The 130664-nt window shown below is 41.4% G+C and overlaps 5 protein-coding genes across 20 annotated transcripts; 1 reads left to right on the top strand and 4 right to left on the bottom strand.

Annotated features, from left to right (window-relative positions):
* Positions 1–9717: 9717 nt before the first annotated feature.
* gab1 (GRB2-associated binding protein 1) lies at positions 9718–53307 on the bottom strand. 9 transcript variants are annotated; one of them, XM_028433361.1, is made up of 14 exons: positions 52852–53307; positions 52576–52733; positions 24231–24359; positions 23454–23619; positions 20879–21107; positions 20640–20732; positions 19522–20207; positions 17580–17674; positions 17192–17492; positions 15590–15682; positions 14208–14301; positions 13578–13701; positions 11641–11769; positions 9718–11560 (listed from the first exon to the last, which is right to left on the bottom strand). In XM_028433361.1, the coding sequence occupies exons 2-14, from the start codon at positions 52645–52647 to the stop codon at positions 11402–11404; spliced, it is 2370 nt and encodes a 789-aa protein (XP_028289162.1). In that variant the 5' UTR covers positions 52648–52733; positions 52852–53307; the 3' UTR covers positions 9718–11401. The 9 variants fall into 9 exon arrangements, with proteins under 9 accessions (XP_028289162.1, XP_028289240.1, XP_028289390.1 ...); XM_028433439.1 differs by lacking the exon at positions 13578–13701 and adding an exon at positions 12669–12744; XM_028433589.1 differs by lacking the exon at positions 15590–15682.
* Positions 53308–55134: 1827 nt separating this feature from the next.
* usp38 (ubiquitin specific peptidase 38) lies at positions 55135–63036 on the bottom strand. Of its 2 annotated transcripts, none has more exons than XM_028413849.1 (11): positions 62852–63031; positions 61290–61980; positions 60719–60854; positions 60238–60367; positions 59964–60065; positions 59409–59567; positions 59103–59296; positions 58936–59029; positions 58737–58843; positions 57289–58645; positions 55135–56712 (listed from the first exon to the last, which is right to left on the bottom strand). In XM_028413849.1, the coding sequence occupies exons 2-11, from the start codon at positions 61969–61971 to the stop codon at positions 56548–56550; spliced, it is 3126 nt and encodes a 1041-aa protein (XP_028269650.1). In that variant the 5' UTR covers positions 61972–61980; positions 62852–63031; the 3' UTR covers positions 55135–56547. The 2 variants fall into 2 exon arrangements, with proteins under 2 accessions (XP_028269650.1, XP_028269657.1); XM_028413856.1 differs by having other exon boundaries at positions 56548–56712; positions 62996–63036.
* A 613-nt stretch (positions 63037–63649) lies between these two features.
* Positions 63650–70640, top strand: smarca5 (SNF2 related chromatin remodeling ATPase 5). The gene is made up of 24 exons (XM_028414554.1): positions 63650–63960; positions 64901–65026; positions 65116–65282; positions 65365–65465; positions 65568–65668; positions 65757–65936; positions 66054–66209; positions 66327–66458; positions 66566–66634; positions 66714–66823; positions 66905–67131; positions 67242–67363; positions 67459–67611; positions 67738–67870; positions 68023–68171; positions 68282–68404; positions 68487–68594; positions 68700–68813; positions 68902–69024; positions 69129–69261; positions 69530–69648; positions 69737–69949; positions 70039–70149; positions 70306–70640. Exons 1-24 carry the CDS (start codon positions 63889–63891, stop codon positions 70369–70371), a joined length of 3108 nt encoding a protein of 1035 aa, XP_028270355.1. The 5' UTR covers positions 63650–63888; the 3' UTR covers positions 70372–70640.
* Positions 70641–71045: 405 nt separating this feature from the next.
* On the bottom strand, positions 71046–96478 carry frem3 (Fras1 related extracellular matrix 3). Of its 6 annotated transcripts, none has more exons than XM_028403457.1 (25): positions 91459–96478; positions 90964–91053; positions 81650–81796; positions 80849–81079; positions 80629–80754; positions 80235–80486; positions 77727–77876; positions 77419–77628; positions 77098–77295; positions 76837–77001; positions 76580–76762; positions 76374–76504; positions 75447–75605; positions 75046–75349; positions 74833–74964; positions 74414–74745; positions 74050–74242; positions 73992–74006; positions 73857–73958; positions 73397–73524; positions 73176–73310; positions 72916–73042; positions 72640–72827; positions 72407–72553; positions 71046–72338 (listed from the first exon to the last, which is right to left on the bottom strand). In XM_028403457.1, exons 1-25 carry the CDS (start codon positions 96476–96478, stop codon positions 71772–71774), a joined length of 9432 nt encoding a protein of 3143 aa, XP_028259258.1. In that variant the 3' UTR covers positions 71046–71771. The 6 variants fall into 6 exon arrangements, with proteins under 6 accessions (XP_028259258.1, XP_028259250.1, XP_028259241.1 ...); XM_028403449.1 differs by lacking the exon at positions 73992–74006 and adding an exon at positions 73591–73602 and having other exon boundaries at positions 73857–73961; XM_028403440.1 differs by lacking the exon at positions 73992–74006 and adding an exon at positions 73578–73595 and having other exon boundaries at positions 73857–73961.
* A 3653-nt stretch (positions 96479–100131) lies between these two features.
* On the bottom strand, positions 100132–112572 carry LOC114442225 (uncharacterized). Of its 2 annotated transcripts, none has more exons than XM_028415607.1 (10): positions 112430–112572; positions 111683–111991; positions 111264–111371; positions 110793–110819; positions 110604–110683; positions 110390–110486; positions 110134–110223; positions 107809–108045; positions 107219–107306; positions 100132–100786 (listed from the first exon to the last, which is right to left on the bottom strand). In XM_028415607.1, the coding sequence occupies exons 1-9, from the start codon at positions 112455–112457 to the stop codon at positions 107254–107256; spliced, it is 1029 nt and encodes a 342-aa protein (XP_028271408.1). In that variant the 5' UTR covers positions 112458–112572; the 3' UTR covers positions 100132–100786; positions 107219–107253. The 2 variants fall into 2 exon arrangements, with proteins under 2 accessions (XP_028271408.1, XP_028271415.1); XM_028415614.1 differs by lacking the exon at positions 100132–100786 and adding an exon at positions 103813–103910.
* Between the last annotated feature and the right edge of the window lie 18092 nt (positions 112573–130664).

The raw sequence follows: 130664 nt of genomic DNA, 5'->3' as shown, positions 1-130664 counted from the left end.
GTGAGAAAGATTGATACCTAAACTCAGAAAATGAGCTTAAAATATGACTTGCTATGTTCCACTTAGGTAATATAATAATAGGCAGGCTCATGTCATCATGTGTCTTGGTGTGCAAGTACCTAGAAAATACTTCAGGCAACTCAATTCTGATTATACATCTGCTTTTCTGACGAAATCCCCATGTCAGAAATTGCTGTCATACCTAATCAAAATGGTGATGATATATAATCTACAACAATGACAGGCATGTTCAGTTCAGGACATGCACATCAAGTAATGCAGGGGGGCACATTTTTTCCCCCCCACTGGCACGGAGACGAGTTTTGCCAACAGTGTAAAAAGCCCTTCAATGGTGCTGTCTATAGGAATTTATTTTAAAAAGTATATTTCTTCAAATAAATTAATTGCCTTTTCTTTTTGAATTTATTTAAGTTACACATAAGTGAAAACTGTGAATGGTTTGGTAACTTATTATCTATCATAATATATATATATACACTCAACAAAAATATAAACGCAACACTTTTGTTTTTGCTCCCATGTTTCATGAGATGGACTTGAAGATCTAAACTTCATTCCAGATACACAATATTACCATTCCTCTCAAACATTGTTCACAAATCTGTCTAAATGTGTGAGAGTGAGCACTTCTGCTTTGCTGAGATAATCCATCCCACCTCACAGGTGTGCCACATCAAGATGCTGATCTGACATCATGATTAGTGCACAGGTGTACCTTAAACTGCCCACAATAAAAGGCCACCCTGAAATGTGCATTTTGTTTCTGCTTTATTGGCGGTCTGGGGACTCAGAACCAGTCAGTATCTGGCGTGACCACCATTTGCCACATGCAGTGCAACACATCTTCTTCGCATAGAGTTTATCAGATTGTCTATTGTGGCCTGTGGAATGTTGGTCCACTCCTCTTCAATGGCTGTGCGAAGTTGCTGGATATTAGTGGGAACTGGTGCACGCTGTCGTATACGCCGGTCAAGCACATCCCAAACATGTTCAATGGGTGACATGTCCGGTGAGTATGCTGGCCATGCAAGAACTGGGACATTTTCAGCTTCCAAGAATTGTGTACAGATCCTTGCAACATGGGGCCGTGCATTATCTTGCTGAAACATGAGGTGATGTTCATGGATGTATGGCACAACAATGGGCCTCAGGATCTCATCACGGTATCTCTGTGCATTCAAAATGCCATCAATAAAATGCACCTGTGTTCTTCGTCCATAACAGATGCCTGCCCATACCATGACCCCACCACCACCATGGGCCACTCGATCCACAACATTGACATCAGCAAAGCGCTCACCCACACGACGCCACACACGCTGTCTGCCATCTGCCCTGAACAATGTAAACCGAGATTCATCCGTGAAGAGAACACCTCTCCAACGTGCTAGACGCCATCGAATGTGAGCATTTGCCCACTCAAGTCTGTTACGGCGACGATCTGGAGTCAGGTTAAGACCCCGATGAGGACGACGAGCATGCAGTTGAGCTTCCCTGAGACGGTTTCTGACAGTTTGTGCAGAAATTGTTTGGTTATGCAAACCAATTGTTTCAGCAGCTGTCTGAGTGGCTGGTCTCAGACAATCTCGGAGGTGAACCTGCTGGATGTGGAGGTCCTGGGCTGGTGTGGTTACTCGTGGTCTGCGGTTGTGAGGCCGGTTGGATGTACTGCCATATTCTCTGAAACGCCTTTGGAGACCGCTTATGGTGGAGAAATGAACATTCAATGCACGAGCAACAGATCTGGTTGACATTCCTGCTGTCAGCATGCCAATTGCACGCTACCTCAATGCTTGTGGCATCTGTGGCATTTTGCTGTGAGACAAAACTGCACATTTCAGGGTGGCCTTGTATTGTGGGCAGTTTAAGGTACACCTGTGCACTAATCATGATGTCAGATCAGCATCTTGATGTGGCACACCTGTGAGGTGGGATGGATTATCTCAGCAAAGCAGAAGTGCTCACTATCACACATTTAGACAGATTTGTGAACAATGTTTGAGAGGAATGGTAATATTGTGTATCTGGAATGAAGTTTAGATCTTCAAGTCCATCTCATGAAACATGGGAGCAAAAACAAAAGTGTTGCGTTTATATTTTTGTTGAGTGTATATTTCATGCTGATCTGTGGTATTTCCAGTGTTACAAAACAAGAAAAAAACCCTCAACAATGTAAACCAAACCGCAAACGCAATACAATCCGAACCATTGATTTTGTGAATCGTTCCACCCCTAAGTGCAGGTAAGATGCTGCAGGCCAATACAGCATCCAAGACATCATAGACAGTAGGGCTGAACGATTTTAAGAATAAATTGAATTGCGATTTTTCTGGCAAATATTGCGATTTCGATTTCATCCACATTCTTTTTCAAATCAAGTTTTAGTGCACATGAGCATTTGCAAAGATCACAGAAACTTACATCATACCTAGGGGTGGGCGATATGGAAAAGATTTTATATCACGATTCTTTAATGATAAAATCACGATCACGTGATCACTCAAAAACTAGTAGTACTAGTAGTAAATCAGTAGATCTAAAAGTAAACTCTGATAATGTGCACTCAGTATTAGTTTTCAATAAACATGAAAATTTAAATAACAATTACAGAACAAATTTTATTTCAAATAGGTTAAAAGAAGACTAATGTAATTCTGTAAAGTATTATTCAACAGTCATTTAAACAGACTGAAGTGTGCCTCCTAAGGTTAAACAATAAATACAGTATTAAGATTTAAATAACTCCTAAAGTTCAATGTGATTTAGAACAAATGATCAAACTTTAATGGGAATCATATCTAAGGATAAACGGAGCTGCTGCTGTCAGCTCTGTCCACCGTTTACTAGAGTCCGCATATGGAGCCTCTTCATCAAATGCCTGGGTTATTGTTTTGGTGACTCAATTAGCTGTTGCCTCTGTCTGCATCTGATGTACATATACGCGGCCCTCCCACTGTGCCACACACCCACACCCACACCCACACCCACCTACACCCACACACACACGGCACAACAGCAGCGAACCAGAATATAACGAGCTGGTAATGTTCAGAGAGGTGGGTGCGTACGCGCTCGTAGCATTTAATACATTCGTATACACGTGGCCCTTCCACTGCGACACACGTCGCGCGCACACACACAGACACAGGCTTAGAAGACGCGACACTGCTGCCGGCAAAAACAGTACCGAACATAAAGGTGGAGTTCATTTTAGGGACCAGTTCCTCTGTTTTCTTTTCGTTTTCACCCGTAGCATTTGACAAAACAAAACCTGATTCAGTTAGGAGCAGTGCAAAAAAACATGGCTTTGACGATCTCAAAATCGCGTTGTCTGAGATCGCAATTTTCTGTCTAAAACGATAGATCGTTCAGCCCTAATAGACAGCATCCAGCAGATATACAAGCAGGAAGGTTCAACATCCTTATAGGTTCCTCAAAGTACCAGAAATTTAGTAATATGCAGAACTACCATCTAAACACGTCAATAGATAACAAATCAAACAAACTCAGGAACATGCATGTGAACATTTGTTACCAAGGAGAGGGGCACATTTTACAAGATAGTTAAGAGCTTGTAGTTAACAATCAGACATAGATCTTCAGTATCCTAATATATTTCCTGACTGATTTGCTCCTGACAGTAATGTGACACAAGCCCTGCTGACATTCTGTCAGAGTGGCGAGCTGCGAGATGCTGTGTAAGACAAGCAGTTCAACAGATGAACAGCTGACACACCACAAAACAAAAAGTGAAGACAGAGGCAGAAACACATCCGGATACATCCCAGACCAGACGCCAATCTATATTTGAGTCAGTGGACTCCTGCAGGGACTTCTCTAGAGGCAGAAAATACCATGCCATCATCAGGCAGCTGTGTAATCAAAGATTTATATCTTAGTATGCAGAGCTAACATCCTCTTCTCTAGGTGGGGGAAGGATAAACAAATCCTGTGTTGGACAACATTTCATCCTATGGTGCATGGCCTGACTTCTGTTGGCCTAAGTAAAAAGTACATTATCAGAAGGGATAAATTTAGTACTATCTTCAGGCAAATTCCTTAAGCTATTAAAAATTAATAGTGCCTCATTATGCAGTGTGAAGTTAGTATCTGGAGCAATAGAGGAACGCAGTTATATCCTTAGTGATATAATAATCATCAGCTTAGTTAATGGACCTGTGCCAATGTGCAATAAATGCAGTAAAACTGAGAAGTGGAAAATGACGCAAATCATAAGCTGAATTACAATTCCCCATCGAATCCTGCTTTCCAAATACAATTACCTCTCCTTCCAATACTGTAATGGCTTTACTGCTACAAATCTCTGCTGATGACATTGCACTCACACACAAAAACTCAATCCTTAAGCCTTGGCTAAATCTGATTAGAGCAACTTTGGTAAAAGTGAGAGAGCAAGGAAAAAAGGAGAAAGCGTTTTCAAATCTCTCACTTTCTTCCTCCTCCTCTGGGCTGTTGCCAGGAAGTAGCACCCAGAATATAATGTCAAATATGGGGCTCAGGTAGCTGAGGCCAGCTGAGAGATGCAGACTTGACAGGGAAGATTCTAAATTTAGAAAAACACAAAGTACATTACAAAAAGTCCTGTTTCATGCACAACATTAAGTCCAACACAATCACAAGGGCTGGGTGACTAAATAATCCGACAGCAATAACGCTCATAATGATCGTGTTGCCATGAACATTTGCACAGAGGCATAGAAGGACTGGAACAGGTACAGATGAGGGGCAAAGTATATGAATTATATAGAAGTGACATCCTTAAACCAACATGGTGCAACTAAAAAGCTACCATTTGAAACCAGTATTAAAATATGTGTCCTTGTTGTTATGTCAAGTTTTAGCAGCACTTGTGCGGATGTACCAAAACAACAATAAATCATGTTGGAGATCAAAAAGGAACAGGACGGCCCTGAGCACAGAGTAGAAAGACAGAGATTCAGGAAACTGATTAAAGTGGCAGGCACAAACTCCTGGGCAGAAAATACCCAAAATACACTACCACAATTTTACCAGTTGTATTTGATTGTACCAGAGCCTTGTTTTTCTTGGCATATAACATTTAAAGATTTTTGCTGTGAAAACAGTTTACAGTTAAAAAACACAAAACAAATCAGTGAGAGACAATCTAGTGTTTTTAAATGGTCTCCATGTACCTCATAGATTTCTGTAGTGTAATTGACAAAGTATGTGTCAAGAGGGTAGCGCTGTATGTCTGACTTTAGAACTGGACAAGGAGAGGAAATTGATTTTTTAGGAGACAACAAAACAGAATAGTGTACATGGACTCAGTGAGCATTGATGTTACTGTATGTTGGGCCTTTTTTCTGGATACACTCCTGCACTGGCTTGAACATAATGTGACTACGGGTTTAAACAAGAGAGGAAAAAGGAAGAAGAGCGAGACGTAATGAGACAAAGAAATGTGGACAGATAGATGGCAGGTGGATGAGATGAGAAGTTGAAAGAATACATTGAGGATAAAGGGAAAGACTGCCAGGATTGGAAGATGAGGGAGTGCGACATGTGGTAAACCAAACTATGGATGGTTCAATACAAGTCTGCTGGGAAGCAGTGTAATGAGATGCACTTCATTACAAGTACATCCAAGATCCTCATTCAGTGAGACAGGTAAGTTGGAATAGAGTTCAATGAACAGTCACAGAGAAATATAGGAGAAAATAAAGTCAAGTAAACAACCTACTGTATTGTGTGTCTGTGTGTGTGTGTGTGTGTGTGTCGCACCGTCCTACAAATGGCTCACCCAGGTTTCGAACCCGGACCTTCTTGCACCCAAAACACTGATCATCCCACGGCACCACAAGCTAGAGAATCATTGCCGATTATGTCACTAGCGAGTCATCGAATACTAAATTAGTGTTGATGCATTTTTGCCCTTGAATATTACTTGAGTACTTGAGTAATCGTTACAGCCCTACTTTGTACATATCTTAGTCAATGCTTTTGATAAGTTTATTATTGAATATCAGTGGTGGTATAACTTGCAGCCCAGCAGAGGACACATGCAGCTGCCACTACCCCATCAATTAAATGCACTGCCAGCCCAATAATGACTACTAGGTCAAACAAGTCTCATGAGAAATGTTCATTTTCTAACACTTGCAGTGTGTGTTCCCCATTAATATGACACACATCTGCATAATTTACTGAAGCCTATATTGCTGACTTATCGCTCATACTAATGGTGTTAATTAACCAGACATGTTGTTAGGATTTTGTTGACAAGAGCACCATTGCAATTTCTCATTAAAATCCCAAGCATGTTTACAACTACATACACTGTTCCCTAGATTGGTCAGGAAATTTCCACTCTTGTTCTACCTGCCCTCATTTAAGTAAAAAACACACAGCATCGCTGTCCCTAGACATATCTGTAACTAGCCCCATAAGACACCACCTCAGGCCACCTTGGAGACTACTTCCATCAGTACAGGCAGAAGTCCAAGAGGACAGGCTCGACCCAATAAAGCTCCATGCTGCCCAGAAACAGCCTCTGAGCTCGTCTCATAATTATTCCGTTGGCCCTGTTAAGAAGGCAGAGACTCTTTCCCTGCCCCATTACTCACACACTGCCAGATATACTGCACAGAGGCTCCCCTGGCTGCACCACCACACAACAAGGACTGCGTAGGTAGAAGCATATACATGCTAACATACAGGCAGGATCAAGTTGTATTTTAATGTTGACCTTCCCTCCAGTATGATAAACGGAATGCCTTTCCAGAACAAAACAGCTTGAAGCTTTCCGTAAACAGTTACTGAAGTGCTCCTACATGAGCCACATTTGCTCAATACACTGTGAATACAAAAGATTATGAAATTCAGTCATTACCACTGACAAGGTGAGCGGCCTTGTTCTGGATTTGGAAATGTGAATTACAACGTCCATTTCTTGTTTGAGATTGTTGTTTCAGGAAAAGGAAAGACAACATGGGAAAGTAGTAGTAAGACACAAAGCTTTGTAACATCACCAAAGTTCACAAAATATCTGGGTCTAATCACAGCTGATAACAGGACACTGGTAACTCAGAAAAAGCAATAGCAGTTTATATGATGTACATCGAAATAAAACACAATTGTTGTGCACATATGCATGTGTGCATATATGCCAGCCCCCCTGACATAACCTATCTGACATACAGGCAATTCTGTTCACTTCTCAGAGCTGGGTGGCAAAGTCCTGGCTGGGCTGTATCTGCCGTTTTTGTTATGGTTGGGACTTGTTTGACAAACAAAATGTGCATTTTTATTACATGCCACTCATCCCTACCTCACATGGGAACATGAGCCAGTGGATTACCCCATGTCTGCATCTAATGTTCACCCACAATTCAATGGATGTTATTTTTGACATATTTATGATCTAGCTGAGGTGCAAAAATCAACAATTAATGTTAGTAGGCAATGATCAGTTCAGTTCTGTCAGAGCAATGAGCAAAGAGTTTAAATCGAGGCAACTGGACTCAAGGAGTTTTTGGAAGACGTTTCGCCACTCCCCCGGAGTGGCTTCTTAAGTCTTGCTCAGTTCTGCTCATCTTTTCTTGATACAATGTCAGCTGTTTAAAAAGTGAACTGTAAAATAACCCTGACTTGTGCCTGGATGATAAAGCATATAAATCAACCACTTACTTGAAAACTGACAAAAGTATCAATTTACAAATGTCAGGATCAATCAAATGATACATATTAACCTGTCGCCTCATAAGCCACATCTGACAATGTGACACGAATGCATACCTGCATGTCATAGTAGCAATTACAACACTCTGCCACTTTGACAATGACATGGGGTTATTTGCACAGTGAGCACTATAAAAGACAGACATATGGGATCAGGAGTATATCTTCTCATCATGTCTAGTGCTGCAGATTTATAGGATTAAATGAGACTATGAAACCAATCAGTCCATATGCTGGACTTCAATAAACCAGAGGCTTGTACTGAATCCATAATTCTGTTAATTAACCTTATTAGTTACACACCAATGCTGGTCCATATCTTATCAAACAGGAGGGAGAAAACACACATACATCATCAATATTCAACTGCCACTGACCTTGTCTAGATAACATGCCAAACTGTGAATACAAGCATGCTCATGCAAGCCTGTACAAAGGATGTCTTATCACCAGTATTTTTTTGTCAAATAAATAAACTACAAGTGTGCTAAAGTTTTATTTCCCACAGAGAGCATGTGAAATCGACTTGTGGTCAATGCTTCAAAAGCTAACCGCCCTTTACAGTTATCTGAAAGACTGCAGCACAGTGTGACACAAATATGTAGAGATGTGTGCCATAAAGAGAAATATAGTATAAATGATAAATCATATTGCACAACATTACATATGCCCTGTGGTTATCTGATTGATGACATATGCTGCACCTCAGATTTCATGATGCAGGTGATGCATTGGAGCGTCAACTAGGCCTGTGAAGTTCACTGTGTAAAAACTGAAAATGTAAATTTGCCTGCCAAAGTACTGCAGAGCCTCCGACAGGAGGATGTCAGGAGAGGAGACTGCACTGAATGGGTGTGGGCTGAGGGAAAGGAGTACAGGAACCACATAGTCTTTCAAACAACAGCTCCATCTAGTGGCCAAAGCAGGTAAAACAAAAAATGGTTTCGTGCAATGGCTGTGATTGTGAGATTTTGGTTTTGTAGCTGAGCTCCAAGAGGTGATCAATGAGCTAGTTTTTAGCACCTGTGCTAATCTTACACCAGAATCAGCCAGCAAATGTTCAAGGAATTTCTCATTTCTTATTAAAATGAAAGCTTACAACCACATATGGTGACATTCCTCGGTGGGGATAAGGGTTAGGTTATAGTTTAAGTTTACCAGGTGGCCAATTAATCATTAAAACTACACGTGAATCTGCACGTGTGCTGTTAGCTTGGGGAAAACTTTGCCTTCGAGGCCCAAGTAAAGAAAATGTGTCGCTTTTCTGAGCTGTAAGTTCATTAGATTCTAGAATAGTTAACTTTAGAAGTACATTCATCAAAGTAGTAAATGCTGGAAGTACTGGGATCACTCCTGAAAGCTCAGGCTGTGAGGTCAGGTGTGTCCTCTCATGCTTTACATTGTAAATGTTAGCTTGTACTAGCTAACCTTCAGTTGAGTGGTTTCTTTCAAATGCTGCACAGGTTTTTTGTGTATTTTTGTCATAATATGATGGAGAAAAAAAGCTTACCACAGTTCTGAAGATTCCTGCAGACTTTTCCATACAAGTGGAAATCAAAATATATTCCTTGCATGTTTTTTAATCAGTTTTCAGTCACTTGTCAATGAAGGAGTTGCGATTAAAGCAAGATGGCAACCGGAAGTGACATCACAGAATGTGTCGCCAAAATGTAGTCGTATATTGAAGAGGCTTACTCAGTTAAAATAATTATATTTCTAATGTCACGACTTCTTAAAATGTATAAGCAGCCATGTTTAATTATATTTAAAAACAAGTCTCAATTAGACTAAACATAGAAACTTAAGTAACTGAATACATTGTTACTGCCAGGCTTAGGTGAATAAAAGCTTTGGTTTGAACTATTCTGCACCTTGGAAAGGCACAGGACTTTCAAGTAGAGACCTAAAGAAAATTAACCTTTCCAACTCTGAGTCCCTATATATAATTGAGATAACACTGAAGAATGACAACACAAGCATTAGAAGTTGGATTTTATTTAGTCCACTTTTAAAATTTACATTTTCTGTTGAGATTCATTAAAAAAGATAAAGCATCATCAGCTCTGCAGCCTGTATCACAAAGAGGCTGCAATAAGGAAAAGAGTGAAGTAGAATGAAAAGGACTTAGTAGGCACGTCTTTTAAAAGATACATGTTATTCTAATTGATGGCAAAATATGTACAGCAATGATTTTATCTGGTGGTTGCACATGCTTGGGAGAGTGGATGGGTTAGAGTAAAGCACAGAGTTATGCAGATAAAGATGTTAAACTGTCTATAAAAGGGTGCATTAAGTTGACTACATGAGGCAGTCAATTTCCCAAAACTGTATGCCAGTTTAATTTTCAATAAATTAAACTTAAATGGAGAGAGAAATGAGGAAGAGAAAGGAGAAGTGAACTTGTGAAACTAACTGACCAGCGCTCATCAAACTAACAGACTTGAGCACATGTTCCTCCATATGAATCAAGAATACTGAGCTAAAAAATGGACATGACATCCACCTGATGAAATAAATTAGAAATGGAAAGTATTAGTATGCATTTAAAAAGAGTACCTGATTTTGTTCTCTCTCTAGCCTAAGTTTGATACCTTTGCATAACTTATAGAAAACCTGTCATGTTCTTTTAAAAAAAAACTCACAGTAATTCATTCATTACTCACAAGTCCTGATACCATCTAAGGCAGGCACAGGATTCTACCCTGCAGAATCCACATACCTTCGAGTCAAACACGCTGGATATTCCATACAAATAAAGGACACTTTTCCTGTTTATATACATAACACTTTTGTACAGTCTTTGCACTTCCATTATAACAGATTGAAGCATCTCCACTTACAAAAAAAATGGAAATCAAATCATGTTCAGTGGATTAAACCTTGAGTGAATCCAAAGCTTGAATTTAGCACTTGGTTACATTTAAAATGAACAAGTTCAACAACTGCCTTTTCATTGAAAGAAACAGAAACACGTCTCTGTGTATTTATCTTGTGCTGGGTTTCTGGTTTGAAGTTCCCCTCAGACACAGAGCAGGGTCAGTTTAAGACATCCAACATAACTGAAGGAATAAAACTGACCTATGAACAACGCCAACTGAAACATGACCCTGTTTGAACAGGAGAAACTGAAAAATCAACACTGTTAACCTGCTATGCTAACTAGTAGTGTTGCATTGAGACGGTACTGTGATCATGTTATCAAGTGATTTCACTTACACTCCAAAACAACATCAAACAGCATTACAATTTAAGGAAATGTTAACTTTTGATCAGCCTGCAGGACTGCAGGACTAAATGCGAACAACAAAAAGATATCCACATAGGAAGGCAGTGAATGTTCAAAGTTCATGAGTCTGCTTAAGTCAAACCCCAAAGAAAAGTCCAGTCCTTTCACCGTTCACCTCTTTTCGTTCTGCATACAGCTTATTCCTGGCCCACACCCCTTTTCTACTACTGTACACACAGTGCTCTCAGTGGCCTGACAGCAGTGTAAACTAAAGACAGTCCAGTGGCCGTGATACTCCACTGGCTCCAACAGGTTCTCTTTGAGATGGAACGTGATAGTTGGAACGTCCCAAAGCACAAAACCAGAACCAACACTAGTGTAAAAGGCCCGGCCAGTTGGGGTTTGGAAAGTGGGTTCATGGTTGGGACAATGTCGTCACTTGGGTCCTTTGGTAGGGGTATCTGTCTCTGTGGACTGGCGGCCATCGCTCCAGGCCTCCCGGGTGCTCTTAAGAGCCTGTGTCCGTTGTTGGTCCACAACCACATAGTCAACACGCTCATCTGATGCTGTAATACCAGTTCCATTGCTTTTCATCTGAAGACAGAGGAAAGTCAGTCTTAGAATAATTTAAACACTACTCAAGTAAAAACATGAATTAAAGGTAAGGGACCTACCTTCCTAGGTGGGGTACTCTTGCCAGATTCAAGATCCAAATCCAGGTACTCCACCTGTTTGTCTCCCTTTGGCTTCACCATAGGGCTACTCCCACCATCTGCAGTCATGGGTGCAGCAAGCTTCATGATCTGCAATAGCCAGGGAAAGATGCTTTGATTGAAGGCAGAGTCAGTGAGGCATAGCCCATCTCACAGCATACAAACATGTTGTCACAATATCCAAAATTTCAAAAGCACAAGACGAGTGTTTGAGTGACGATTGGTAGTTTGACAAAGTTTGAACCTGGTGGGTGTTAATACAGGTCTGTTGGTGGTGGTGTGATATATGGACCTGGCCTAAATAATTTTGACTGGCCTTTATATTTCTTGTTATGTTTGTGACCAACATTTTAGGATTCTAACCTTTCAACATGAATATTTTTTAAAGCATTTTAAGCCAAATAAACAGAGAGGAAAGCATTCTAGCTGTTTCCATGCTCTCTGCTGGTCACCTTGGCCAGAACCTCTCCATAGGGACAGTGTGTAAATATGTGGAATGTGAAAAAGCTTGAGGGTATTTGTTTTGCAATGTTTTGTGAATGCAGCAGACAAAAACAAAACAAGGCCAAATAAAAATGCCAAACTTCAATATATTTCAAAGCTTTGTTAAACTTTGATAGTGGTCTGATATTTGGTTTAAAAACATGGGTTTGCAATTTTTCTTTTTTCTGTATTTGAGCAACAATTCTTTGAAAACAAGTCGTAATTAATCAAATTTTGCTATTGTGACAACTCAGAGAACATGTTGGACTTCAGTATTGTTAAATGTGAACTACAAATAGGGTGGAGTTAAAACTAGGATGGTGACAAACTACTATTGGTAAAACGAAAGCGATGGTTGATCTAAATCATCTATAACGCTCTGCAGCCCATGTGTGCAAACTCTTATCTACTTGTACTTTCCGAACTAAAGATAGCGCCTGAAAGCAGCAACCTTTGGTGTTCTGACAGGGCAGGCCATGCATGTCTAATCTGGCAACCCTGCTCACCTCCTCTATGGTGTCAAGTTCCTCCACCTCCCTCTTTACAGGGGTGATGGGGACTGTGCAGTAGAAGGACTCCTCTCTAAACACAGTAAGAAGGAAGTGGTTGCAAAGGGGAGGAAAAAAAGAGAACAGCAGATGGTTAAGAACAAAATGCAGGAAAAAGGAAATGGATGAAGCCAGAGCCTGATGAAGCCAGAGAAGTGTGAAACTAGGGAGGAAGAAATTAACATGAGTGATGAAAATACCAGAAGTCAGAGGATGGTACCAAAGCAAACAGAAATAAAAAAAAGGTAAATCCAATCCCCAAACTGTAAGGAAAAGAACCCTGTTGATAGAACTGTCCCAGTGTTTGACTGATATATCCAGTATTCCTTCAAGCCAATTCTCATTTTTCTTTGCAGTCAATTCTGAATGAAAGACTCCTTGACTTGATATATTACCCAATATTCAAGTAAAAGAACACACGAGGAGCAGATGAACAAAAACACGGAATAAGGAAAGCAGCAGGAAAGTAGGAAACTGCACAGAAAAAAAAACAGCTGAAGTGTTGAGGAGTCCGTCTGCAGCAACCAGTGACAGGTCCGAGCTAAAGAGCAAGGACTGGCACCTGGGTTTTATAATAGTGTCTGTAAACAGTTAAGAGCTTGGTTTTCCAAGCTGCATGGTGATCTCTTCTCAGAAGAAATGTTTGCTAAAACTACATGTTCTGCTGTATTTATGGTGAAAACTGTCTATGTGGATTTAATTTAAATGAGATGAAACAGATTCCTCATAAAACATTTCAAGCAAGAATCAAATTAGACAGAAACACATTTTCCCTGTAGCTCTGATTATCTGTAATTTGGAAAATAAAGAACAACAATTAGTCATGTGACTTTTTTTTTTATCAGAGGATAGTTGTGTGTTACATACTGGTTCATCTGTGGACATATTAGAGCCCATGGCTACATAATTCTCAGCAGAGTCCTCGGAGTCAGTGCTGGAGGCCGTGCTATGCACTGACGGGGGTCTTGCTGGCATTGGAAACCTAGAGAGACTGAGCAGCATTTAAAATGTTTACACATCAACCAAGCAATTACAGTCTCTGGTGAGCAGAAAATATAATACATGAACAGCCACAGCTATAAACCACTGCAGCTCTGAAGCAGACCCCAGACCTGTTTGTATGAGCGGTAACTACAGTAATGCATGAAGTGTTAGCACCTACTTCTTCAGTTAATTGTATCCACTACAAAAGGGTATGTTCACACCAAAGACCCACCATTAAAGATGCTTTTTGTGAAGGTAAAATGAAACACAGGCTGGACAATGAACACTGTTTCCATAACAACATGAGCAGCATTAGTCATGAAGATGTGCAGTGCTATAGTATGTTTCTGTAAAAATATATTAAAGATGTTTTCTCAGAGGCACTTTAGGAGTGTGGCACAGTGGGACAAAATGAAATAAGGCTTATAGCAGAGTAGTGTGAACATGCCCTTAGATGTTAAAAAAAAAAGAACTACAACAACTACGTTGCTGGTGAACACTTCAGATACTTACTCTCGGGCAAATGTGCGTGTGACAGGAGAGCGGACAGGTGTGGAGGGCTCCTCCCATTCTGGCAGTGGTTTGATCTCTAGTGGAGCGGGTTTTCCTGAAGCAAGATTCACAAACATGTCAGTCACTCACTGCTTAGAGATACATCCAAAAGCTACAAATACTGTATTGATTTGAGGCAGGCAATGGTCACAGAAAACTGTTTTATACTCCAGTAATTAGCCACACGTGTGCTGAACTAGAACAAACAGTCCTAGTACAAATTAATCTGTGCTTCTTTTGGATATTTAGTGAAATTGACAAGCAACTGACTTTTTTTTTACTGCCAGCCATTAAAGGGGGTGCTATTTAAAGTGTCAAAAATAGCATTTAGGACAGCTTTGCTGGTTAGTATGCAAACTACAGGAGTACAGCAGTTAGCATGGTGATCATGGCTTAACATGAAGATAATTACAATGATTGTGAGTGATTAAGACTGAAAATGTTTTCTGTTGATGATAAAGGTGCGCCTGGCACTGGCGTAACAGAGGGAAGAGACATCAGTGACAGCTGCCCCCGCTCCTCTTCAAACAAACTAATGACCCAAAAGCAAAGGACACCTCTGACAGGCAAATGACGTTTGACCTGTTGATCCACTGAAAGCTAATCTGTTATCCCACTCTTGTGAGGACAAGGTTGTAAGTACTAAAATATTTTCACATAACAGAAGATCAGGGTCTACACTGTACACTCAGTGCCAAGGGATCTGTGTGTTGACAACAGTGCTGCAGGTGTGTGATATGTATATGTGTGAATAGATGGATTATTACTACCACCAGCTCCCAGCTGGCAGAATCCAGCATACGTATGCAGGACAGAAGTGTGCTATGGTTATTTATTTGAGGTTGTCTTTCATTAGATGGTATCATGGTTCAATATCCTCCTGAAGAGCTATGTGAGGCTTTCAGTGACAATAACGGTGTTTGTTGTTACATCTTAATGTGTGATATAGAAACCCAATATGAAAACACAAGAAAAATGTCTGTAGAGAGAAATGTGAGTGAGTCTGCATAGAAGAAATCACATTAAAGTGAGGAAAGTGAAGATATTTAGGTAAGGTTGGAGTAATAATTTATTTTGAAAGGCATGTTATGAGTTTTGGAACTGTAACAGTCCACCATGCAGCCGTATCCTGCTGAAATTGAAAAATGATAGACTGGATTAATGAAACAACTCTGACATCCTTTTGGTATTTATACACCCCCAAAGTGCCTGGAAAAACAAGAGGAATCAGAAAGGTCCCCCTTCCTAAAGCATGCAAAGAATCAGGATGAAGAAGAATGTGGAGAGGTCAAAGAATGGAAAGTATTGAGACACACAGGAGCAGATCAATGTGGTGTACCTACCCTTACGTCGTCCCCTCTGGAATTCACCTACGGTTTGAGAGTCGGATCGCTCTAAACCAACACCTTTTGCTCTTATTATTTTAGGACTCTGACCTGATTGGTGAAAGAAGACTTTGCTTATTAAACGATTTTTGGTGATCACAACAGGTAAAGCCCTAGAGTAAATGCTCTGCCATGCAAAGCAAATGAAGAAATGACACCCTCGCGTACACCCAATCACCTTTTGTGCAGCACACTTCAAGAGGATGATTGTCATGACAACAGCAGACCCATACTGCCCAACATGCACCTCACTCCATGCACCGCGGCTTCCCACACAAAGACTGACATCACAGCTGTGCATGCACCGTGGAGCTGTGTTTAAGCACATAGAGTGCACTGACAAATCAATTCATTTTGATTATACCTTTGACATTAACACACTGATCACAATAATTTACTGAGGTACTGCCACGATTTCAAGCCAAAATTCATTAAAATGGAACTAAATGGTTTGTATAAAAATCACGTAATCCTGGAAGACAACAGCTGAGACCACCAAAGCAGAGAGAAGGGTGTGCAAACAACGCACTTAAGATTAGTGTGGAGAAGAAAAGGCTGCTCTTGGCAAATGAAGAAATGAATAACATCTGGGTAGCATACTGAAAAGAGACCGGTGATGTTGTGATTTTTAAAAATGAATTCATCAGTTAAATAAAACCATAGGACATATGCTTTTAAATAGCGAGGCTACTCACTCTGAATGGCACACACAGTAAACTTTGTGCAAAAAGCCTTGGGATGGAGGGTTAGAGTTACAATATATGATATCTGATTTCTGCAGTACTTTTCAAAACTTAGATTACAAAGAGATTTACGTAAACATCACTATAGTCCAGCAGCCAGATTATCTGGAGCTTTTTTAGTCACATTAGTCCAGCAGTGACCTATGCCAAATTTGCAGATGACTAACTCAAATGTCACATGAAAGGGGTGGATAGGAAATGTTAAACTGCTTTTTGTTTGGATATGTGATGATTTCCAGTTATTCTTCACTCTCTTTCTCCCTTTTTGCCCATTACTCAGTCATTCAATCAGCCCAGATGGTAAATCCCCTTGCTATTAGGTCTTTTATCAAAGGGTTCCATTCAGAGGATGGGAACAAAGGGGATGGAGGTGACCACCCCAGGCTTCGGTCACTCCATGGCACAGGGAGCTAGCCCCCTCCAAAACTGTCGACACAGCCTCACAGCTCGAGGCTAACGTGCTTCTGACAAGGAGCTAACTGTGTTGGAGGATGTGTCACAGGCAGTAAACTAATTCATCAAGAGGTGAAATAAGCTTGTCAAGGACAGGCGCAGAGGAAAATGGTGGTGTTTAACACACCAGACAAACCAAGAGTGACAAAATGAGATAAATGTTTTCCCACATTAATAACGACAACTGAAGTAAGATGAAAAACAACACTAGCAGACAAGCATGGTCAATTGTAGCATTAGTGAATACTGAGCATACTGAAGAACGTTAGGAGCAAAAACTACCTCGAAGCATCTGACAAACACACAAAATATGTAACAACCTAGCCACAGGTAAGCATGCATGCGCGCACTGTTCTCCTCTCACCTTTGCGATCAGGTTTGAGATTTCGGTCCACAGGCGGCGGCTGGCAGTCAGTGAGCATTGGCCTGCGAGGTGGGGTCTTTGGACTTGAACGGAAACCCATGTGGGCGGGTGGGGGGACCTGTTTGCCCAAGGAGGAGAACTCGAGAGTGCTCGGGGTCATGGGCACATAGTTGGGTTCATGCATTGGCTCTGGCAAACTGCTTGAGTGATGATGTGATGGGGAGTTGGCACTCATGGGTACGTAGTTTTGGTCGACCTCTTCTGTGGACTGGCTACCCACTGGCATCATTCCTTTGTTTTTCTGAGGGCAATAGGCACACAGACATGGTCAAAAAAAAGACTTGTATGACATTTTTATCAGAGCCAAGAGGTTTGAAGCAACACTTACAAAGTAGCTGTTGAAGCTTTCATTAAAATCAAACGAGCAGCTTTTATCAGAGGGGAATGATCTAGGAATGTCATAGCAGTCCTGGGATCCAAAATCTGCAACAAAACAAAAACAAATACATATTTATACATACAAATGGATTATATAAGATATTTAAGTTATTTCAGTAAAGGCTGCACACTGCACACAGTATGAGCCTCCACCTTCCCTCATATGGCTTATTTCAGGCCCCTAGGCTGCAGTGCCAACTCGGTGATAAACACAATACAGGCCTAATTAAAATATGTGTTTTCATGACTGTGCAGATTTACTTATTTACTGGGACAGAGCTCAGCAACTCTGTGAAGAGGTTCTGCTGTGTAGCATACAATTACTGTGTTTTGTATTGTTATTAGGTACTAAAGCAGTTGCTAATGCATTTCACCAACCACAACAACCACGACTGTGCTGGGAAAAGCTTAGAAGACAAATGAGAGCATCACCTAGGGAAGAAGTGGGGAGGAATAATTTGCAAAGTCATGTCATTTCTGTAAAATACTGTGACTGCTTCCACATAAACACAAATGTTATGTGATAGTATGCTTCAGACGGCTCAGAAGAAATTCCATTTCAGCAGACTATCACTCACCTGATTTAAGACTGTTGCCATAAAGGAAAGCAGGGACAAATCATTTAATTAGTGGCAACACAGAGTAAGAGTTTTAGAGTTCATGTTCATGACAGCCTCTCCTACAAACACTTTGAATTTATACAATGCATCACATGAAGCCGGGATATTCACTTTTTACAAGGATGGCTTGTTTGACAGCTTTCACATAATACCTCTGCAATGGCCTATGTCACCACAAGAGGGAGGAGTAAGTAGATGAATAAACCTTGAGTCCAATCTTACTCTATCAGCTCCTCTTTTATTTGACTTTTTAAGTCTTTGTAAAGAAAATAACTGCTTTGCATTAATTTTACTTATTACAGGGACCTCTCTCCTAAAGCTGGATCCATACTCCAGGAGAACAGAGAACTCTCTTCCCCCTGCCGACGCTACGCCCACAAAATGACTTCATTTTTTTCTCGGACCGCCCATTGTGCAGCGCTCTTGGACACCTGGCCCGGGCAGAACTTTTTCTCTCAAGGCTGTGCGTCAACCATGCTGTGATTGGTCGGAATTTATTGTGGGCGTGATGAATGAGGAGAAGCGCAAGAGCTTCTTCAGGTGCAGAACACACAGACAGAAGAAGGAAGTACAACGACGATGGACAGTTTAGATGAGCTGCTGGCAAACAGCTCCTGGAAGGAGAAACATGGCGCACAGAGGAGAGCATCTGTCCAAAAGGTGGCGATAAAAACTAATCCCAGTATTGATCACGGCGTTACAGTGGCTCGCGCACATGAAACAACGGGAGACGGGATGTATTTTTGCAGACAGTCCTCCACACGTTCACAGAATTAAACTCACACAGACCAGAGGTCTGCTCTACAGTCAGCTACACTGATCTTCTATCTATTGTCATGCTATACGCCCGCTTTACTGAGCATTATGTGCGCACAATTTGCAATACAATTGCATTGTCAACCTTATGTGTGTGACATGTGCTGCGTAGGAGGGCCGTATGAGGAGTTCTGCACACACACTTCTCGCGGACTATGGTACCTCCGTGCCGAAGGGAACTTTTTTTTTTTTACTCTTACCACCTGTGGAGCGAGTTCTCTGTTCTTGTGGAGTATGGAACAGCCTTAAGACTCTTCCTGTACTTTATATTTTAGTAGAATCTTATTCTGATTCTACGATTATGATTTTATGTTGGTAGCCACCAATGCTGCTAAAATTGGTGATAGTATAGTAAAGAATGGATCCTGAGCATAAAAAACAGGCACCACAGCTAGAAGGAAGTACTCGTCAAAGAAAGTGAAGGTGGTGCCAAAAAAAACTCACTCCAACACAAACCTTTGCGGATACGTGAACAGTCTACAGTGCCAATCGTGTTGCTCCTTAAGGCTTTACTCCCAGCACTAGTTGGCACACAGTAGTTTCCATCTGTCTCTGAAGCTGACCTAGGCACGCAATAGGTATCTGTGGGTGAGCGCTCAGCAGGGGGCGGTGGAGGTCCTGAGGTGGAACTGAGCGAAGGCTTAGGTGGTCTAGGTGGTGGGACTACATCTCCCCCACTCTCTGAGCCTCCTGCCCCCGTTGATGTCGACAATGTGCGTGGCACCTGGTAGGTACAGTTTGCGCCAGGTGTGGGTGGGATGTCATAACTGATAGAAAGGTTGCGCATCTGTGCCTCCATTGACGGCTTCCGTATTGGTGTGTTGAAGACATAAAGGTCAGAGGCGTCGCCGCTGTCTGGGTGAGGCTGAGGGGAGGAGGCCGACTTAGGCAGCAGCACGGTGTCCTGCGAGTAGCTGCGAGGGAGGTGATAAAGGCCGCTGTCAGTGGAGAGTGAGGCACCGCGTGATGGAGGCGAGTCATAGATGGAAGGCGTGGAAGCTGGAGTAGGGTGCTGTGGGAAGAAGCCATTGTGTGAAGTGTGTTTAGCTGAGGAAGTGGAGGATGTAGGCGTGCGGTGAGACGGGAGGTTGTCATTCAGGTCTGTCTCTGAAGAGGTAGACTTGGAACACTCAGCATGGGCTCTACGAACACAATACACAAAAAAATCAGAGTTAATACCCACAACAGTATGTGTTTATTTAGAGAAGCTAGGATATACACAAAGTAAGCCTTCACACCACTCTGCAAGCTGTCATTAGTAGTATTATATCCAAACCTCTTATCAGTGAACTCTGGCAACTCATGCCATATCAGCATCTGTTTGTGGGTCAATAGGAGAACTGAGGCAGCTGTTTGATAACTCTTAAACATGCAGGTAACTAAATCTATTCATTGTTAGGTAAGTTACAAAATCTGTGTAATCTTACATCAGAGCTAGGTTAAAAAAAATCCACCACTAACAAGCAGAGTTGTGTATGAGGGGGTTTGTGTGTCAGGTTTGTGCTAGTTTGACTCTACACATGTTCATCACCCCACACAAGCAGGCAGTTCCAGCTGGATGGCTGGCCACTCACTGACTAGCCTGTGGAGAAAGAGTCTTGCTCTCACACTCCTCCAGGAGAAAATACTCCTGGTCCCCCTCCAGTGGAGAGTGAAGCTCCAAAGAACTACACACAGCATACACCAAACAGAAACAAGAGTGGCAGCACAGTTTGAAATAAAATAAGTAAAATAAATGGTAAAAAAACTGTACAGAAAGAAACACGTCACCCAATGACAAAACATGGAGGGACAAAAAAAAAAGGAATCTCACCTGTTGGGTTCAGGCTTTTTGCTCTCACAGTTGGCCAACCAGAGGTAATCCTGGGGCTCCTCTGAACTGGACTGAGAGTCCAGGTGTCGCACACTGACTGGCTGGTATGGAGGTGGAACGTTGGATAGCACTACTGCTGCTGGACCTACAATATTACCCAGAGCTGGGTGTGGGGGGGTGTCCACCACCAAACCTCCAGTGGCCGACTGATGAGCGGCTTTTGCTGCATCTGGAAGAGAGAAAGGAGAATGCTGTAGTCAGAACTTTGAGATATCTCTATTAGGATATCACACTATGTGTTTTGAAGTGCTGAAGTGTGGAGCAAAATAAAGTTTTTAACAGATACACACAGTGGACCTATAACCTTCCTGGACTAAATACACTATAACTTAGTTGATGATCACCGTTACTAATAGGGTAATGAAGCTTTAAGATACAAAGATATAGTTTTGTCAACAAAGGATACATAAAAGATCAGACGGTATTTTTTTAGACTAATCTAATGACTGCCTTGATCACAAGAACTAAAAAGCCCTTAAGATCAGACAGACTGGGCTCAGTGAATGACCGTCTTCAAAGGGTTTGCATCACAGAAGTTATCCAGACTAGCTGAAGTAAACATGGGGTGAAATAACTTTTCATATAGGCTTCATATCAGTCCTATTAATTACAAACACATTATTCTATTGTTGTATTTATACCAAGTGTTTGTTAACTTAACTTATGGCTCCTTCAGAACCACCAGTCATCCTATTGTAGGCCTGTAAAGCCCACTAAGAGTGTGCAGGTGATATTAGGCACAAAGTAAACAGTAAGCTGTATTTGCTAACGTCAAGTCCGGCAGGGTAAACTAAGCCCAGGGTGTTTCCTAGCAACCCAATTCCAATGTTACGCTCTACAGTCCGGTTGACTGATGACACATCAACATCAACTTATATCCCTAAATTAACTCAACTTGGTGGCTGATGTGCACATAGACTCTCAGAAATCCATCATCTCATTGTCTTATGTTCCACACACACACACTTTAATAAGCCCAATTATAAGCTCTGCTCGTTTGTACAGCCTGAATATTCATTCTGCCTTCCCGCACTTCTTCTCAGACATCCTTTCGTCAAGGTCTCTGCTTTGTCACACTGCGAGTTATCAAATATCAGAGTCCTTTTCAAACCCTTCTGCTTGAGCTGATTGTTGTACTGCACTAAGAGCCAAGTCTGCTGATGCGTATGCTCGGTGAAGGTTGTGTATGTGTATCCTCATTTCTCTGCTTTCTTTCTCCTTGTTCACAGTTCTACTCCCACTCTCTTCTATAACTGATGTGGTTTGTATCACATGCAAGGTCCTGGAGTTTTCTTTTTTTTTTTTTAAGGTCACTTTCAGTTTCTCTCATTTAAGTGGATTATTTGCACCTTTCTTCTCCTGTCTCCTGCTTTTTTTTGTTTGTTACAGTGCTGAATAATACAGAAAAGGGGAACACCCCCCTACATGTACTGTTCTATTCCTCTTACGTGATCTATGAGTGCATTCACTCCTGTCCTCCTAATTCTCCCTTTTCTAATATCTGCCCAGCTATGAAGCACTCTAGCGTGGCCACACATGACAAAGGAGTGGGAGTTTCACATGCAGAGAAGTGCAAGCAAGTGCAAAACAGAGCCAAGGACATTCTTTTGTAATAAGAACTGTGAGGACGGCTGTCTACAAGGATATTTGTCTTTATACCCAGTTTCTCCTTGAACCATCTTACTGTTAGTTTGTACATAACAGAAAGCTAGTTCTAATCTTTCTGCTGAAGAGGTGAATGTGGTTATCTAGAGTAGAGCTAGATATGTAACAGAGCTAGAGGCATAGTCGCAATACTATGGTGAGGACGACCTTGGAGCAGCGCAAGCAGTGACTCAGTTGCCAGGTCTGAAATGTACCTTTTTCTCCTGAAAGAATCTTAGTAGTGTGGTATGTCAAACAGGAAAGTTGTTCACCTGCTAGGCCAACTCATTGCACAAAATGGCTTACACATTTGTTTGGTGCAGGAGGAGGGAGAGAAACTATAGAAGACTTGAGGTACAAATAGTAAAGGTTGCAATTAGACTCAAATACAAGAGAGGGAAACAAGAGTATGCAAACGATCGAGGAACGAGGGAATACGAACCAGATAAGAAAGAAAGAATGAAAGTCGGGCAGTGAGACCAACAGGCACATAATGCGTTGATTATCCCGTACTGGGAACAAGAGTAACGTGAGCCTCAATACAACACATGGATCAACACATGGATCATTAGACCTTGGCTGAGAACTAAGCTGAATAGAGGCAGATTCAGCCCAACTCCTGACAGAATGATGCAGACATCTGAGAAATACAACTGTGACATCAGAAGACCAATCAAATGCAGAGAAATTTGCCTAAAAGCAAAAGTAGTTAAATTCTTATAACATCGTAACATGTTTCCTTAATGATGCTGATAGATAAAGCAGCTAAAAACAACATCTTTCTCCTTCTAACAGTATATCATATATCTGTCTAATAAAAAATGTGCCATCAGTTTGATGCATGGCTGAACAATCTAAGAGCAATCCTTACCGTCATCGGTTGGGTTAAAACCACAAATGTCGCAGATGTGGCGAACCCACTTGTTCATCTCTTCTTCGGTGTCAGCCACCAGGTAGAAGACGCGATCAATGGTCTTGATGTCAAATATGAAGCTGTGCTCCAAGTCTTTCTTGGAGAATGTGAGCCCAGCGTCCACCTTAGGGTAGCAAGCGAATAGTGTTAATATTTTCAGTTCAGGTTCTTATTTCTACGATTTTCCCCAAATCAGTTGACATATTTTTTAAGTTAAATACAAGTTCTTCATCACCCACATGGAGCATTAAGTCTGTTGCTGTGGCACCATACTTCTACAACAGTCCAGAATGGACAAACCAAACATTGACTCAGAAAACAGACGTGTGTATATATATATATATATATATATATATATATATATATATATATATATATATATCCTAAAGAAAATGATGGATGAGGTAAGACTTTTATCTGTTCTCTGAGCTACATGCTACAATGATGTTGTAACCTGAGAGGCAAGTCACAAATACAGGCCACAGACCTCTTTAGGAATAACTAAAATACATTAAAATACCGTAGTAGCAAATATTGTTTACCTGTTACATATTAGGTTTGTCCATTCCTGACTGTTTAAAGAACATAAATGATGGTCTAAATGGTAATTATTTTACCACTGATGTCAACATTCTAAATGTCACATTAGAAACTGTTAAAACTGGACTTATTCAATACATTATGGAGAAACATGGGGCTTCAGTGTGCATGCTGGTAAGTAGCAATGAACCATACCTGCTCACATAGGTTGAGATCAATCACACGAATGGGCTTCTTGGTATGGTCATTCTTGTAGTACTCCAACACGTCTGGGTCGCCTGAAAGACGGCCACTGCGAAGAACAAACCACCGCTTCTTCCATGCCTGCAGGGCGAGCACAGAAATGAGGCCAAAGGTTATATGTGTATCTCACAATGACTGCCCCATTCCCAGATGACCACAGGCTGGCCAAATGCTTTATTTTTCCAGTTTAGCCAATGTGTCCTAGCATAGCTTGTGTCTCTGTGTGCATTCTCCACCAGCTGCACTGCCCTCGCTGAAGAATGGTGAGAGCCAGAAGGAAGAGGCCCGCAACCAGAAATATGTGTCTGGGACAACCAGAACAAAAGCCACATAGTTTGGTCTAGCACCCTGACTGGAGTGACTAACCAAATCTATATAGAGAAACGAGCAATTAGGTCTTGTCTTTCATATGCAATTTGTTGTCTGTGAGAAAAACGAACCACACTGCAGACAAAAGAGCTCAAATTCAGACGTAGCCCAGGATGACATGTGACCAGCTAGACCTCTGAATCACTGCTTAAATCAGGTACTTCAGCAATTCAGTTATAAAATCATCATCATAATAACAATGATAAACAATGAGACTGTTTCGCATTGCTAAACAAAGTTACAAGAATCCCCTAGAGTGAGTGTAGTTTCACTTACAAACTATTGTTACTCACAGTACTGTTTACCCATACATCACAAGGCTTGTTTACATAGCATACATAGCTGTCATACTGTAAGTTCTTGCCTAAAAGATAAAGGCCACTTAGAGTGAAAGGGAACGTCAAAATACAAGGCCAGACAAAGGTTCACTTTAGCATTACACTGGCTCCTGTTTGTAGTTTTTATTTATTTTTTTTGTTTTTTTAAAAACACACATCCAGCAGGAATTCACTTAAATGCAGACTCACAGGGGTCATGAACTCAGGATTTTGCTGAATCATGGTAGTTGGGCTGTTTTTTATTTGTGCTCAAAATAAGCTCTCCACAAAATACTAAAAAAAAATTACTTTCTTTTACTGTTTAAGCCAAAGTGTTTTCAGTCAATCATCTCATTTTGCTGTAAAACATGTGATCGCCAAAATGAGATGATTGACTGAATACAATAAACGTTTTTAAAATGACAGTGGACAAACAACAAGCACAGAGATAACACAGATCAGGAAGAATACCAGCAGAGTGTGAAGAATGCAAACTGAAACTTTGTTGTTGCTGTTTTGGGGTTAGGATTTTGACAGTATTAACAATGCTAAGAGGTTGTTTTTCCACCCACAGGTTGTCCTTTGTTAGTGGGCCAAGCTCCACACTGAGACAGCATGAAGAGTTTCAGACATTTCCCTCCACAAACAGGAACAAGAAACCAAACAAACAAAGTTTCAGGAATCACATGGACAAATACTGACACGTTTAACACCACACACATACAAACGTCACAGCAGACACTGACTCACACTTGCTGCACATATTTCACACATTATAGTTCAAAAGCCCACTATTATATAATCACAAACACCCACAGAGTCCAAATGAGGCTTGAACCTACTTTGTTTGAGGCAAGCCCACTTGAATATCAAATTAAACTGAAAAGCTAAAGTCGATGTGCAAAAACACCACTAATGTGTCTGTGTAGTGCTGGCTGGACAAAGGGGGTGGGTGTGGAGGGGAAACCTCTCTCTTGCACATGACAAAGCAATCTTGGGTCAAGTTACCCTGTGGGGAACAGAGAGACCCAGAGCTTAGGTTACACCGAGGCCAGGCCCGCCCAGGGTGAGAGTGTTGACAACTGCGTGAGTTGTACTGTACTTGCTCAAGACAGAGCCAAGTAGGACCTGCTCTGCAAAACTGCTTACAGTCATGAAGTAAAATCCTTTTTAAAATTCATGACAAATCAACAAGTCAGTTTTAGTTGATGGTTGACCCTTGGGATCTGCATTAGACTTTGTCCATAGTCACACCAGTCTTTTACCATCATCCAATACCATGCAGTCTAATCATTGACCATATATAGAGATACTGTATGTGGCATGACACACTAACCAAAAGTGGGCCAAAATCATAGACCGTATATAAAAAGTGCTTCTACTTATTACTATTATTATATTTTATTTTGCTAAATTGTGGCTTCACTTTTTGGATATTACATGAGTAATCACATTAATTATCTCAAAGAACAGCCAGAACTGTCCAAAATAGTACTACTATTACAGTTACTAGTACTAGTACTGAAAAAGTAACATGACAAAATGTTTATATTGCAGATTAATAAAAAAGAGAATCTATTAAATGCTAACAGGCACAATAAATTATCTTAAAGGTGGTAATTATTTTGCTGAAATGCATGAAGATCAAAGATCAAAATCCTTGTATATTGTGTTACGGGTCAATCACAGTTAATGCCAGAATGTACACCCACTGTTTCTACAGTGCCACATTAGCATGGTTACAGACTGTAGTGGCTCTAGGATGACAAGCTGTGTAGTAGCTGGAGCATCTCTCCTCCATCTGTGGACCTTCACAGCTTTTCTCATGTCCAATTATACACACTTGCACTGTTTTCTACCACTCATTTGTACCTCCCAATGCCGCACAACACACACAACAAAAAGAAACACTTACATAATAACATACATGAAAACACAACACAGTATAGTAATAAGTTTAACACAGCTTTTCCACCAGCCACACACACACAGAGCCACTCTCCCCAAGTGGTGTGTTTTGTACATACTGCACATTAACTATATTCATATGCACACAAGATGCTAGGAGGGTGGTAGAAAGGGTAGTAGAAATCAGATCAAGGCAAGGAAATTGTAGAACAAATCTGCATGCAGTGAAGTAATGAAGTTTAAAAGCAGTACTGGTCAGTAATCAGGTTTCTGCTCTACCTCCTGCCACACAATTCAGGCATATTTAAATGTATTATAGACATGAACTGCAGCATAGGTGTTTTTTCCTTTTATACCAGTACATTTAGACCGACAGGGCAGCAAAGAGTTTTTCGTATTGTGCAAAATAGGAATAATGCCTTATGTATATAGCCTTCCTCATTTTAGTGTTTGTTTCATTTGTACCGGAAATCCTGCTTTACTTTTGGAAACTATGATGCACTTCTACAAAATAAATTGCAGCCACAGCAATACTTTCATTGTAAGATATTTGTCATGTTGTTGTGTGTTATAACTGGGCATCTCTTTGCTAAATTTCATAAACAAGGTTCCATGTTTATAAGGCCAACCAGGACCCAAACGTGCTTATGAGGAATGGGCTGAAAAGTCAACACCAATTTCCAGCAAAAACATTTTTCAAAATAAAATATGACATTTGATGTAATCACATTATTATTCTATAGCTGCCTGTAAGAGCAAGTAAACAAAACATTACAGTATCAATAATATCAACATTGATGACCAGTTTTGAGCAACACTGGGTAGTTCCCCACCATTACATACCTCCTACAAATGTTCATGATGAGGTCTCTAGTCCTCCCCTCTGCTTTGAATGTTCCATTATAGCCAGTGCTACGTTGAATCCAAGGCTAAGTCCACACTGGTCTAAGCTATATTGGATGCTTTAATATCTGCAAGATACATGCATATCTATTCCATGCATATCTTCTTAAACAAACCAACAGATTCTCAACTAATCACTTTAGTCAACAATCACAGAGCCCACATCAGCTTGTAGGAGTCCAGTGCTGGCTGCCCCGGGGCTGGGAATGGGACAGCATGGGACGATACTGACTGGGATGGGGAGGGCGCCCCTGCCATGGCAGCTGTGCCTACCAGCCCCTTGTTATCCACCACTCCCCTTTCTCCACACATGCCTTCTGATAGGATGAGATACAGGAAGAAACCCTCTCTTTGACCACCCAGGTCTCATGGCCTATGGGGGCTGACAGAGAGGGCATTGAGGGGGGCTCACCAAGATAATGGCAAATGAAGAGAGGGTGGGAGGATTGAGGGGAGATGCCAACTGAGTAGAGTCACGCTGCCGTCAGAGGCCTCCTGACCCAACATCACTGGAGCATGACAACAGCAAAGATGGGGGAGAGAAGTAGGGAAAAGTGCATAAAGAGAGTGCCAATGAGCAAGAGAGACAGTATGATGTAGTTTCAGTTCAGCAAAAGTTCTGTAACGATGACTTGATATTGATTTCATAATATGTATGTTCCTCTACCCAAGTCTAAACATTTGAGGTCCATTGTCTTTGTTGAATGAGTTGTTGCTCTAACTACTTTCTGGGATTAGAAGTTCTGCTCCTGCTTACTTAGCCAGTTGTCCAGTTGTAAAGTCCTGCCATTTGATCTCCTCTAAGGGAGAAGGAGGAGGAGGAGGAGGTAAAATGAGCTGTCCCATGGATTATCCCAACACTGAGAAATTAGGTCCTTGAAATGTCTCTGACAGGAATTTTCACTAGAAAAAGTTTGATGATCAAAGTCATTTAATGTAAGGCTGCAAGGTTTCCCTTGCTATTAAAGGGCTAAGATGCAGCACTGACAAAAATGATGGCAAGTTCTTCACAGCTCAAGGTTATTAGATATTCTTTCTTAACAGACAGTGTAGTGAGGAGTGAGTTAATCAGTACTGGAAGGATTCACGTAAGGTGTCAACCACTTACTTTACTTAAAAAATAAACCAGGGAGAAAATCTGTCAACAATTATAGTTGTGACAACTCATATGTGAAAAAATGTAACTGTCAGAGAAAATGAGGGTGAGAGAGGAACCAACATGGTCCAGTAACTGAAGTCAGCAAGCTAGTGGTTATGACTGCTGAGAAAGAGGTCTGCTTAAAGTCAACCAAACAAACAAAATGTTGGTATAGAGTCAAGCACTTTGCTTGTAGTTTGTCCTTTGTATATGCCAGCACAGCATCTCAGCCATTCAGAAACTTAGGGGGAAACCCTGATCTCTAACACAAACATAAAGCTACAGTGAGCAGTCAGCCAACAAACCATCATGAGAACAACCCTCTGTCCTGGCCTGGCAACTGGCCTCAATACAGGCATTACAATAACCTCTCCTCATTACAGCTCCGGAACTGTGAAATATTTTTGTGTAATGTTTACCTTTACACAAAGCATGAAATAAGTCATAGCCCAGGCACCACATTGATGTTGAACACGGTATAAATTTAATAAACACAAACTTTTATAACGCTTTCTTTTTTAGCAAGCGTAAAAAAAACACTGTATGGCCAAAAGAGTTTCTAGGATCAAGAGTTTGATCTAATTTATTGGTCCAAATATGTAAAAACAGTTAAGAGTGAACCACCCTGCCAACACCACTCCACCAACTCCAGTTTTACTGCGCTTCATGGCCTAGATAGCTTAATGCAGCATAAAAGGCTTCTAAGTGCACTGATTGCTAATGTGAATATGCTATCATCACAGGCTGTTAAACTGCATACTTATACCCATCCTCCACATCTCTAATAGTAAATGATATTGAGGCAGGCCTATGGTTGTGGTTCTATATTACTGCAGCAGATGGGACATTACATAAGACTGTCTCTTTAGGATACAGACAGGTGTGCTGTCTCTATAACACTTCTCTTGGACAATATGGGAAGAGTGACATTATGTAGTGTCATTTCTCTTCTAACTGCGTCAAGTGTGGCAGACAGAGTTAATGCAGGCATAACATGTGCTTATTTGCACATTAAATGCAACAAACCAAAGACAAATGTGGGGAAGTAGAATAGATGGCTGTAAACACTATGTTGGAAATTTTACTCTAATCATTCTTGCTGCGAAACAGAAAATGCTTCACATTTATAAAATGGTAAGAACACTGAATCCTTTCAGTTAAAGCAGTTAGCTATAATGACCGTTCCAGGTGGTTACTTTCTGTTTGGGACAAGCGTTTGAAAAGATTCATGTCAAAACCCTGTTTACTTGAAACACTGTAGGAGGTTTGTGCTGCTCACTCCAGACTACTTCTCCAAATCCTTCAGTGGATGCACATATGGGAAATAGCCCAAAGTATACCAGAGTTATCCTTTAACCCCAAATATTACAGTACAAAAGCTAACAATTTGATTGGCATGTATGCCTTTCTTAACATATTTTCAATGTTTTGACAGGTAACACTCAAAACATATCCATCAAGCATATCCTAAGTGACAACAGCAATATGGGCTGAATTTTTTTTAATCAAAGAAAAGGCTCATCCTCTATTGAACACATAACCATAGAGGGGCTCTGTGTAAGCCTTTGTTGTGTATCACAGCTAACAACACATGAACATGTGTCAAGTCTTATTATTGTTCATTCACTGCCTCAATAAGGCCTCACAAGCTCAAGATCAGTACACAATGAGGACAGCTGTGATGCGATGGGTGTAAACAGAATACACCATTTTCTGTGCTTATACTCATTTTAAAGCATTATTTTAAAGAAGCATGTGATATTATTTACAGTTTAAAACAATTTCAAAACTACAACAACATCCCACGGATGCCTGTGTTCCTATTTCTCAATTATTTGCGCATTAAAAATCTATACATGTATGATTAGCTGCGCTTTTTCCTTTGTCAACCACAAAGTGTTAGCATTAGCTTAGCTCTGGCTGCATAGTTAGCACATAGCAGCATGCGAGTGGCTGAGCCATCTGTCCCATCTGAGTGGGCTGTGGGTAAATGACCTGCACCCCAGCTGCACTGAGTCATCCTGACTAGGACAGCTTCTCTGTTTGTTCCTCAGAAAAACACAGTGTAAGGGATAAAGCAGAGGAGAGACGGGTGCATGGGGTGAAACTGAGGGAGAGAAGGTGATAAAAGAAAAAAAATGAACACACTATTGTTTTATCTCCCAGAAATAACCATCAGGCTCTATTTTATGGCTTCAGAGAAAACACACCAGTTGATATGATATTTAAAAGCATTACTTACATTGCATTTTCACTCACACAGTACATCTTTTCCCAGCAGGAAATTAAACTTAAAGCAGTGACCAGTGTGTCTTTATTGATCTGTATCTGAGTCTCTTTAGAAGGAATAAGGACATGTAGAGGGAGGTGAGAAAAAAATGATGCATCATGTGTTGCAATCTTACTCAGTGTTCATGATGAAAAATATACATGAATTCATCACTACATACTGCATGATCAGAACCATATTTGTTAGTCCACAGTATTAAATAGATTAAACAAGTCCTCCAGTGTCAAAACAGATTTAGGAATCCAATTACAATTTGATATAAGACAGAAAAAGGTTACACTACATCAACAACCCTTTGCTTTTGTACTGCCAAATATTGGGGGAAAGGTGATTTTTGTGACCTGTGTAGGCTGGACAATTTGGTATAAAACTCGAAGATTGCATTTCTGTGTCATTTTTAGCTACATAGGTAAAGACTCCAATATTAAGTAACTGCATTTGCTGATGCACAAAAACACCCGTACAAAATACAGTGCGTCCATCTGATTCAAATGCAGTAAACAAATACGCAATTTTGGAGACCACAGTGCTTCCCTTACCCTCACTATCAGGTCCCTAAGACAGTGTTGAACAATGGCTGTTCTAAGAGAGGAGTGTCAAGAGCGTCAGAGATTTTGGCACTCATGGCCTTGGTGACGAGGTCTGCAGAAGGAGAAGGAGGGGAGGGACAAAAGCTCCTCTATGCTTAGAGGCGCAACTTGTATAAATCAGTCTTTGTTAGCAAGACATGACTGGGATTCTTGCTAAACAGCTATTTTTACATCCCTGAGTGCCAGAGAGGGCAGTTAACGTACAAGTAAGAGTGCATGGCCTTTGGCTAAGAGAGGCTCTTCAGCCAGCGTCATCAGCCCTCCGCCTGCTGGAGGGAGAGGGGACTTCCATTAAGATGTGCATTCCTGAAGTGCACCATCAGTGGACAGCACAAAGAGGCCACCAGTCTCTGACCTTAACGTAAACACTCCTGATTGTTCTGCAGAGATCATAGACATGCACAATGAAGTCTTGTTACATAAATCCAAAACAGGTTCGCCTGGCACAGCAGGCGGGAGTCCATCACTGTGTTCACAATAAAACAAGTTAAGAACTGTCAACAGCAACAACGGTGCTGATCCACTACACAGATAATATATGTTCTTCTGTTACAGATATGCTCTGACATGCTACCTTAAGCCCTTTCTAAATCTGGGAAAGGCAACATCATGACTTTGCAGAATGTTTCCTTATAGCTTCATTCAGAAAGACACCTGGTGAGTGAAAGGAAGCAAATTGCAGAGCAATATGTATTGATAAGATGATTGTTTTCTGCTCTCTCTCTCTATGCTCTACATCACTGAGGGTTTCAAATTTATATTCTGCCATCATAGCTTTAATGACCACCATGAGTACACGAGAACACTTCTGGCCACCTGAAACAAACACATTTTCATATCTAACATTATTTGGCAGCAAACTGACAGGGAGATACTACTGTGCATCACTTTTGGCATTTAAAGTAACTAGGTGTTTAACAATGGATTTACATGCAAAGACTGACAATACTTCTACAGCAGTCACATTGTGTGATGCAATGGTTTTCATTGATTTCTGCTTTGGCGTGGACATTTGCATACCTGCTTCATTGTCCGTGACCTGTCCATGTGATCAGTGGCTACAAAGTCAACAACTGTAAACCAAAGCAGTATAAAACCATGTAAAGTGAGTAAAAAATGTGCAGGAAAATTGCTCTGACTTAGGGGATATTGTGATTTATGATGCACAGAGATTTAAGGGGGATCCTAACAGAATTGCAAAAAGTATAATATCCACAACAATGTACAGCAGCTGCTGATAAGTGTGTGCATGGGGGAGTATAATTTTCAGCCTAGAAGTTTTCCAGTTACACTGCATGGTATGGCTTCCAGTCCAAAAACTGTCAACAGAAAAACTGATAAAGTACTATACAAGGCTACACAACATTTGCTGGGAACATAAGAAGCATGAGGAGAACAACAAGAGTTATGTGCAACAGATATTTTTCAGAGCATGAAATAAAAACAGTGAACCTACCATGCAAGCTGCATTTTGTGTCTTGTGTTTCTGTTATTGACAGTGAGCAGTCAAGTGCTGTGTTTTTGTTGTTGTTTGCGCCTTCCAACTTTATCATGTGGTGCAGTGTGCACAGGGGTCTGCAGTTTGCAGACCTCTCCCTCCTCCGTCTTCCTGTTGTATGTAATCAGTTTGTCCCAGACCCTCTTAACTGTCAGTGTGTGATCAGAAAGGGTGGGACTAGGAGGGTTACAGCTGTCTGCTAGTTCAGTGTAATTATTTCATTTACTATTTATTCAATTTTTTTCTGTACCTTTGATATCAAGACACAAATATGCAATAACCACAACTGAATTTCTGTCTTTGGAGGACAGAGATGAATGAATCAGTGACTAATCTTTATGTCCTAACCAACATCCTGCTTGAAAAGGAAATACTGCATCAATAAAGAAGTAAGGACAGCGTTTTTATGGAGGCTTAAAACATGTCTTAATATTCATGTTGCCGATCCTAATGGGATCACTTCTAGCCACTGTATATAGCCATGTCCCCAGATCTGAAGAAGTGAAATATTAATTCGTTCATTTCCATTGCTAATCAAACGTCTGTGCATAGCTCATAATTACAGGCAAATCACTTTCCTTGTGTTTCTGATTCTAGAGTAAAATCTGAAGGCTCCATCCTCCCCTCTGGATGTGAGCCTTCCTCTGCTTCCTGTGGAGACTTTATGATTCTGTTTCCCATCTGCACTCTCAATAAAAAGAGGTCAGAGATGCCACGGCATGGACAGCTTCCTCTGCTTGCCTCCTACACAAAAGCCCTCCCATGGCAAAGCACTGACCCCAAACACTTCGCCAAAAGCTGCAAACATACAGTGACTGGAGGTGCTTTAAAGTCAAGAGATATTAAGAGGTGGCATTCAAAAGTAAGACAGCTCCTACCTACAGGGTAGTCAGGCTGAAATTTACCTCTCCTTCCTCCTTAAGTGGTATGAGTCAAGACACATTCAACTGAGGTCCTGAACTTACCCGCACAAAGGTTTCACACTGGCTGAACTTTGAATTGCAAAATTCTGAGGCTCCCCTGTTCAGCTGGTGTCAAAGGGGTGGGTTATTTTTTCATTCAGGGAATACTGATTCCTCATATACTTGCTTTATAAATGCACAGCAGCAGAAAGGTAACAGAGGTTAATGTCAGTAAAATGTTTGATGGAACATTGTGTAACTTCCAACTCTCTGGGCTCCTGCTGTTCATCTGTAGCAGTGATTTGCAAGTCAGACTTTTAATATTGTTTCAGTATAGTACTAAGTTCATATAATAAACGTAACTTTCAAACCTTTAACAACATGCTTAAGGTAACTTGTGTGCTGTTCACTATGTGGTGCTGCAATAACAGCAAAGAAAGAAAAGTCATGCATGACGTTGGAGAGCACACTGCTACACATACACAGAAGTAGTTCTAATTACTTTTAACCCATGCACCACGTTTTGCCAAAAGATCTAGAATATTTCAAGATTCAACTTAAAACATCAGCAAGGCTTTATCGTCTGAAAAAAACCCCAATGATTTCTAATTTACAGCCCCATAAAAGAAAATGAAAGAAGAAGAAGAAAAATGGAAGATGGAACCAAACAGTGTTTGTTGCATCAAAAACATTTATCAAAATAATTGGTGAGTAAAATTTGAACAGTCTGATAATGAACTAACAATTGTAGTTCTTTTAACTCTAAAAATCATTACAAATGATTATACTAAACTTCCTAACACCCACAGTACTACTGAGGCAGCAGAGGAGAGAAACAGAGTGAGAACAGAGCTAAAGATAGGACCATGAAGGCAAACAAACTAAAGTATCCACAACACTTGCTTTTGTGTGCCTGTTTGTGTCCTACTGAACCCTTACACGTCCATCTCAGAAACACCCACATCACAAAATTGTAACTCCCTGCTGGTTCTGAACTTGTCAGTTATGACCCATGTCCACCTCACAGCGCTGTTTCAGTTGCAGAGTCAACCTCTTCACATCTCTCCTCTCCAAGAGCAAACAAGAACACATCTTTGTTAAACTGCAACATCACATCGTTCCTTTGTATGCAAGCACCCCTTCTTCCCACACAGGTCAGAAACACAACAGTGAGAATCTCAAGTCTCAATTCTTCCAGAACAACTAAAGATCAGGATCCAGATTTCCTCAGAAAACATTCACTGTTAATGGTCTGCAAATGACTAACCTTGCTTTAAAACAAACAGACCCTGTGTTCTCTATTATAACTTACTGGACCAGATGTTTTTTGTTTAGCATAACTCATCACATGTGGCATTATGAGGACTGCGATAATGTGAGTAACTATAAAGAGCAAAAATATTGAAAGGTGTTTTTTTTCCCCAATTATAGTTTTGATTAACAGCATTCATAGATGGTAAAAAATGAAACCTACTGATGTTCACCCACATCACTCAGTAATTCTGGGATTACAAAAACAAAATTCACACTCACGGATTAATGCTGGAAGTAACTGAAAAAAACATGCTACTATATAATGTATTTAGCCACTGTGAAACACACTATTTAAAAATACAGTTTGCATTACCTAATTAGAGATGATAATATTGCATATTTGCACAGCCAGATAGCAAGTTAGTTGGACTATGTGTAGAGGCTGGTGTAGCAATCCAAGTGAGCGCCAGCCTCTGTGCAGGCTATAAGGCCAAACAAGTTGGCTCCATACCAAAGAAAAAAAAAGAGCAGTTGTTTTGTGTAGCTGGGCACATACTATGGAGGTAACATTTGTGCATTCCTACTTTTCCAGAAATAAACTGCTTAGCTGACATCTGCTCTGTAATGTAAAGACAGTGTACGTGTGTGTGCAGCAAAGCAAGGGGGGTGAACCTTTCAGCAGCTGTGCCTACAAAAAGAGCTCCTCATGTGAGTGTATAATAGATCACATAAGTAGCATCCTATATGTATGCTCATCAACAGTGCATTGATCCATAAGGAGCTCCTACTGCATGATCAAAACAAGCCAGTTCGCTTTCGTTATCGTGTACACAATCTGTCATTCCCTACCTCATCTAACATCGCACAGTCATTCTGCTTTCATGTGCAGCTGTGAAATTCTCACCCAGCCAGGCGCCATCTGACCCCAGCCCCAACAATCTTCGGTGAGTGTCCAAAGAACACAGACCCTGGTAGTCATACTGCTATCTTTGCAAACAGTGCACACAAAGACCAACATTCTCATGAACGTCTGTTTCAAGGGCAAGCAGGTGTTGTGAATTTACAGGCTTTCACAGGTGACATAATAGCAAGGCAATTTCATGATTCTATTTTACATGAAAAACTAATCATCCAGTCTTGGAGAAGAAACAACAACCAACCTGACATTTGGTCTAATGTGCAGACACACATTTTGACACAACAAAGCAAAATAACTAAACAAAACTTTCACATCAAGTTCAGCTCATTACAGAAAACTAACATAAACATGCCTGCAAAGAGAAGCAGTGATGCTTACCGCAGTTTTTCAAAAGCAGGATATGTACGTTTTGTCAGGGAGTTTGCTTTAACCAAACATGTGGCTCTTGTCCCTCTTCCAAACAGTCCTGCACCAGTAGTCCATTGACTCACGACTGTGCAATTGCTGTCGTTCCTGCACTAGCTGTTTCTTGCAGGGCGGGGACAGGAACTCTCAGTCAAGTAATCATTCCATATCATTCATTAGTATCCACAGACTGAGGGAGGGAGAGACAGAGACAGAGTATAAGGGAGAAGGTGGGGAAGGGATGAGAGCAGCAGGAAGTGCAGAACTAATCGGTAGATCTGACTGTAGCTGATTTTTGGGGCAACCCACATCCCAACCCTGAGACAGGCCCTAAACCATACTGCCAAGGTAACGCATTAACTCCAGCAGTGCAGGTTTAAATATTAACACATCCTCACATCATGTATGACTGAGAGAGCACAGAAGCGTCTGTGGTTACTTATAATTCAGGAAACAGTTGAGCGCTTATTAGCTTCTTCATCAAAACTAAACCAACTACCTCTTGCTAAGTTTTCCAGGAAACACGGGGCTCTGTGAGACAGACAGAAAAAACACACACAAAGCAAAATAACATCCCTTAGTGGAAGTTTCCACTTTGTTAGCGCTTTTTATCTTCCTGGTCATCTGTTCCCAACACACACTCTGGGCAAAAAGATTTCCTGTTTTGCCTCCTTTTGTCACTGTGGTTGTGTTTGGGGGTTTGTCAGGTGCTAACTTTAGAACCTCTACTGTATTAACGTTTACCTGATGTTGCAACTGGATCAAGAAGCCCAAAACAATGCATCAGGGTGCCTGTCTTTTCTTTGGAAGTCTATGACTTATTAAAAGCAACCGTACATGGGTTGTGCTGGAAAAAGAGTTACAATCTATGCAAGAGGAGAGGAGAGGGCAGAGAAGCATGTGCAAAGCCCAAAAACAAAGAGAATGGCTTGAACATTTTTTATCTGTGCTAGAGACAGGTCAACTATCACTATACCCTTACTAATTTGCTACTGGGAGGTATTAATTATGTTTACACATAAAGTTTTGCAAGTTCCATTAACACATGTTATTGTTTGCATCAAAAAAGGCAATGAAATCATCAGCACTATCTCCAAATTTATAGCTGAAGGCGAGTGATAGACCAATAAAGACATGATACCACACCGGGGTCCTGATAAACCTTGTTTGCTGTGTCAAGCAACAGTAGGCAGAAGATTTCTTGCCAAAATGCAATATTGTTCATTCAGGTAAATTCTCATTTCACACAAGAGCACTCGCTGGAAATGGCTGTAGTTATGATGGCAATTCCCTTGTGCAGGCAAGGCTCAATTTGTTTTGAAGGATTTCCTACAAAAATGGGATAATATTTATGACTTGGAGGGTCGTGATAACCCTATCCTCCAAACTGCATCCTCATAAAAGTGATCTTTACGTTATGTAAGAGTCATCGCACTTCCAGTGCTATAGTCGAAAACAATCAAAACAATACTAATGCTTAACTGAGTTATCTCTTAATATTTCTGGCCTACCGCTGAGCTTTTTTGAAGCTAACACTTTTTATCCAACAAATATATCATCAGAAATATGATGAGCAAAAACAACACAAAATCTGCATAGACAGACTGTTTTAAAATGTAACTTATGTCTCTTTACCTGATTCAGACGGGTCCAAGCTTAGCTCGGATAAAAAAAACGGTGCAAGACAAGCAAGCTTAGCGCGCTGCTGACCAACCACTGTTGGCGAGTGAGTCTGGTCACTTTCCTGCCAACCCTGCTGACTTCCCTCCCCTCCTCTTACTCCGTAAAGTCTGCAACACCCTGCTCCAATAACCCCTGACCCACAGGAAGTAGACACAATGGACTGAAAATAACACACCACCTCCCCTGGCAACAACTGCCCACTACAACCCCCATTACACACTGTTTCTACACTACAGAACACCTACAACAGGCTGGCCCAAGATAGGTGGGTAGTACCAAAAATATCAGCCTCTACTCAAGCTGTGCCTACATGCCATAAAGTGCATTGTTCTACTTTGAATTCCCTGGTATGGCTTTTTATTCACTCCTGCACGTGTACAAGTCAGAACAAGCAGGACCATCTTTAATATAACAGATTAACATCATGGACATGGACACTCATTTTGTATCGAATGCCTTGATGTCCTCAGTGCAGTATTACACACTGCAGCCAATTCATACTAAAGCAGGTTGTAGGTTGAGTGGCAGACTCATGGTGGTCTCCCTGTACTGCATAGTGAGGTGGGTGACTTCTACATAGTCAGGCCTAATAAGCATGTGTGGGTGAGTGTGTGGGCGTGTTCATGTGTGAGTGTTTGGCATATTTGTTAGTGCTACTTTCTCACATACTCAGTGCAGCCCAATTAAGCTATAGAACCACAGGACTTTTTTTTTTGTTTGATTACAATTTGACAACATAAAAAGACTGTATAACATGTACCTTGTTAATAGTGTGTTAGTCCACTTTGTGTGTGCCTCTAACCCAATCCTTATCCATGCAGGGTGCAGCAGTGGTTTAATCCAATCACTCCAATGAAAATTATACCAAATCAAATTTAGTGGCCAGTGAGAGGTTGCCTTAGACATGATCTAATTAGCTGCTCTGCTGTAGTCTGTCCACTAGGAAATGGCTTGAGATGCCGAACACAGAGATAAGGAAATGGACTCTGATACGTACTTCTGTGAGGTTAGTGGTGCTGTGTTTAAAAACGTGGAGCTCAGTTACTCAGCAGAACAGAGGGTGAAATAAGGCTCCAGTTTAGGTTCCAGTGATAAAAATAATAATAATAATATGAAACTGAGGAATCATATTTCGTTTCATAGATTAGAAACACTACATGTTGAATGCTTGTATTAACCTTGTTTGGTGTCCTGTTTTAGGAGCTGAGTTGATGTGCATGCCTGGGCTTGTTTCCCTGCCAAGTTAAAGACACACCTCCCTTCTCAGCCAGTCCCCTGAAACTGGTACACACCTCCACTCTCTGTTGTCACATTTAGATGATACTGCTGAACTTTTCACTGAAAGTGAATGTGTATGCTGTGAATGCATACCTCTGAGGTTGTGTGATGCATGTGCCCTCATGTGTTTCCAATACACTGATTCACATTTAGTGAATGTGTGGAATTTCTCATACAGAGGCAGCAAAGATAACAATGCTAAATATTTTTCCAAGTCAACTGTTACGCAAACAGCCCCAAAACAATGTGAGTGTATTTGAAAAGGATCCTCTCTTTAGCTGTGGGCTGGCTTCTGTGGGTGTGTGCTTACATGCCTGTAGATCTGTTCTAACCGCTTGCACTCATTCATTCTCAACTCACCATTACTTTTGACATTAAACAATTGTATTATCTGAACAACTCTACAAAGCAGATCGCACAAATGCTCATTAAATATAGTGTTGCCTGCAGACAGGCCACAAAGGCAGGTTTTGACACTGAATCTATATCTGTTAAAATAGTGTCCTGCCACCCTTAATGTGTCATCTTTATAAATAACCCTGTCTTTCAACTTTTACAGAAAAAAGGAAAAGCTCATAAAAATTAGTGTTGCAGTGTTTACAGCATAAAACACAATGACTGGAGTCTGTCGGTTTTTAATGCAGGTTTTTACCTCGGGTAAAACAGACAAAATAATAGACTGCAGTGCAGATAACAGACACTGTTTTAAATCTAACCTAGTTAAAACTACATACCTGAAAATATTATAATGCATTTCCTTATTTCTCTGTTTTCCTTGTCTCTCAGTAGCCAGTTAAGCATATAAACACAGCTTCTTTCAGCCACAAATATTTCAATGGTCATACACCCCCCAACAAGTTTCAGTCCAGCTTAAGACAACACTGCAAAGGAAAACCACCAGTCCTGTTTATTTTTAGCACAGTCGTTGCTCCAAGAATCTTGCTAATGGCATGAATAAAAAAATATACAGGTAACATACATATAATGAAACCTGTTCATAGCTGGTGTATGGTGTCCAGGTCACTAATCAATACCTGTTACTTCACTGAGCAGGAAACAACATTAAACATAGGACACTGAGAAATGGAGATTAGACATGCGTTAAGTGCTTAAACCTCCTGGTTGAGTTTTATATCACTTTTAAAAAGGATACAAATACTAAGTATTGTTAACTGGCCAGTGAGACCAACATGAGACTTTTACACTGATGCCTAAAAAAGTGCCAAATAACGTCCAATGGTTTTATTGATTTATTCTGCAAATGACATCACCTGTTTAAGGAAAGAAGAAGCATCTCATTGTCTTTATGTTTTATAGTTCTCCTAATAAAGAATGTCAGTGTTACTCCATGGCTAACACATTAGCACTGCAATTACTATTGCCTCTTTGTATAACCAGTGGGAATTGTAGCTGAAAATGATTCCCAGCCTCAATGCTCTTAATTACCCTCGTTTATACAGTGCCCTATTCAATCTGCATACTCTGAGGATAGTTTGTGAATGCAGATGGCAGCCGACTCTCAGCCATGAGAACTAAAGCTGTACTAGAGATAAAGACTGGCTCAACTGACTACAGGATTCAGAAACACAAGTTTATCACATTCCCACAGTATCTTGTTGTGATCTTTTCAGTTTTTATGCTTTGCTTAGATAAGAAGAGGTTAAAACGATGTATGCTGTGCTTGTCCACAACCCTGACATTTTTATCCATTGCATTGTTTCTTTTTCTACCTGCTCTCTATGCTCCTCTTTTCATCCTATCTCTCTTTGCTTCTCCAAACTCAGCCAATCTGAGCTCTTGTGCAAGGTCACATGCACTTGTCAAAGCCACATCGTTAGAATTCAACACATTCCTTTGGCATGGCAGACTTGATTCACATGATCGTACTGTTACTTGACCACTGATGAGAGGCTTAAACAATTCTTCTTTCAACCTCAGCTGGGTTGTACATAAAAAGTACAGTCCAGCCAAATGTGTAATAATAAAGTCACCCTACGAGACAAATTTAGGTTACATATACAAAATATTTATGATATGGAATGAGGTTAAAATCTAGAACACAATTTCATCAGCAATATGTAATAATTAGGTTATATAACAAACAAATAGTGAAGAAGCATTGTCCTTAGCAAAATGGCCCCTAAAACCTTAATTTAAACTTCTATATCCTGTACCTGTTGATCCTAACGCTGGTAACTCAGCCTGCTTAAGCTGGTATTGGAAACTCCCTTTACAGTTTAAAGAAGAACTGCACAAGTGCTCATCAGGGATTTTAATATTATTCTCACTTGCCTTTGATTTTTACTTTTACAATACAATAATACAAGTTGCTTGTATCCCCCACCAAAAGACAAAATGGTGAACTGACTGGCATACAAACACCATCCAGATATTTATGTCAGTAAAAAATATTACCCACCTTGTATTTTAATGTAAGGGTGCTATCCAAAAGCCATTAGTGTAGCCTAAGAAGAAAAAAGAGCCAAGGTATTCCACACCTCTAATACGAAAAAAGTGGAAAAGTTCTTAAAAATGCCACGAAGAAGTGAAGTGGACAAAAGGAGGTAGGTCCGCCAGACTGTCAGCTACCAATAAGTCTAGAAATGAATCCTCTCTGAGAGCAGGGGTCTCTGCTGCATCTCTGTCTCTCAGTTGTGTGTGTGTGTGTGTGTGTGTGTCATGTGTGCTAGTTTAACCACACTCTCTGGCTAGATGCCAGGCCAAAGATATCGGACAGCACCATAGTAACTCTAATGTAATCAGGGACTGTGGCCAAAACAGGACCAGTGGTGAAGAGCACCTCCACCTTTATCTGTCTATTTCTTCTTGTTTCCTGCCTTACACATACCAATGAAAACAAATATTTGAAAACCAAATTAAAAAATTAAAATCCATGGCTATTATTCAAAGATAATATCCATTTTATTGAGGGGTTGTCTGGGTCACAGTAACTTGGGAAATTACACGGGTCTGTACCAATATTTCACATCTAGTCTCAAGGTTGAAACCCCAACACCCCCTGTCTGACTACAGGCTGGGACAAACATGCACATATAGTAGTGCTCACAGCACAGAGAAAAAGGAGGAGAGGCAAAAAATACCATGACAGCAGTGGGCTATATTAAGGGCCTGCAGACACAGCGGCTAGGGTCAAATCACACAGCACCACATAGCTAGAGTGCCAGCTGTGTATGTGAGTGTAGTGAATGACAGGTGAACAGTTAAATGTGAACAGATAGTCACACATATTTCTACCTTCAAAAGCTACCCACTAACTTCATCACTCAAGTCATCCAACAGGTTCAAGAACTAAACTCATTTCTATTCTGCAACACACTTCATTATTTGGTACATATTAACAGAAAATTATGACATAATGGAAAATTCACTGTTGACATGCCTAACATTCCCATTTAAAAAAAAAGACAACTACAAAAAAGGAAGTCTTTCAAAGACCTTTGGTCACAAGACTTTTGGTAGCAACAGCTTCTCTTTGTCACACTAAATTAGTCAGATATCTTTCTTGTTCATTGTATGTAGCAAATGTTACACAAACAAGTCAAAATGTAACTGCCAATGTCAAGTTAAACTCTTAAATTCTAAACAATCTGAAAATATAAAGCAGATGTCTGACTCACTAAGCTAAAAATACAAGAACGATAACAAACTTTGCTTTCAAAATAATTAGCCCAGTTCTAATGCACCTTTGATCCGCTTTGCAGTTCCATGTGAAAAGACTTTTGTGTCTGGGTAAACATGAAGAATTAGCAAAATCATACAATCTTTTTAGAAGTGTAACAGCACAATGTGAAGGGTAACATTCTGTCATGGTCCATTTTTTTTTTTATGTAAACCCCCAATTACACAAATGTCAGCATGTGCTTTCAGCGATACTATGTTGAAGAAAAGTTTCTGTTTGTTTTGGACAGCAAGTTATTCAAAACAAGAACGTGCAAGGCAGAGATAAACAAACCAGTGGATTATAATCAGTATGTCAAAAATCCAAAATGGAATGTGTCGTTTGAATGAATACTTATTACTACAACTTCACTAAAAACAACTTAAAAACCACACAAATCTGAAAAACACCATGAAAATAGGTTTATATTATTAGACTTGCTCTGCCTTCAGTCAACATATTGAGTCTGCTTAGTGAGAAAGCCTGTCATTTTTAATTATTCCTGAAAGAATTACAAAAAAGTTTTTTTTCAAGCCATTTAGAAAATGCACAAAAGTCCAGTTTTACAAGCAACCTCAATTAAACAACTTATTTATCATGCAGCTGCTTTAAATTAAAAAAAAAAAACCTTGTGCTCACACAAACACTCACTTGCCACAGATGTAGTGGTGCTCTATGTGCAGAACTCAGACAGCCTCCTGTTGGTGGGGCACAGACTTTCAACTGGTCATCTAGCTCAGTTCTAATGAATGTCTTTGCTGAACTGCATGACCACATGCACACTGCAGGTGTACACCAGCTTATAACAGATATTGGCAGACTTCTGTGTAGAGTGCATCTACAGCTTAATGTCATAATCCTACAGGCAGCCTTTTAAAGAGAGTATATGTCACGAAAAGGCTTTTAAAGTAGAAAATTTTTCAGTGAGTCATGGTTCACAAGTGAGTCATGGTGACATCTTTCTCAGGGTATTACTTGGAGAAGCACAGCATGGTATAGAGCCTGGATGCCAGCAACATCAGGTTCACAATCACTGATTGTTTTTATTTTTTTAAGACTAATTAATAGCCATTAAGAAGCAGATAAAGATTAAAATTGGGTGAAAAAAAAAACATTTTCAAAGAGAAGATATAAGCAGACAAATAACATAAAAAGGTAGAAATAATAAAGAGAGAGAAAAGGGGAATAAAGGACCCCTCCTCCTCCTTTCTTCACCCGCCATCTGGTAGCCATCAGCGCCTTGCACAGGAAGGGGCGGCCATGCCTTACTGGGGCGCCAGGGAGCGGCTCCTCTTCCCTCTTGGTGTTGGAGAAACAACAATCGCCCAATGCATTGCATTGCAGTGTAATGCAGTACAGTCCAGCCCAGGCTAGCCTAAGCTGAACGGCCAGCAGCGGCAAGGGACCAGGCGCTCACACCCCAGCAGACCAGCAAAGAGGAGGACAGAGCAACCTCACATTCCTGCTGTCTGAGCCTGCCAAGAAGCACTGGGAACGGAAAGAAACAGGGAGAGAACAGAGAGTTGCTCTCACTGGAGGCTGCCTAATGGTGTTGCTTTGAGAAGCACTCCTGTCTTTTTCATCCTGATTGCTTTCTCTTTCCTATCCTCAACAATGAAGACAAGGTTATTGATTGCCATTGTGGTACATTTCAGCTTGTATATGTGTAGTCTTTTACCATGATTCTTGAAGAAGTTTCCCCCTGCTTTGTAAGAATTCAGGGAATGCACATTATCATAAATTTGGCCCAACTACTGTTTGTTCTTTTTCTCTCGAATGATATACACAGCAAACTGATGGGAACAGAGACCTCGCAGCCTTTTTGTCTGGTTAGTGTAAACCATTTCTGGCCATCTGTGTTCTCCTACTGGCCCTGTTCTATGTCCACACCTGACTACAACTACACTCTGGAAATAGAAAGCAGCCTTATGACACGTACTATTTTTACTGCCTGGTGTCATTAGCTGACAAGTTGAAACATGAACCAATGTAAACCAAGTATGAGACATTTGGTCTCAGAAAATACCTTCTTTAAAGCTGTGTCAGATCACTCCACATGTGAGAATCGATCATACAAAAAAAACAACAAACACATGATGATGTGTGCAATTTGACTTCAAGCACAGTTCGAAGTGTTCTGTCATCTGCATTTAATAACAGCCATAGTTGATACTGTTCGACTTGGCACTAAGACAAATAGCACAAAAGGATCTTTTTACAACAGAACTGGATCCTGTTGCAACAGAAAACACAACTCAGAAACTGTCACCAAGTACTCAACAGGAAAACTGCATGAGAATAACTTCTCTACAGTCAGTCCACGAGCTGCTTTGTGGACTTGGCACACAAGACTGTAAACAGCTGCAGCAAGCAAAAAGAGACACATCTGTTTACAAAATGCTCCATGTTAGCCTTGCCCTACCAATTCAAACAACAGCATCTCCACTACCATAAAACACATCAAGTCTAGAAAGAGATATCTTATGGGCATTGCAATGAATTTAGGAAAGATTCATGCAGAATCTGCACACAACTCCACCTATGGACCAAACCCCATCCCAGCAAAGACTCAAATACCAAAACATTACTGATTCCGCTCAGCCACATTCTAGCATCAACAATGATTTACTACTTTTCAAAAAGTAGTTCCATTGCTCAAGATTATATGCATGTCAGTGTCTAGTTTACATAACAAGATATGATCAATGAAACAAGCTGCACACACAGAGAAAGTGCTGGAATTGAATTGAGGTCAGTGAAGACCCCTCTTTTGCTGCTATCTGCATCATTTTAATGCAGGTAATGCCCGACGCTATTTACAGATGCATGCATATTGACACGAATGACAACTCACATTTACAGCTGGGGATGCACCAATCTATTTTTGCCCCAATATGGACCCGTATCATCAGATAGACAGTCTTGATCAAGTACCTGTAAGTTACTGGTGCATACTGTACATTGAAGTTATAAAAATCAATAGATACAGCTGTATAGCTGCAACTGGAGCTTTGTGCTTGTTTGTGCTTTAAGGAATAACCATCAACTTTACTTTAGGTTACTTTGCCACCACTGCTGTCCTGCATGTTGACCCGTGGAAAAGGGGAGAAACATAACATTGCACCTTCTGTTTGGCACCTGTCAGATTATTGCTCATTAAAATGGATCTAGATCAGATTAAACAAAATGCCATGGTTGGTCTGATACCACCGTCAATATTGGATCAGGACATATCCAGATAAAATGCTATATCAAAAATTCTTTAGAGATGAGACACAGCAAACCAACAGCCAATCTATGACTGAGAGCTTAGCACACCAATGGAGGAGACAAGAAACAATAATGACAAAAGCAAGCTAACATCGTAATGAGAGCGGGAGCCGAAGGTTCTCTTTTATTTTTCATCTTTATCAAGTGATGTCCTTTATCGCCACTATTTCAATATTGGATTATACTATCAGCAGATACTCAAGGCTGTGGTTTTATATCAGACATTTAGAAAATTGATATCAAGCCACCCCTCGTACACAGCCCACACACTTAGAAAAACTGTGTGAAAAACAGATAGGTCAACACATTCCAACATTTTTTTAATGGATCAATACTTTTGCGACGCTGAAAAGGACAATTGAGAAAGTTGTGTATTTGCTGTAACTAGATGTTTTTTTCATATGTGAGGCAATGAGATAATTTAGGCTCACTACTTACTGCACACTATAAATACCCAGAAGAAAATGGAGACAAGCCACAATTAAGTTTGTCTATTGTTTTCTGAAACAAAGAATTCAAAACACAAGCATAGGACCACTAACTTTCAACTCATTACTCAAATGTAAAATAATCCCTAATCATAATATTCAAATAATCACTTTGAAGATTGACAGTTATAAATATAATGGAATATGCTTATTTTTACTGTAGGTAACTTTTTCACCATTGCAGTTACCATACTGGCTACAATGAAACTGATACCCCTATGTATAACACATTGACAATAGCACTGCGTCAGGGATAAAAGTGGGCCAGTATGTATAACTATTGTAGCAGCACAGATATTAATAATTAATGGTTATTTGTTTGTAATGGGCATTAAATAATTAATGGCATATGCAATCCATTTTCAGGCTGTGGCAGATCACAAAACAGTGGTCTGCTTGCACCAAATGGATTGCTATATTGGTGCAGTGTGAGGACACAGTTCAGTAATTTTTCTTTGTTAGCCTAAGAGGCTAATGCTGCACAAGTACCCCTCTGTTGCATCTGTTCAAGTTGCTTGTTTGTTTGTTTCTTGAAGCATGTAGGGAGGGAGGAGGGTATAACAGAAAGTGAGTGTTTGTTCTCTGTTCCACTTGCTAAGCAGATTTAATGAATCCTCTACTTAATCGAAGAGCTATGCTTTTGTTTTTGTTTGACCACGCTATCACATTTTTTGTGTATACATATTTCACCTCAACAGTCTGTAAAGGATGATTCCTTCCAGTCAGCAACAGACAGTGTGGTGTATCTGTATTTTTTCAATGTATTTTTTCCCAGCAGAGAGGCCTCAGGACCAGCATGGAGTATGTCCTCTGCCTCCCTTTACAGCCATCGGGGGGACCTTCAGGGTTCAATATTTTCCTTCATCCGTTCTACCCTGTAGCCTTGTGCTCCAGCACTGAGGCCCTTTAAAGGGCTATACAAAGTGTACAAAAATCCTAATCTGTTTCTAGTGGGTACATAAACTACAGGGATTACAATGTAGCCATGTGGGCATTGGAAGGAAAAAACTAGGAACGTTAGAGCTGGGCAATATTCTCAATCATAATATCATTATTGTATATACCACACTGACTCCTATAAAATAGACATTAAGACTTTTGGATAAGGCTTTTGACATATGGTACATGTACACTCTTTCTAACGCAGCATTGCTGAAAACAACCGTGCATCTCTCTCCGTGTCTCTGTGGTAACACATGACACAAGTTCTGAAGACTCCACTACTCAAACTGTTCCTTTGAAGAGGTGTTGTAGTAGTGGACCTTAGTAACAATTTACAGATTGAAAGGTAACAGAAATGAAAAAGGAAAAGGAGAACCAGATGGAAAATGCAGTGTCAATGAAAGGGAAAACCACAGAGGATAAAATTATGACAAACTCCGGCGGGGAAAAGTCTTACAACAGCAATAGTGGTGGGGTAGTTTCATGTTGCCCCTGAATGAGACATTAATGGCTATAAAGTGTTACATTTTTCTCAACACCTCTGAAATAAAAACAGTAATAATAATATAACAGCATGTTTGTCTTGCTAATCAAAAAGCAAAACATTCAATCCATAATAAAAGAAAGAATATTGCATAAACAATGATTATATGACAATTTATGTATAAAATACCTTTCTCACTGCTAACGTGATGTATCCTATTCTGAGTTACCGGTAGTCTAAATCTCTAAATAGAAAAACATAATCCACAGATTGTGCAACAAGAACATTCACAGTACACTAGGCACCTTTCACCTCAAAACAACGTTACATAATGCAGTAAGTAGTCTAAACTAACTCAACAACGTCATACACTCATTCATTTAATTTAACTACACAAGTAAATAAACAAAAAAATGCATTTCCTTAAAGGAAGCACACACCATCATCCCGACTTTCTGATGGCGGATAAATCAAGGAGAACAAACAAAGAAATTAGGCTGATGGGAATGGGGAATGGTACAATCCCATGTCGAATGATTCTGCAGTAGTTGTAGGTATTCACCAGCTCCAGTTCCGATGGAGGATTGTATTCAGTTTGTCACAAGGCTTTGTGTTCAGTTGTGCTCCAAATGTGTGTGAAACAATGTACAGGTAGTTAATCAAAGACTCGGCTAGGAAACTCTTATGGTCTTGACATCAGGGGGGCATTACTGCAGGCCACCGATTCTGTCGATGTAATATATATACCGTATTTTCCGGACTATAAGTCGCACTTTTTTCATCCTTTGGCTGGGTATGCGACTTATACTCAGGTGCGACTTGTATATGAAAAAATATACAATTAGTTAGCCCTGTGTCCTGACGTCCCATTACAAATATAATAGTAGCTGTTCTGTCCCTCTCCTGATGGTTCTCCACCTCCAGCTTGTCCACACTTTGCATTCCCAGCATAGGTTTAGCGCACATTCATGGAACGTGTGCTTGCAGCTGAGCAGATAGCGACTTGTCTACGGTCTTTTCTTCTTCAATTCTGCATTTTTGGCTGGTGCAACGTATACTCTGGTGCGACCTACAGCCTGAAAAATACGGTATATATAATCTTATCACATCTTCAGACAGAACCACAAGGTTTCTGTCACAACTGCCAATATCCACAACTCAATCATATCAAACACACACATTTAAACCTAGCCTAAAATTTGCACAACCTCATCACTTGAGTCTGAGAAGTTTAACTCATCAGCAAGGATCAAACTATTTTATGCTGATCGTAAAGCCCACATTGGGCTGCATTTCCAAAACAAATGAGTGACCACCAACATAACAGCACATACTTGCATAATAAATGTGTGTTTTTAGCAGTGTAGCAGTATATAGTAGACCAGGGATGGCCAGTTATTTTTTCACAAGGGCCATATCGACCTCTGTAATTAAAGCAAAGGGCCACTGGTTGTTCTCTTTCTCTCTTTTTCTGAATAAATAATATGGTACATTGGTTACTGTTAATTCAAGCATTTCTTTGCAGGCTTTACAGATGTTGGCCGGTTACGGCCCATGAGGCACATTTTGCCCAGACTTGTGACAATTTCAATGTGTCATAGAAGTACTGGTAAATGCAATTAATTTAGAGCAAGTCCTAAAACTCTAAATTTGAATACCAACACAAGTCCCTTATTGAGCCTTAAAATTATCTCACCAACCACTGTGTTCCTTATTCTCCCACACATTCATCAGCAGCTGCACAGATTTTATTCTAAAAAGAAGCAACTTTGTGGGACTACCAACAGTTGAACAATTTATCAGAACTGCAATACACAGCCTCATGTGACCAAGCTTTGTGACCTTTGAAAACACTTCTATAATTTAGAATTTTAGATTCACGGGACAATGATGAAGTTTTATCCACCCTAAGTAAAGTGTATAAATTTGCTGTAGAAACAGCGTGCTTTACTCGCAAGACTGTAATGGCCAAGGATAAATGTCTAATACCAATTTCCCAACAATAAAAAGCAGCAGAGAATAACAGACTATTGTTGTTTACACAGCTTAAACTGTAACTTTGTAGAGTTGACGGTAGAGTTTCCTTGACATGCTGCCTAAAAACAGTCTGTAGCAGTACAAAAATACAAAAATCTGGTCTTCCATAAACAGTTCTGAGAGAAACAACAACTTGGATCATTATAGGTGCAACTTGATTTTGGGGATCTTGGGAATAGTTTCTTAGCACCACACGCTGTACATCCAGTCAACCTCTGACACTTATGCTGTGTGTACTACTGGAATTTAGCCTTGATTTTTCACTCATCAACCACATTCCCAAATGTCTGTATTTCAAAAGATGCAATCTGAGAGATGTGCCACTGGAGACATCTGTGATTCCAAAGTCAGCAGTGTGAAATGTCTTTTGACAGGCAAAAACAGAAGCATGACCGAGAACCAATGACAACATAAGGGCAAGGGAAATATGAGGAAGATGAGCATCAGTGCATTAGCTGATGTTGTGTCATGGATTTCTGCTAGTGACTTGCCTTGTAATGTGTGATGTCCTGTCATTTGAAGCTTGATTGATACAAATCTAAGCAAAATTTTACCCGCATCTGTATGGTGTCGTGTTTCTTTCAATACAATTTGCATCTAAATCTGAGCACATCACATTGGAGATGGAACCAATACATCACATTGTTGTTATGTGTGAAATCATTTAATTAACTGAGGCAGAAGACGGGTGATTTTTCTATGCTAACCTGAGAAACACCAATGAGAACAGCCATTTTAAATTTAAAAATCTAAGGTGTTGACAGATATTTGGTTCCTTTTCTATTATTTTTCTAAACATAACATGATCTGCTCAGTTCAGCAGCCAACCAAGCATATGACCTAACTCAGTTATGACTATGCCAGTACAACAGAGATGTTAAAACCAACCACAACACTGTCCAAAATACCCCAAAATTTGACTGACAGTTGCGTAATGTTCAAATGTCATACTTCCTGAATTAAAACTAACGTCAGTGGTCCAATACAAAGCTGTGAGCGATTACCACTATATACAGAAATACACTGCCCATAGACAATGCTCACAATTACATAACGAACTGGGAGTTTGACTTCTTCCTCAACAAATCAAGACAGTATTCTGTTATGAATGTGAGACAGCCATTAAAAAACCTCAGCTCTACCCAGTTTTATTGCTTTCAGAAACAATGCTTCATTGGACCTGTGGTTTCTGCACAAACATCCCTGGTCTCAAGTTTCAGTCCTTGTAATTCAAATATCAATAACACACATATGCGTGTAGAAAGCATGCTGGCTTAAAATGTGTCAATGTTGTTTTCTCCTTTTTTCCCCCAAAAAAGCACAAAAAAACACATAAAGAACAGCACATAAAATGAGCAGTGAAAAATCAATGGTCAAATAAAGACTCACTGACTGCATTTCATTTTAAAGTATGTAACACTGTATGACACATGTGAGTAGTGTGTGAGAAATGAGTCAGTTTAGGGAGGTAATGCTGATAGTTACAGGAGCTGTGACAAGCAACACATTGCTTTCTGCACAGTTCGTGTTGGAAATGTGCAGCAATGGGGTCATCCTTTATAAATCATTTAACCCTTGGTATGACCATCAATCACCTCACCAAATGTGAGTGCACAGGAGCTGCTTACAAAAAAACAAACAGCAGTTCTGGTCCCAGATAATCAGCATTCCCAAAGATGATGCTGTGCAATGAGCCTCCTGTCTGACTTTAGAACAACTCAGGGGCCCTTAAGCGAAACAATAGCTTAACTACCTAATAACTGAGGTTACTCTTACTTAAAGGAAACTGAACTCTGGGAAGGAGCCACACGCTTCCAGGTTTGATCTTTGAAATGAACACAAAAGCTGAGGCCTACACATTTCCCGAGGACAAGCTGGTAGCACGTTCAGTCTAACAGGTTACTTTACTACAACGTAACAAATAGGATCTAAAGTGCACTTACGTAACGTCTCAACTTTTTTTCAGGAGGAGACTTTCTCAGCCACCCTGCACACACCACCTCTCCCCCACTCATTTCTGCTGCTCCTCTCTTGGTCTACTTGGAGTTGGAGCGAAGACTACCGTTTGGCTTCGTTTGTTTTTGGGAGTGTCTTCCTTCACCTTAAAAAAATAAATAAAAGCAACAGAGGTTCAAACAATGAACAGAATAAGTTCAAATATAGTAGAAGTGTGTTTTTCAAACAACAGACACCGTCACTTCTTCGAAAAGTCGACTCACCGACAGGACAGTTGTCTCTGAAATGCACAGACCAGATTTCCACGAGTTGTATTATCCTGATCTTGGAGTGAATATAAACCTCCGCGACAACGCCTTTTGTACAAATATCAACGGTGACTTTGTGTATTTGCTTCAAACTGGAGCGCTGTGATGGCAGAAAAAAAACACAGGCGCAGGCAACTGAGAGTCTAAGTTTTTTGTTGTTATACGTTAAGGTCTCATGCTAATTCCCGTCAAAGTGGAGCGATTCCCAGTTGGAGCGATAGGATGAAAAGTGTCCCACATTGTACCGGCGCATACTTGTCGTCTGTGCGAGATTTGAAACAACATTGGCCGTAAACACGGTGGTTTCGCCGAGCTTCCCTACCAGTTTACTCCCATGGTTCCTTAATTGTGATTGACAGGGTGGCTCCGTCTTTCCCTAAACTCACCCTCCTCTGGACATGGCCGTGCTAAGCTAACTGCTAACACGGCGAAAACACCGGAAACGTAGTAACCCTCCTTTCAAAATAAACCATTTGTTTGGAAATCAACTATCAAACCACTACTTTTAAAGAGTGAAAACCTGAAAATCACGTTGATTTATTGTATGACCTTACTATTTCAGTATCCGTCAAATAATCTTTGATGGTTCTAACTTAAATACTTTAAAGGTATGTTTGATACGCAGATTTGCAATCACACCTTATAAAATATTTTATACATACAAATTTCAATTTTTGTTTGTTATAATTTTAATGATGATTATAGCCATAAAACATCCTTTCAACATGTCACTCCACTGTGGTGTTCCTAGTTTTAACTTTTAATTTGAAAGGTTTAGCCGGAAGTTATGTTCTCGTTATGCCGATTGCTTAACTATTAGAGGACGAGCTAGGGAGGCGGCGGCGTGCTGGGAAAAGTACAGAGCTTCAACCATGGGACATGTAGTTCAAAAGCATTGTGTCCCGTCACTTAAAAACACAACGAAATAGTGCAGGGCGGTTTCACTGATATCATACGGAGGAACAGAGCAAAACGAGTCCCTGGGTGAACACAAAAAGTGGATTCAGACAGTCGAGAAAGAGACAAAGAAAGGACCCACCTCTGCGCTACAACCTCAGAGGGTTCAAGAAATCATTGTGCGTCTAAACTACACAATCCACAATGCGCGCTGCGTTCCCTGTGAGAAAACTTAGAACGAGGAAAGTGCACCCAGTGACCTGCACAATGGTTGACCATTGTATCTTTATGCAATCCCTCCCAATATGGTGTACTTTCAAAATAAAGTCCTCACAATGCATTTGTATATGCACAATATATATATATATATATAGTTTGATAACATGATATTTTTAACAATTACACTGAATCCCAACAGTCTTTAGTCCAGCACCTCACCAGCTAGACTATTATTCTTGCAAGCTTGATATTGATTTTTTGTTTGCCAAACCTAATCAATTCCATGGGATCACACACACACACACACACACACATCTCCTATAACTGGTCCAATCCTGTGGCAGAGGCCTGTTTCCTTTGGACTCACACTGGTATCTGAGGAATCTTATTGGAATGCTATTGTAATGGTAAACACTTTCCCCAGAGGGATGTTGCCTGTTATTCTAAGATTAATGACTTTGCCACTGTAGACTACAGACACATGACCTCTTTCTACAGCCTCCAAAATGCTGAATAAATCGAGCAATTATAGGCAGTAGACACAAAACCCTAGTTGCAGGTAATACATTCTTTTGATGCAGCTTATTAGTATTACAACATCAAATAGTTTCTTTCTTCAGATCGTGATGCATCAGGGATTAGCAAGTTAATACGGTAAAGAGATCTACAGTAATACATTCTTCACGTGGGCTCTGTATTATGCAGATTTAGTGCAGGGTATATCACACACGATAGATAAAAATGAGTCATTACACTGCTAACAAATATTTCCCCAAAAACAAACATTTCAGCAAACATACAGAGAAATAATGGTTTAGCTGATTAATAATTGAGAGACATTGATTTTTCCAGATGCCATTTGAAAGCTTTGATACTGCTCACACTGTTTTGCTCCATCAATCGCAAATTAGTAAAAACAACACTTTCAGAAATTACTTTGCAACAGCTGTCGTTTGTCCCCTGCCCATGGGAATAGTAAGTGATTTCACAGTTCCCCTGTCAGTGACTGGTTTGTTTATACTCACTTCCATTTTTACAGAATGATTTTGCAGTAAAAGCAAAACAAAAAAAACGAAGCAAAAACAGGAATCATATGATTGTTTTGATGAAATATACAACATATAGTCATGTCATTTTTTTTATTCAACAAGCCATTTATATAATAAAAATGTCCATGATTTTAAGCAGTTTCTTGAGGTTTGTTGTCTTAATACGTGCATTAAAAAAAAAAAAATTCAAATCTTACCACAACCTTAAATCACGTTCCCCAGAATAAAACTGGTGGTGATGAAACCACAAGAAAGATAAAAGATTATGTACAGGAGATAATCAAATCAAAGCTCTAAGACAATATGCACTCATAAAGATAATTCCATGTGGTCAATATATCCTTTGAAGTGGAAGCTGTAGCAGACACGGAGGCACACTTTTGTATAACACTCTTTGGTGTTTGGCTCATATTTAATTAATGTTTCCAGAAACTTTCTGCTGCTTCATTTTTAGCATTTTTTAACAATATCTCTTTTAATGTTTAATATTTATAGTTTTGTCCCCAACATCTGCCCACCATTTTGCCAACATACCACTCTGTATAACCTCTGTTTCAGACAGCACAACAAATACTGATTCTTTTCCCTCTAAGGGTGGGAAAATGCTATGAATATTTATACAGTACAGCTGAGGTGTAAATCAAGACAATACCCATTGTTCAAAAATCCGCATTAAATATCAAAAGGCACGTAAAGCATGAACACAAAAGTTTCCCTGAATGATTAAACCATTAAAATACACTGTCATTTACTGGTTGTGAAATATGTTGTCTGCAACTTTGACCTGTATAGATCTTATAACAGCTTTAAATATTTTACAAATTGAAAATGCCTTTATCCCATAAATTGCTCCCCATATATGTTTTTATACCACGATTACTCAGAAACTTTAATTCCTATGTACATTATTATTGCATGTGATATGAATCTTATTAAAACAATAACACACTTCAAAGAATCAAACATCCTGAAAAATGAAAGTCTTCAAACAGCTCATGCAAATCAGAAAAGTATGACAAACCAAAAAGTCTCTTTAACAGATCTGTCTTCTGTCAGATCTGTCTTCTTCAGCGAACTACATATGTATGAGTTTTGTGTTTGTGTATGAAGTCATCTAAATACTCCCGAGTCAAAAATATTGTAAATCAGTTTAAACATGTTCTACAATGTATTAATGTAAAAAATGTATAAGAAGAATAATATCAAATTTTATTTTGCTATTTATTTTAACTGTAGAAGAGAATATATCTGCACTTGTGATCAACAAAATTAACTTCAATAATTAAAAATGATGACAAAATGAGAAAAAAAAAACATTTTTCAGTAAATCAAATCTGGGATCAGAACCAGTGCTGATGCTCTTCTTTATGTGTGTTCTTTGATCACTTCAGTGCTCTTTCGTATGAGGTTATATGCTATACATGGTATGACTGTTCAGGCCCCTGTATAAAAGCCAGTTCATCTGGACTTCCTGCAGCATACTCTTTTAGAAGACCAGTCTACTAATGGTATTGAAGCCCCCTCCCCCTCCTCCTCCACCAGATGGGCCGCAGCTCCCTGGTGGGTTATTGTCATCTGAACCGTTGGGCCTGAATGAGCAGGAAGATGATGGAGCCTGAAGAGCCTGGGTCCGAGCGCTGAGCTCCTGTTCCTATTAGAGAAAGGAAAAAAGTCAGTTAATTTAATTTAAGGTTAAAACAGCTCTTAAACCTAAGCTATGCTATTCCCATGCATCATCAATACTTGAACATTGTGACTAACACTGCATATGGGTTGTAACTTCACATTGCTACAGCACCCCCTAGAGGAAACTGGACACTCATACAAGTGCAGTGGCACGACAAGGCAACATAGCACAGCTCAATGACTCGTGAAATTACACCTCACATCTCAACAGGACAGTTCAGATTCAGCTTCAACTTCAGGCTAAAAAATGAAAAGCCTACACTCGATAGTCTTAGATATCAATAAGGATTTGGCCTGTTTCTTTCCAACACTTTCCACCTGAGTGGGTTTTTGACTTCCATAATAAACTCACATTTAGGAGGGCAAGAGGTAATGATATTTTCAAGTCTGTGTATGTGCAAAACATGACAAATCTGCAGCGTTTATGCTAAAATATCCCATGAACACTTAAAAAGCACATTAAATAGTTCTGAATCACATCAATCTTGGTCTTAATTCATCAGGATTATGTTGAAAATGCTTTGTATTCTACTCTACTAACCTGTAAATACAACTTGTTGTCCTTGATAATAGCATCCAGCAGTTCTTTCTGAAGGGGAGGCTCAGCACTCACTCTCATTCCATTTGCCATTAGTTCCCCATTTGAGTTCTGCCCTGGTAGCTCCTGCCTCCTGTACATGAGGACATAAGCCGTGTCCTTGGGGAAGCGATTAGTAATGTTTTGCACTGATTGGAAAGATGTGAATGTCACTCTGCTATCGTTGAACAGCAGCCAATCCCCCAGCTGATCCGGGCCACTACTGTTAGGTGGTGCTGTAATGCCTTGTTCAGGTGGAAGTGAGAGTGCAGAGCAGGTGCAGAGGTTATCCTCAGCCTGGTCATTCCCCGAATCTTCTTTGACAGCAAAGTGATTGGCTGGATGCTGAGCTCCGTCTGTTCCGCTGATATTCCGACCATAAGAGTAGTAGTGGCCGCTCTCAGATGACACACCTGAATGCATCACCACTGAGCTGAGAATGTAGGGCACTAACTGCACAGGCGTCTTACCCTCGTTCTGCATCTCCTCTACACCATCTACTCTTGCATTCTCCTCTTCCTCCTCATCTCTCTGCGATGGTTTGAGTTTCTTGGCTAGATTCTCACTGCTCTCTGGAGAATCTACTTGCAGAGGAGAGGAGGCAGAAGAGGAGCACTGTATAGACACTGTAGGCATATGTACAGGAAGTCTCATAATAGGTGGGATAGTGACGTTTTCCAGAATCTTCCTGCGGACGTGGCATTTGGCATCATATGCAAATCGCAGCAGGGTGAGGATTAAATACTCCGGTGCAGACACCACTTTCATGCTTCTCTCTGCCCGCTGGAGGGAGCTACACTTCTCACAGAAATAGGCATTGTCTTCATCAAGGATCTCTGGAGCCAGAAAATAGTTAACCAGATCAGGCACAGAGAGGGGAGGCTCATTTGTTACTGGCACAAATTGGACATTGGTAGCTGGAGCTTTGGCCGAGCCTGGCTCAGGAACTTCACTGCCACCATTGACAGATCCCTGACAGAGAATCTTGGGCTCCTCTGAGGGACCCTGTGGCTGGGGACCATCCTGAGAAGTTGGAGATGGACAAAAGGCTAAAGAGAGGTCTGTAAAAGGCTCTTCCTTCTCAGAGATGCAGTTGCACTGCATACAGCGAATGCCGGTGATCAGCTTCCCACCAAACATTCTTTCTATCAAAGTCCTGCTATCATTGTCAGGTTGGTTTTCTGTTGGAAAGAAATGTGACTCTTCATGTTCATCTGCAGATGTTGGACCTGTCGGATCATTGCTGCTCATGTCGACTTGAGAGGTGACTTTTGGCTTAGCCGATTCCAAAGCCTGAAGTGTTTTCTCCTCTTCATGTAACCTTGAGATTAGATGACAGAGACATTAGGATAAAGGTTTTGATGTTACCATTTTACAACTGCATCATTTAGCATGCTGGGGCTCTGCAGTACCTGTCTAGGAGAAATCTGAGGTACTCAGAACAGTCTTGTTGAGAACCCATGTTGAACCAGGGAGGACGAGACACTTCTAAGAAGTTTCTGGGGGCATATGCTGCCCTCTGTTGGACATATGCACCACACACAGTCACCTATTGCTGTAATACACCAGTGACAGTAATCTGAATTATCCATGACACAGTAGAACTCTAACCTGAGTGTGTGCGAGGAAAGCAAAGAGGAGCTGAAGCTTTTTCATCAGGGTGTTGGAACCATTTAGGCGTAATGATAAAACATGCCTCCTGAAACTGAAAAAAATCCTTCAAGTTGTTTAGTTCTTATGTTATTATAAACACATGATTGATGCTGTAGGTTACTCACTCTGTGGCCATGAAGAGTGTCTGAATGATGCTGTTCATGTAACAGGTGTTTCCTAGGTTGACCAGGCCGGTCTTGCCTGTCTCAGACTTCCCAGCTTGCCTCAGGAGACCAGAAGCAAAGGAGTTGGACTGAGAGGTCCACGCACTTTGATTAAGCACCAACTTGATCTTCTCTTCTGCAGGCTTCGGGAGATCCTAAAGATGTTTATACAGAAATTATTACATTTTAAAATCAGGTCTAACTAAGCTTGACTGATTATACATCTTCAAAAGGATAAACAAATCACTACAATCACCAGTCACTTACCTTGATGGCCTCTAGTACAGGGTCATATAGGTCAGGGAAGCCAGAGTACTGGTACATCATGCAGTGTATGAGCTCAGTAAACTGCAGCAAGAAAGCTTTACTGGTGGGAAGACCATCTGTCCTTAAGGACTGGACAAGATGCACTACATGTGGAATGACCTGATACAGAGGGGAATAACAAGAAGAATGTTGATTCATCTGAGATACTGTGGAAGGTATAGCTCATATTAATCATACAAATCTGCAGTACGGTCAGCCAGCGGGTAACTGTACATCAGCAAACCCACAGAGGGCTCAGTTTCATTTACTCAGTATTTTTGAGACTATTCGTGTTTTTAGATCCTGATGAAATTGGCCAACTCAAGGGCCATTGCTCAGCATTTAAGTGCTTCACACATCATTAGTGAGAGAGCGCTGCTGCACCTGGGGTTCTGGAAAAGAACTCTATGTAGCTTTGTACATAATTTAAGCCAGAAGAGAGATGAAAATGAGAAAACCAATAAAAGGGGCCATATGAGAGGGAAATGGGCTGTGAGGAGGCAGGAGATTCCTTACCAAATGGAAGGCCTCGGGAGAGTGCTGGAAACTCAGCAGCATGTGAGAGAGCACAGCTAGCGCCCCCTGCCTCACAATGGGGTACCACAAGCGACTGAATACCTTGGGGAAAAAGTGTTGCAGTTATACTTCAACAAAAGTTTTCACTTTCAGAAAAAAGGATGCAATCTGGCTTCATTATAAATGCATTTTAACATCTGCATAGCTTTAAAAGATGCATACTTCGTGCCCTAAGCTTGGTATTAAGCAATAATGAGGATTTCTCATTACACACCAGCTCAATTTTTAGCAAAGTGACATCTATGAGGATGGTAAATTTCTGAACTGCAGCCAGTCCTTTCAGCAGAGCGATGACCCAGGTGTCAACATGTTGGGCCAAAGGCCAAGAAAGCCAGTCAATCATCCTGGATAGACAGAAAAGGGGGTATGTTAAGGGTAAAAAATAAATTATTATATGACCTTACTTTGGGAAAAAAATCAAATGAATTGTGTTGAATTTGTGACATTTTCCTACGTCAAGATAAAACTTGTGATGTTGACATCTTTTAATACCTTTCCTTATTTCTAGAACTGAAGGTGGAATTTGCTCTACTGGGAGTTACAGATTATATTTATGTCTTACAAAATGAACTTACATCATATGTTTAGATTACAATAAAACTCAAATATGGGTTTTTTGCTCACCGCTGACAATATATATTTTGTATCTTTGCCTCTTTCTAGATATCTCAGGCAAAATATTAAATGACAGTAACCTGCAGAGTGCTTTAGTCATGCTTGCATCTTTGACATTCTGGTCTGTGGTGAGGCTTTTAATTAGCACTGTGATCATCTGGATGGGGATGTGCTGGACCAGGCAGGCCAGTGCAATGGATGGGTCAAAGGAGGGTTCTGAAAAAAACAAACAAATACAATACTTAGTTAGTTACATATGTATAATTCTACATAATCTTTCATCAGATGAATTCCTGTAATATTTTGTAATATATTTGTGTATTTATTTGTTCAGACTACATTTTGACAGCATCTTCCTTTCCGTGAACAAAACAGCTACAGCAGCACTTTACCCTGACAATGCCCCTCACATAGAGGCAGTGACCTTTTAACCTGAAACAGCACATGCTGTTGACATGAGCTTTGAAACTGCAGGCTGCAGGTTGTTTATTTTGCGCTGCTCTACAGTTCAGTCAATCACAACACTGAACAAAAGGTGCTGAAAACAAAAAAATCTGCAGGTTTGAAGTCAACATTGAATAAAATACAACTGTGCTCATATCTGAAAAATATTTGTGGCATCTAGCAACATTTTGTAAGGAAGGATCTCACCTGTGGAAGAGATAATTGCAAACACCTCCTGCAGTGATGGTAGGAGTGTGGCTGGGTCAGCCTTCCAGATGTTCTGCAGTAGTGTGCTAACCTTAGTCACCTGACCTACGTACTCCCTCAGCTCCCGCTCTTGGCTGGCAAAGCAGTGGAAGTAACTGATGGTCCTCACCAGCTGCTGGCAAAACAAAACTCCGGACTTGTCCCTTGGGATGCACTGAACAAAGTCTGACAGCAAAGTGCTCAGGCGTGCACAGAAAGCAGGCTCGGGGCGCGTGCACACCATCCTTAAAACTTCCACCTGAATCACCCCGAAGATCTCCAGGACTGAGGGACAGCTGATGACCAGCCGAAGGCAGCAGTGAATGTAGTCTATTATGGCTGGGTCTTTGTGGTCCAACTGCTCATAGCCTTGCTGTAGCAGACTGACGACAAAGTCTTTATTGAAAAAATGCTCAAACTCTGGGCGGTGGTAGCGAGCATAGGCTTCAAGGACTTGGAAGCCAATCTGCTTCTGGAAGGCATCTTCACCAAGCAGGATGAGGCGGGTGGTGAGAGTAAACAGAGCCTGACACTGCTCCTCTGTCACCTCTTTCTCTGCTGCTTCCACTACCTTCTTCACAATAGCCTTCTTCACTGGAACAGAGTGATCGGAGCTCACGAGGCCCTCCAAAATCTTGTCCATGATGTCGGTCTGTAGAAACCAGTAGTGCAAGTTAAGAAAGCAATTATAAATAACAAACAAAACTGGCCACTAATAATACACTAAAATGGATGTTTGGCCCTTTGTTGTAAATAAATTAAACATTTATCTACATAAGATGGAACCTAACATTTATTGTCACATAACAAAAGGCTGCAACCCTACATTCAATGTAATGCAAATAAAAAAAAACTTTAGATATGCTCGATAAGTTACATAAATGATTATAGAATCATTTGACAATAGTTTAACATATTTTGTGAAAAAAAATATTATGCAGTCTTCATATTTGTTTATCTTATTTGAAGCATTTAACGTGTAGAAAGATTTGTTTCATTTTTGTAATCAACATATTGCACGTTTTGAAAATGCTCACCGGAATGATGTAGTATTTTCTCTGAATGATAAATTAGATGAGAGACAGAGAGAAACAATTGTTTTCACTCTTAGATGCGCGTATTATTTTTCATTAATCCTCCTAGACAATAGAACACTCCTCTTCTACACATAATTAATCACACTCGACTCATTCTTTCCATTTTGCCACTTCGGGACAAACCGCTGCTCTCTGTTGATGCCATGTAAATACAGACTGCTAGCCTGCTAATGCTAGTGGTATTGTTAACTTCTTAACTGACATATCTGAATGCCTTCAAGTAAAAAAACGTATATAGACAGCAAAATTAAAAATAAACATTTAGAACAAGCTCAAATGCTCCACGGTGACAATCTTAACACATCTAAACAATAGAAAATGAAACAAAGAGGCCTAGCATTAGCCGAGTAACGTTAGGTGCCCCTGACTTAGCATAAATACAAGCATGTGATAGCGCGATTTAGAGGCTTTACAATCCGTGCTTACCCAAATAAAGCATGTCAACAGGGTCCACCCAAAATATCCTTAAGTGTCGCTCTGACTTAAGCGTCTTTCGGCCGATAAAACTGTATTATTTTGGTTCATTTCATCGCACAAAATCAGCTGATTAACCGTCCATAGACGTCATACCTGGTAGCCAGAGAGGCTGGTAGGACCCACGACTGAAGGAATTTTCGCCTTAACGTCGCCTGTTTCCTTGTCGTTACTTTTTATGTAACTAGTCTCTCTGCGGAATATGTTGAAAGCGAGGAATGGTTACATTTAAATATAGTCATTTTTCATTATTTTATTGAAGGACTTTTAATTATTTTTGATACAGTTTAAGTGTTGCATTCATGCATTTCGTTTCTTGAGTAGTCTGTCAAAAGTCGACAACACAAAACCTTTTCAGTGTAATTTATCGTATATTTGGTGGTGTAAGGAGATGATAAATATTAAATATATGCCAATATATTTTATATAACGTTGTCTTTGAGTCAATAAACATGTAGAATTGTCTACGAAATTTATTGATTTTACCTTTATGCCGTCTATTTAAATGTAATGTAATTCTGGGTAATGGTAGCCTACATGTTTAAATTCATTTAGATTTTTGCTACATTTTTAGTTTTTTCACTCAGAGTTTAATTATTATTTCCTTACTGAGCTGTGCTTAATCCTTTTTTTAAAGAAACCTCGCATTGTTGGCATCCAGGGCCAATAGATTTAGTCATTGTCTTGAACCGATAAATTGAAAAATAAAGTGATGCTGTTATTTCCCGCGTCCCGCAAAGAGAGCGTCATCAAGTCTCGTGATAGACAGTGTAGTCCGGGTTACGGTGGTGTTTTGTGAACGCGAGAAAAAGTCTTGCTAGCGCGAACGTGCTGTTGTGGCCGACCGGTGTGTCTTTCATTATAAACAACCGGATAGTTACCGTTTACTGTGAGAAAGTTCGATAAACCTTCAACGGCTCTTGAAGGGGATCACACAGGGAATCTGATTACGAACTATACACTGAATCGAAGAGGGAATTCGACTAAAAATGTCCGAAAGCGCAAGCTGCGACGAACAGCGGGAAGAGCAGACTGAACTTGAAGAAGCCGGAGGAGCGGAGGTAAGATGCTTTAACCCTGGCATTGTCTACTCTCGGCGTCGAATACAGCTCTCAAATACCCGTCAGTAAGGTCTGAACCCCGACAACCTCTATTCATTCCGGATAACCCTTTCTATTTCGACTGTGTGAAACTTTCTCCCTGTAAACGATAATGCGGTCTCTTATGGCTACTTAGCTTAGCTAGCCGTTGCTGTGCTATCATTAGCTACGACAACAGTGGCTCGGTCCCTTCTGCTGGGGACCGAAGCTAACGTTGCCGCTCAGAGCGGCAGCGAGGCCAGCCTGTTTCATAAGCGCCCACACTACTAGCTTAGCCCCGCTAGCCTCCCACCGATCACCACAATAAAAGTCTCTCATTTTTGTTTACGCTGGGACCAGATTAACCCAGCGCGTTTACTCGTAACTGTGAACCGGTTTTATGGAAAAGCTACTGAAAGCGACGAGGAACGGGGGCAGCGTATTCAGCTGCCCCGTTCGCGTCTTTGTTTTCGGAGAGGAACAGTGCAGCAATGGTTGTTGTGTCCGAGGAGGGGGGGTCTGCTGCAGCGCAGCGCAGTTTTGCCAAAAACCTATAACCTTTTGTTTTAATGTGGACTAATTATATCGTCCATTGATACAAGACAGCGGTAATTACAGACTTTGTGGGACATAAAGTTTAGTATTGAATGAAGGGTGTACTATTTTTTCATTGCAAACTTTAGAAGGGTGAACACAGGTTATTGGTGTTGGCCCATGTGGTTCGTACGTACTACAAAGGTGCCCATCGCGTTAAGATTTATTATAATCATTATATTATGCCCCTCTCACTTCCTCTACGAATGCCAGAGGGAATTCCAGAAATAGCTGGCACTCATCAGTTTATCGAGTTGATCTCTGTCTGTTATTGAAAACCTCAGAAGATTGGCGCTAAATATGACAATTCTGTTGTAATACTCTTCAGGAGAAGTCTGACTCTGATGCTGGAAAAGAATCCTCCTCCGATGCTGGCCCTGATGGGCAAGATGCTTCTTCTTCCTCTTCCTCCTCCAAAACTAAAGATTCTGCCCCAGGTTATGAGGAGAAAGTGGTATGTACACCTTTTTTTTAACGCAGTATTGCTTGACACCCACTGTGCTTATAGAAATGTAAATAACCCTTTCTTCCCATGTTCTGCAGCAAACAGATCGGACCAACAGATTTGAGTATCTGTTGAAGCAAACAGAGCTGTTTGCTCATTTCATCCAACCAGCTGCACAGAAGACCCCCACTTCTCCACTGAAGATGAAACCAGGACGTCCTCGCATCAAGAAGGATGAGAAACAGAACCTGCTGTCTGCTGGAGAGTGAGTACCTGTCTATTTAACACAGGTGTCATTTAGGTGCACTTCTATCATGACTTCAACATATTTTTTATGTGTTTGACAGCAACCGTCATCGTCGCACAGAACAAGAGGAGGACGAAGAGCTTCTCAATGAGAGCACAAAGACAACTAATGTGTGCACTCGCTTTGATGAATCTCCTTCCTGTGAGCAAAGATCTGAGCACTAAGACATGGCAAAATATATAAAATGAGCAGCAGTGATGATTATTATGTTCTCTTGCCTCTTGTGTGTGTGATTTTATCTAGATGTCAAAACAGGAAAAATGAGAGATTATCAGGTTCGTGGTCTGAACTGGCTCATATCTTTGTATGAGAATGGAATCAATGGCATCCTCGCTGATGAAATGGTCAGTACCGGTACTCTCTCACTGTCAACATATTTCCATGTGTGTTTTTGTGTGCAGCTCGACCTCACAGCATTCTACTTATTCTCAGGGATTGGGGAAAACTCTTCAAACGATTGCCTTGCTGGGTTACATGAAGCACTACAGGAACATTCCTGGTCCTCACATGGTTCTGGTCCCCAAGTCCACCCTCTACAACTGGATGAATGAGTTTAAGCGTTGGGTGCCTTCTCTTCGGGCTGTCTGCCTGATTGGAGACAGAGATGAGAGAGTAGGTCATGTCAAAAGTGTGATTGTGCAAGAGAGTAAAGTAACTTGTGGTATGTGCGTATGTGTGTGTGATTTTCAACTATATGGTTGGAAAAAATATTTTGTGTTTTATCTTCAGACGGCCCTGATCAGAGATGTGCTGCTGCCAGGAGAGTGGGATGTTTGCGTCACTTCCTATGAGATGCTCATCATTGAAAAGGCCGTGTTCAAGAAGTTCAACTGGAGATACCTCGTCATTGATGAAGCTCACAGGATCAAAAATGAGAAGTCAAAGGTCAGGGCACTACTGAAATACACAAGTATTTACAGACTGTATATCCAGATCAATGTATTTGTATATGTTATAGGTTTTTATATTGCAGGATGATCTAAAGTTGTTGTTTTCCCACAGCTATCAGAAATTGTGCGTGAATTCAAAACAACCAACCGCTTGCTGTTGACTGGAACACCCCTGCAAAACAATCTCCATGAGCTGTGGGCCCTGCTGAACTTCCTGCTGCCTGATGTTTTCAATTCAGCAGAGGTAAAAAAAAAAGCACAACATAAAAGGAGATATCTTTTGAGGGTTTAAATTTACCTGCTGGTGCTAAGACATCAATACAATCATCATTTTTGTTGTTTTCCCTCAAGGACTTTGACTCCTGGTTTGACACGAACAACTGCTTGGGTGATCAGAAGTTGGTTGAGCGTCTTCACACTGTATGTATTGATTAGCTACCAAACCTCTGGTAAATTGTAGGTTGTATTATTTGCACTACCTAATGCCACTTGTGTGCAGGTGCTGCGTCCTTTCTTGCTCCGTCGTATCAAAGCAGACGTAGAGAAGACTCTGCTGCCCAAAAAGGAGATCAAGATGTATGTGGGCCTGAGTAAGATGCAGCGAGAGTGGTAAGCAATGCTTTTCAGTCCGTCACAAACTTCTCTTAGAACAACCCACGTTCTGTGACTTAAGTTTCTCTGTGTCATTAGGTACACAAAGATTCTGATGAAGGACATTGACATTTTGAACTCGGCGGGTAAAATGGACAAGATGCGACTGCTGAACATTCTCATGCAGCTGAGGAAATGCTGCAACCACCCGTATCTCTTTGATGGAGCTGAGCCTGGTCCACCTTACACAACTGACGTCCACTTGGTGGTGAACAGTGGCAAGATGGTGGTGCTAGAAAAGCTGCTACCGAAGATGAAGGCGCAGGGTTTGTCACTGGTCCTTTGTTATTTAGTCTAGTAGTTTATGAAATGTATCATAGTTTTTGTGTGCGTTGCAACATCAAACCACTACTAACCACCCAATCTTCTTGTCTAGGTTCACGTGTGCTCATCTTCAGTCAGATGACCAGGGTGTTGGACATCTTGGAGGATTACTGCATGTGGAAGAACTATGGTTACTGTCGCCTGGATGGGCAGACACCACACGAGGAGAGACAGGTGAGAGGCTCACTTGCATAAGCACATTTATAAGACGGTTATTTATAAGAGGCCACTCGGTGGACATAACCTGGTGCATGTTTGTGTATTTGCAGATCTCTATCAACGCATACAATGAGCCCAACAGCTCTAAGTTCATCTTCATGTTGAGCACCAGAGCTGGTGGCCTGGGCATTAACCTGGCTACAGCTGATGTTGTCATACTCTATGACTCAGACTGGAACCCTCAAGTTGATCTTCAGGCCATGGTTAGTGATGATCTACTCAATTCAAGTAATAACACGTGACGGCATGCAATTGTGTACTTAATTTGTTTAAACCTTTCTGCTGCTCTACTGGTTGGTGTCAGAGTAATAGGCCTTATTTCATTTCAGGACCGAGCTCACAGGATTGGTCAGCAGAAGCAGGTGCGTGTTTTCCGTTTCATCACTGAAAACACAGTGGAGGAAAGGATTGTGGAGAGGGCTGAGATGAAACTACGCCTGGACTCCATTGTCATCCAGCAAGGTAAATGTTCTCCCAGACTTCCTGTGTGTTGTTTTAATTGACTTTCTCGGGCAGTGATAGACCACGACTGTGCAACTCAATACAGTAGCACATAATGGCAGTGGATTTGTCTTAGAAAGTCACTGAGTTTTGTCTCTCTTTCCTTTTATTAGGACGTCTTGTAGACCCAAGTGCCAACAAACTGGGTAAGGATGAGATGCTGTCCATCATCCGTCATGGTGCCACACACGTGTTTGCATCCAAAGAGAGTGAGATCACAGATGATGACATTGATGCAATCCTGGAGCGAGGTGAAAGGAAGGTGAGTCACAATAAACTGATATTTTGGATCAACTGATTCTCATTTGTGTTTTTTTTTCTTGAATTTAAAATATTGCCATAAACCCAATGCTTAACATACTTGTGTACTAGACTATGGAGATGCATGAAAAGCTGTCGTCGCTGGGTGAGAGCTCTCTGAGAAACTTCACCATGGACACAGAGAACAGCAGTGTGTACACGTTTGAAGGCGAGGACTACAGAGAGAAGAAAAAGGTAAAGATAGTAAATAACATCTGTGTTCAGTTTGGAACTTCACTGAGTCTTCATCTTGTTCATGTTGTCATTCTTTTGTTAGGTCATTACCAACTGGATTGAGCCACCCAAGAGAGAAAGGAAAGCCAATTATGCTGTGGATGCTTACTTTAGAGAAGCTCTGCGAGTCAGTGAGCCCAAAGCACCAAAGGTAAAGTCAGATCAGTTGACAGACACCTGTCAGCTGAAGCATTATTCAGCTTCTAATAGACAGGTGTCATATCAATATTCTCATGATGGATGTTTTGTGTTTCAGGCCCCTCGTCCTCCCAAGCAGCCAAATGTCCAGGACTTCCAGTTCTTCCCTCCACGTCTTTTTGAGCTCCTAGAGAAGGAAATTCTGTTCTACAGGAAGACCATAGGTTATAAGGTGCAGATAAGAACTTTTACATTTAAAAGGAGAACACTATTATCCTATTGTAAGTTTTTGGAGCAGCAATGTTTTTGTGTTTCTTCAGGTTCCCCGTAATCCAGACATTCCCAACTCGGCTCAGGTCCAGAAAGAAGAGCAGGCAAAGATCGACGAGGCCGAGGCTCTCACAGAGGAGGAGCTGGAGGAGAAGGAGACCCTTCTGCAACAGGTATACATTATTCTGACTGTGCAACTAATTCATGCAAGAAATTCAATGTGCTGTGTCTTGTATCTAAACTGTGTATAATTGTTTGAATTGCACATACCTTACAGGGGTTTACTATTTGGAACAAACGTGACTTCAACCAGTTCATCAAGGCCAATGAGAAGTGGGGAAGAGATGATATTGAAAACATTGCCCGAGAAGTAGAGGGGAAAACTCCTGAAGAAGTCATGGAATATTCTGGTAATTAATAAAAGCTCCCCTCTTAACTCTAACAAAAGTTTTTTTTTTGCTGTTTATATCAGCCACATATAACAGCCCATTACATTGATGGTCTAATATTTGTTCTGCTTTATATTGCTTAGCTTCTTTTTATTAGATAAAAATTTTAAAAATGTTTATTCTCTGTAAGTACATGTGAAGTCTTTTGTGAGTGTGACTTTAGTTTACAATCAGTTGCTGTGAATATCAGACTTGTTGACCTGAGCTTGAAGTGTATGTCTTCCTCCAGCTGTATTCTGGGAGCGTTGCAATGAGCTGCAGGATATCGAGAAGATCATGGCCCAGATAGAGCGTGGAGAAGCCAGGATTCAGAGAAGGATCAGCATCAAAAAAGCACTGGACTCAAAGGTAGTGGAATGCACTTTTTGAGCTCCATCTTTATCACATTATTAGCTCTTTCTAGATAATGTATGACAAAATGTTTCTGCTTGTCCAGATTGGTCGCTACAAGGCTCCCTTCCACCAGCTCCGTATCTCCTATGGCACCAACAAAGGCAAGAACTACACAGAGGAGGAGGACCGCTTCCTCATCTGTATGCTTCACAAACTGGGCTTTGACAAGGAGAGCGTGTACGATGAGCTCCGCCAGTGCATCCGCAACTCACCTCAATTCCGCTTTGACTGGTTCCTCAAGTCCAGGACTGCCATGGTAAATACATGGCACTATATCCATGTTGCACTATAAACATGTTTATGTTGTATTTTCACGACTGTAACATTTCATGTTTTGTTTTGTAGGAGCTCCAGAGGCGTTGTAACACTTTGATTACACTGATCGAAAGAGAGAACATGGAGCTGGAGGAGCGGGAGAAGGCCGAGAAGAAGAAACGAGGGCCAAAGTCTTCCTCAGTAAGTTTCAAACCAAATCGCACATTTAAGGACTCAAACAGTTTGTTCTGTCTACAAGAAACAAATAAAACAAATACCTGGTCACATATTTTGCATTCAGTCTATTGTCACTGCTTTTGAACTTTTTAACTAACAATATCCTTCTTTTTCTTTTAGGCTCAGAAACGTAAATCAGAGGGAACCCCAGATGGTCGAGGGCGCAGGAAAAAACTCAAGTTGTGAAGCTATTTAACAACCTGCATTATTAAAAATTGAGAGCGGCAGCTGGCTCCGGTATTATTAGTCCTAGTGTCTGTATTGCAGGTTGTTATAATGTACTGTGTAAAATCCCTGAAGGACTGATCTGGTTGTATTAGGATTTAGGAAGTGCTCCTTTTACAAGCCTGTCTTGTTGTCACTTTCCTAAACACTGCAGCTGTGCTGGTTTAGTTTTTTTGTTCACCAGTCCTTTTTTTACTAGTACTCAATTGAAATAAATGTATTTATGCCTGTTGGTTGTACCACATTCCATTGCTTGAAACAATATTTGCCCTTTTTATTTTTAAAAACCTTACCTTCTATGTGAAGTAGAAAATGTCTTTTTGAGCGTCCAATAAAGGTCCCATTTTTTACAAAATTGTGCAATCTAATCCATGCAAATAAGAAGCAGATTCCAAAAAATTACATTTATATTTGACAGTTTAAAGTGTACATACATCCAAACCTTTGAAATGTCACAAAGTGAAAAAGCCATAGAAATCTAACAGTTGGCACATTAAGATATACTGTCAGCTGTAGATGAAATATTTGTTTTTACATAACGCACTTGTTTTTTCAGGACTTGATCAACAAACCAGAAAGATGTATAGTTCATATTTTTCAAGTTTCACCAGGGACTAATAATACCTTTAGTTCTACTTTGATATGTGCGCAGTAGTTTTGCATCTGATTTCATCCACATGAAAGAACAAAAAAAAAGTAAAAAAAAAGAAAGTCTAAAATATAATTTACACTCCCTTTCAATGCACCACAGTGGTACTGGCAGAAGTGGGCAGGTATACTGCAGGCCTGTTAAAGCACAACAGGGGAAAAAAATCACATTATCATTCAATGAGGTCAGATTCAACTAGCATTCAATCCATTTGGCTCTACTCTACAAAAACATGAACATGGTGAATTATAGTCATAAAAAACTTGGTAAACTTTCTATTTTTAAAGGAGGAACATAAAAAATTATTTTATGAAATTTAAACATGGTTGCCATTCACTCATAGGTTAATTGCATTTACTAAAGCCGCATGCATTTGCAAACACTGGATAAAGAGTAATATTTTACAACTTGGCAACAAAGTGGATATTTATGTTAACTGGCTTCTACGTGGATTCGTGATTCTGAAGTGGCTGCAGTAAAGGCACAAACCTACAGTACAGTACTGTAAAAACTAACCATCACAGATCAGTAAAACTCAGGTACATTCTCTGCATGTGGGCCCTAAGCACCGACATCTTCTGCTGTCCACAGGTTATACTGGGCTCTCTTCAGTGCTGCACAAGTTGGGCATCAAAGGCACAGTGGTGGAGGAGACTATCAAAGTCTTTTTTTTATTAGGGGAAAGGTGTCATGGGTGGAGCAGGATCCAAATTTAGACCTCAGAGCTGTCTGAACCACCCCACATGCTCGCTGGGCCTTGACTGTAGCCACCATAAGCAGAAGAAGAGGAGGTGGTGTAAGGGGGGAACTGGGCCTTCTTGTCCCGTTTCTTACGTCGCAGGAGCAGAATGACAATGGTGGTGATAAGGCAGATGAGGAGGATCAGACCTGCAATACCTACCAACATGGGTATAGTGGAGGTATCTGCAGGATCTCTCCCTGAACTCTCCAGCAGGGGGCGCTCCAAGACAGGGTCACGGTTAGGGGACCAGGGCTGACGTTGGTTGACCACCACACGGTCGGTTCTGTCCAGAGCAATGTGCTGGATGTTCGTTCCTCGGTTGTTCTCAATACCGATGTCTTCGGCCAGAGTGGGAGCAGAGAAGGCGGGGGCAGCACGGCGGTGGCGAGCGGCCACATTGGAAGTGTTGGGCTGCTCCATAGAGGAGACACTGTGATGGAGGTACTCCACACTGCGCTTGCCAATGTTGCGGTTGGCATTCTCTCTGGAGCGGACAGTGTAGATGGTGTGGATGAACCATTCTCGACCAGCAGCCACCTGAAAAAGAAATGTTTAATCACCTTTTCTCTTTGTGTATGTGTTTCTAAACAGAGAATTTTACAGACCTGGAAGAGTGGAGAGGAGGAGAGGGTGAAGCCATCTGAGCCTGGCTGCTTGACCAACGGCAGAGCTCCAGGTGTGTCTTGGGCCAGTGTAGCTTTAAATGCAACATCACCAAATTTGGAAGCTTGAGTCTCTGGTTGGGCCTTATCCTGCAGGAACAATGCACACCAAAATCAGCAAATAAAAAATGACTCTTTCAAGAGGCTAATAACCTTTGGAATTCATTGCAGCATACCAGGATCTTGAATCTGTAAAGCAGAGAAGGAGCATCTGCCAGGCAGCCATACTCCTTGTTAGTGGGGTTGTATTTAGGAACATAACCATCAGCTCCAGTGCAAAGAAAGACTTTCTCAATGCTGCAGGAAAAGGAGTCTCCCAGGTTCTGGACTGGGTCCACCATCACACGCCCAAAAATCGCAGAGCCTGCAGCACAGGTGTATGAAAAGTGAGATTTCTTCCAGGGCTCAGATAAAATTTTATTGAACAACGCTAGATGGCAGTGTTGGAGTACCTTCTGAAAAAGCAGCATCAGTCCCTTCTCCAAAACCCATGGAGCCATCAGACAACCACAACTCCTTCTTGGAGAGCAGGAACATCTGAGTGTTGAGGCTGAACTCAGCTGCCACTGGGTCACTCACCTGGAAGAGGGGTCATGGAACAGATAAGAACTGACTACTCCATATGTGTGTTAGTAATACATATGCATAATGTCCTATAAGAGGGATTTAAAGCCTTCACATCATAACTTGCAGCCAGGATATGAGCTCTAACCTGTTGGAAGCGAATGTCCATGTCAAAAGTAAGTGGCTCTCTTGGGTGGCAGACAGGAGGGATGCTAAACTCTCCGTTGGGTGATGCGATGCAGGGGACCAACTTCACTGTGTAGGTGCCAGAGTAGTCGCGCACCTGGAGGTCAGACAGACACATAAGAAGTTAAGCTTTGTCCTTGGTCCAACACATGGACGGTGATTGTTTATGTAGTGATGACTCACAGCAAAGTCTGAGACAAAACTCCACTGCTGCATGGGCTGGTTGTATGTCGGCTCAGTCCTAACCAAGGCGAGAGTGAACGTCAGCCCTGGGTGGTCAGCACAAATCACCATAGAGGACACGCTGGTTCCTGAAAACAAACATGCACATGGTCATAAATCTTTACAGCTGCATTCGTTCAACTTAAACTAGCAACTGTGTCTACCTACTTATTTATAGAGTGACCTTTCACATTGTTTGTACCACTCACTGCCTAACTGTAAATGCTGCAGGGTCATTTTGACATTTGCTGAAATGACCTCTGGCACTTTCACACAGGAAGACCCCAGAGGTGGAACTCCAGAAATAGATAAAGAGAAGATGTGGGCCACAGGGTAATCTAATAGGAGGCTGCTTGTATAGAATGACCCTGCGGGATGGGTTTGGGGTGTGTATCTATGTGTGAGGGCGCCACTCTAGTACCTGGATGAGACATAACAAACTGTCCCCTGAAGCGGGCCTCAGTCTTGAAGTTGACCACAAGACGGCCCTCCTCATTTATGCGCATGCTGGTGGGGTACATTGCTCCTATGAGAACAGAGGACAACTTTTATTAACAAGAGTAAGTTTTCCCTATGTAAGCACTAGCAGGGAGCATCACTGAGTGAGGACAAACCTTGTAGTTCAGCTTCAGGTGGACTACCAATACCATCCTGCCACAGAATTGCTGTATCATACACAAAGGTAAGTTTGAGCTCTGACTGCAGGTCAAAGTGCTGCCAGCCTCCAACAGCCACCGGAGAGTGGAAAACGTAGGACACAAAGAGAGGAGCACGGAGGGTGACATATGACTGGACCAGGTTCAGCACCTATGAAAATAGGAAAATGGACTTTTTCAAGGACGATAAAGAAAAAAATATGAAGGTATATTTAGCTCAAATATTTGTCTCCAGAAGCAATTCTGAACTGGATGCAAAATAATTGCTCCTGGCAAGCTGACCATTTATCCTCAGGGGTTACTGCAGTTCTATCTTCCTTACCTGTCCATCAGTGCCTATAGATCCCCCACAGTCATTCAGCAGCTCTGACATGTCGTAGTAGCTGGTGAACTCCCAGAGGCAGGCCTCTAAGTTGAGGTTCCTGTAGAAGCGCAGTGAGTTGGCTGAACGCATGATGGGGCTGTACTGGTAGGGTGAAGTCTCCCCGATGATTTCAGGGTTCTTTGTTGCATCTGTGATGAAGCCATGGCCGGTTTGGATCTCATTGAAGTCCAGCAGGTTGGAGCAGCGGTGGTTACCCACACGTGTGCCATCCGGGCTCAGGGTGAGCTCAAAGTTGGACAGAGGTCTTGTAGAGATCACTGGCAACATGCCTGTTCAGAGAGGGAAGCTTTTTCCTGTGAGATGATTACACAATAATGACCACGTATCAAAAAGGGCCAACAAGATTCGCTCCTCACCATCCATGTGAGGCATGCTGACAGTCAGCTTGATGAGGTTGGGGAAGTCTGGATCATCGGGGCCTGTGTAGCGGATCTTGGCAGAGAAAGGTTCAGCTCCGACAGTACCTGGGACACGGGGCTGACACATACCTGCAAAGAGTTTAAGTTAGTACATTTACGCCTAAAATATGTCTGCACATGTTACTAAAGACCCCTCAGCCTTCCACTCACCCTCGTCTCTGCTGATCACAACAATGGGACTGGACAGCTCAAGGCCAGCATCCCCATTGGCATTGAAGGCTCTTGCTGCACACTGGATCCTGGAACCGGCTTGGAAGTAGATTGAATCTAAGGTGATAGATTTGGTGTTGGTGAAGAAAGTGTTAGTGTCCACCTCCCTCATGGGACTGGTCACTCCATCGGGTCCTGTGGGAGCGCTGACCAGCCAGCGGTACTGAGTGAGGGTGTCATTGATGTGCTCAGCCGAACAGATGGAGCCTGTTTTATCAAAGTCATGGTACTTAGGGTTGCAGGCCTGGAGATGAAGGAAAATAAGCATTATTGAATGTTATAATGCCAATAAGGTAAATGTGTGGTTTGTTTTTTAAGGTTTAAAACAGCATCACACTCACCGTGACACACACAACAGGGTATCCATTGGGTGGGTGAGGTCTGTCTTTGGTTTTAGCGGTGTCATCATACATGAGCAGAGAAACCACCAGAGGAACTGCAGGGAAGGTAACATCCGCTACACTGTCCATCTCCTCAATATACACAATGGCCTTGTTCATCTAGCAAAAAAGAAAGACATGAGCTGGTGATCAACATTAAAAACTGAACCACAAATTAGAACATGTATAAGAGTGTGGTCAAAAAATTAACACAATCATAACAAAAACATGCAATTTCTGTGCAATTTATGACATGGAAACAGCATTTATGGAGTGTTTATTACACTAGAATTAGATGACAAAATAAAAAAGTACATTAATACAGACCAGGTGATTTACAACTTTTGCATGGCAGCTAAATTTTGTATTGCTTAGTTTCAAACACTGTATGAAGAAGCAATATTATTTTTGTTCTTGAATGCCTTTGTTTAAGACAATGCACTGTGTTCACCTGTCACTAAAGTATTGTATTTGGAATATTTCAGTGAAGCCAAAGAAAATTTGTTTTCTTGATGGATATGCCATTGAAACATGTATTTTCATGAAATACCACAAAAGAATTTTGCAGCAGAAAACCTCTTTCTGTCACATGAGCTGTTCATGCCTGATGTAGTGTACATGGGTAGAATGTCACAGTTCTGTTTATAGGGTTGTGTTCTGTTTGGCTCGGCGGGGACATTCCCCTCAGCATCACATTCCAGGGGGAAAAGCTTTTTATAAGACTGTGGTTGAGGCGTGCTGACAGCATTGCCAGCTGCTGTCTGCTTATTTTAACACGGGCTGACATGACAGGGCTCATGTGTAGATCTGCAATACTGTACTGTGCACATACAGGTCTTGCTCGCCACTGTGAGCTTGTTAATGTGTGTCTTTCAGCTCATATCTCACCTGTATTTCAGCCACCATGTTGTCGTCCGGCTTCAGGTGTACAGTGAAAGCCTCTCTCATCTCTCTCTGTCCGTCATACAGGATCTCAATCTCCACAAAGTGCTCCTTCTCACCTGCCTTGAACTCCACATCTGAGAAACAGGCAGCAAGACCAATCAGAACAGGAATTCTCTTGTGACTTCAGAGCCTCTAAAGCGGGTTCTTACCCTCCGACAGCGGGTTATAGTCCTCTCCAGAGGTCGCCGAGCCATCCTTAGTGTGCACTCTCACCACTGAGACCTTCGAAGTGTCTCCATGACGCAGAATAGGGATCTTTACTGTTGCTATGTCACCTTTCACCTGGGGTTCACGCACACTGTACTTGATCTCAGAGAAGCGGATGATTGGCTCTAGAAGAAAAAGCAAACATCTTTAATCCTTTTTCTCTTGTTGTATACACTATCTGCTTCCATCCACCACGTACTGTCTTTCTCATCGGTGACGGTCACCAGCGCTTCTTTTTGCTCTCCGATAGAGGCTCCATATGGAGACTTGCTCTTAGGAGTTCCAAGCACCAAGCGGAACTCTTCATCCTCTTCATGGACGGAGTCATCCATCAGGGTGACCACACATTGCTTCTCACTCTCACCTGGGGAGGAAATGAAGGATGCAGAGATTATAATCCACAGGAGAAGCTTGTAAAAAAGCACATGAGAGAGCAAGAGGGAGTAAAAGAATGTCACACCTGGTAGGAATGTGATGACTGATGCATCAGTATTGGGCCTCTCGCTGTAGTCCATCATGACCTGAGCAGAGCCTTGGCGAGTGTAGCAGCGCACCGTGGATCTGAGGCTGATGTCTCCACTGCGATACACTGTGGCTTTCACCTCACCATCCGACTCATCCACCTTGTAGCTTCCTTCTTTGAACTGAACCTTTGGCACTAAAAAGACAATAGTCTGTCAGTGTTTTCCTTTTGTTTTGTTTTATTTGCTTTACCTTTGCATTTAGACTGAGCTGATGTGAAGAAACTGATAATAGCATGGTTTTTCCGATCAAAACTCACAGTCAGTAAAAGTATCGTTGATGGTGATGATTGCCTTGCTTGGTTCTCCTAACACAGCGTTCATGGGCATCCGTAAAACAAGGTCAAAGGTCTCAGGCCCCTCCAGCTCTGGCTGACCTAGATCATCCAGGATGGTCACTCTGAATGTCTGCATCGTCACTCCAGGAGCAAAGTCCAGATTGCGGCTAATTCCAACGTAGTCTAATCCAGCTGGTACATGAAGAAGAAGAAGAAGAAGACACTGAGTTACACTGTGATTTAATATGATGAAGAATATCACTGATTTTGTTATAAATCATTGATTCTACCTTCTGCAGACACAGGGTCGCTCTTCCTGGAGCGGACAGTGACGGTAGCAGTCTTGGATAGGTCAGTCCCTGTCCTCCAGACCTTCACCTCAACATAGCCTGAGCTCTCATCCACAACATACTCTGGCTCTCCAAAGTACAGTGATGGCTCTGTGAGAATAGGAGGTTACAAAAGATTAGCTTAGTTTGTCTCATTTTATAAGATTATTTTTAAATGATAATGTTTCCAAACAACAAAAAGAATCCTGAACTAATCTCACCAGCACATTTCTTTTTCTCTAAACAAGGCTTTTAGGAGAAAACAACACAAGCTTTTCTTTCTAAATGTCTGGAATAAATTCTGAATATTCAGGCTACGTATTTTGTAGCTTTAGAATCCGGTTCAAGGACAGTTTGGCATGAATAGTTGAGCAATGTCCTCATTTGTGACTCAGCACAGGAAGAGAGCTGTCATCCATCTTCTTTCAGTCCTCTCCCCCACTTATCTAAATCCAGACAGCTCTGTCTGAACTCAACGCCAGAGGGCTGAGGATAAACCTGAGAGAATAAGGCATGCAGTTGTATGTGCACACCGAATGATGCATAAGTGCAGGGATGTTCCAGGTTTCTGATGATAGAGAGACTGATAAGGAGCGTGGTAAAAGGAGGGGGGGGTTAAGACACAGAGGCAACCGTCCACCGTCGCAGCGGCAAAGGCCAAGAATTCAGACCCTTGGAAGACATTGTCAATTCATCTCTCTACACTTCTGTATAAAGTGTGTTTTCATCACACCGTGTCCAGCCAGTCCTTTTCAGAGTTTACCCGATAGACGAGCAGGTTCAGGACTTCAATTTTTCAGTAAGAACAGATGCAAAAAATTCAAAATTGGATACGTGCTTAATGAGCTAACAAGATTTGGATCGTCAGATTTTGAGGATTTTTTTTTGAGAACAATGGGGTTACAAATGTTGTAACCTGTTGCCCTTTTGGGATTTCTCATTTCTGGATCACATGAATTAAAGAACAGAAAGAGACTGTGATGACATCCTGGTTGGAGCCATGTCTTTAGGCATACTTTAGTATGTACTGAGGACATGAGCAGTTTGCATGTAAAGTGATAGGTAATATGTGTATTATATGTATGTGATTCAAAGGCTGAGTCTAGCCTTAAGTATACAGATATACTTTTAAGTTGGTGCTCACAGTGATGGACAGCTGATGCTAAGGGAAGGATTTCTGGCACGCTTTCATGGCCTTTCAGCTTCTATTTAGCGCTGAGGCAGGGTGAGAAGGGGAAACGAGTGCCAACATGGCCACCCCAAGATCAGTGGGAGGAAGAGCCAGACAAATACAGTAACAATAGAGACTCTATGTTGGCAAGGGTCCAAACCACCAAGTTTACTCAGGCAGGCAGATGGTTTTACAGACACTGAACCAGATTTATGGTGTGGTGTTACTTCAGGACCCACCAAGACGTGGGACCACAATAGAGGTTCACACTGAGGAGTCCTCTCTTGTCTTTTCACATGTCTGGGAATGCATGCTGATTATTTCTAAATAAAGTTCATTTGTACACCAAGCAAGTGGAGGAAATTAGCTTTATGTCAAAGCTGAGTGAAGCCAAAATGTGACAACACAAAAAGTGTTGTGTGACAATGGTAAGAAAGGATATAAATTGTCAAAATGTTCTTCAGACAGTTGGTCTAAATTAAAAATAAAACTAGCAGGTTTGTGGACAGCATTAAAAACTGCATTTCCACTCAAGTTTAAGAGCTGAGGGACAGAGCAAAAACATGCCAGTCATTTGGATTCCCTGCACAGTCCTCCCCCTCTCTGCACCACCTGCCTTTTGGTTCCTGCAGACAAAGGGATGCCCTCTGTGTCCCCCTGAGCTCTGCTGAATGCCAATGAGTACAGGGGTCGCTCGAAGAGCACTGGGAGGTTTTAAGTCCTTTTATCTGTCAGACAACAGCCCAGCATATCATCCACTGAGGTCACCGCTCTCTGGCTCGACACCTGTCTATTGTCATCTTGTATCTTACACTCAGACAGGCAGAGCGTGGGGAAGCAGAGTGTGTAAGCAGAGCCGTCTGACTCCGGGCCCGACATGAGGAAGGCAATGGACCTGAAAATACTGTAAGGCCATTGAGGCAAGCACAGCATCCAGGGATTTTCCTCTGGTGACGGTGGTGTCTGTGCACCTTTGGTGGATTAATGGTGTGTAGATACCAAAATGGAAGCATCAAAGGCAGCCTGAGCAGCAGGATCACACACACCTGCTCTACTCTGTAGCCCTGCATGGCACATGATGCCACCCATCTGTAACCAATCATAAATCCACGACAAAGGCCAAAGAAAGAAACAGCTTTAGAGTTTCTATATATATTATTGATGATGCAAATATATATGTTAGAGAGCACTGATTGATATATTGGTACAAAACGATTTTTTTTAATACACCAAGGCAGCCAGCACTGAGCTCTGTAGCATTGAACACTGATGAAACAACTGAGATTCTTTCCACTTACCATCATCGCTGTCTGCCAAAATAGTGACTTTGGTGGTTGGGAAATTGGCGCCCAGCTGGCCGCCCATGGGCATACTGAGGCTGACATTAAAGCTCTCCTCTTCCTCATACAGAGAGTCATCGATGATAATGATGCGGCAGAGTTTTTCTCGCTCATCTTTATCAAACCGCAGCACACTGGTGTGGTCCTCGGGACGGGTGATGTAGTCAGAGTAGGACAGGACAGTGCTGGGTATGGTGCCAGTGGCAGTGCCTGGGGAAATATGGAAGCAGAGAGAGAGAGAGAGAGAGAGAGAGAGGAGGATTATTTATACATTATGTTTAGTATTTTAGACTCATTGTTGTCAGCTCTGAAGTTCCTCTAGTCTTTTCTTTATTGTTCTATATCATCCTACCTTGCTGAGTGTAACAGACCACCATAAGCTCCTGGCTGGCATCTCCTGAGCGTCTGACTGGCACTAACAGCTCTCCAATGTCCTCCTCTATCTTGAATTCTGCTTGAGGGATGAAGACGGTGGATTCTGTTTTGGAGGAAAATCAGTAGGATCACATGTTTAACAATCTAGTCGACATTTATAGTGGTTCAACGTTTCACAAATGACTCCTGATAACTACCATCTCCAGGATCCACGATCTCCACTGTTGCAGTGTCAGGAAACTCTAGCACTGCCATGACTGGGTCTGAGAGCTGTATCTCAAAGGTTTCTGAGGTTTCAAACTCCTGGTCTGTGAAGATCTTCACTCTCCAGGTTGCTGTGGTTTGGCCTGGATTGAACTGGACCTGCTTCTGGGCTTTGCCTCGGAAATCCTTTTCCTTTTCAGCCGTGCCATCCTTAGTTGCAATACCTGTGGGAGAGGGGCGAGTAGAGCTTTAAATTTTAGTCTCCTGACAGTAATATTGCAGCTGAGTGCTTCTGTAGTGCTCAGTCTGAATGTGTAACATTATCCACAGTTGTGCATGTTCCTTTATGCATCTCTTACATCTTTACAGAGGCACATGTAGATGGTAACACATGTGGTTATAAATCTTTTGCAGGCAAGTGTTTGATGCAGCCAAACAGACTGTCATGTAACATTTCATCGTGACCTTTACTGTGAAAGGATATATGTGCTTTCAAATGAGTCGCTTTCACAGACAAGAGCAGAAATGGAGCAGCAGCCAAACAAGAAGACAGAAGCCATGCTTCTTTAGGGTTGACATTTAACATTTTTTTTGTTTGTCATAAAGGATGCTTGGAAAGTAAAGAGGTATATTCATGTTTTGTTGCTGGTTTGCCCTTTAAAATGACACACTGACAACAATACATCATCGTTAAATTGTCAGTTTAATAAGGGCATATAATGTCATCATCCTAAAGCAAAAAGCACATCACCCAGTACCTGAAGGTTATTTCATTCAGTTCATCAATCGCTTACTGATAAAGGAGGTTTCTCCCAGGTAGCCTCTGCGCTTCAGTGTCACCTCAAGGAACTTGGCATCCTCATCCACCAGGTAGTATTCCCTCTCCAGAGAGATCCAGGCCCAGTTGAGCCGGAAAGGCTGAGGTTTGAGTTTGTTTCCACCTAAAAAGAGGAAAAAAAGGAGCTTAACACACCAGCAACTCATTCAAAACTCCTTTCTAGTGCACAATAATCTATTTTGTTCATTTATTAAGGAGTCAGTGAGGCATATGAACTGCAATCTGCTGCATGGACGAGGATAAAAGGAATCAGAGGAACATTTTAATTTTGTGAGGGAAACATGATAACTTAAAACCAGGGCATCCCTTAAACCTCGCTGCACTTGGCCTGTCGTCTTATTTTCACTTTATGATCATGAGTTAACACTTCTTTCTGAAAAAGGAAGCCGATACTTCTGGAACAAAACAAAAACATTTGATATGACATATCTAAAGCTCAGAGTCTTATAGCATCCAGTCCTTAATCCACACTATCTCATGACTCGCGTAATCCCTTTAAGTGTCAGCTCGGGTTTGGTCATTGACTTGACACTGGCTGCTTTAGAGATATTTAAGAGGTTCTACTACATAAGCTGAATATTCTTCTTTAAAAACAGCCTAATGTCTTCTCCTTTAGCGAGAGGAGCCCGGTGACCTGTGACTTGTGATGTGAAATGGGTCAGACACTCTCAGTGGATTCTTTGGATCAGGACGGCCTGTCTCTCTTCAGTTTTTGCACGGCTGGTCACTCTGACAGCAGCCCTGTTGACCTTACTCTGTTACAGATGCTTAAATGGGACATAACTGAGCCAGATGAAACACAAAGCAGTTTTGTTGTTGTTTTATAAAAAGAAAACTATTTTTTTATTTTCTGAGGCTTTAAATCACAGGGCGAGGTAGGCCTGTCAAAGGAGCATGGATAAAAAAAGCAAACAGTGAACAATGGAAAAGATCCTCCGCTTGTCCTCATAATAAACCAGCATTGAGCTCAGTTTTGCCTCAGTGAAGAAGAAAGAGGCTGCAGTTTTTTATGCTATGTGGCTGAGGAGAATGAAAACACTGGGGGGGCATTCAAAATGGAAAGGGGGCTACTTCCTCAAACCTACATGTCAACACCGGTCAAACAGAATTAGACTCAACAAGAGGGAGAAACCACAATAAGTAGATTTTCTGAAAAAAATTAAAATACTGGATTGTATCTCTGTAGGAACTAATTATTTGGAACAGTAAACACAGGGATCATCCTCCATTTTGTCAAGAGTCAGCGGTAGGAGTTCTACTGCTCTTGTAAAGCCAAGCGAGTGGAGTGGCAGAGCCCGGTGGGCAACCAAGCTCCATGCTCAGGTTTCCTGCAGTCATGGCTAAAAATACAGGAAACAGGCATCATGTCTGCTTATGCTCACCTCAAATTCTTTAAGTGTTGAGTTTTGCTGTCATTAGTGTATATGATCGATTTAACCAATAAACTTCTTCAGCACTCAAGCAGGAATCAAATCTTTGTGGTCCACTAGAAAATGGCCTCCTTCCAGTTATAAGAACTTCAGTTATAAGATTGTTTCTGTGCTGGAGAAAGTGTGTCCTGGCAGCCGGCCATAGTGGAGAAGCTGGTATGTAAGCTCGGAGCCGATATGAGGAGAAGCTTAGTTAGTGGCTATCATCGAGGATTATCAAATGAACACTGCCAAGACAAAAAGCTGCCTCTGTTTTGGCATGGAACAATCAGGCAGCTCTTGACTTCTGCTTCACTACAAGGAAGACAACAATGAGGCTCTTATAAGTCACAGCAGAACATGGCTACTTGTTTGATTTCCTTTTTACAGGCTGCTGAAAACATACACATAAAATATAAATCAACTCTGGACTGCAGGGAGGACAGTTCAGTGCTCTGATGCTTACTACAGAGCCATGCTGTTGAATGTTTGGCATTGCTGAAAGGCCTGCCATCAAAAACCCTGACATAATGGATGGATGGCAGCATATGCTCTAAAATCAGTATGTAATATCATTCTTGCATAAATGGTGCCTTCATAAACACATCATAAAATGTTTTTTGTGAATTTAAAAAAATGAGCCCTGGCTAAAGTTGTGTATCTTTAGTACTCGGCCACTGACTTGAGAAAAGGTTAAACTTAGCAGTGACTGATTGGGAAAAAAATCCTGATGAAATGTTACCTTTGAGTGTCCCTCACAGTGCTACCTGATATGTACATGTGAACAGGTGTAATGTGACATATGAAATGATGTCATGTGGATACGTCAGCTGAGCCCTTTTTGTGACACCAGCTGATTGTCTGCTCAGCTTTGTTTAAGTGCTATATCCTAAGGTCAACAATAAATGTTCACTTTTCTTATTATTAGGAAATGACCTACAGTACTGAATGCATTACAGTACTAGCAGCACTGAGGAGATGGTTAAATGAAGGAAACATTGTCCTAGACCTGTCCCCTCAGTGGCCTGGTTTCACTGTGTGGTCAACAGGTGGTTTTGCTTTTGTTTTACAAGTGCTACAGGTGGTTATTTTCATCCAGAATAACTGTCAGAGATCCTGTGCCCTCCTGAAGAATTTAATTCACTATTTACTCACGCCAAGCCCCACACTGACATAACATAATCTCTGGAGGAGGAAAAACAAGCAGAACTGAACAGAAAAACAAAGATCTCCCCCAGTCTTTGTCAGCTCGTCTCTCTCTCTCTCTCGTTCTTCCCGCCAGACTCCCAGATTATGTGGAGCAGAGTGACAGCTGTACTCCTCCCCCCTCCATGTTCTCCTTCCTCCCTGTGTCGGCTTTGTTCGCTGAGGGGATGGACAACTGAGAGGGACAGCAGGCCACAGTCTGGGTGGGCCAGATCTACCAGCGTGGCGTTCTTCTCTGCCTGCCTCCACATTGTTCACAGCAGTGTGGAAAAGAGGGGAATCTCCCTTCTCTGGCTTCTTTTGAACATGCTGTCAGGCACTGAGGTCGGAGCCGGTATGAGCCAAAATAGCTCCTCAGACATCATTTTTAGACTGATGGGCTAATTTATTACAATTTTTATGACACTTATACTATATTAGACTGGCTATCAAATCCAATACACACAGTAGCTGCCTGGCTCAGCTCACATTTCCATTAGCTTTTCAAACTGACAATCATCATAATTTCTGCTGGGATGAAAACTTTTATAGGCTGCGTGTTGTTCCAAATGCGCCTGTTAGCAGCTATTTAATGCTTCAGTGTGATTGATGCTATTCGCTGGCACAGCAAGGCAAGGAATATTATGGAGGTATGGGAATGTTTTTCACTTTTAGGGTCAGACCGAGTTGGTGCAGAATTTAGGTACAAATAAAGAAGAATGACTCAGCAAATAAGATCCAAAGTATCCCATGTCAGGAAAGAAGCATCATACCATATACAGGATATTACAGCCACAGATTTTCCCTTCACCGGCGTCCTCTGACAGCACATTCTTCATCGGCTCATATTTACACAGCAGCACCTCCTGCACCATACATAGATGCAGAGGGATTGTGGGTCAGGCCGGAGATATCATCAGAGAGCAGGAAGGAAGGTCAATATGAAGCTTTGACATTGAGCAGCATGATGCAAGGATCAGGCAACCGTCTAAGAATATCCACATCAAGTGACAAGCATCACCATTATTGCATTTCTCCATCAATCATCCTGTTCATATAAATACTTCCAGAAGTTCCTGTCAGCTATGCTCAGTATTTAGACATTACAGTTTATAAGGCATTAAATCATGGAGATGTCAAACAGACACATTTGATTTTGATTCTTGTTCCTAAACAAAATACATATATATGTATTAAAAAATAGCAACTTCATCCATACCCTTCTGCTTTCCAAGGCACTCTGCATAATACACTGTATTATAACTGTAATTATCCTTCCGGATGGACGGAGCATGTGCCGCAAATCAACATGTCAAAGTGTCCACATTGCTGCTTCTGTGAGATGTTGCAAAATAATCTGACAGGTCCTGAGAGCCACATCCTCTTTGACCCCCGCTTGCCACACTTGGCAGCATATTGGCACAGATGCTTGCAACATCTAATGAAATCTTATAGCATAACGAACAAGCTTCCAGCAGTCCGTGTCTTTCAACAAAATATTATGCAGAATGATGAATAAAAGTGCAAGAAAGGAAGCATGCAGCTAATACATTTTGCATGGTGGAACTCAGGACTAAAGGCCAGAATGCTAACATGCTATGCAGTGACAGGTCCAGAAAGTATAATGTAAACCATTTTTCCTATATTGTGCTCTGTTCAGCCTGCAAGCATGAGTGTTACATAATCAGAAACAACCAATCCAACCAAAAAAGTAAACATGGGCAACGTGGTACACAAGAATTTGGGGTGACATAATAGGTCACCTGCCCCTGTTTCTTTGAGCTCAACTGTCGATATGTCTTATGACAGCCTTCTGTTTATGGTGATCGAAAACAGCAAGTCAGCATTATGTGACACTCCACAATCCACAGCAATAATGGCCTCCATCTATGAATGAACAAACCTGTCTCAGCAGCATGAGTAAGTTTTTAAAACTTTGAAAAATGGTGTCATTAGTTCATTTGTGTCTTGCAGATAATTAATCATAGGTACATTTCTCTCAGACCAAATTGCTGCATGCATTGATCGACTCTTTCCTCTCTATAGCAACCTCTCTGTAGTGTGGCTAAAAATTAAAGGACCGGTACAAGTAACTCAATGACAGCTTGGCTAGTGGTAGCAACAGCTTTGCCATATGAGAGTAGATAAGAATAACCGCTATAGCCATACATCATAACCCCACCCCACCCCAGCAGCCCACCCAACACCATAAATCAATGCTGAGGAAAAAGGATAAAGAGAGAAATAGATGCAGAGAACAAGGTGACACCACAAGGCAGTGAAAGGGGTAGGGTTAAAGCCTGAGAGGAAAAAAATGGAGAGGAGGTAAGTAGAAGAACACACTAAAGAAAGACAATCATAATACCCTAAAGGGTTCTTGGAGAAGGGTATGGCAGGAAAGTGAGAACAGGGTGGGGTGTGGTGGAGGAGGGCTGAGAGGCCTCAGCTTCTTCAAGTCACAGGGGGGGCTAAACTATGGCACCATTAGCCAGTAAATCTCTGGGTGACTGTTGACACGAGTGTCATGTAAGATCCCAAAACACAGATAGGAAGTAGGGGTGTAAGATGGTCCTGTCAGTTGGCTTGCTGTCCCACTGTATTGAACACTTACTGTTCTAAAGGAAATCAGACAAATTCTGTTTGTTTTTGGTATTTAAAGCTCTTCTTTCCCTTCACTTTGGCTCGGTATCATTACAACCTTTAGGGAAGGGCCCCTGCAGAGCAGGCACCTCCACAGTGGATGTCTACAGGTTATCGGGCTATCTGAGATTGGGTTGAATTTCCATGGAGCTGGAAGTGAAGTGACCACAGACTTTGAAAGGGGATCCCACTGGAGCCTTCCCTCTCACGTACACACCTGTCTGCTCGGGATACCACTTCACTTCCAGGCCCTGCTCTGTCTGTGGCCCTGGAGTCTGGAGTCTCTGAGGAAGTGCATTCCTCTCCCCAGCTCTGAATGATCACATAACACCAAGCCCATCAGGGTCTGAGATCCCTCTGCAGAGCTGGAAGTCTATATTGTTGCCATTGGAAAAAGCACAGAGGCCAATACAACTTATATGTAAATACTTGTCTCTTTCCTCCTTTACATTTTAAAGCTCCGAATATATACAGTATATATATATATATTTTATATATCTATATCTATTTTTTATATCTACCAGGGGCTTCATATTTACCAATTAAAATGGCATTTTAAAATGTCACACTAAAATGTAAAAGTCACTGACAGACATTTCAGCACGTTGGAGTGTTTCTTTACTTAGCCTGTGGCTTGCTGGTCTGATGGACAAGGATATATGCGAGCTGTGTATCCACTTGTAAAAACAAGTATTTATTGCTGCAGTATCCCACTTTGTGAATGGCTGTAGGCAGTTTGTGACCTGGTCACTTTGCATGCATGTTTTGCTTTTCCAATAGAGTTTCATCAGATAGAGAATGAGCCGCCCTGAACTACAGTTTGTGTTTGAGGTCACTGCCGATATTTGAAACATCTAACCCCTTTAACACAATCAAACAACCACCAAAGGTATTTGTTTTAAACTGAAATTAGCACATACATGTGGATTTTTTTTGGCATACCATTGTAGACTACTCCTATACTCACAGAGTCTAGGAGAACTTTGGAACCAGCATACCAACATCGACCCATACAGACTCGTCTTTCAGGATGAGGGAAAAATAATTCTCCTGCTGAGTCCATTAATCACTAACCTCACTCAAAGCAGTTTCATTTCTGAGATAAGAGTCTCACAAGCTCAAGCAACAGACAAATACTGCTGCATTCCTCACCTGCAGTAAATGTCAGTAGCAGATTTAGAAGGTATATTGTAATCGTAAATTACAGGTTCAATGTTGTTTATTCTTGTAAGTATATGAAATATACAGAGAAACTACAAAAACTAAGCAAAACAGCTACACAAATGTTCTCATTTTACCAGAAAGAGCTCTGAGTGTGAACTGAGTGTACACACCTGACCTTTCACACTTGCATAATTACGACCCCCTTACTTCAGCTGTGACAGGCCACACACAAACACACAGACACACGCTGCATCTTTAAGTCTCCTCTTGTCCTGCATCTGCAAACGCACACACCTGCAGTAATGTATGTACATGCAACAGCATGCAACATTTGAGCCTATTGGGCTTACAGAGGTATGCCAACACTTCTCCATGAGGATATGTTAATGACCAGAGTGACCCACTTATAGAGAAGCATCACAGCAGTGCATGCAGAGGCAGGTATGTTGTAGAGGCTAAAGCAGCTCCTCATATCAGTGTGTCTGAGGGGTATTTCTGGCTGTGAAGAAGTCACACTAAAACTGTGCACGTCATAAGAGCTTATTTAGCTAAACTGCTTCAATATTGGAAGGCTGTGTCGAAGATTAACCTGTTCTCATCTACCTATTTTTTGCTATCCTTGCCTAATTTGCATACCCAAAAGAAAAAGCTTATAACAGGAGAACTGTAAGGCCAATCTGCCTGGGAGAGACAGTTTTGAAAGATAATTCATTCTAGTTTCTGAAAAAAATAAATATAAAAGTGTGAGTAGAGCACATCTTAAACTTCTTATTTTGGTGCTCGAAAATAATGTAATATATTTAAAAAAGCCTGACAAAGAGATGCTTGACAGTTGTCAGTTGAAATTATACACAGGTCTTCTACTTCTTGTCAACCACACCTGTACAAAATTTCACAGTGCTGTGTCGAAGATTAAAAAATGATTTCAGTTTATAATGGAGGTTTAAAACAACAAGTGGCCACTATTCAGATCAATTACAGGATTATAAAATAAGTCACTCAATCCACATTTTGAACCTTGTTTTATGAAAAATGTTGCTACTAGAGGCCAGCTTAAGTGACTTATCTCGGGTGCAAATCTCTTCTGACCCAGAGCTTTGCTTTCCCACACAAACAGCTCAGCTACTTAGATTTATTAGCAGATAGCCTGACCATCAGCCCGCTCTCTGTCTGCATGCTCCTGCATGTCCAGGGGGACGCCACCTCCCCTGAGGAGTCACTTCTTCTTCAACACTTCACATTTGTGATTCTCCAGCTGGCTCATCTTGCTCTTATCTGTTATCTGAGCGATCCTTTCCCGGATGTGTCTGGGTATTTGTGTTTCTGAGAGTGTGTGTGATTGGATATGTTAACTGGAGAATCTTCATGTTTTGAACATTGTGGTGTGAGCCGTTTTAAGTCCCAGTATGCACCCCTGCACCTGGTTCAGCTGAGGTGTCTGGAAGCTCAAACAAAGTGGGAAAGCAAACAGAAACAGGAGTGTTGAGCTAATTGAAGACCTCCTGTTCCTGTCCTGTGTTTAAACGCACACTTAAAGAGAGAAATGCTTTGCTTCAGGCAGCTTGTTCCGTCACAAATAAGAACTATAAATATAACAATATATCTAATAAATTATCAGACTGAGGGCAAGAGTTAGGCAGCAGGAATTCAGACGAGGCCAAATGGCAGCTGCTGACTAAACAATTATAATTTGTCAAAATCGTTATGGTTTTTGTGCCTTCTGATGGTGAGGTCATCACTGACATGACCCTCAGTTCAGCACAGTTATAGGCCAAACTTTCCCTGCAGCATTGGTTGCATTTCTAAATCTTGTTTTGAATTTTTACAGGCAATACTAAAATAGCAAAGGCCACCTGTTGCAATTTTTATTGCTTTGCATTTGCTAAATTTGCAATGCAGTACATGTGAAGCTATGGTCGAGGCAGAGGTGACAATCCACAGGGATTATACATCACACTGTACCTTATCATCATCATGTCTGTGCAGTGCATGTGGAATTCAGTTAAGAGGATTCTTTAGGATAAACAGCCCTGTTTGTCAGGTTGTACTTGTAAACTGTACACTGTCATGGTGTACTTAGCTTTAGTTGTTAACATGTTTTTAGATGATGATGCAGCAGGCGTCGTAAAGAAAAATGTCATGTATCTGACATGATAAATATTTTTTTTGTATTTTTAGCTTTAAATTTAGTTTTGGTACATTTGCAAGTGGTAAAAACTGGGACCTATTTCCCATCTTTATGTGACAGGGGTTGAGTGATTTGAGTGCCTCTGTCAAGTACCAGAGTAAGAAGAGGAAGGTAGGGAAACCTTTGAGGAAATGATCCCTTTCTCTTCTTACACTTCAAACATTTGGGAGCACTAACAGAACACTACAAAGCATTAAATACTTGTGTGTGGGTTTGATTCTTAGAGGAAAGCATGAAGTGAATATCTTATTATGCATATCTATACGCATTTCACATTGACACTTAAAGCAGATGATGAAAGGTGACATTTAGAAGCTCTGAGAAACACCCTTAAGCAAAGGACCCCATTGTTCAATTGACAATAAAGTTTAGAGCATACGATAGTCTTTCACTTTTACCCGCAGTTAGTGTTTGGCTTAAGTCCCCTTTTGACCCCTGTCCTTTAAACCTGCTGCCCTTTCCAGTGGGGCAAACAGAGGCAGTGCCTCTGTACTGGGTGTCAGTCATGGCCAACTGCCTTAAGTCTTTGTGATGCAAACACTAGGGTGATTGACACAGAGCAGGAAGTTTTAATTTTAAGCAGCTATTAAAAGGCAGATAAAGCTTCAGGCAAATGATTCCTCAGTAATGGGCACCAGGTTTGGTGTCACCTCACACAACTATTAACTATAAGAGGGTTCTTACCGTTGTCCTCAACCATGAAATAGAAGAGATCACTGGTGGAATTGCTCCCATCCAACAGCACATAACAGATCTTCATGTCATTGATATCAGCTGTTGGTAAGACAAATATAGAGAGATGGAGAAACAGTAAGATATTTGTGACGACTAAGCCACTTTTACAAGGTTTTAGTTACAGCCCTCAGGCCGAAGGTAAAGTGATATGGAGCTGCAGTGGATGTGTGTTTGAAAGCAATCAGGATTTAAACCAGTCCAAAGAGGACTTTAGTGACAAACATCTCCTATTATAGAGTTATCTATAGCTGTTATCTATAGACATTTTAATTTTCATATTCTATCCTCATTTAAAAACATCTTATAACTGAATACTAGATTCTGATTGCTGCTATATATAAAACAAACCATTTGCTATGGACACAGTTATCATCAGTGGGTAGGGTCATGTAAATTATCAAGTAAAACTACATAGAAAGATTTAATTGTGTAACATTAGCTTACCTTGTGTAAAGGTCTTGATGCTGTCATTGCCCAGTGCAGTGTTAATAAGGAAGCCGTGCAGCGGAGGTTCAGACACTGTGTACTTCAGGACTCGTTGGGTACTGTCTCTGTCCTCTGCTCGAAGGACCTTGCTGGTGATCAGGAACCCCAGGTGTCCGGTTTGGAGGACCCTTAGGGAGGCAGCCGCCTTGTTTACAACTATCTGGGGCACGCCGTTGTCCACTGTGTTGATGTGAATGGTCATCATTTGTGGCTTGCGTGTCTCATACACAGTGTCAGGAAAGATGTAAAAGTCAGTATGTGTGCCATCTGTGACAGTGAAGGAGAAACTGTCTTCATCGGTCTCTGTGCCGTCGTGCTTGTAGCTGATAAGGTTCTCATTCAGGTCCTGCTTAGTGAAGGTGGTGATTGGTTGAGTATTGTTGAACAGCAGCTGACCGTGCACAGGGACCTGGGTGACTATGAAACGTAACAGGTTGTCAGGAGTGTCACGATCTTCAGCTGTCAACTCAAACGGTGTGATGAGCTTGGTTTCTCCCTCTTCCACAATCAGCTTGTTTATCATTAAGACTGGTTTCTTGTTATCTACATCAGTGATGGACACTCTGAAGGTTCGGAACACTGGATTATAACCATCAGTCACCTCAAACTCAAAGCTGTCCATCTTCATCTCATCATCAGAGGTGTGGATGTAGTAGACCTTGTTGCCTGCTAGCTGCAGTTGGGTAAAAGTAGAAATAGGAACACCTGGGTGATCAGTACTTTCTAAGTGTCCTCTGCTAGGTGCTCTTGTGATGCTAAAGCGGAGGAATTCATCAGGACTATTGATGTCAGTGGTGCTGAGGAGGTCTGTGGTTAGAGTGACTCTCCCGCCTTCTTTGAGAGCCACACCTTTGTTGATAACATCTGGAAAAACCATGTCAATGCTTCCAATATTTATGTAAAAGTAACGATCGATAAGTGGATTGATGCCATCTGTGACGTCAAATTTCAGCAGGTCACGGATTCCCTCCTGGCCTGTGTGCACGTATTGGATGAGCTGTTTGTCAATCTCATCCTGTGTGAAATTCATTCCCAGCGTGATGTTTCCCAGGACGTCGCCATACTTGCTGATGCGCTGCAGGTAACCTTGGCCGGGGCCATATCTCACCACATATGTTAGCTCTTTGTCTTCAGAGTCAAGATCTGTTGCTTTTAAGACCTTGTTACTTATGACTTTTGTCTCTCCAATCTCAACATCAAGACCGTCATTTATAGCCATTCTCGGCGTCTCATCATCAACAGGAATAACCATGATGAGGACAGTTTTTTCAACCTTGTGCTTCCCATCAGAGAGCCTGATTTCAAAGCTGTCCTCTTTGGTCTCAGAGTCATCGTGTTCATAGACGATGTTGGATGCTTCTTTAATTTGCTCCAAGTCAAATGTCTCCACGTGGACCGTGCCTGAGCTGAGCTGCTGAACTATTGTACCATGCTTGGGATTTTTGATGATCTCAAAGTGCAGCTCGTCCCCAGGGATGTCAGCATCAGCTGCGTTAAGAATCGGTGTATCAATGACAAGACTCATGCCCTCCATCACCACAAACTCACGGATAAAAATCTCAGGCTTCTCGTCATTGGCTGGAATGATGATGATGGGAAAGAAGTGGCGTTCAGAGAAGTTAATACCGTCTGAGCAGCGGAAAGTGAAACGATCTTCCACAGGTTCAACTCCTTTGTGGATGCTTTGGACGTAGTAGATGTGTCCAATGGCGATATCTTTAATAGTGAAGGCAGTGATGGCTGTCCCTGCCCTTGATTTTTCCGAGCCTGCGGCTGGGGAGATGTTCTCCACATAACCAGAGGTTGGTTGGACGATGATAGTGCACAAGATGTCATCGTTGTTGGTGTCAGCATCCTCAGCTTGAATATGATCCAGAGTGATAACATTTTTCTCCCCCTCCACTACAACAAACTGCTCTCCAACACTGACAATAGGTGGAATGCTGTCAACAGGAAGGATGGTGACATGAACGGTCACACCTTGAACCTTGTTGCCACCGACGACCCACTGATCAGACATGTCAGACAGAGTCAGGTTGAAGGAGTCGTGTTCTTTTACTGGACCTATTTCACCGGATGTGTGCGCATAAACCACCAACCCATTAATAATGTCCTCCTGAGTAAACCTCTCAGCAGAAGCACCATTAACCAGAATTTCTCCCAGTCTGGGAGGTTCCTCAACAATAAAAGTAAGCATGAGGTCATCGGTGTCTTCATCACGGCCCTGAATGACATTACTTGTGATCTCTGTCGCTCCATTTTCCAGGACATCAATGGAGGCCCCAAGCAGGCCGGCTGGGAGCATAATTGTAGGGGTCTCGTCATCAACCGGTTCAATAGTGATCTTAATGCTAATAGGCACCTCATGGAATCCATCGCTTACAGCGAGTTTGATGACATCACTGAGAGATTCCTCTCCTCCATGGATGTAAGTCATGCGGCCATTTGCAATGTCTTCAAGCACAAATGTTTCACTGCTTGACATGCCGATCCCCAAATACTGCAGCTGCCCATATCGAGGAGTCTGCGTCACTTTGAAGTTGATATTCTCATCATCTGTGTCTGTGTCAGTGGCATGCAGTTCTTTCCTGGTGATAACATATGTACTTCTTTCCATCAGGGTGAACCCTGTGTTGGTGATGACTGGGGGTTTGTTGTCAACTGGCTGCAGGAAAATGGTGAATAGACCATCTACTGTGTTTCCGGCTGTGTCTTCCACAACGAATGTGAACTGAGCCACCTTTGGAGTGATGCCCAGTTCCTGGTCTGGAGGCTTGTAAGCTATTTTGTGGTGATTAACCTGGGCTTGTGTAAACTCTGTAATTACAGTGTCAGGGTTGTCAGTCTGGACAATTTCACCCAAGGGTGCTGGATTGTTCTCATCCGTGTCAGTTGGGGGTTTAGTGATGGTGTACTTTAGGTCTCTGTCATCTGAATCTAGATCAGTATAACACAAGAATTTCTTCCTGAAGTATGTAAGCTCATATTCCTGGACAGTCATGTGAAGGGTGGTTCCTGGCAAGAGCTCTGGAGAAAGGTCATCAACAGGATGGATTTTGATGGTGAACATGTGTTCGCCTGATTGATTAGGTGGGTCATTGTCATCCTGCACCCGGAACACAAAATGATCAATCACAGTGGTTGTGCTGTGGGGTCCAATGTGACGATAGAACAACTTTCCATCCAGAATATCCTGCTGAAACCATTCAGTCACCACCTGCTCAAACATCTCATCTGTCTCACTGAACTTCCACAGAGTTTGGTCAGCTGGAGGTTCTACTTGCCTGAGCAGGAGCTCTCCTACAGTGGAGTATGGTGCTTCTATAATAAACTTAATAGTGGAGTCTTCTGAATCAATATCAGTAGCACTGAGGATGAAGGGAGAGATCTGCATAACTTCATTCTTGAACAGCACCAGGCCGGTGTTAGCATTAATAATAGGAGGCTCATCATCAGTGGGAGCGATTGTGATGGGGAACAAAAATTCCACTTCATTACTACCGTCAGTCATTCTAAAAATAATGTTGTCACTGTAGGTGTCGCTGCCATCATGCTGGTACACAACAATGCCAGCATCCAAGTCAACAGGTGTAAAGAACTTCGTGCGTGTGCCCAGCACGGTCAGGTCTCCATGTTTTAAGCCATCGACAACTGTGATTCTCACATCCTCCAGGTTATCCTCATCACTAATCTCTAAATTCTGGGAGCTGGAGAGAGCTCGGGACTGCCCTTCAAACAATAGCTGCCCTGTATTTTTGGTTGCAACAGGAGCCAAAGTATTCATAGGCTTCACCACAATCATGAAAGCAAATGGTTCTGACACTGAACCGTCGGTATCTACAATTTCAAACTCTAGCTGGAAAATCCGCTCTTGCTGCGAGTCCTCGGAGGGAGGCTTATAGGCTATTTTGAGATCTTTGATGTCTCTCTGATAGAAAGAGGTGATAGGCAGGTTCTGATCATCTGTACTGATAATATAACCCTGCTCAGGGTTCAGGGGCGATGTAATATTGAAGATTAAATCATCTGGGTCAGATTCAACATCTTCAGCAGCCAGCATGTCGCTTGTAATAGCTGTCATCACAAACTGATCAACCTCCATCATCATCATGGCTACAAAGCTGGGTTTAGGAGCCGCGTTCTCTGTACCCTCTCTGATTCTAACCATCATCTGGAAATGCTCTTGCATTATGGTGTTGCCTTCATTATCCTGCAGCTCTACCATCAGTGGAATATAATCTCTGTTCGGTGAATTGGTTTTAGCAGTGTGTTTGTAGCGGATACCCAGTTTCACAAACTCATCACAGTCAACCATGTGGCCATTGGCGGGGTTATTCAAAAGAGTGCCATACCTGGGAAGACCTCCAGCGCCGACCAGAGAAGTGATCTTACATTGTGTGACACCATCCTCAAAGGAAAACTCCAGAGCCTTTTTGTCAATAGGACTGCTGTCTCCATTCAGCTTTTCAACATTAATGGGCATAATCCTGGTGACGATCTCAAGCTGCTGGAAAACCACCTCCACTTCCAGCATGAATGGCACTATAACTGTGTCCGTGTGGGAGTCATAACGGAGCTGCAGCTTCACACGGTCCTTACTGGGGCTGCGAGATCCAAAATGAGTGTATTTCACTTCTTCTGGCCCAAAGGAACATGGAAACTTTTTAGGGGTCAGCATTCCAGGTTTCTGGGCCAGTGGGTCATTGTCCAGAACGGTGATGTGGCAGCGGTCACCAGGTTGCACTTCTGTTACCAGGTCATTCACAGGGTCCAGAAACACAGACCTCCCAAAAGGAACCCTGATGCCATTGTTAGCAATGATGATATCATCTTCATTAGGTCCAGACTTGTGGTAAAAGAGGTGAGATTGATGAAATGGCTCTGCATGCACTGAGGGAAAACAGCAGCTGAGAAGAAAAGTCACGAGCAGACATCTTAAAAATGCCCAAAGTTGGGAACGTTGCAGACAACCAGCCATATCCACTGCTAGTTGCCTTGCAATTTATTGAACAAGTCAGCTGCAGCAGATTCTTCTCCTGCGTAAAGAAAAAAAAACTTGTCTGTGATGGTTTTGGCCTGAACTGTCCTCCTCGTGGCTCTCTGTTTCTGTGTGGCCACACAGAGACACAAGTGTGGTGAATGCTGCAGAGCTGCGCAGGTAATAATGAAACAGTAGACAGTGACAGGCAGTGGCTCCTCCTCCCTTCAGAGCAGGGAGGGAGCCTCCGGCCCCCATGGCTAATTTAAGACAGATCATTGGACAAGGCTGTGAAAGTGCTGCTCCAACCAACACTTTGGCTGCCCTTCTACTCTTCCCTCACTGAAAAAAGGGTAGTGGCAGAGAGATAAGACCTCAGGCAAAAAATAATTCAATCTTTTTTAGTGAAATCTGTGTAAACAAAAACATTTAATGTCTCTAGATGATCATTAGTTTGACAACTTCTGTATGATGGATTTTACTGTTTCATAGTTTTATAAAGTAATAAGATTTTTATTAAGTTCAATATTTTAGATTTATTTAAGTTTACTTTACTCATTACTACTTTAATATGTGGATTAAAAGTTACTCTGAAAACTTCCTTATGTTCTAAATGAAATGTTCATAAAAATAAGCTAAAGTCTATGAGTCAAGGTCAAATCTGGCATTCTAGCTCTGCTTTACTGCCTTATTACACAAGAAAACCATTCTGCAGTGTGTAACTTTTAACTAATGCAAAGTGAAATACAGGACAACCAATAACCAAAATAAAAAAAAAGTTTGCTTAATCTATAATCTGTGTGAAATGATGATGATGATGATGATGATGATGATGATGATGATGATGATGATGATGATGTGAAGACACCTGTGTTCTGTTCACGTCGGTGAACAGTGCCTTTAAGGTCATGACTCCTCCTCGGCTCCGGAGTGGTGTCTGGCATCAGCTGGTGAGACAGGTGTGTAAGGACACTGTTTGATGTCTCTCTCTCTCTCACACACACACAATGAAAACACAACACAGCTACAAAAATTCTTCAAGACCACTTTTTTTTTTTAGTGTTTTAATGTATTTATTTGTTTTTACATTTCTACATTCTACATTCAGATAGTTGGTATCTTCTTTGATATCTACATTAGAATTCGAAACTATTTTTGTTTACAAGTTTTAGATGCACGGCATTCAGTTGTAATGACAACCCACCACTGGGTTGCTTGTTATTAATATAAATGTATTTATATAAATCAGGAGAAGTCCCCTCCTTTATTTTGATGACCTCTGATGTGGACACATTTTATTGATTCATTTTTTAATCAAATCTAATGGATACAATATATTAAAAAATAAATAAATCATCTTAGAAGGCAAATAATGACACATACGATTTTTCTGCAGTGACAGTGCACGGAGAAATCAAGCCGTCTTACTGGATGCAGTGAGAATGTGAGAATGTGTACTCAGTATGCAGCACAAGGTCATGTTAAGATAAAAATACATAGTAGCCTTTTATGGATCATCTTTTGACTCGAGCCTGACTCTCGATGAAGAGTGTGCACTGCTCAGATGTTTTTACCTTGTTTCTTTGCAATGCTTGAAAGGTTTCATTTTGCTTTCACTAAAGATGACACATTTAATTAAGCAGATGCATTTTCATCAGTTTTAGAAGCATAGTTAAACATAATAATAAATATAAACGTGTATTAGGGTGGACACTGTTGTTGTTTGGACACTTAACTGCATTTTATTCAATAATGTACTCGAGCCTTTAGAAAGTGCCAGTGTTAATTAAGAGTGGTAATGCTTTTAGGACAACGCTGTGAACCAATCAGCAACCTTCCTCTAAGTGTGGGCCAAATAGCAAAGATGCCATGTCCATCCAGGCATTCTGTATCACACTTTTCATTGCATCCTCTAAATAAATCCTGCCCTCCTCACTTGACCAGCCAAGAATAAAAATGGGACACACATACTGAATAGTGTAACTATAGAAACAAACACAGAGAGCTTTTTATACTCTGGGATTTCACTCACATTCCTCCCATAGTGAAGAAGCAACAGAAAATCAAGACATATGTCCACTTATCGTGAAATTGAGAACATCCTGCATGTTTCTGTACAACCAAAGCACCTCTGTGCAAACAAGTGCGAACAGCTACTATAAATGTATCTGTTGTTGGGGACATTCATTAAGCCATTAACTCGTCTTTCTTTGATTTAGACATTAAAGACGCGACATGCCTTTAATGAGTGTGTAAGGTAAACAGAGAGAGGCGCTGGGTCAGAGCCAGCCTCTGCACCCCGGATCAACTCTTCATCCAGGGGAAGCTCATGATGACAGCAGTCACTAATGGCCCCATGATAGATGGAAAACAAAGCCCAAGCAGATCCCCTCGTTTTATCCTCAACAGCCACACAAAGAAAGAGGAGAGGGTTTACTTTCTTTCCTCACAGCACAGTTGTTTGGTCTGTCGGGATGGAGCTGTGCTTACATCTCCAACATTTTTATTGTTTTTACAGTTGGTCCTGAACTTTGAACTTTGTTTCCTTCTTTTTTAGGTTTAGAGTGTACATTTTTGATGAGTATTGCATGGGATTGCAATTAGCACCCCTCTCAGAATAATTTGTTATCATTCTAAAGCAGCACAGTAATCACTGTTTCTTTACAAGCAAACAGCACCACCACATTCATGTATCTGACAGGTCCAGTACTAAAAATGTAGTTTGTTTCTTGAGACAGGGTCAGGATTTAATAAGCAGCAATCTGACAGAAGCTGTAATGAAGTTTTTAAGAAGTTTTAATGATTATTCCTGACAGTCTGTGTCCATTCACAGAGCCGATGGGCAGCTCAGTCCAGCACACTTGTTGATCTCTCTCTCTCTCTTCCTGTGTGTGTGTTACACCAGATCAATTGAACTGTGATGTGATGAGAGCTGTATAACTCAGTGTAAGGCCACTAACGCATGGATCACCTCTTGTACATGTGACCTCACCTCTTCATGAATCCTTTTCAAGAATCTGACTGACCTGATTATTCAAAGGCTGTGAGAGGAAAGCTTAGATGAACAACATCAGGCAATAATTCATCTTGGTAAAGAAGATCTGACAGATTCTTTGAAAACAACATCAGAGGTAGCTCACCCCTGATCAACTCCTTGTCTCCTTAGAATAGCCGAGGAAGACTGCCCCCACATTCTCTTTGCTCTGGCACTACCAGCTAACATCCTAATCATCCGGCTTGTTGTAAATATACACTGCATATTAATAGAGGATACTGAGACCTGAGACCAGATCCGAGGAGGAAGAGGTTAGTGTTCTGCTGCACTGGGTGCTTTGCCGCAGGGTGTCTATGACTGCGGTCAGGTTTGAGGGGCGCTTGTACAAATTTTAGAAGCGGTCCTGCCGTCACTGCTGCACTGAAGGCTCAGTGCAAAGTTTCATCTGCTTAATGGTGGATTAAAGCATCCTGTGGGCAGATTGATATAGGCTGATGCTATCACTTGTCATTAATGGAGAGCGGAAGCCCATGGAAACAGTCTGCATATAGCAGCTGGATCCCTCCCAAACACTGGGCAACTCATCACTGTAGATGGAAATTATAAAAATATTATATGCCTCATGAAATTAAACAGGAAACAGGCTCAAAATAGACACGCCAGTTAATTGAGCTTTATTGCATCTTAAATAGCAAACATATAGACAGTGTGATATTATTCATATGGAAATACATTTAGAATATAGAGCCATAAAACATGATTCACTCTCCAACATGTATGCTTGATTACTACCAAAAATAATCTTGCTACTAAAAAAACTACTGAGCCAAACAGGGAAGCCCTGCAGTGTGGAGGGGAGCTGTCTTTTAACACCAAAGTGTTTGCACATGGAGCTTGTATTTACACTTATTGTAAGATGAGGCAGCGGTGAGAACCCCACGAAAATGTAAAGAAGTGCTTTCTAATGGCAGATAATGCCATAAAAATGTAGGACATTATAGGATAATAGAAGAACAAAAAACAGTATTTACAGGGATATTAATTTGAATCTCAAATCTTATTGTGTTGTTTATTGTCATGAAATATGTAACCTTTTTTATACATTGTAATAATCATTTATAGGTTGCATTTATTTACATTTATCAAACGGGTAATAAAGACGATCATGTGTGAAAAGTGTGGTAAAATGATAAAAAGAAGAAAAAATCCTTGAAAATCTTAAGCTTGAGCTGAGTTCTCTCTGCCACCACAGTTTTTAATAAAAAAAAACAACAAAAGCTGAATGGAAGTGCCACTTGAGTTTTATCTTCAGTCTGAAAGAGAGAGAGAGAGAGAGAGAGAGATCAATGAAAACAATGTTTCCTGTCCCACAGCCATGTGTCCTGCAATCACCTGTTTTTTCCACTTGTAACTTCTGCTTTGACCAAGTTTATGTGGCCTTTGTCATGACCCTTGACCTCCACAGAGAAACATCTGTTTGAGGTAAAGAATAACTGACATAATCCGTCTCCACCATCTATTGATGTGATTTATGCTAAACCCTCAAAAACTGGTGTAGTGACCAGGGGTTATGTGACAGCAGTGCTCAGAAGCTTCACCATGGGATTTAAGTAAATATTTGCCTAAATAAATGAACCATTTCTGTCACTTCTGTCTTTTCACAGTACTCACTGGATTCTGTGGGTGTCTTTAGGTGAAACCTCCAGTTTCAAATGTAACCCGTGTTAATCTGCATCCAATGAAAAGGGGTTCGGTTTTAGATTTGAAATGTGACTACTGAGGCTCAGGTTGCAGTTAAGACTTCGCATTCATCTCACTTTATAAAGTTGTTGAGCCACAGGGATAGATAGAGATCTGTTAGTCACTGCAGTGAAACCTGGCTGCTGAAAGACTGGGCATTCCAGGGAGGATTTAGCAGTTTGTGCAGAAAAAGTTAAACTGAATATCCGAGGATATGTTGAACTGAATTTCGTTAGTATTTTTTATTTATGTTCCCATCAGAAGATACTTCATCTGCCTCTCACAACACTGGAAGAGATCAGCTACAACCTGGGATTAGACTGGATAGTTAAGAAGTGAACACTGTGTGTAGCCTATTTTGTGAAGTCTTTAATATGGGGCTAATGACATGACACAGGGCGTGCACAAAAACAGATGTCAGAACAACTGGAGTGATAAAATGCTTCAGACCTGATGGATTGATTACTCTGAGGTTAGGTTTCCTGAACTAAAATGTAAAGGGTTGCTACCAGCACAGCAGAATCATAAATAATGCTTTAGCTGTAAATACTATCAAGGAATGCCACTGACAGATTCTAGTTTCTGTGCAAACCTCCCTATTGAGGCTCTAATGTACTGCCTGAACAAAACTGGACCAAGTCTGAAGAAAGGAATAATGTCCTCAGGACAAAGACAGGGGACAAATGTCATTATTGACCCTGTGAGTGCTTTCTGATATGATGTTGATATTACAGGTACATTAACCTCAGATTAGATGCAAAGACAGACTGATGCATTTGAACTGATCCACAAGTCCTCATAAAACAAATGTCACATTTGGTCAGTAATTCGCCACCAAATATGACACATGGTTAACATTTCTGCTCAACAGAACATAAGTAATTCCCAACACACAACAATATCTTATATAACAGGACATATAATTGTTTTGTCCAATGTCATCTGACCATGGGACTGATAAACCTGACAAAGAGATTAGGTGAGTGATGGTAGATGGGTATCCTAAGCAGTGTGCTTTCAATCAGAAGTCTGAGGTTTAAGTCCCCCTGACACCACAAGCTGTTATCTTTTCACTTAGTGTTAGGTTTACTTTGTGTCTGTGATAAGATTTCTAGTCTTTAATGTAGTTTTTAAACTAATGGTTAAGGTTGGGCATTCAAATCAGGTAAGGGGTTAAATAAAGACCATCCTACAACACATAAATTCATAATTCATAACATTACACACATTTTATAAGAAAAACAGTTCCTGTAGCCTGGTCGCCATTTGTGGCTGCCATACGGACAAGTCCCCACCCTAAAGAACATGTAGAGATGTGACCAGAGAAATATGCACACGTTTTGTTTTCAAGGACTCAAATATCGACCATATTTAATTTTTTCCTGGTGAGGATATGTTCCACATATATATATATATATATATATATATATATATATATATATATATATATATATATATATATATATATATATATATATACTGAAATATATATATATATATATATATTTCATATTCTTGCCATTTTTTATATATATATATATATTAAAAAATGGTAAGAATATGAAACAGTAAATATATGTAACATGGCTTATACTGAAGCCATTCCAAGATGCTACCACAGCACTTTAATACAGTTCATTCATGTGCAGACAGTTGTTCTTTGTTTCCACATGAATGTTCTTTTTCCAGATATCCCCAAATGTGGCTCATATCACATGAAAGGAAAGCAAAGGTTTTAGATTTTTAGTATCTGTCTTTCAGCATCATCTGAGGCACCGCCTCAGCTCACTTTAAACTGTGCGTGAATGATGAGAGACTGAGATGTAATAAAGCTGTGGTGTGACTGTGACACTTTGACTCTGCCTGAGGAATGTGGAGCTGATGCTGGAGGCGATACCAGCAGGTGGATGAATGTCCGTCTGTCAGCAGGCCTCCTGATAACAGCAGCCCTGCCAACTGCACAAAAAGCCACACCAGGAATGTTCAGAAACTGTCCTTACAACTGTAGCCCTCATAGGGCTGGCTCTCTGTGGGGGGGGGGGTCACAGGGTCAGCTGCATTGGGATCAAATCAAACAGGCTTAACAGTGTTTGATTTCACATTTCTGTGATACAGATATTCACTCCCAAAAAGCAGTTTATGCAATCCTTAACTAATTCCCATCAACATATAATTTAGTTTCAGAAGAGCCTCACGCACAAGCTGACAGTTTGTGTGCTAATCAATAATTTATACACCGAGCTGTCACTGCCTTCTTTTAACAAAACGAGTTGCAAATAAGTACAAAGACTTTGTAACCAGGCAAAGTAGAGGCAACACATTCACAGATCGTAAAATGTCAGAGGTGTGACCGCTCAGAACGACCCCCCCTGTGAGCCCACATCAGCACACTATTTCTGTGTCCTCTACAAATTGTCTTCACCGGCAGCATGGTGTAAAGAAGTGCAACACGCAATCCTAAATTAAGCCCTGTAAATGGTTAGCATGGCACTTATCAAAGCACAAAGGAAGAATGTAGAAAATGTGACACTGTTGTTGTAAAATGTCTTTAATGTAAAAGAAGGTCAAGGCCTGCCATACTTTGACATCTCTTAAAATAAAAAGATAGAGGTGGGGCTCAAAAGGGAAAGTAGAAGTGAGAAAGACCACTCTTATCTTCATTCCTTTCATGCAGCAGCATAGAAATCAGAATAAAGGCTGTAAGACAAATAAGAGAGGAAGGGTGTATGAATGAGAGTGACGAAGCTACTTTAAAGTGACACTCGGGTTGGAAAATAATCCGTTTCTAATGTCTCTGTATTTTTCTTGCACATATTGTTTCCACTGTTTTCAGGTTGGGTCATGTGCAGTGGTCTTTGCTGAAATGTATCCTGGTTTGGATGACACATCACAGCAGCCGCTGCACATCCAATTCTGCAGAGACTTGCTCAATGACGGACAAAGAATGTGAGCCAGTTGACTCTGACATTGAGGCCACATTATTCTCCTGCAGTCACTGCGTACCCTTTCATTAGGACTGTCTGACCTGTGACCTGTGGAAAGGAGTTCAGCTCAGAACTTGTGCAGGTCAGAGAACTCAAGTAGGAAGAGGACAAACTCTGTGGTTTTAGTAAAAGAAGCCCGACACAGGAAGGTAACATGTATCAACGTACTGTACACCGACTGGGACAATGGACGGTGTCACGCTGCTCTTCATGTGTAACAGCATCACAATGACCAGGTTCAAACAATCAGGCTTGACCTCATAACAGGCTCAAAAACAAACTCACCTAAAGCTGTCATCTTGTCCCCTCACTCCACAGGTTTATATTAACAACGAGCTGCTCGATGTCAAAGGCCGCTCAGGTCCTCTCCTTGAACTTTTTCCCCCACTAACAGTCACATGTATGTCCGGAATGACAGTAAATATTTTGGCTGACAAACTGCATCTTTAACAAGTGCAATAAACACTGTTCAACTTGACCTCTGCAATAGGAGATGGCAGCAGCAAACTCATTGCATTTCATAGTGCACATTTTTACAAAAACACGCAAAAATTATCTCTAGAGGTTAGCATGCTAACCAGCTAGCCCTGGAATGCCCCATCACTTAATATGTACACCTCTGACATCACTTTTGCTCTTATGTTGTAGACTTAAACATCATTCACTATTAGCCATTTGTGCAATATCACTTAACAAAACAGCGTCTGTTGTTCCCTGAATGAACTGTACTTATGCTGACTGACATTTTAATCCAGCACTGCCAATCAGGAGTTAACAACACCAACATAATGTAATATTAAACCAATATGAGGGTGAGAATGAAGATTTTGAGTTTTTTTTCTCTACCCAAAGTAAACACTGTTTTTTTACAGAATTTTACAAGGTGCCACCTAGTGGGTTGGAGGACAACAAAGAAACTGGGTTCAACTGGACTGAGCGTGGACCCGTCTGTGTGATAGGTCTGAACGCATCCAGCTTATACCCCGTTCACACTGGGGAAAAAAATGTAAAGCGGGATTCGGGCAGCATCCAGATCGATCCAGATGTTTTTTTTCTGAGTGTGAACACCTCGAATCCGGCAGTATCCAGTTTGATTTCAATCAGTGGCTATCTGGATTTAATCCCACTCTAGCTGGATTGACCTTCTCCAGTGTGAACAGGGCTTTAATCTCCTTCATCAAAGATACCACCATTGTATTTTTTTTTTTACCAGCAGAGTGCTCCTCTCATTAAACACACACGATTTCCATCAAATAGTGATTACAAACCAGTGTCAGCCTGCAGGCTGCACATGCAGTTTATACAACAAACTCAAGGCTAATTGCTGTCTGTGTGACTATTAGTTTTCAGTTTCTTGTCATGGTAGGATCCGTCTGGAGGAAGAGGCAGAACCAGCCTCCACCAGCTGTTTTCTCTGTGTAGTGAGAGGGGAGTGTCAGTCTGTGTTTTCCGACAGTCCCTCCCTTCCTGAAAGCTGCCCAGGTGTAATGGCCGACCTGCCAGTTTGAACCACATCAAACCTTACAAGCAGGAAGCCTTCCTTCACTGTCATTACTCAGATAAAGATCCAGCATCGTTGTCATTGTGCCCACCCTCAATCTGTGTCTGTATATTTATATCACTGTTATAGAACTGTATATTAAGATTTTGCTTTTAAAGTACTTTCTGGAAGGCACACACACGCACGTGCACGCACACACACACACACACACATACACACACCTTCTAATAAGCAAATAAGATGTAAAGCTCACTCTTAGCCTCGCTGGTCTCTCACATTAAATCTCCATCAGTCACTCTTTCACTTCTGCCTCCTCCTGCCTGTAAAATATTCATCCCAGGCAATACAGACAGTTTCCTCTGAAATTAGCCATCAAACATGAAAGCAGCACTCTGACTGGAAAATAACACAGTGAAATCTCAGGTCTAATTATGCTGGTTTGGTTTATGACCTGTCAGAGCCCATATCCATTATTTTCCGCTGTAGCCTTTCAACTTCAGCCTGCTCATCACTTCCCAAACCAGGTGGGAACAAGTAAAATGTTTTCCTTTTCTTTTTCCTTTCTCTGCTGTGCTTACATCTTCATTGTGTTCTTATAGGAGGCTGGCTCATGTGTATGTGAACAGTTTTGCAGTGAAAAAGATTCTGAATTTTTAGCACCTTTTTTATCATTATAAAAATGTATTAATTCATTCATAGCACACTGAAAAATGTTTCCTGTAAATGTTTTTCATTACTTTATAGCCAATATGACTCAATATATTAAGCTAAATGACATCTAAAGAAAATGACAAATTGTCTAAATGTCTTGTAGAACCCTTATGTGAACAGGAGATTTAGATCTGACTGCCTTTGCCTTGAATGTTTTGGATTTCTTGAGCTGGTGTTGTTGTGAGAGTGGAGATGATCCGTGACTGCTAACACAAAGATCGGCAAGTTCCTCAGATGTAAGCTTATCATCAGCTGTTAAGAGCAGTGTGAATTCCTCGGGCCTCAGGCTGCAGGCCTGAGTGTTTCTGGGCAGATAGGAAGAGAGAGGGGAGCGCAGGTGCAGATGTGGACCTTACATCCAGGAGCATGTGATGATTAGATGGAGAGGGTTCATGTTACTACCCGTGCGGGAAGAAACTAATCTCTAACAAGCGGCATTTGCATTAAGAAGAAATTCAGATTTTCATAAAGTCAAAGAGAAACTTGTGACGATGATGGAAACTTTAAGACTCAGTAACTCTGTAGCGCTGTTTGCCAGATTGTTCCCACAGATCAACATCTTCACAAATGGCTGTGATTTGGAGGTCACTTCCTTTAGTGGGTATTTATAAACCACTTACTGTCAGGCTATCATTGTGATTAGCATTTTTGGTACAAGCACATTTTTTGAATTTAGATTTAATGTTATGGCTTCTTTATTTTTAATATATTAATTCAGGACAGTAAGCTGTAACATACTTCTCCCAGTGTGGTCTGTTTACTCACACAGCTTCAGAACTGGCCTTAGAGCAACACTGCTGTGTTCTTACCTGGAACAGCATGGGTGAAGGGCGGCCGTCATTTCTCACACCGGAGAGTGGAGAGGGACTTCCCAGAAGATGTTGCTCCATTTAATGTCTGTTCACATAAAAAAGAGGCATTAGGCCTAAACAGTGGGAGTACCAACCGAAGCCAGTGCAGACATGCAGTTCCTCAAGTGACCACTTGAGGCTGGTTTCAAGGCCTCAATGATTTCTATAGACCTCGTTGGAAAAATAGCAGTCAAAGTCTTGGCACCTTCATCAGAAACACATTCAAATGGACTCTGACAGAACTCATCACCAGTTTGACTGATTTACCAAAGATGAGTCATTATGAAGTAGGAAAGTGCTCAGTTCTGTGGAACACAGGAAAGATACATTTAACAACAAGATAAGCCCAGTGAATGTGAAACAGTTCTTACTCAGCTAGAGGAAACTGTGGTGAAATGACACGTTGCATTACATTGGAACAGAGATGAGAACACAGAGGAGGAGCTATCACTATTCAGTCACATTTCCCCGTACAGGGCTACAATAAGTTCAAACCTCCAAGAAGTTTCAATGACACTTTAAAGGGGACAGATGATTTATACACCAACCTCTGTTCTGACTGAAGTCAGCGTTGTTGCTGTTGTTCTCATTCGTCTCCATCAGCGTCTCCACCGAGGTCTTGTTGGACACGACGGCTTCGTCATCAGTTTTTTCCTCTGCAGTGCTCTCCACAGGTGCAGGAGGACTCGACTCAACGTCATCGGCTTTGGCTTTGTCTGGATGGCTGTCTGGAGCTGGAGCTGCAGACTCAGCACTGGGTTCAACAACAGCTTTATCAGCTTCAGCTGTGAACGACAACACAAGCATACCACAGAGCTTATTCTCAAAGACATTAATACCCCTTCCTTGTGTTTTTAGTGAGCATAATAAATGTAAATGCAAACAACATGTGGATAAATAAAATGCACTGACTGACTCATTTTGGGAACTACATGCAACACTCAACATTTATGTCATGCTCATCTACAGGAATTTAAGCTGTTGCAATTAATTAATTGTGAAATATTCTTGAGACAGTTCCCCATGCTTTTTGAACTATGACACTGAAGATAGGCATGTATTCATGTGTTGTGTAGCCATCTGCGTTTCCTGAAATGGTTTGTCCTCAGGCAGAATCTCTTTTGGGCATTTGAGGAGGCCACCATGTTGGTAATGAGGCGGCTGATTACTGACCAGTACCTAATGAGCCACAGCCATGCAGCTGTTGGAGGCTGTGGGAAAGTAGGGCGGCCCCATCATTATCTGACCCAGCTTTAAATGGAGGAAAAGCGGAGATGAAGGGGAGAGGAAGATGGCCGCTGCTGGAGACATAATTCTGCCATGACTAAGATGGATCCTCAGGCATCATTCTAGCCTTCAGAGAAAAATCATGTCCGCCTACTTTATGACTGCAGATGACTGGACTCCTTCTCACAGGTGGACTCTGCAACTGTCAGCTTTTGTGTAGCTGTTAAAACTGTTTTTATTTATTTGCTGTCATTCCAACATTTATATTTATATGATGACATATTTAAAGCAAGAATGTTGTAGCAAGGGAGAAGGACCGTACTTTGACCCACATGATGAAGAAGTTGGCAGACATCTATGTTTATTAGTGTTGTATTTGCTGATGTGACAGTTTTTAATGCTTCATTGAGTCTCCCCAGAAAAAAAATGGAAAAAAATAGATAAAATTGCATTTATCTACACTGGAGCACACCAACCTCATAAAAGTTGAGTAACTGCTGCTCATATACACTTTAAACATTTCTGACCTAAAATGTTTGAAGATGCAAACATTTTATGACCATGCAATGTTGCATATTTTAATTTTCCACTAAATTCAGATTGGTTACCCAGAATTTCATCACACAGTGGCGTAAGTTTTTTACACAGTAGTGCTTCTCATCACAGGAGAAAACATGTCATGATCACTCGCACAGCTTCCCTCTTTGTGGCTCGTGTGCATGGTCTTATCAACTGTACACACATCAGGTTTTAGAGGAAATCCTGAATCCAAAGCATGTGTCAGTGATCATTAAGGTTTTCATTAGTAAAAGTAATAGTTTTTGATAAGTTAAAGTTTTCTGAGGACAGCACTTTTGTCTTTCTGTCCCATGAGAGGAAGACGTCCATTTTGAAGGCAGCCTCTTTACAAAGGACCCATCAACACTGTCCATTTAAACAAAGCTGAAGGTGGAGAGGCACGCCTGGACATGACCGCACCTTTTAACACATGGACACCTCCCTGTGCTAAACAGGAAGCCATTCATTCACAGGCTTAAGGACATGTCAAAAAGAACAGCAACAAATCCCCGAATAGTCTTTACTGGTCAGTTTCTAGATTTTAAGCCTTCATTTTCTCACTTTGATCCCTTTTTGTTGTTTTTTTGTGTCAACAGAACAACACTTGCTTACTTTCTGGCATGCTCAATAACCCCGTTCTGAACTGAAGGGGGTTCAGCTGCAGGGGCTGCTAATCTGTTAGCTTAGCTTTCATTTCCCTCAAGTGGTGAACGTGAGTACTGAATGGCATGTTTTAGCTTTTTTTCCCTTAGACCTGAGAGACTGCTGGCAGTTGTGCACATACTTTCTATTACATTTTCAAGTGTCATACCTGATGTGTGGGGTTATAAGAATTACAGATTTCATGTGTAAATTGAGCCATGAAAATGATACATGTGGTGAATCAAAACTCTGTTGGGGTATAAAACGTTCATGGCATGTCACTGTGATGTGTTATTAATAGAATGTTGAATGCTGTCACGAACAGCATAGCCTACTTCCTTTTATTCTGTTAACTGATCTGAAGAAAGAGGAAATAACACAATTAACCCACAGCCTACTCTGTCTTAATCTACTGATACAACAGCCCAGTGAAGGCTCATTCTTACCTTTCTGCTCCTCCTGTACTTCAGGTTTCACCTCATCTGGTTCTTCTGGCTCTTTTGCAGTAGTTTCTGCACTTTCAAAGGTTTGTAGACCTAAAACATGTACAGAAGGAAGGATAAAGAATATTTTCTTTATAGCTGATGTCACGAAGAATAATTATATATATATATATATATATATATATATATATATATACTGTATATATATGAACACATATTTATAGTGAACAATAAATTGTGTTGACTGTGATGGACAGACCGTTTTGGGGTGCAGCATCAGCGGGGAGCTCAGGCTCCACGGTGCTCAGAGGGATGTTAGCTTCATCAGGTCTGGAAGTGGGATCAACAGAGTAACGCTGCAGGAAGAAGGGACACAGGACACACACACAGGAACACACACCAAAACAAAGTGTGTATAGTTAGAGATTAGAAGGAAGATTTGACATGTATGTCCCTCCCTCTTTTTTACTTACTCTCCCTCTTTTCTTTGTGAAGTAACAAACAGCTGCACACACAACAGCAACAACGATGATGACAACTAGGATGATGATGCCTGAAGGAGAAAACACAGTTAGCATGTGGCTATGCATTTGAAGATGTGTATTTACTGTTTAATTTAATCTGATTCTAGACATAATGCAGTCCATTTAGAAGTGACTCACCAGTGCTGTCACTTCCAGCACTGCTGGCTGTAAGAAGTACAAATGTTACCATTACAATACAAGTTAAAGCAAACAGCACATGAAGTAAAATACTGCTCATGATTTTTATAAATTCATCAAAATACAACTGGTTTAAATTAGCATTAATATATTTTTGGCCACTTGGAGGCAGCAACACAGGCTGGAGGATGCCCCGTGTGTACTGTAGGTGAGTAACTTTTTAGATTTGAAAATCTAAAAATAGAATTACATATATTTTTTAACCCTTTGTATTGTACATGTTTAGGGTGCAGCTCCATTCATTCTGACAATTTAGACAATTTAGTATCACATTATATAGAATTTCTCTGACTACGCTGATTCAAAGCAGCTGCATGATGGAGGCTGTGTGCATGTAAGATTTTTTCTACTTTGTTTTTAGCATATCAATACATGTTCTTTTTTTGTAAACAAGAAGTGGTCCCAGCTTACTGTTGTTGTTTGTCTTGGTGGTTGCTGTGGTGCTTTTAGAAGAAGTGATGGGTTTAGATGTGGACAAGGGTACTCGAGTCGCACGTTTATCTGTAGTCCTTCTATCATCTGCAAAAAGAAAAAGGACATGCCAGTGACAACGGTTTCCTGTCTATTTTTAATAATAAAAATAATAATACATAAATAATTAAATTTTGGAAATAAACATTCAAGAAAATGAATAGGCCTTTCTGACACTCCTGGGTTCAGTCTAGTTTTGGTGGCCTAATCATTCACAGTGTTACATGAAGCAGAAATGTAATACAATGTGGAGGTAATCCAAATATTGTTAGTGTTCAGAACACATGACATCTAAGGTCATGGGTTCTAAATTAAAGTAACCTCACTGAGCTTTGAAGAGTTTAGATAGCAGCTCTCACCTGTTCTTGTTATCATCGGTCTGTTGGTGGTGTTGGTCCCATTGGTGCTGGTATCATGGGTGTTGTTCATACTGCTGGTGTTAGTTAAGTTACTCGTGATGTTAGGAGTTAAGTTGCTCGTGATGTTAGGAGTTAAGTTGCTCGTGATGTTAGGAGTTAAGTTGCTCGTGATGTTAGGAGTTAAGTTACTCGTCATGTTAGGAGAGCTGTGTATGCCAACAGGCGTAGTGGTCGAAAAGGGTGTTTCGGTGGTCTCATAATTATTGTTGCTTTTTGTTTCATTTGCTGGGATAGATGTCACAGCCAAACCTGCAGAGATCAGAAGAGTGTCTGTAGATCTTAAACCTGTTAGCTCATTATCTAAATGATAAATTATGTTATTTTTAGCCAGTTTATTGCAAAACAATGCACTTTATTTTCAGTTACTTCCAGTCCCTTATCCACACAGCTGAAACAGTCTTTGTACTGTATATTTATATATATTTTTATACCCTCAATTTAATAAAAAAGTTTTAAATTATTGGAACATATGCTGTGTTTGTCAATATCAAACAGTCTCTGATTTTTAAAGAAGCCATATATATATATATATGTATATATATATATATATATATATATATATAATATATATATATATATATATATATATATATATATATATATATATATATATATCTGATGTAAAGGCGTGGCCCTGCCAGTCCATTGTTATAACCTAATCAAATATTTATATTAATATAATCTTACCCAGGATGAAGAGGAAGGTCAACTGCATTATTGGTTTGTTTGACCGCAGCAGCAGGTGGAAATAGCTCGGTTCTAAACCCCTCTCTAGGTGATGCTTTCAAACGCTGCTTTACTTCTTTAATGCATCAGTGCACTGCCTGATTCTGAAGAAACCAAAGAAAAGAGGATCAACGCCTCTGACCACAGCAGGATGCATTGCTCCAGTGCTGTGAGAGGAAGCTGCTGGTACATTGCTTAACTGCAGAAACATGATTGAGATTAGGTGCTTCTTGTTCATGACCAAACTCTGCTGTCCTGTGTCACATTTTCTCATCCCCTGTGACATTTGATCTAATAGTCACCACTAATGAACAGGCGATAGGTAAAAAGACTTACTATGGAGAAGTGTTGCACAATAGGTTTGTTCAGTGCTGTCAGTTCTACAATATGCTCACTAGATGTCGCTGTGACTGAGGGGAAGTGCAGTAGACAGATGCTATGTGTTCTTGCTCAAGGTGATCAAACAGGTTTGCTGTCTTAAGAATGATGCTTCAGTGTAATGATGGATGCAATTAGAGGTGCAAGGATTCACACAGCAAAGAGAAAAAAAACATTTTCTTGGACTGTATAAAAACTATGACTATGTCTTTGTTGCTATTTGCTTTATACTAAAAACCAAATAAGTCTTAATTTCCTGGTATATTACCACTGTGTCAGTGTGACGTGTCCTGCATGCATATATCTGGTCTAAGGGTGTGTGCATACCGAGCCCTGTAGCTTCATTTATTACTGTTTATTTCCTTATGCCGGTGGTAATCAGCAGCAGGATTAGTGCTAACTGCCACCCAGTCACTGGCAGGCTCCACGTGGGCCCAGTGCAAATGCCCCCTTTGCCGACCAGCCTGGCTGGAACTGTTTTGGGGACCTGCTCACGCTAATCCTGAAGAAAGACCCTTGTCTGGCTTCCTCTCTGGGCCACCTATTGCCACATCACAGTGCCCAGGCAGCAGCATCAGGCCTGGCTCAGTAGATGAGCTAATCACTGAGAGGAGAGGAGAGGAGAGGAGAGGAGAGGAGAGGAGAGGAGAGGAGAGGAGAGGAGAGGAGAGGAGAGGAGAGGGTGTGTTTCTCTGTGTATGTGTGTGAGAGAGACACAGAGAGGGGAGAGCTGGACCACCCACCCGGAGGATTCAGAGGCACAGGATTCACAGCCCATTCTGTTGACCTGCCACACCGCCCCAGCTCTGGGCAAGGCCCTCCCCAATTGTTCCGCCCGCTAACATGAGGAGGGGGGCTACACAGGGGGAGGATGGGGGGGTTGGATGAGCAGTAAACAGTGGGCTGAGCTTCTCTCCTTCAGCGCACAAAGGGGCTGAATTGTGTCGGACTGGAGCACTTTTTAGAGTGGCCCTGCCATGGGGCCTGAATGAAACATCTGTGGAGGCTGAGCCCGAGGGAGAAAATGCTTTTTTGCTGTTCAACCACACTGACAACCTGTTTTCTCTTTCTTTACCCACTTCCTCCCACACACACACACACATATACTCACACACCAGCACCACCTCCCCTCACTGTTATTTCTCCCTTGGCCTTGTAAAACTATTCATACTGTATACTCACTTTTGCCAAGCAAGTAACAGTAAATGAGAGAGAGCCAGTGAGAGGTGGCTTAAAGGATTTTGTCAGGATGCAGTCAAATCAGAAAAAAGGATATTTATACACAAAAAAAAAACAAAAAGATATGATAGACATTCATTCAATAATCATATCATTAGACAGAAGGAGCAGAATGCACTGATATTAAGGCATAATATGGTATTTTGGGAACATGACTGGACCCATGAGTCCAGGTGCTGGTGCCGGTGGTGTAGGAACTGGACATCCAGGATGAGAAGGATGTGGAAAAGTGGAGGGTTGCACAAACCATGAAGGACCAGAGAATTGGCGACAATGTGATAATGAGGTGAGTTAGACAACATGCCTGCATCCATACAGGGAACATGCTGTACTGTACTTATGTTCTCAGTGACAGTCTCAGGGTGGGGGCTGACGTACACATCACAGCAACCTGCTACTTTTAAACATTCAAAGACCTACAGAAGCTTTTTGTGTTTTCCTCCATTGATCTGATTATTGTATCCAATCACCTAGCTATTCTTCTAAATCTGCATGTCCTTCCTAAGAAGTCTCCTATAGAGCGACCTCCCAGATTGTTCCCTGTAAAAAACAAAAAAAAGTCAGTATAGAGTCCTTCCCCGAAGAACACATTTAAAATGCATTATATTCAAACAACCACAGGAGGGCGCAGGATATATAAACACTGGTTGTTTCAGTCAAATAAAAAATAATGTTTCTTCTTCATGTTTCTTTATGTAGATTTGTAGCTGGATGCTGCAGAGGTAGCCAGTCCAACCTTGGTTTACATAAAGAACACCTCAACTCCAAGCCAGCGTGACAACTCAGAATTATAAAGTGGGCTTGTCCTTTAATTTCTCAGGCATGCAGACGGCAGGCTGATTGGATTTCCTCAGGTAAATACAGTGGATATAGTAACATATTGAGAGTATCAGGGATGTCCATCCATCCATCATCACCTCTACAACCTCCCCCAGAGAGAGGACCCCCAACACACACACAAACTAACTCACTTTCCTCACAGTCCTGCTCCATATGCAGCTCAAAGAGAGGGACCACTGAGACATTTCAGTTTAATTGAAGGGGAAACAAAGATCCCTGCTTACTTCCTGGTCACCCATTTACTTTAATCAATTTCCTCTCTTTGGTCTTATATCATCTGTAATTACTTTCCCTTTCCCGCCCCTTGTGGGTTCCTCCTGGAGCAAAGGACACACACACACACACACATTGCTAACCCCCTGCCATAAGCAGGCAATACTTTTAGCATCAATACTCTTTGCCCCCTTTTGGCTCCTCCAGCCTGAACAATGAAAAAGGCCCACTGGCTCCAGAACCCCACCATGCAACCCCTGACCCTGGCCACCTACTCCACTAAAACCCCTACAGCACACACTCACACATAACACTGCATGCGGCGTGTACGCTTATATTGAAATTGTGGACATTAAAACACACGCACACACACAACTCACACAAGTCTGCAGTGAAAGCCGGGGGAGACAGAAGGGGAGTTGGGTCACTTTAAATACCAGCTCAGCTTGTAATCTCTGGAGTTTGAACTTAGAAGACGTCCTATGCTAAGAGGTCAAAAAGCCAGAACACTCATTGCTCCTTTCTTTCTCCCCTGCTGCCCTCTGTCAGTCATCTCTCTCACAAGGTCTCTCTGATCCATTAGCTGCTTACATACAGTGACACCAGTGCTGATATCCTGAAGGGATTTTTCTCTCTGTTTTCAACATGAGAACATAAATCAGGATGAATTCATTGCAGCACAAGCTCGACTGCCTCCTGCACCCAAGCAGCACAAAGAGAATCCTCTTCCAAATGTGTTTTCTGGAATAACTGAGATCTATTTGTGAACTATATGGATGTATTTGCAGATATGAAGACAACGCCAGTAAATAAATAACTCTATATAGTTTTGCAACAACAGCTTACCTCAGGACATTCTGTGTACATCTGGTTCAGGCTGGATTTAAAATGCCCTCCAAATTACACACCTTTATTGGACTTCACATTTCCCAAATATGACCACCCAGAGAACACAGCCCATACCACCCAGACACACACACTTTTGGGTGGATTTATCACACCGCTGATGTGGCTGCTGTGCTTGATGAATGAAAGCCGCTTACAGTATTGGCATTGTTACTTTGTTTGATGGGGAAATGAAACATCAGAGACTCATATAATAATAGTTATTAGGCTTGTGAAAGAAGAGTATAGGTGTTGCCTGCCTGCAACAACCACAGTGTGAATGCCAAGTGCAGGTGCAATCTTATTAAAAATATAAATAAAAACTGAGGTGTAAAATGGGCTTCCAGCAGGCCAGCAGCATTATGGGCTTACACAGACTGAAGGTGTCGAGCAGAGGATGCAGATAGTGCTGTAACCATCTGACAGGAGATGGTTCTGAAGACTGCCGTGGTCACTGTTTCCATCTTGGCAGCACAAACTAAGGAACTAGGAGTGCTATGACCTTTGACCTACATACACAACACACTGAGTTTCTTGCACTTGTTGCCTGTAAAATTGTGCATCATCCAGCTGTTTGCCATTTCTGTATCAAAGTGTACAAAGTGTATCAAGTGTTCTAATCCCATGGTCATTGAACAACTGATCATGAACATCACTGGTGCTCACATTACTGCTGCTCATGCTGCTTGCTGATGTTTGAACACAGTGTGGCAGACAAAATAAGTGATCTAACATTATCTTGGACGTGTTTTACAGGCTAAATATGGATCAGTTAAAAAATGTAAAATAAATGGCATATTCAGTATAAATGTAGGATGTGGATGTAAGACTGAGGCTACAGTCTATCATCAAATAGATACCAACTGGGTTGTATCTCCACACACACATAACACACACACACACTTGACAGAGCACTGATGTGGGCCTTCTTGTGTGGGATTAAAGAAAGAAGACAGCAGAAAGGTGGAGACGAGGATGAGACCCATTTTGGCCCCAGAATTTCTGGAGTAGTTTCAAGCGCTTAATGTGCAAAAGATAATGCTTCATCCAAACTGTGTGTGTGGTCAGGTGGTGACACATATGCAAGCAGGTTCACACACACACAGACATGCCCACACACATACAGTACTCACACACTGACTCTGTGATTGGAAGCCTTTGGTCTTCATCAGGTCAATCAGTGGAACTGTGAGACCTGGAGGCTGTGAGGTTGGATGTCCTTCTGTTTCCAAACTTCAGTGTGGCCTGTTCCAGTAAGTCCTGAGCAAATACAGACCATCAGTCTGTGTGTGCATGTGCATGTGCATGTGTGTTTGGAAGCCATACAGAGTACTTGTAGTCAAATATGCAGGAGCTGGGAAGAAGCACTGTGTGGGGTACTAAATGAAAATTAGGGGTATGACCTAATTTACTGTAACACACATTACACATTATACATCCAGGTCATTAAGTGAGGCAATGCTCTGACACCAGCTACAGGATGTGTGCTACATGTGACTAGTAGCTGAATGTTCATTGAAAACATAAAGAGATGTTGCCATCACTTCAAGAGCCCACCTGTGACCGTCTGTGTGTGTGTATCGCATGTATCTGCTTGCTTCCTACACTCACACTTAGGTTAAGCCTACCACAGGCAGAGCCCACCACAGAAGGTGCGCAGATGTGCCGCTGGCTACAAGCAGAGGTAGGTCGCTGCACTCAGAAGTGATAGCTCTCATATGGCATATGGCAGTAATAGTAAAATCTGACATCATTCCCACTGCGAAATATACGACCAGAGAAGGAGGACAGATCGTAATGCTATTTAGTGTAAAAAGAATATTCATGACCTCTTGAAGTTAAAAGTTACGCTGTGTGTGGACATCGATAAGGAGAGCGTGTAATCAGGCAGTTCCACTTCAGTGGTGGTTTGTGTGACAGCTGGTGATTGATTTTGTTTGTGTTGAGGTTTTCTGAAAAATATATGTTTAGCCTGAATTCAGAACCACATCAAGACAAAGACCACCGGCTCCTTCCTTTACACGATGGTTAACACATCTCTGTCCTCCACACGCACATGTGAAACGCTTACACACTCTTTGACTGTGTGTAAAATGTACATGCAAAAATTGTCATTCGGGTTGTATAGATGGTGTAAAGTATGTTGTACATTTATGTTAATATATAAAAATATATACAAATAATATAAAAAAATCCTTATTCACACTACATTATGAAAATACATCACCAAAGTTCGTAATGGACATGTCAAACCATTGCTACATTTTCAGACTGGAAGACCATGGCCATCATCATAAAGATAATACAAAGTTAAAAATATACACAAGTCAAAGATCTTGGATTCCATTATGACTTCCGGCAGATCTGACATGCACTACACTTACACAACCACAGGAGGGTGGTAATTATCTAAACACCAGGCTTTTAAATTGCTTTCACGACTAGACTACTATACTGGTGATCATGTAGTGAGGTTTTTAACACTTGCCACAGGGCTATGTAGGCAACAGCTAGCTAGCATAGACAATAAGGTCAACATCGCCTGCCTGCTTTTTTCAACATTCACCAAATTTTAGGACATATAGGGACAAGGTTTGGTTACCAGAAGCTTTGTTTTTCTGTTCGTAGTATTGACCAACTATTAGAGTAAGCACGCTAACATGTTTTATTTAAGCAACTAGCACAACTATGTTCTCACATCATAAGTTACTACTCAGACTGTCTGTTATCTGGCAGCATTGCATGCTCTGAAATTAGCTCTCATCCTAAAATGTCACCTATAGGTCTAAACTGTTGTTTTTTTACTTTGCTTATGTTGTGAGTACCACAAACAAATGATGTGTGGTTGATGTTTACAGAAAATGTCACTGCCCAATATGAAAAACATCAGGAGGTAAAGTCTTTTGATGTAATGATAATTTTTTCTTTCATCAAACACCGAACAACACCACCAACAACAACAACAAACCTCTGCCCACAGTCAGAGTCAGAATTGCCTTGTTTTTCTAGAAAATCCCAAATGTAGAAGATTAAAGCAATAACAAACCAAGCCTGCCAATACCAACTAGCTTCATCTGCTATTTAAAGCCTTCTAATCCATCATTAGCAGGAACTTAGCCTAACCAGTGCCACAAGGTTTTCTGTTCATTGAAATGTGCAACCACAAACTCAGTTCTAACTGGCTGTTGCCTGGTTTGGGTTGCTGAAATCTGTAGATTCTGGAAAATGTCTAACTTCCTGACAACATCATGCCCTTCTCTCCACCTTGTAAAACTTGTTTATCTCATTTTAAGTTCCTTCAATAACAATTTTTTTATAGAACACCTCCCTGCTTGTTTATTTCCCAAAAGTTCCTTTTGATTTGGTCCCAAAACAAGTGTCACACAGAGGGCAACACGTCAGTCTTACTGTAAATCACCAGAGCAGTTTCCCAAGTACTGTGACACATGGCACAATCAGTAATGACCATGGTGGGGGGAATGGGGGTGAAGTAGGAGCAGAGCATGGGGTGTCCAGCAATGCATCACCGATCTCCCGAGTGCTTTCATCTCCTCTGATAAGTGCCATACCTAATCAGGTTAAAGCAGCACATGCCACGAAGGGAGAGGAAATTCCGGCCAAAACGGTAACGTATCTGTTCCGCTCTCATGCGTCGCATTCCTCCAGCTAATTAAGAGTAAATATCTGACCCTGGAGAGAAAATGTCCACATTAGTCCAACTAGTCAGCCGGTGTGGTCCATCTGCACTCTCTCTTTCGCTCTCCTTCACCCCCTCCTTTCCTCTTCCCCCTCACCCTAATTTGGCACACAGATGACAAAAAACATAGGGGAGTTCTCAGTAGGTTTCTTTCTTTCTTCTATGGCTCCCCTTCGTTTTCTTCTCCAGCATTAGGCCCCATCATTACTGACAGGCTATCAGTTGTTCTCATACCAGATTATCTACTGCCAATGACCTCCGGGTCACCGCACCGTGCTCTCTGCCACTTTCGCTCTTTGCTTTGCTTTTGTCTCTCCGCGGATACACTTCAATGAGGTTTTAAGGCTTTGCTGACTCCAAATCAAAGATGCTATTGATCATTGTGGCAATCTGAGTTTTGATAGTTGTGGTTCACAGAGGTTCTTTTTCAACATCACTGAATTAGATTATGATTATAAAATTGAAATAGTTACATTGTGATCTAGCATTAAAAAATATGCCATGATTGTTTTCAGAAGTCAAGGCTGCATGCTTTACCAGGTAAGACGGCCTTTAAAATGAAGATTCGTTGGACTAATGAGAAGTGCATGGTAGGAGAAAGGAATTTACGGACCTTTATGTTTACCTGCAGCACTGGTTCTTCTGATGTTTGTGCTATAATCTATAATCTATAATCGATTGAGAGTCACAGATCAGTGATGCTGCTGAACTGGTCTGGGTCAAGTTATACTGATAAATAACAGATTATAACTGAGCTGTTTGTCTGCAGTGTTGTTGAAAGGGGGAGTGTTTATAGTTGCAACAAACATCCACATTTGAGATTATAAGACACATCAGATGGTTTCCTGGAAGATAGAAATTCAAAAGAACTCAATTCAATTTGATGACCACTTGTATTTTTGTAATTGCAGCATTGACACATGCTGTCTGTTTATATCCTTGGTGCAAGTAAGGCTTACCACAACCTGACTGGTCATAGCATGTAATATTGGCTGTTGTCGACTTATCACAGATAAACTGGCATGAGTGTACTTGTCTGATATGAGCTGACATAAAAGCATTTTTACAGAACAATGACTCAAAAGAGAAGCTTGGGTTCATTTAGAAATGGTGTCATTACACAGTTTGTCCAGCAGAGCATGCTCCATCTCCATTACCTCTAAAAATAAATTCATTGTCTTCAGCACATGTAGCAGAGTAAAATGGTGTTTTTCATTATATTGTTTGGCAAATGCAGTTTGTAAAGTTAATAAACAATGTCACGACATGTCACTCATGCTTACGTTTTGCACCAAGAGACTGTCAGTATCTCCACAAAATCAAAATTTGGCCTCACATATCCAGTATCTGTTTGGGCTATACTTTTCATTGAGTATGTTTGGCTGACTTTGGTGTGTGCCAAACTAGTTGATGTAGGCCTCCATGCTTTATATATAAAGAGGAAACCAGCAAGGATGAGATCCAATGAAGCCTGAAGCTCATTTGGACCTGAAAGACACCAGCTTTTTCCAGTCAGAACTGCAGGGAAAAGATGTTGCAACACACGTTCAGACCTGGCATCCATGTTCAAAGAATCACTAACTTATCCAAAAATGATTTTTGTGTCATTGTCAGCTTCATGTCATAATCAATTTCTGCAAAATTTTCCACGCCACACTCTGACAGTTAAATCAAAACAGTCCTTGGTAATTTGGCTGCTTCCATTCACAGTCCATGTATTTATAACTGCGCAAACAGACTCACTTCATGTCTCATCAGCTGACGTGCGCAGCATGCCACACACATTGCAGCAGGAAGCAGTCCAGTGTAATGCACTTGAAGTTGTTTACATTACATTGCAGAGAGAGGAAGGTGCACAAGAAGCACATCATGATCCTGACCCATGTTCCTGACCTGTGTGCAAGTGGATGTTGAGCCGCGGTCCACATGTTCCGAACTGGATTGTGGTCAAGAGCAACACAAAGAGGGGTTTGGCAGGAAACTTCAACATTGAGATTCTCTACAGCGAGCAGACAGGCAGAGAATGTGTGTGTGTGTGTCAAGGGTTTGTCATTCAGCACAAAATGTGCCATACTGTCACCACCTCCGGCATTTGCATGTCATGAAGAATACGCTCTTTAACAGTGAGCAAGATGGTAAAATCATCTGTAACTGCAGGCTCCAAAGTGTGTAGGAGTCACAAACGTTTCCACGGCCAGTGACAGATCAGTACATGTACAGAAGCTGTCATGATCCTTGATCGCAGATACAGCGTAAAGCACCAAAAAAGGCTGCATCAGCACGAGTGTGTCAAACAAGGCATTAGCCAACAAGGAGGGGAAGCCAGAGTGGTGATGATATTGCTGGGTTATGTAGCTGCAGCAGCATTATGAACACTACATTGTAGTAATTCACAAACAGTGCTCACACACACTAGATTATATAGCATCTGAAGACCACAGCTAGCATTTACACCAGGGTGGCTCACAATGTTTTCTTTTTTCCTCTTTTTTTCACTCGTATTTACTCTGTGGAAGGTAATTAGTGAGCTGATCAGAAACCATATTTATTCCCCTGTGGTCAACCACAGCAACTCTTTCCACTTTGAAGTGTTTGCTGAGCAAAAACAACATCTAAATGCTTCCAGATATTAAGACAGGAACTATTCTCAGCCTGCTCTGACTTACTTGTTCTTTTGAATGGGTGGTGGAAATTATGGCTGACTGAAATGAAGTAATTCATGTGTACACATGTGCTATGTATGGACTAAAATATGGCTAGATACCATCTCTGTGGTGTTCCACTCCAGTCATTTTTCTATACTCTTCTTAATTACAAACAATTATGGCCACAAGTGCTGATTATCTGAAACATTAGTCACTGAAGAAACATTTTAAATATGATATCTGAAATACATGTTCCCACCTAATAATTAATTACACATAAAAACAAAGTTTTGTCACGCCAAGGCATGTCTGCATTCTTAGACCGGAATGAAAGATTGAAGAACATTCACAAATGATCACATTCTGAGTTGGCATGCCGAGCAAACAGTTGCTTATTTAATGTAAACATTTACGTCAGTTAGAGGGGCCAGGAACATACTTTCAGTCAGGGGGTGGAACTTCAACATATACAGACATACACATGGTTACGGTCTGAAATTGTGACATCTATTAAGGTGAAGAAAGCATTTTAGCTGTCAGTTCCCTTTTTGTGGACTGGTAAAAAATTTGAAGTCACAGGTGAGGTTGTGACATATGGCACTGGTGGGCTCAGTGGCAGTAGGGTGGATGGGACTGGGTAACTGTTGTGGCTACCCCAAGCTGTGCTACGACAGATCTTGTGGGAAAGAATGTATCTGGTCCAGGAGGAGATACAAGCAGAGGAAGGTGAAGGTCGATGCAGGAAAATGGTAAGTATGTACAAACAGGGTGCCCGCACCAAGTGCACATGCTGAATCCAATAAGATAACATGGTCAGAGCTCTGGAGAGCAGAACCATTACACATTAAGTTCCTCATCTTATAAGTATACATCAGCCAGTCTGCACAATTGGGGCTTGGTCAAGGAGGGGCACCTACAATCTGTACAGCAATCCGGAGCTTCAGGAACCAGAACCCACCAGTCTTTTACTTTCATCAGAGCTGGGGAGAAGATAGGACCACAACGCACATCCTCAGGAGGGTTTCTCACCATCGCACAGAAGTGGCAGCTCATGGTTGACCTAAGAAAGCAGTTTAGGTTTCCAGAACAAATTGCAGCCACTTCGCTCCATCTCCGCATTTGGTTGTAAATGCTGGAGCAATGGCTGGAGAGGCCGTTGTAAACCAATAGGTTGTCAGGGCTTCGCTGGCCAATCACTGATGCTAGCTCTGCAGCTCCTCGGAAACAAAGCAAAGCAACTGCAAAGAGCCACAAGGAACATTCTAGAGGCAGCTGATAAAGGCTCACAATGGTTGTGGATCAGGCCCACTTAGACAAATCTAGGACTGGATAGCCCGGGCAAGGGTGATGAAAGAGCTGAAACACCCCATGAAGGAATTGAATGAATGGTTCTTTACTAAAGATGTGTGCAAGTAGCAGAATCATTTGTTTTAGATCTGTGTAAATATTGTCAGAATTAATGAATACATTCTTAATTCATGGGCCAGAGGTTTTGTGAGGTCACAGTGACCTACAAATACCAAACTCTAATCGGTTTATTAACACTGTTGACCAAAGTAAAGCCAAATTGCCAAACTATTTCAATTAGAGGTTCATTAAGACACTATTTAGTGATTAATTAGTATGATGTCCACCAGCAGATTGCATTTAAGATAAAAAACTTTCTTTTTCCATTGAATCAATTGAATACAGACAGTAAAACACACTGATGTCAAACTCAGTAAAGGTTTATTGTTACACATCATAGCTCACATGTAATACACTTTCAACACAACACATGCACGGAACACACACACACCCGCTGGTCGGCGGTCTGTGGTTGGAGCCTTGTTGTAGTCAGACAGCATGATGAAGTGTGTAGAGGCCAGAAGAGAAAGGAAAGTGCTTCCTGGGCAGTGATGTGTGACAGGAGATATCAGAGAACTGGTGCAGGGTCAACCGCCACTGACAGCCATCGCACCTCTTGATATCCACCCAAGACCGGGGGAGTTGTGCTCAGCAGATATGGGTCATTGGAGGCTTGAGATGCTTAGGTTCATCACTTCACTGTGTGTGTGTGTGTGTGTGTGTGTGTGTGTGTGTGTGTGTGTGAAATCATTTTGTTCACACTATGTGGTTTCTTGAGGATCGACAGCACTGTCTACCCAGGTGGTCCGCATGTCGTGGGGAGAAGCGTTCAGGCAGCGAGCAGGTAACCCAAACCTTCACACCCCCTGCCTGCAGCTGCTCAGCCCCCTCCCTCAGGAACACAGGCTTCTTTTACATGGTCTGCACTTTGTTCCCCACCCTGCAAAACATTAGCACTACAATGACCTCCTCAGAGAAACCCGAGTCCATAAAAACCTAATGGAGTGGGATGAATGAGGCAGGAGGAAATGGCTCCTGAACAAAAAAAGGATGCAAAATTGTGTCAGGCTTATATTCCACCAAATTTGTGAAAATGGATCTTCATGATGCTCAGATAGACCATGCAGGGGGGCTTTGTTTTTAACTGTGGTTTTACATGCTGGCTTGACCGTTTTTCGAAAGTATCACTTTATCAGTGGTGGGGGTGAGAGGAGGGGATGGTCACGGCATGTAATAATGGCCTGTCATTTTTCATCAACATTCCTGACAATGCATGACCCAGACTGGAGCCTGAACACACACTTAGGGAGGTGACATACTGCTCAGAAATACATCACTTGGGTCAGAGGGTCAACCAGCATCTTGATTACTGGGACCAAAAGCATCTAAGTGTGTGTGTGTGTGTTGGTTACATCTTTAACATTGTTGTTGTAAGTTCTAGATTCTAGTTTCTAGATTCCTTCCTAGAAAACACACCATTTTTGCAGGTAGTTTTAGTCAAACCATTGGGTTGAATGTCTTAAGAGAAAGTCAAGCACACAAGCCCTCAAGCTGATTGAGGACCCTCTCTGAGAGGATGGCTGCTGCACACAGACCCCCACACCCCAAACCCACTCATAGCCCCCTTCTCAACTTAGATCCCAGGTCTAATCAGAGACAGCTTGGCATTGTGGGTGGAAACTAGCCACAAACCTCATCTTCAAATGATTGTCGGTTGCTGTGAGAGGCCCCCCTGCTCTGTTGACTGGGCAGGATGGAGCGCTATACAAGGCGCTCCCAATTCTCTTGACCACACAATGGAAAATGGAAGAGAGACCACACAACAATGAATGATTTCCAACACAGCGGCTGACCTAAACCCAGATTCACAGTGAAAGACGTATGAGAAAAACTCCCGAGAAAAGAACAATATTCAGTACTGTACAGTGTCTCTGTGATGGATGGCAGGTGAGATGTCACACACATCAAGAAGTGACTTTGTGCACAGCTCTACTCAGAGCTCTTTACCTTGTCTTGTGCAACTTCATAATAGTCGAACAATGTTATGGCACTGTGGGTGGTTCCAGAAAAAAACAACATTGTGCAGCTGGCAACAAAGACAACAGAACAACCTCAAACCAATTCTGATGGTAAAAAAGAGGTATGCAAATGTTCCAGGTCCACAAAAACCTCCTCATACATAAACAACAGGATAAGTCAATTGCCTGTGAACCCCCAAAATGACAAATATGATCATGGCTGGTATAAAGTCATATTCACATATCATTTAATTTTGAGCCACCCCTTTGACACCTTGTAAGGTTTAAGATAAGGGTCAAGACAGAATATATAAGACATTTTGATGGAAACAACAAATCACCTCCTCTTTCAACTGCTAGGGTGATAAGTCCCACCTGATTGGGACTTATGATGAGAAGTATTAAGTATCCACATATGGAAGAAGATCAGGTGAAGAGTAGCTGCTGTTGTGTGGATTTTGACAGCATAAAGGTGTAGAAAGTAAGAGATTTTGTTTATTTCTGCAATAACAAACTGCACAATGACTACAAAACAGAAATGAATAATGACATTTCAGCATGAGGATTGAGTGGGAAAGTTTGTTCCTCTGTTTTGTTTTATGTTGGCTTGGATCAAGAATGTTGTTGTTTTTTTCAAGTTTACAATACTGCACTTACTTCAAAAGGGAATGTGGAGAGATGTGCATTGGGAGGTTTTACTGAAAGACAATACTTCAAACCAGCTCAAAATGTTTTTATTTCCCTTTTTTTCATTAAGATCGCTCCAGTGAAGTGTGAACATGCACTACACTGGATCCCAGGCACCTTACAGAGGACACTTATTTCAACCACCACAATCTTTATTCCTTTCATTAAAGTCTATAAATATAGCAGCAGATATTTGACCTTGGAAGACGCAGCAGTTGTCGACGTCAGCGCTAAATTAGACAGCAATCAGCCAACAATGAGCCCTCCTAAGCCGCTGGGATAAAACACAGAAAAAGAAAGCAGTGGTGGATTTCTGGCAACCTCTCCCTTGGCAAGCCTTCATGATTATCACTTTGTGTGGAAGCATTCATTTTGCTCTCAATTGTAAGACAGAAAAAAGTCAGCTCCCCTTATTACAGTGGTAATGATAGATTGCTCTGGCTGAAAGCACATGTCCGGCCAGCCAGCCTGTTGCTTTGCTACCTACACCACTGATGCCAAAGCAAATGGGTCCTTATTTAAATCTTGTCAAGGGTAAAATTGGGGCCGTAGCTAGTCATTACGACGGTGGCACATAGTCTAATTTGGGTCATGCTGCGGTAGCTTAAAAGCTCTGTGAGTACAGCTTTTACTGCTCCTGATGTCTCTTAGTGAAAATGAAACAAATGTGCTTATTTCCATCAGTGACAAATGGAAATCAGTAATAGCCACTCCATCCCTAAGGATGTTTTCGTATTCTGTGACCAATAAGAACCAAGCAACCAAACACTCCCACCAGTCAGATTGATCCCAGTGGATATGGATGTATTCATGAGAATGAATTAATTCTTTAAACAACAGCTTAATGTAGACGTTTAGCTGTGGACCCCCATTAAAGTTACATCTGCTGTTGATTAAATTGTGGCGTTAAAATCACCTAAACCACAACGAGTAAGATCGACTGAGCAAATGTTACCATCTCAATTCTTTTTCCATTAATAAAGACTCCATCTATAGTCGATCGCTCTCTGTGGTGTAAAGTTATTAATGTTGAGTGCTCATTACAGCTGTTCAAACACTGAATGGCCAAATGACCCATGCTCTAGGAAAACATGGCCATCTACCCTGGCAGCATGTGCTAAAATAATGTGAAAGGGAGCATAATAACGTTTGTCATAACTCATAGGACATGGAGGACCTGCAGAGAGGGGCCTTCAAACCCAAACACTGTGTATGAATGTTTGTGTGTATGACACAAACCAAAACAGGCAGCTGTTCACACCAGGCCAGCAAACAGAGGAGCGGGTCCAGTGATTGAGGCCCTCCTCAGAGTGTTCGTTTCATCTGTTGAGGAGGTCCAGAGATCAGAGGCACACAGAGGGGGTGGGTGAGGAGGGGAAAGTCTCTTATGGGGCCGATGTCAGGGGCCAAAAATAGCGGAGAACGCCTCTCTCTCAGTCTCTTTTCCTCTGTGACTCATCTAGAGTGTGGTAATTAGCAAGAGACGGTTCGCCACCATCGTGGCTAGAATCACACATTGCGTGGTGGTGACAAGGCCCAAACTAAACGCTCCTTAAAGAGGGACAGGGTGGCAATGGAGGGCAGGGAGGGGGTTTAGAAGGGGAGAGCAGGAGAGAGGATATGTCACACTTGGAACCAAGTGGTATTACCAAATCCTTCCAAAGAGCAGGAGGAAGTTAGGAGGAGGGAGGAGGAAACCAGAACGACAAGAGGTGAGACAGAAAAAAGACGAACAAGAGCTGTCTCATTGCCTGGATGTTCATCTGAACCGCATTTTTCCTCTGGATTTTCCAATTATAGCTGAAGTGAGTTAAAAGTAGAACCCCCCCACCCACCCCACACACACTTTCCTCCTCTTCTTGATGGCACACAGTATTGGAGGTCTGTTCAGCAGCTACACCACACAAAATCCCTACTCAACTATAATGGGCTCACTAGGCCCCTGGACATTAAATTACAGTGCCTGCACATCAATTAATTCACCTCCATTTTCTCTGCAAACAACATGGTCCGTTCACATATCAGCACAGACCCCGCTGAGCAAATAAATGCCTTCATCATTGCTGTATGTTTTGGGTCAATGTTTTCTTTGCATTTTGAGTCATATTGATTTATGTCTGGACCTGGTAGCAAGTTGGTGTGTGTGTGTGTGTGATAGAAAAATAAAGACACACAGTGAGAAGAGAGGCTGGCAGACAGTGTGTGTGTGTCTGTCTGTTTACTGTACAGCCATATGAGATGCTATAAGCCATTAAACCGTACATAGTTCGTCATATAAAAACTACATAATATGTTTCATGGGAAGGATTGTCGGGGATCAAAGATAGAGGAGCAGATATGAGTTTTTGTTCCTGGCTAGTCGAGGAGGGGGGTTGTCATACCAGACATAGTGAGCACATACATTTCCTAGGGCCTTGGGCGTGTGCTTAGGTTCTGCTGGGTGGACTCATTACTCACTGAGAGCCCTGAGCCTGGGGTTGATGGAGAAGCCTGTGTCACACCCACTACACACTGACCGTTGTGTAATCCCTCCTGGGGTTGTGGAATGAGCTTGTAATGATGACTGGTTTGATACGGCTTCGCTCTCCGACACACATGCAGCGAGACAGTCCTGCAGACGCACAAAAACCTGCTGTGTGTGTAAGTGATACTACCCTGCAGGAGCTTCTGTCCATAGCAGGGAGCTCTTAGAGAAGGGTTACATTCACTGACATAGCAAACATCTGAAAGGAATGACCTCTTTTTTTAGAAAAACAACACAACTATCAGAACTGATTAATAGCCCTAAACTTGTATTGTAGTCTGCAAACATTATCATGATACAGAAGTTCTTACTCTTGGTTAATTTATTGTGCCTCAGTGTTGGCTGTGTCTGTGTGCAAAGCTAACAGTGCTGTTGTAAATGGTAAGTCCTTGTTATATATATTGTTAATGACATCTTTATGAAGTTGGCTTTTAATGCTTTTTTGTTGGATAAAACATCACAGTCAGGTCAGCTGTTTGTAAGTAACTCACACACTGGTTATGTCACAATCCTGGGTTCATCACCCTGCCTCTGCATCTTCTTCTACATTGCCATCTCTGTGGCCTCTCTATAAAGTCATGTATCTCCTTCCATCCCTAGATGATCACATGATACATGAATTGGTTTGACTTGGACTGACCAATAATAAAACTTCCACTGGCTTTTATTAAAAAAAAACCCACCAGTGTGCTCTTCAAACACAAACCATCCATGTTCAGATGTTTGTTTAATGGATGGAGAGCATCTCTGAAAGCAGCTATGGGGAAAAAAGCAACTTAATGTGATGCTGTTTCAAACAGCGATGTGATCCATAAAGAAAACAAAACAAAACCGTTAGTTGGCACTGGGACTTTGGTTATTTAGTAGTTAGGATTAGGGATCCTTAAAATTGCAAAGCTGCCATTAAGCTGCCTTTACACACCCCTGTTTTTGCTGATTTATACCTTAATAAAGTAAAACGAATATAAGAATAAATCATTTTGATTCACCCAGACGCACCATCCCATCCTGAATCAGAGAGAGAAGTAGTGTGGCTCTCTGACTTGCAACATAATTGGGCTCACCCCTGTGATTTTGTCTCTTTATCAAGAATGTTCACAAATCCCTGTGAATGACATCATCTTGTTCTGGGGAGTTGTAGCCAAACAGACAGAGAGAGAAGCAGCACCGAGCGTAGCATCCAGATCCAAGCCCTCAGCAGTCACTCTCTTGAGCCAGCAGACCTGGACACCAGCAGAGAAAAATATGCCAAATACCCCACCCCAACTCCTCCACTCCTACCCCCCCCCCCCCCACCCCAACCTTCCTATTATTTCTGCCCCTCTCCTTGTTCTTGAAAGCTTGGTTACATCATCCTCAATGTCCACACATCAATAATGCCTCTGAAATCTCCCACTGGCTACAAGACACAGGAGATGGGGGTCTGGGATGAAGAAGGGAAAAAATAGCAGAATGCGTGATGAAGACTAACAACATGCAAACAAAAACACTGAAAGAGTTTAAAACATTTGGAACATCCCGATCTGGTGGAGCTTTCTCTCTGTCTTTCCTCATAATCCCTACGAGTAGACATGTAGTGGTAAGGGTTTGTATTGACTCAGGCCGGTCAGCCAAGCTCTCTTTTCAAACACCCCACCCCTCCCTCCCCACCATCCAGCTGGTGGGGGGGCTCTGAGCTCCGAGCAGGCCCAGCCATAGCAGACATTTTTGTGGTGAAATCATT

This window comes from Parambassis ranga, chromosome 1 (genome assembly GCF_900634625.1).
Source record: "Parambassis ranga chromosome 1, fParRan2.1, whole genome shotgun sequence".
NCBI classification, from domain to species: Eukaryota; Metazoa; Chordata; class Actinopteri; family Ambassidae; genus Parambassis; species Parambassis ranga.
This window is presented reverse-complemented; position numbering and strand designations above follow the sequence as displayed.

Excerpts from the sequence above, each read along its gene's own strand:
- gab1 (XM_028433361.1), bottom strand. The coding sequence starts at position 52,647 with ATGAGTGGGGGAGAGGTGGTGTGTGCAGGGTGGCTGAGAAAGTCTCCT. Across the intron at positions 23,620-24,230 it reads ATCTCAACCTATGTGAGCAG|GTGGACGCTGGGCTCACATT; the intron begins GTATGGTTCATT and ends TGCTACCCTAAG. Across the intron at positions 11,770-13,577 it reads ATATGTCCACAGATGAACCA|ATCATGAAGCTTGCTGCACC; the intron begins GTATGTAACACA and ends TGGCTATTGCAG.
- usp38 (XM_028413856.1), bottom strand. The coding sequence starts at position 61,971 with ATGGACAAGATTTTGGAGGGCCTCGTGAGCTCCGATCACTCTGTTCCA. Across the intron at positions 60,855-61,289 it reads TGCAATTATCTCTTCCACAG|AACCCTCCTTTGACCCATCC; the intron begins GTGAGATCCTTC and ends TGTTTTTTTCAG. Across the intron at positions 59,030-59,102 it reads ACACTCTTCATGGCCACAGA|TTTCAGGAGGCATGTTTTAT; the intron begins GTGAGTAACCTA and ends GATTTTTTTCAG.
- smarca5 (XM_028414554.1), top strand. The coding sequence starts at position 63,889 with ATGTCCGAAAGCGCAAGCTGCGACGAACAGCGGGAAGAGCAGACTGAA. Across the intron at positions 65,283-65,364 it reads AACCTGCTGTCTGCTGGAGA|CAACCGTCATCGTCGCACAG; the intron begins GTGAGTACCTGT and ends TGTGTTTGACAG. Across the intron at positions 67,871-68,022 it reads CTCCATTGTCATCCAGCAAG|GACGTCTTGTAGACCCAAGT; the intron begins GTAAATGTTCTC and ends TCCTTTTATTAG.
- frem3 (XM_028403419.1), bottom strand. The coding sequence starts at position 96,478 with ATGGCTGGTTGTCTGCAACGTTCCCAACTTTGGGCATTTTTAAGATGT. Across the intron at positions 80,487-80,628 it reads GGTCTGTTACACTCAGCAAG|GCACTGCCACTGGCACCATA; the intron begins GTAGGATGATAT and ends ATATTTCCCCAG. Across the intron at positions 72,339-72,406 it reads CCTCCTCTCCACTCTTCCAG|GTGGCTGCTGGTCGAGAATG; the intron begins GTCTGTAAAATT and ends TTTCTTTTTCAG.
- LOC114442225 (XM_028415607.1), bottom strand. The coding sequence starts at position 112,457 with ATGCAGTTGACCTTCCTCTTCATCCTGG. Across the intron at positions 111,372-111,682 it reads ACCGATGATAACAAGAACAG|ATGATAGAAGGACTACAGAT; the intron begins GTGAGAGCTGCT and ends TTCTTTTTGCAG. Across the intron at positions 107,307-107,808 it reads TGACTTCAGTCAGAACAGAG|ACATTAAATGGAGCAACATC; the intron begins GTTGGTGTATAA and ends TTATGTGAACAG.